The sequence below is a fragment of the Stegostoma tigrinum genome, chromosome 31 (assembly GCF_030684315.1).
Source record: "Stegostoma tigrinum isolate sSteTig4 chromosome 31, sSteTig4.hap1, whole genome shotgun sequence".
Lineage (NCBI taxonomy): Eukaryota > Metazoa > Chordata > Chondrichthyes > Orectolobiformes > Stegostomatidae > Stegostoma > Stegostoma tigrinum.
The window spans coordinates 5342857-5472619 of NC_081384.1; the positions used below are offsets into that span (position 1 = coordinate 5342857).

At 42.8% G+C, this 129763-nt stretch overlaps 2 protein-coding genes across 3 annotated transcripts in view; one reads left to right on the forward strand and one right to left on the reverse strand.

Annotated features, from left to right (window-relative positions):
* mrpl45 (mitochondrial ribosomal protein L45) overlaps positions 1-6453 on the forward strand; it is a 16520-nt gene extending 10067 nt beyond the window's left edge. The window contains exons 5-8 of the mRNA XM_048560922.2: positions 193-241; positions 375-524; positions 3865-4038; positions 4913-6453. Coding sequence (XP_048416879.1) covers positions 193-241; positions 375-524; positions 3865-4038; positions 4913-5011 — 472 coding nt within the window. The 3' untranslated portion in view covers positions 5012-6453. The remainder of the gene's footprint in view (positions 1-192; positions 242-374; positions 525-3864; positions 4039-4912) is intronic.
* Positions 6454-13173: 6720 nt separating this feature from the next.
* Positions 13174-97163, reverse strand: gpr179 (G protein-coupled receptor 179). 2 transcript variants are annotated; one of them, XM_048560314.2, is made up of 11 exons: positions 95782-97163; positions 77252-77360; positions 56085-56187; positions 55070-55299; positions 52187-52255; positions 40326-40435; positions 36387-36625; positions 28490-28628; positions 21162-21267; positions 19861-20007; positions 13174-17507 (listed from the first exon to the last, which is right to left on the reverse strand). In XM_048560314.2, the coding sequence occupies exons 1-11, from the start codon at positions 96690-96692 to the stop codon at positions 13338-13340; spliced, it is 6333 nt and encodes a 2110-aa protein (XP_048416271.2). In that variant the 5' UTR covers positions 96693-97163; the 3' UTR covers positions 13174-13337. The 2 variants fall into 2 exon arrangements, with proteins under 2 accessions (XP_048416271.2, XP_048416272.2); XM_048560315.2 differs by lacking the exons at positions 55070-55299; positions 56085-56187.
* Positions 97164-129763: the final 32600 nt, after the last annotated feature.

Genomic DNA, 129763 nt, shown 5'->3' on the forward strand with positions numbered 1-129763 from the left:
GCCATAGCAGGAGTTGAACGCAGGTCCCCAGATTATTACCTGGGTTTCTGGGTTAACAGTCTGGCACAAGGCCATCATCTCCACTTAATTCTGTTCCCTGCTGTGTGACCTGTAACTGAAGGGAACTCAGTAGTTTGTTTCCCCGAGTAACTATAAACACAAAGTGATTTTTTTCAAAACATTTGTTTACAGTTTTGACAAAGTATTGCTTCACAAGTTGGTAACGGAGCGCTGTTACCCGGTAAGTACGTTTCTCATTCTAACGATTTTTTCCTTAAAATTTAATTTAAAAATATGTTTGTTTTCATGCAATCTTGAATGACCCTCCCTCTCCTCTGAGTAACTAATGCAAACCTCTCTGCTGTTCCCATCAGGATATGGTGCGTGGCAACAGGTACAAGACCATTCACTGGAGATTTCTGCAGTCGCTGGAAGCACCGAGGCTTGTGCATGTCCGATGCCCTGACATGGTCAGCAAAGGCAACCTATACGGTCAGGTTACTGTCAGATTTCACACCCAGCAGGTATCATCACTCAGCCGCGTTCTGCATTGAATATAAGAGAGTCCAGTGAATGAGAAGATCATAAAATGTAGATAAGGAGAACCTGAGATGATTCTGCCTGGAAACTATGTTTAAAAGGTGGTTTGACAGAGATGTTAGTTAGTGTTAATAAAAAGAAACTGTTTCCAACAACTGAAGTATTACAGAGGGGTGAAAGATTTCAAGACTGGAACATATTTTCAAGGTGAAAGCAGAAAGATTTAGGAAAGACATGACGGGCAGTTCTTTTACACAGAGTGGCTTGTGTGTTTTTTTAATTCATTCATAGGATGAGGGCGTCACTGGCCAGGCAGCATTTATTGCCCATTCCCTCGATTGCCCAGAGGATAGTTAAGAGTCAACCACATTGCTGTGGGTCTGGAGTCATATGTAGGCCAGACCAGGTAAGGATGGTAGGTTCCTTCCCTAAAGGACATTAGTGAACCAGATGGGTTTTTTCAACAACTGACAATGGATTCCTGGTCATCATTAGATTCTTAATTCCAGATATTTATTGAATTCAAATTCCACCATTTCTCGTAGCGGGATTCAAACCTGGGTCCCCAGAACACTATCTGGGCCTCTGGATTAACAGTCCAGCAATAATACCACTAGGCTATCACCTTCCCCAAAGTGGTGGATGTGGGTGCAGTTACAGCATTTAAAAGACAGTTGGATAAGTACATGAATAAAAATATTTGGAGGGATCTGGGCCAAGTGCAGGCAGGTGGGACTGGTTTAATTTGGAATTACGGTCAGCATGGACTGCTCGGCCTGAAGCATCTGAGTCTGTGTCCATGCTGAATGACTCTATGATGCTATAAGACGCAGATTTTAGGGTGATAAACAAAACAGCCAGAGATGATGAGGATTTTTTTTAGTAAATCCACTGAGTGGTTAGAATTTGGAATGCACTGACACACTGTGGTTGCAACCACAATGTTAGCTATCAAAAGAGTATGAGATTACTTGAAAGGGAACAGCATTGCAGGGATATGGGCAAGAGCTGAATGTTCTTCGAAAGAGCCAGAAAAGACTCAGTGGTTGGAATGGCCTCTTCCTGAGTGATTCTACAGGATTAGCAGCTGAATGACTGTAGTGCAATAAGAGAAATCTCAGTCATCTGTCCAGACTTGCTTCTCAGTGTTGATAGATTGATGGGACAGACACAGGCCAATCAGCCCAATTGGTCCAAGTTGGTAGCTATGTTCAGCACAAGCCTGCTGCTTCCCCGCATCATCTCTACCTATCTTCATATCCTTTGTTCCTCTCCCTTAACTGCAGTGTTGCTGATCGCCTCAAATATACCATATATTACCAAGATCCACATTCCAACCACTTTCTGGTTAAATAAATTTTCTTGGTGTTTGTTACCAAAGTCATTGGTGATCACGTTATGTTCTTGACTCTAAGTTTTAGGCTCATGATTCCAGAAGTCCAGCACTCAAACATAGCTTCACACACAAAAGCCTTGCATATTCCATGTACTGTTTATTAAGATTACAGACACATTCAAGTCAAGATTTCTCCTGTGATGCCATCAGTAAATTAGATAATTTGTTAGCACTCAGAGCTGGAATCTTTGCTGTGACGAGTGGAATTTTCTACCTAGTTTCTCCTCCTTTTCACTCAATGTCAAAAAGGCTTGAAGACACCACGTTTAAATGGAGGTCACCATGGAGACAAGCTGTCTGTCATTGACTCAGACCCCCTTTGAAGGAACTGAAGTCTGTTGACATACTGCAAGTAAAAACAGCTTCTGCTTTTGATCAGCAATAAATCCATTAAAATAAAGATGTTTTTATCTAATATATGAAGGAAAGGTGTCAGATGCCAGTTGTGGTTTAATGTTGTCACACCCAGCAACTATATATATTTACCTCCCACATCAAACAGTCCCTGCCTTTGTGTTTTCAGATCGTTAAATATTATTTTGCTGACTTGAAAAATAATGCTTGCTGGAAAAAATGTGCACAAATGTTACATATAATACATCTGATGTCTTACCATTTGCTCATCCTGCTGCAGTGAACAAGACAAGACAGTGCTGACTCTTTAGTCACGTTCTGTAAGAATCATGTTGCAACAAAGAATTCGGGAGCTGACCCTATTAGGGAGTTGAACCTGTGCTGGCTCTTTGAAAGTTAGACCCTGTCCTAAACATTTCCGCATCTAAATATATCCAGTCCTCTGTTGCAAATAAGTTTTGAATCTACCTTTTCAGGCAGTGTATTCCATATTATCATTACCAGCTGTGAGAAAAATGTCTCCTCACTTCCGTGTTTGTGTTCTGGTTCTTTGACCAGTTACTTGGAATCTTTTGGTTACTCACCTGCTTGCCACTTTGTGCTTTTCAGATCAAATTTGCATAAAAGGAATAAAATATAAAGTTCCTCTCTTTTGGAGAGGCATACGTAGGAAAGTGTTAAAACAGAAGATATTTCTGTTCTTGCTGAGGAACATTTTTTTCCCTTTGGGAACTGCTTTGTCTCAGGTTCCCCGTTAGAGAACTGAAATGGGTCCAGCTTGATTATTTGCTTCAGCAACTCCTCATGAATCGTCTCCAAAGCTTGAATCGTGCACTGTTTGCTGCAGTTGTAAAATGTTATTTGTCACAAGCTATTTATAATATGTATATTCAGTTTTTTTACCTCAGTGTGTATAACAAATCCATTGGGTGTTGGTAATGGCTGGATTTTAAATTAAAAGTATTTTCTAACTTCTCTACCCCCCTTTTCAAATCCCTCCCTATCTCTCTTCAGCTTGACAAATATCTAACTTATCTGCACTTGTGTAACTTTAGACTCTTCAATATCACAAACCTAATCACTTCTGCGGTGGTGGCTGTGTCTTCAGTTGCCAAGGCCATACATTCTGAAATCACCCCCTCACCAAACCTCTGTACCTCCACATCTCCTTTCTCTCTTTAAGCTGCTGTTTTAACCGAAGTTTTGGCCATCTGTCCATTTCCTTCGGTAACTTGGTGTCAAGTCTTGCTTCATAAATTATGCACAGTTGTAAAACAACTGGGGATGTTTTGCACCATTACAAAAACTTTCTAAATAATTGTCATTGTTTAGCCTTCTATATGTTATATGTTTAGAAAATTTTTGAAACGCTTGTGTATCCCTTACAAGAAGGGAGATGTGACAACCATAATAGGTTTTAATACATATTTTCAGCGTTTTCTTCTCTAGTTATTTCTGTTCTGTCCTTAAACTGCCTTCACACACCGATTACTGAACAATTTGAAAAGATCTGACATTGATGGGACATTAACTGTATCAGCAGATAAACAATAAACTGTTATCTCTGTCCTCAGACCTTGGCAATTTATGATCGTTTTGGTCGGCTAATGTATGGCAATGAAGATTTAGCGAAAGATGTTCTGGAGTATGTGGTGTTTGAGAGACATTTAGTTAATCCCTATGGTTTGTGGAGAATGCATGGGAAGATAGTACCTGCATGGGCCCCTCCCAAAGACTCTATCATTAAGGTAATTTGTGTGTTTTCAAGTTTTTTTCAATGGCCTGGTCTCTCTCCATTTGCTAACGTAAGAGTTAGGATTGAGTGTATAACCATAAAACAAACTGTGTGCAATTTTGTCTAATTATTTCTTGCCCTCTAGCTTCACTTCACTTAATGGTTATTTATGCTTGACTCCTTCTTGAGCTCTGTCTTCGGAAATCATTAGTTTATAATGGCCTTGGTGTTGAATTTCTGTGTTGCCTCTGTAAAGCCTGCATGTATTATGCTGAGCTCTGAATAACCTAATTTCTATTGCATCTGCCTCGTTTGCTCCAGTGCTTTTTTTGGAAGGGAGGGGATTACTGTTTTTTTTATGATTTTGAATAAAGCTTTTAATTTATTGAGTATCACAACAGGCAGAATGAAGTTTAATCCACCCCAATCACCATCATTGTCATCGGGGCAGTCATGAAGCATCATCAACGATTCCAAATAGTGACAACAAACTGTGTTTAGAAAACACGCAGGTTTACCAGTAACAATAGAAGGCAGTGGAATCGGAGTGAAGAGGGTGCAAAATCATTCCCAAACCAGCAAAATTGATGCATTCCTCAGCACCTGGAAAGGAAAAAGAAGTGCTCTCTGTTCAAACATGAGAATGTTTTGTCAAAATTCGAAGAGAGCAATATCTGGAAATGCGACAAGGAGGAATTTCTTTTAAAAGCCTGGTCACATTCTCATGAAATGTACCCCTGAGTGTCAATCTGTGTGATGTTTGTGGCTGGTCTTACTGATGAATCCTCCTTCCCAGTTGCATTCCCCCTTTTCAGTTGCACAGTATTCCAGCAAAAACAACAAGCATTGTATTGAAATATTAAATCTGATTTCTCTTTAAACTCTAGACCATTATGATCCCTGGACCCAGACTCGAGCCATGGGCAGAGATTGAGGTGAAGAATATTGAAATCCCCAAACCTGAATCCGTACAATGGAGCAAATGAGGAACTGCGCAGAGCGAGAGAGACTGAAAACTGTGTTTGAGCTGTCCTGCTTTCCCTCAGAGTTTTATGTTTCATTCAATATAGTGGACATGAGTTGAATTTTTATATGCCACTTTGTCCTTTGTTCACCAACTTAGTCTGCCAGGAAAACCAAAAAAATGCCAATATCCCTCCCATAAGAGTCAATGTATGTCAGAACACATCAGTTTTCCTTCACTCCTAGAATTACTTAAACATGGCATCGGTACCTGAACTCACTTTTCTGAGTCTAATATCAGAGTGAGCTTCTTTCAATTTTTATTATCCCAATCATTTATTTCTGAGCAGTTACTCCAACCCAGTACATTTACAGCCACTGAAAGCTAGGTTTAACATGAGATATTTGCACAGGCCTTATTTTAAAACTGTAGTAAATACTATTTGAACCTGGTTAATAAAGCAGAGCTGGAAAAACTCAGTCTTATTCATCACTGATGCATTTAAGCATCTATAAGGAGAGTACAAAGAAAGTGGAATTTATCCTAAATGAAAATCGAAAGAACTGTGAAAGCTGTAAATCAGAAACAAAAACAGAAATTACTGGAAAAGCCCCAGCAGGTCTGGCAGCGTCTGTGGAGAGAAACGTTGACTCGATCTGAAACACTAACCTGATCTCTCCCTACAGATGCTGCCAGACCTGCTGAACTTTCTCAGCAATTTGTTTTTGTTTCGAATTTATCCTGTGGTATTGATTCTGGATTGGTTTTCACTGCATCCCACGTGGAATAATTAATACTCAGGAATGAGTGCTGTAGCTTAATGGACCAAGTCTAAAGGCGGGGAATTTCAAGGTTTTCGGAAATGCCTTAAATGGTCTAGGAAGTCAGGTGAACCTTGCGATCAGGTGCCAGTCTTGCAACTTATACCCTAGGAATGACTTCCAAATAGAATGAAGCGTTCCAATTTATAAATTATGATGTGGAGCTCTGGTTTGGAGTTCAAGGTTTACTGTTTCTGTTTGATAATGAAAAATAAAATCTAAAGTATATGTATTGTGTCCACAAAGCACAAGATGTAATGTGTGTGAGTGTCAATGTAAGCTGTTAAGTGGAATGATGAGGCTTGCATTCAGCCTCCCATCTACAGGTTCTAATGTGGTGTTTCCAACCAATCATCAGAGGCTTTGTGCTTCCTCATGGGGAAGGCATGTGGGTGTGCCAGTGGGCTGTTCAAATCTACATGAGCACGTGTGGAGAGCTTCCTTACCAAGTGTTATGGACACTGAACTGAAAGAAGGATGTGCATCTGCAAAACACCTTGCACCAAGCAAAGAAGTACTTTTTGAAGTGTGTTTACTGTTGTAGAAGTGCAGTTGCCAATTGTGCATATAGCAGTGTTATAATGAGCAGACAGTTTGTTTTGCTGATTCCATTAAAGCTTCTCCTGAAAGTATAAGAAAAATATTAGCGACCTTACACAGAGAGCTTCCAGTTTCATTCTCCATCTTATTATCTAGTTCTTCCCATTCTCTCATGCTCTTTGTCTACAGTGCAATGGCATATTTTTACAGCTGAGAGGACAGATGCAACCTCATTTTAACAACTTCTGAAAGTCTGCACTTCCAAATGGTGTAGCAGTACCTTGTTTTTGACTTGGAGCAGTCTGGCTGAAGGCAGGGAGAATGTGAATTTACATCGTTACAGTAAAAGTTTAATAATGTTGATAACTCTGTATTGTGAGATGAGGACAGTATTTCGTGCACAGCAATGTAAATATTGTAAACTTCATTGCCCTGGGCTATCTCCAAACTGGTGTCATATTTGTGTTGGGTATTCTGACCAATTTTGCATCTGTTCTTTGTAGGTGCCATTTCACCATTAATTAAATAGTCAATACACATGTAATCCACTCCAAAGTAGCAATATTTCTGCCCTTTATTAATAACAGGGAAATGACTAGTGTCAACCCATCTTTAATTATTTCTTACTGCTGACGGGATAGAGTTGTCCTTCTCGTGGAGTTTGCGATCGGAAACATGGTATAATGCAGCCCTTATTTTTCTTAATTTATACTTTTAGGAGAGGGTTTTTACCCTTGAATGTTCACGTACAAAATGGAATTATTTCATTTCCAGCATGAAACATTCTCGAGCCATATCACTTAAGATAGAAATTGAGCAAAGGGCTTTCAAACACAACCATATTCATTATCTCTTATCCCCAATAGTGAGTGTGAATTTCATTGTTCGTGTTTAAGGTTTCCTCCATTGAATTGTGTGCAGTTCTGACCTGTTCCTAAGGATATGGTCAGTCTGTCGTCTGAATAGGAAAGGTTTGGAGGGATGTGGGCCAGGAGCAGGTGGCTGGGACTAGTTTAGTTTATGTTCGGCATGGATAGTTGGACTGAATGGTCTGCTTCCGTGCTCTGTGACTCTATGTAAAAGGGAGGTGACTTGCATCGAAAGTCTTGCAGAGCAAAGAGGGATATAGAGCTTCATCCCTAAACCCCCAGTTCTCCAGAGTATTTTACAGCTGCCAGGTTATTCTGAAGTGTAGTTACTGTTGTTAGTCATGAAGGTTATAAACATAGCAAAGATCTTTCATGCCAAACTGAATGGATAGGCAGGAGTTCACCTTTAGCTGTAAGATGATACATCTGACAGTGCAGACTCCCTCAGCTGTGCACTGGATATTCTGTACTGATTCAAGTTAGATTGATGTATTTTGTGATGCAGTCTCCAATAGATTTGAGGTGGAGTACGATCAAACAAAAACAAGTACTGAGGCATATAATGGAAATGACCCAAAGATTGGTAAAATAGTTAGATTTGCAGAGGAAAGAGCAAGGTAGAAAGTTTAAGAAGGGAGTTCGGAACTTGGGGATATGGAAGTTGAAGGCAAGGTTACAAACAACGCTACACTTAGAACTGGGAATGTGCAAAAGACCAGGAGCAGGGAGATCTTATGGCTGTTGGCTGAAGGAGGCCTCCAAGATAGGGAAGAGCTAAATTATGGAGAGATAGGCAACTATGTAAGAATTTTAAAGTCAAGGCATTAATGAGTCTGATGATGTGGTGGTCAGAGAGCATATGCGTGATGATCAATGAGACTTGGCGAGAGTTTGGCCATGTGCAGCAGATGTTTTTGAGTTGGTTGGGTGGAAAATGGGAGACCAGTCAGGGTAAATTGAAACAATCAAATCTGGGGGTTTGAAGAGAACCCTCTAGATGACAGTTTCAGCAGCGTAAGACTTGGGAGCAGAAGTACACCGTTCAGCCCACATATTGATTCTGCTCCACCATTCAATGAGATCATGGCTGACCTGGTAAACTCAACTGCACTTTCTTGCTTTTTCCTTATAACCCTCAATTCCCTTACTGATTATAAATCTATCCTGGCCTTAAGTTTACTTAATGACCCAGCTTTATAGCCCACTGTGATATAAGCAATTCCACAGATTCACAAATGTCTTGGTGAAAAAAATAATCCTCCTCATTTATGTCTTAGATTTGTAACTGGCTAGCCTGGGATTATCCTTTGATATCCTAGACTTGTCCTCAAGGGGAGATTAAAGTGGAGTCAGATGATGTTAATGGAATCTGACATGGGAAGTTTTGGGGATGGGGTGTATATGTGGTCTGATACAGCACATATCTTGCAAACCGATAGTTCAGCGTCATGTAATTAATTGTCAGGAAGTTATGAAATAGTCTTCACGAAAGGAAATATTTTAAATAAATTGGAGGAACAACTCAAGCTTGAGAAAACAGTGTGAATTAATAAATTAACACCCGTGATACAGTTTGAATTAAATTGTAAGTGTCACAGAATCATGTCATAGAGTGCTGATAACCAGTTAATCAAAGAAGTGACACAAAAGTGGTCAGTTATTCACTTGGGTTGTTCTTAAAGCCAATTAAGTGAGATCTGCTAATGATCGGAGGAATATTGGAAAGAAACTGAAGCTAGGAAAGAAATATTTTTGAAGGAGCACACTTTGTTTCCTTTTGGTATGGCACCTACAGATGTGTTTTAATTGCAACCTTGCAGAACCCTGTGTTGTTTCATAACCAGCTTAAACATTTAGTTCACTGACTTAGAAACATGAACATCAAGAAATGTTTGGGATAACATCACTGTAGTAAGATGGGCAAGCCACCCAAATCCTGCCATAGCAAGCTATGAAAATAATAAAGGTCACTATTTTCATACAAACTACATGATGTGATAGAATTTGCAGTCGATTCCTGGTGTCTGTTATGTTAGCAAAATAAATTTATCAAAACTATCTAATCTGTCTGAATGTGACTCCAAACCCAAATTACATAACTACCTTTAAAGAAAACAATGGAGTTGACACGCTTAGTTCCACAGGAGTAAGGTAATAAATATAGTTTTGGCATTGTCAACTAAATCCTAGGAGCAGAATGAAAACAAAATTAGCTAAGACAATGCTTGGAGCGGCATTATCAGCCTCTCTATACCATGGCTGGAGATTTGTCTGCCAAGGATCTTCCACCAAATTGCTATCCTGGAGGAAGCATACATCTTTCTGTCAGGTAGGCTGAGATAAATTCCCCTCATGTTGTTGACCCTGAATGCTGGCTTTTACCTGGTGAGGCAATGTGCTTTATATTTGGGAAGTGGGAAGGTAGAAAGATTGAACTTTATTACGAGTGCTCAATTGGAGCATATAGCCGGAGCATCTGTAGTCTTCAGGACAAAGGGCACAGATCCTCTATCTAATCCCATGTGGAAGAATGCAAAAATAACCTGAGGTCTCTAGTCTTGCCACTAAACATTGATTAAACTAATGTGTTAGTATCTTAATACAAGCATGATTTAAAAGAAAACAAAAAAAAATGGGAAGGAAAACAACCTCGTTTGTTTAAATGGTAGTGATGTCTTCTATAGGTTTATAATTAATGAGGTGTAATTTCACAAGATTCCTTTGTAAAGTACCTCTTATGTTGGTCCTCAAAGTTATCAGCAATACTATTTTTGGAGATTTTTGTACATAATCTGGGGACAGACAATAAATTCTGGCCCAGCCAGCAATGCCCATGTCTCACAAATGAATAAATAAATACATTTTTATACATTTATATGGCTATGGATATTTCTAGCTGGGCCAGCATTTATTGCCCATCCCTAGTTGCTCTTCCTGAAATATTGCAGACCATTTGGTTTAGGTAGACCCACAAAGCCAGCAGGAAGGGAATTCCAGAATCTTAACCCAGTGTCACTGATCATGCAGTGATATATTTCCAAGTCAGGATGGTGAGTGACTTGAGTCTATAGGTGTGAGGCTTAGACAGCATCAGAGGAGCAAGAAAGTCAATGTTTTGGGCTGAAACCCTTCATCAGAACTAGTCATTGAGTGACTTGGATGGGAACTTGCAGGCGAAGGTGTTCCAATGTATCTGCTGCCCTTGTCCTTCTAGATGGAAGTGGTTGTGGGTTTGGAAGGCATTACCTAAGGGAGCCTTCGTGAATCTGCACATACGTCTTGTAGATGGTACACCGCTGACCACTGAACGTTGGTGAAATGACTGAATGTTTGTGGATGTGATGCCAATCAAATGGACTACTTTGACCAAGGTGGTGTCAAACCTTTTGAGTTTTGTTGGGACTGCACTCATCCAGACGTGGAGAATATTCCATCACCCTTTGGGTTTCTGTCTTATAGATGGCGAACAGGCAGTGGAGAATTAGATTGTAAGTAACTTGCTGCAACATTCCTAGCCTCTGACCTGCTCTCATAGCCACAGTATTAATATAGTGAGTCCAGTTCATTTTACGTGTATTTTACTGTGAAATACCATACAATACACTGAAAAGCTTTCATTTGTCGCTGTAATCCAGCACCATTTTGATAGTTTAAGAATAAGAGAAAATGAAAAGCTATAGCTTAAAGAGAACACCATCTCTGTATGACTTCTGAGCAGGCTCAGAACCATCACCATCTGGCCAGACCTGGCCGAAGTTGCCAATCCTCACGTTTCGCTGCTGGGTCAATGCACTGCCGGACGTGCACACGTATTGGAGGCTATCGCTTTGGTTGATGTTGCTATGATGTCCTGCGGGAAGGATTCAGTGATAGTAATGCCTTTGAATGTCAAGCCGTCATTGGCACTTGAGAAGCACATGCGGCTTGCCACATATTGGCTGTCTCGACTGTGTATCTTTATTTTTCTGCTTTTTAATAACTGGACTAAAATGAGAAGGAATTGTTTTAAACCAAAGAGTTTAAGATGTCTGCATGTGTTGAAAGTTAAGAATTTGATGCTTGTTGTGACCTTTGTGTAGCTGCAACTTGCAGCAATGTGCATATGTACTGGAGCTGAGGGGCAGATTATAAATTAAATTGATGGTGTGCATTAATGGCTGGCTATGAAGATAAAAATCCTTTGCCTGACAATGATGAGGCGATTAGTTGTCTGTTAGCAAAACAGCTTGGCCTGTGAGCAAGACAGAGAAGCTAAAACCAAAAAAAGAAGTTGTGAGAAACACTCAGCAAGCCTGGCAGCATCCATGGAGAGAAGGCAGAGCCGATGTTTCAGGTTTAGCAATCCTTCTTCAGAACAGTTCTCAGGGAGAAACTAGTCAGATCAGAAGAAAAAAAAAATCAGATATGTAGCAACTAAGAATACAGGAGAGTTCAGTGAATGAAGAAATGTAGATAAGGAGAACCTGAAATTATTCTCCCTAGAAACTGTGTTTAAAAGGTGATTTAACAGACATGTTTAAAATTGTGAAAGGTTTAGTTGGTTTTAAAGAAGAGAAACTATTTCCAATAGCTGAAATATTACAAGAGGGTGACAGATTTCACGATTAGGGGCATTGTTTTAAGGTGAGAGGAGAAGAGATCTGAGAGGCAACTTTTTTTACACACACTAGTTCATGTGTGGTAGTGGTGGATGTGGGTATAATTACAATATTTAAAAGGCATTTGGATAAATTCACAAATAAGAAATGTTTGCAGGGATATGGGTCAAGCGCAGACAGGTGGGACTAGTTTAGTTTGGTATTATGGTTGACATGGACTAGTTGGAATGAAGGTGATAATGGGAACTGCAGATGCTGGAGAATCCAAGATAACAAAGTGTGGGGTTGGATGAACACAGCAGGCCAAGCAGCATCTAGTTGGAATGAAGGGTCTGTTTCTGTACTGTATGACTCTTTGACTATGAATAAAAATGGCTTCCATTCTCAGTCATAAGTTACTTTAAACTTGAAGAAAACCAACCAACCTTCAGCAGAAGCCAAAAGTTGTGACTTTAAATTGGAGAAGTCAGAGACATTTCAGAAGTGAACCAGCCACCCTGTGCCTCTAGCAGATCAGTGAAAACGTCTGGAAAAAGCCAAGGAGAAACCTGCAGCTCAGCAAGAAACGATGCAATGGATCGTGTAAAGAAAGATGATAGAACTGTTTTCATACTGCCCATTTGTTTTTGTTAACTATTTGTCTGGGTGGTAAAGGAAGAGTTTTTAACAGGGTTGGAGCTTTAATTTGTAGAGTTTACTTAATTTAGTTTAATTGTCCATAACTAGAATCTTATTAGCTGTACTAAATAGTGATTCTTGTTAAGTATAGAAACCTGGTCTGTGCCCCTATCAGCCTGGGTCTTAAATTCAGGTAGTTTGGGGATTTTGGATATTTATTTTCAAAACTTCACCTTTTGTGCTGACTTTAGAAATAGCATGGCTTGATTTCTAGCCTGCCAGCTCAATGAGTCATGGCACACACCCAAACCAGGTCTGACTACATTTGGACACGAACTGCTTCACGAACTTGATTGGTACTGAACATTGTAGGTTCATCAGCAAATATCCTCACTTCTGACCTCGTGAAGGGAAGGTCATTGATGAAGTAGCTGAAGATATTTGGACCTCATCTCAATCCTGAAGAACTCCTGCAGACATGACCTGAGATGACTATCTGCCCAACAACACCAGCTATCTTCTTTTATGCCACATGTGACTGCAACCAGCAGAATGTTTTCCCCATAATTTCTGTAGATTCTAATTTTGACAGGGCTCCTTGATGCTGCATCTGCTCAAATGCAGCTTTGATGCTAAGGCCAGTAACTTTTACCTCACCTCATAATGCACTATGAATAACCATGCCTAGGATTACTTAAGTATAGCAACAGATTGAATATGTAGTTAGAATACAACATGTTTCTTTAGCCACTTCTTTTAAGAAGAAGCTGTTTATTACATAGCACACTTGATATTTACATCAGAAATCTGCATCAATGCATTTTGTTTTATCCCAAATCTTGAAAAGCTTTACATGAAAATGTCACAGTCACTTCATCTTTAGCTTTGGCATCTCAACCGACTCATACTAAATGCATAGGACGGCTCACATTTAAATAGTTAACTTTTGCATGATCTTTTGGTTTTTCAGCTTCTTTATTTTCATGTTGGTTTGCTGCTGTCACCTCAGTTTCAGAAAGAGAAACTGAAGTAAAATTGCTTTCAGGTTTTGTACCCATTTGAATTTCTCCCGTTGCTTTTGGATCTGTCTCCCAAAGACAAATATCTGGAACTTTAGATCTATCAATGGGCAGCGATAATCCCTCATTGCACGCAGAATCTTCAGAATCAATGAAACAGTTACCTGAGACTTTGGATTTATCAGAGGACAGAAATGATTCCCCTTTCCTCTCAGTATTTTCTGCATCTGAGGGGTAGATAACTGTGACCTTAAATTTATCACCAGGCAATGACTTTTGTTCACTGCCCACTGCATTCTCTACATCCCAGGGACAGATATCTGTGACCTTAGATTTATCAATGATCTGAGATGTTTCCTCTTTGTTCCCGGTGTTTCCTGTATCCCAGAGACAGATATCTGTGACCTTAGATTTATCAATGGACTGAGATGTTTCCTGTTTATTCCCGGTGTTTCCTGTATCCCAGAGACAGATATCTGTGACCTTAGATTTATCAATGGACTGAGATGTTTCCTGTTTATTCCCGGTGTTTCCTGTATCCCAGGGACAGATATCTGTGACCTTAGATTTATCAATGGACTGAGATGTTTCCTGTTTGTTCCCGGTGTTTCCTGTATCCCAGGGACAGATATCTGCGACCTTAGATTTATCAATGGACTGAGATGTTTCCTGTTTATTCCCGGTGTTTCCTGTATCCCAGGGACAGATATCTGTGACCTTAGATTTATCAATGGACTGAGATGTTTCCTGTTTATTCCCGGTGTTTCCTGTATCCCAGGGACAGATATCTGCGACCTTAGATTTATCAATGGACTGAGATGTTTCCTGTTTATCCCCGGTGTTTCCTGTATCCCAGGGACAGATATCTGCGACCTTAGATTTATCAATGGACTGAGATGTTTCCTGTTTATTCCCGGTGTTTCCTGTATCCCAGGGATAGATATCTGTGACCTTAGATTTATCAATGGACTGAGATGTTTCCTGTTTATTCCCGGTGTTTCCTGTATCCCAGGGACAGATATCTGCGACCTTAGATTTATCAATGGACTGAGATGTTTCCTGTTTATTCCCGGTGTTTCCTGTATCCCAGGGACAGATATCTGCGACCTTAGATTTATCAATGGACTGAGATGTTTCCTGTTTATTCCCGGTGTTTCCTGTATCCCAGGGACAGATATCTGCGACCTTAGATTTATCAATGGACTGAGATGTTTCCAGTTTATTCCCGGTGTTTCCTGTATCCCAGGGACAGATATCTGCGACCTTAGATTTATCAATGGACTGAGATGTTTCCTGTTTATTCCCGGTGTTTCCTGTATCCCAGGGACAGATATCTGCGACCTTAGATTTATCAATGGACTGAGATGTTTCCTGTTTATTCCCGGTGTTTCCTGTATCCCAGGGACAGATATCTGCGACCTTAGATTTATCAATGGACTGAGATGTTTCCTGTTTATTCCTGGTGTTTCCTGTATCCCAGGGACAGATATCTGTGACCTTAGATTTATCAATGGACTGAGATGTTTCCTGTTTATTCGCAGTGTTTCCTACATCCCAGGGACAGATGTCTGCAACCTTAGATTTATCAATGGACTGAGATCTTTCTGCACTGTTCTCTTTATCCCACGTCTTTCCTGGTGCCATCATAAGTTTAAAAGACAATGCTAATTGTTTAGATTGCTGCAATGAGTAATTTGCATCATTAGCTTTTAAGGTGCCATGCACAATTGATCCCGGAACACCAGCACTAAGAGATAAAGATCTTCCTTTCTTCTGATCTGTCCTATTGCCTGATGCCTCTTCTAAAATAACATCCCATGGACAGACAATTGCAGTACTTGCAGATGCCTGTTTTAAGAGTGACATATATTTTTGCCGCTTATCTCCTGTATCCATTTTGCGCAGGGGAGAGGCATCTGCCACTTCAGATTTAAGCACCGACTGTGACTTTTCCTCTCGGTTCTTGGTCTCTCCTGTTTCCCAGGGACAAACAGCTGCAGGTGTAGATTTATCCAACGAAGTTGTTGATCCTGTTTTCTTCTTTTCTTTGTCGGTACCACCCTTGAGTTTCTCGCTTACTTTCCTTGACTTCTCTTTCTTGCTACCCTTCATTTTCTCTGGTGCCATCAGGAGTTTCAATGAATGTCCAAACCCTTTAGGTTGCTTCAGTGGCTCATTTGCATCCTTTACTTTGAGGGAGCCATGCATAAGCTGTTCTGGAGAAGCAACACAGACTGACAAAGACCTTCCTTTTTTCTCATCTACACAAGAATCCATTGATGATGCATCATCTGCCATGTTGTCCCAGGGACAAACAATTGAGCTATTGCTTGACGCTTGTTTCATGAGGGTCATATATTTTTCCCGTTTGTCCACTGTATCCACTTTGCGCAGGGGAGAGGCATCTACTGCTGATGATGTCTCAAGCGATTGTGATTTTACTTCCTGGTTCTTGGTCTCTCCTGCTTCCCAGGGACAAACAGCTGCAGGTGTAGATTTATCCAATGAAGTTGCTGATCCTGTTTTCTTCTTTTCTTTGTCTGTACCACCCTTGAGTTTCTCGCTTACTTTCCTTGACTTCTCTTTCTTGCTACCCTTCATTTTCTCTGGTGCCATCAGGAGTTTCAATGAATGTCCGAACCCTTTAGGTTGCTTCAGTGGCTCATTTGCATCTTTTACTTTGAGGGAGGCATGCATAAGCTGTTCTGGAGAACCAACACAGACTGACAAAGACCGTCCCTTTTTGTGATCCACACAAGAATCCACTGATGATGTGTCATCTGCCATGTTGTCCCAGGGACAAACAATTGAGCTATTGCTTGACGCTTGTTTCATGAGGGTCATGTACTTTTCCCGCTTGCTCTCACCAACAGGAGCATCTGTTTTCACCTGATCAATCTTTTCCGAAGGTGATTGCGTTTTGTCAGCCTTGGGTGACACAGCAGGGGCAGCTGGATTAATGCTGTCTTTTCTCAAATACTCGCCTGTTTTCCCAGCTCTCGGCGATGTATTGGCACCAGGCTGCATGTCTGTGGTTTGAGATTGGGTGATTGATTTCTCCTTCACGTTGTAGCCGATACTATCTTGATGCAAACTTCGGTGCTTCCTCACCAAATCTGTGAATATTTTTCTGTTTGCCTGCAGCTTTCCCAGTGAGCTGTCAACACTATTCCTCTTGTTTGGTGAGTAGGTAATTTGTTTGTTGACCTTGGTCTCAGAAGGCTGAGGGTGCAGGTTCTGAAAGTCCCAGGGACAAACCAGAGGCTTATTGTGACCATCTTGTAACAGCATCTTTGCTGTCCTTTGAAGGATTTCACTGGATCCTTGTTGCATGGCTGAGTCGGATATTTTATTTGTCTCCCCTGACTGTGCTGGAGCTGCGGGAGGCTGCAACATAGTTGGTGTCTGTCTCGTTGATGGCTTCCTTTGAACTCTCTCTCCCAACTGTTTTGAGTTCTCTTCTTTCTTCCTTGGGAGCATCAGCGACTTTCCTCTTGCACAGCTGACAACACTAAGAGATTTGTGCAGTGTTCCTCCCTTGGCGGGATTTAATGGATTCATATCCACGGTGAGGTTGTGCGCGCTGGCAGACTTGCAGACCAAAGGAGCATCATCTAATGAGTCGGTGTCTGATGCCTCAGAGACTTTCTTCGCCAGCTTCTTCCTCATCAGTGAATCCAACAGGGATGGATCTCTGGAGGAATCAGCCCTACTGATGTGGCCTTCCCGTTGCTCCCTGACATGGTCGTAGGTACTGTGAGATTTCCTAATTGAGAAAACACGGTGTTTTATGGAATCCTCTTTCACTTTCAAGCTGGAGCTGGCAGAATCGTGAAGCTTCTTCCTGTAGGAGCCCGCGTAACTGCTGCCTGCTATAGATCCATCACGGCTGCACTGCCTACTCATTGACTCTGGAATTTCTGTTATCCGCTTAATGATGGACCGACCTAGGGCTCTTCGCGAACTCCTCTTTTTCTGCAGGTGTGGGTTATTGGCTGTCATCTTCTTTGTCTTATGCACTTCCAGTTGGGCGTAAAGCTTCTTCAGTTCGTCCTGCAGAAAAGAAACAAGAATCAATGACCCATTAGTATTTTCCACAACTTTCTTGAGAGAAGCATCAGCTCATTTGCAGCCTCATCCCTCACCTTTCCTCCAAGTGTATCTTCTGTGGGAAAATGGGAATGGACTTTTCTTGGAATTGCAATAGAGGGGTGATTAGAACCACTCTTTGTGACCTCAATGCTGGTGTTACCAACCCTCCAGGCACCGGTGAAATGTTGCAGAGCAGAAAGAGACCATTCAGTCTATTATGTCTGTGCTAGCTAAGATGGGAAATAAAATCTTTGTGGCCCATTCCAGTCCCATCTTCCAGCACTTGGTCCATATCCTTGCAGGATATAACATTTCAGGTGCAGATCCAGGTACCTTTTAAGTGAATTAAGGGTTTTCATATCAACTACCAAACTGGCCAGTGAATTCCAACACTCATCATTTTCTGGGTGAAAAAAGATTTTCATCATGACCCCACGAATACAGGAATGTCCAGGAACTGAAGATTAGTCCCTGGGACATTACTGAAATCCAGGAGAAAAATCACAAAACCATCAAATACAAAATTGTGAGGTTTTTTTTGCATGTTCTTGGAACATTTCTATTTATTGTTTATAAAACTATTGGAAATTTGAGGGAAAACAAAATTCATTTAACAGTCAAGAATCATAGAATCCCTATAGTGTAGAAAGGGGCCATTCAGCCCATCAAGTCTGCACTGACCCCCTGAAGAGCATCACACCCAGATTCAGATCCCACCCTATCCCTGTAACCCTGCCTCTACCATAGTTAATGCACCTAGATCCCTGCACACTATAGACACTTTAGCATGGCCAATCCACCTAACCTGCACATCTTTGGAATGTGGGAGGAAAGTGGAGCACCTGGCAGAAACCATACAAACAGTCACCAAAGGGTGGAATTGAACCCAGGTTCCTGGCACCGTGGAGCAGCAGTGCTAACCATTGAGTCACCACACCCCCAACCACACCCCAAAATTATCTGACTGAGTAGTGAGGAGTTTTGTTTGTTTGTCAATTATCTGGGGGAAGATTGGGCGTTGTGAGTGTGAGTGGGACGATCAATAGCCAGATCTCCGCAGTGAAACATCCAGAAATACAGTTAACCAAAATTGATAATCAAACACAGCACAGTCTCATCCCTCCATCAGCATCTGACCCACAATAGGGATCAGGATGGCTGCTGCACTGCTGATGAAGAGTCACTGAACTTGAAATGTTAACGCTACTTTCTCTGTTTTTATTTCAGATCTCCAGCATCTGAAAATCTTTGTTTTATTGCACTGCCAATCTTGTTCCCTCAGTTTTGAGTTTCTAGAAATCTGTTCTTGAGCCCTTTATAGAAACATCTTGCTTTCAATATCTCTGGAGTTATCAGCTGTTAGAAGTCCATACGCTCTTGAACATGTGACAAGCTAAACATATAGGACAGGAAAAGTCTAGCTAATTCATCTGGCCTGTGTCACCCAAGTGCAAATTTCTCACACTGCATTATTCTACCGGTCCCCACCTCTAACTTCCCTGCAGTCACTGAAGGGGCCTGGAAGAGGCAAATTTGGAAAAATGCTCAGGGAAATTTTTCCCTGACCAAACGGGTAACTAAGCAAGATCCAGGAACCTGAGTGAAACAGCTCCCATGACCAATTGTCCGAATGGAACCAGGATAAGTATATGGGTCAGAAAGAAACAGGGTATGTAAACTGGATGAGATGAGGCAGGGTGACAGGATACTTGTGGAACATGAATGGCTTTCACTGTGCTACAAATCTGTGTAATGCCATAGTAGATAGGTTTGCCACAATCAAATCATTTCCTACCGTAATTGCTGACTGTCTGTTTCTCGTGCTCTTTCTTACCTTATATTTTGAAAGGTTCTAAACTGTTGTCTGACCTGAGGAGGGTCTGTGAGGAGAGCATCATGATATTCAAGATCCCAGGGAGTTACAGGGTATTTCTTTATTTGGTCATTTGCAGCGTGTTAGTGAAAATAGTAGTCACATTGCAATCCTGATAATGCATTGGATGGTAAACAATAGGCATTTTTGAAAGGGAAATGCTTATTCATGAGTTAATGGGACACAACAATTGGTATTATTCCTGGAACAAGCATTTGCTCATTGTTCCGAGTTATATCCCTTTTATAATTTTTATTTCCAGTATTTATTCTCAGGATGAGGGTGATACTAGCATGGCCTCATTAGTAGTTGAAAGTTACTTGTTCCCAGGGGCTAGGTTGCAAGTAGTTTTTTTTTGTCCTCCAGCCCTACTTGCAAAGGTGACCTACTTATTTTCTGCATTCGAGCAAACTAGATTCAAAGGTTTTTCTCTTTGCTCACTCTGATATCGTCTGGCTCCAGGCTGTGATCACTCCAGGCAGACGTAAAACTGCTGTTGAGATAGGAACCAGAGAAACGCAAGTCCAGCTCGTCCTCATATACCTCGGCCACTATGTCCTCTCTCAGGGGGGCTCCCACATGGAGAAACTGCACGGAGAAAAGAGCTCAGGATCAACTTGCTAGGGAAAAAAAGTAATTCTCAACAATTCTTTCACACAAAGCGTTTTTCTATTAAACAGCTCTAAATTAGATTTACCACAAATATTGTTCCTGTTTACTCATTGTAATTATTTTTCAAAATGTCAAAAGGCTGGCCCTGACTGATTTTCTGATGTACAGATTACATTATACATTATGTACAGTAGGGAAGTGAGCCATTTGACTCAAATGTACTATTCTTCCTATGACCTTCCATGTAACATTGAACTTTAGGTATTCAAACAGGATTTTCTCTTCCATCTTCCTTCCTCATCTATTTAAGTAGCTTGCTATTATATACACTGTTCAACTTAAGCACTCCACAGGGTAGCAATTGTACAATTGAGCTTTATTCTGGTTCAGTATTCCTTTGGAAGTGCAGTTGCTGCTGGGCATGGGGCCATTTTTATCAGTGTGCAATTTCTTTGAATGTTTTTGTTTGGCCAGGAACACTTGTTATTTTCCCCAGACCAAGGTCTTTGTGGTTCCTTTCAGTCTGGGGCTACCTTGTACTGTGGTGTGGCTGCACACTCACTTACTTTAGCAGAATTGCTGTGAGTGAAAGTAAGAGCTGTATGCGCTGCGGCACAGCTCACAGCCTGGGGATGTATAACCATGGCCTGAATCTCATGCAACGTGACCCTATTTATTGGGGAACCCATTCTGCGTCTTGATAGAATAGAGTTCAGTCATGAATCCATGAGTTTAAAGTGAATTTTCATCTTCAGCACTTGAATAGATAAACTTTGAGTGCTAAATCATGTCTCAATTCTCATTCAGTTGAAGCATAGTCAGGTAGAATCAGCATGGGAACAGGCCATTTGTCCCATTGAGTCCACACCAACCCTCCAAAAAGCATCCCACTCCCAATCCCCATAACCCTGCATTTCCCATGGCCAATCCACCTAAGCTTCACATCTTTGGACTGACCGAGGGAATTCACACAGACACGGAGAGAATGTGCAAACTCCACACAGTCACCTGGGCATGGTATTAAACCCGGCTCGCTGGCACTGTGAGGCAGCAGTGCTAACCAGTGAGTCATTATGTGGTGAATTTAATCCCATTGAATCTTTGTTTTCAAAAAATAAAGGTTTTTGTACCTTGGGGATGAAAAGCAGAATTAGAGTCATTGTGACTGTAAGGTGGGAGTGAACAAAGAAGAGCAGTAACATCCAATCAGGGTGAAGAGTCGTTGCCATAGTGAACCTAGGGGAAGAAATGAACTTTATTTTAAAATCATCACAGATTAATGACAGAAACACTTTCATAATTAAGTTGGATGAAATACCATAAAATGAATTTTGGATTTTAATAAGATAATATTAGATTAAAAAAGATTGAATCTGCTTGCAGAACACATGCCGGACACATACATCTGCACAGACAGGAATGGGGAGTATGCTTGGAGAAATGTTGTAGAAGAGATGAAATAAAATGGGGTGATTCAAGAACATGGTTTGGAATTATGGAGGCAGTGGAGTGTGGAGAGGATGGGGTGGAGATTATATCAATATTTTGGTATCCACAGTTTCCTGAAGTAGTGAATTCCTCAAGCTCAGCATTCTCTGGGAGAAGGAATTCCTCATCCTCTCTGTCCTAAATGGCCCACCCAGTATCCTTAGACTGTGACCCTGGTTCTGGATTCTCCCATCATCTGGAACATTCTTCCTGCATTTCGCCTATCCAATCCTATTAGAAATTTATAGGTTTCAATGAGAGCCCCTCTCATTCTTCAACTAAACTGCAGTGAATGTAGTCCTAACTGATCTAATCACTACATGTTAGTCAGCCCTGCCATCGCAAGAACAAGTCTGATATGCCTTCCTTGCACTCCGCTGATAGCCACAACATCCATCCTCAGATAAGGGGACCAGAACTACACACAATGCTCCAGTTGTGGACTTACAAATGACCTGTACAGATGCAGCAAGCTATCCCTGCTCTTTTATTCAAATCATAGAATGAGAAGCTACAAAGAGTGGGAAGTATGATCTGGAATTGGAAAAGGGAGCACTAGGAGTTTGAAGAAGAGTTGTGAGAGATAAAATTATCCTGCTGTTCAGCTTAATCAGAAATACAATGAAATTCTGCCAGTTTGAGACAGAGGGGTAAATTGTAAGTAGGGAGAGGCTCATCTATTAATGGACGTGTATGTTTCGAGTTGTTTCTAGTACATCCTGGGAAGAGAAATGCTTTTGACCAGGTAAAGATGGTACTATGACAATGACTGATCTCAGCTGAACTGCTATTAAAACCAGGTCACACGAGTGCTAACTATATTCATTGACCATAAGACATTAAGATGTAGGAGCATTTGGTCCATTGATTCTGCTGCACCTGTTAGTTTGAGATTGGTTTACCCAGTTGGGATCTGCAAATGACCTGAACAGGCAAAGTGTGTCACAGTTCCATGTGGGTTATAGAGAAAAACAACTGATATTTAGATCAGACTTCACAATCTATGCATCAGTGACTTTTTAAAGGAGACTGGGTTTTAACAGGCTGTCTGTCAGAAAAGCCTAAGAGCTTTGCTGCAGAACTTCCTCTTCACTGCACTTTCTGCCAGATCACTTGGAAATATTTCTCACTTGCAATTTCAAAAAAATCAATGAAGACCAGAGGTCAAAAACAACGGAAGTACCTTCACTTGAACCTTTTAAGGGCTGAAGTACTCAGTTCTGCATGAAGTGTTCAGCACTCAAGAAGCTTGACACCGTATGGGATAAAACAGCAAACACAGAAAATCATGGAGAAACTCAGCAGGCCTATGGAGAGAGAAACAGAGTTAATACTTTCAGTCTGGCCTGACTCTTCTTCAAAGAAGGAAAGAACTCTTTAGAGTCATATCAGTCTCAAAACATGAATCTGTTTCTCTTTCCACAGATGTTGCCACACCTGCTGAGTTTCTCCAGCTTTCTCCATGTTTGTTTCAGATTACCAGCATCTGATGTATTTTATTTTAGGATAAAGCAGCCACTTGTTTGACACTCCATCCATCGCCTTCAACATTCACTCCCTTCACCACTGACACACATTGGTTGCAGTGGATACCATTCACTATACAGTGCCTGTAGCACTTTCAAAACCTTCCACTACTACCACCTAGAAAGGTCATGGGCAGCAGACACATAGAATCTTATACAAAGGCCTGAATGCAGTGGGCTATGATGAGAAATCACCATGGCTCAGTAGTTAGCATAGCTGCCTCACAGCGTCAGGGACCCAGGTTTGATTTTACCCTCGGGCAACTGTCTGTGTGGCGTTTGCACATTCTCCCTGTGTTTGCATGGGATTCCTCCGGGTGCTCCGGTTTCCTCCCACAGTCCACAGATGAGCAGGGTAAATGGATTGGTCATGCTAAATTGCCTATCATGTCTGGAAATGTTTAGGCTAGGTGGGTTAGACATGGCAAATGCAGGGGTAGGGGAATCGGTCTGGGTGGGATGCTGTTTGGAGGGGTAGTGTCGATTTGTTGGGCTGAATGGCCAGTTTCCATGCTGTAGGGATTCTATGATCTGTGAATTGTGAAAAGTCCTATGAAGCCCATCTGGACACTGGGAACAACTAGTTGCATTTTGCAACAGAATTCTGGGTGTCAAGATGAAATTCTTGCAAGGCAGTGGTGAGGTGCCTGTTAATAGAGTTATTGCTTGTTATTATCCAATTAACTTCGAATCTCACCTCATGCATCCCAGGTTTCCTGTTGTACCACTCGCAGACACTGAGAATTACTGATGTGAAAGTCTCAGTGATACCTGGCAACTCCAACTCACATACAATCAGTTCTGAAGAACGGGTCATCAGACCTGGAATGTTAACTCTGTTTCTGTCTCCACAGATGCTGCCAGACCTGCTGAGTTTCTCCAGCAATTTCTGTTTGCATTAGCTCCAGCTCACTGCTTGCTCCTCTGAAACTGGACACTGGGCACCAATATCTCAGGGTACTCTCCCCAGACATTGGCATCTAATATGTGTTTGTCTCTCTGTTCCATCATGGCACATCTCCAATCCACTTACAGGACACTTCTCCCTCATTGGCCAACTTTTACTCCTACATCTTATGGTCTCACATTGTAGTCATTTTGAATTTGAGGGTAACATAACCTAGTTGCTCGGAGATAGCTAGTGTCTTAATTCACATATAGTCCATTCTCCCATCAACCCTGTACTTGCTGACCTGCTAATTACACCTGTACAAGTAACACGTTGACTTCAACATTTTCAACCTTCGTTTCAAGTTCCTCCATGCGGCTGTATAAGCTCCTGCAGCTTCACAATGCTCCAAGATATTGGTGCTCATCGCTTTTTGGCCTGTTCTGCATCCCCACTTTTAACTACTCTACCATTGATGGCTGTACCTTCAGTTGCCTAAGCCCTACATTTTGGAATTTCCTCCCCAGAGCTCTGCACCTCTCCACTTCCCTTACATTATGTCCTTAAAGCCCTTATCTTTGACCAAACATTTGATCGCCTGACTTCTTTTCTCATCATGTGGCTCAGTGGTATACCTTGTTTTACAATATTCCCATAAAGCACCTTGGGGTGTTTTATTATGTCAAAGGTGCCATAGAAACATAAATTGTTGTTGTTGTAGTAGCTGAGAGGGGAGAGGGGAGTCTACATGAACGCGTTAGATCCTCCATGGTTTCTCCTGAGGGCACAAGCACCGGCTGAGAAAACACTTTCACAGCCATCCGGCCCCTGAGCCCCATGCTTTATCTAAAAGCCTAGACAGCTAGCTATTCAACAAAGTGTTGCATCACAGATGAGGGCTATCCTTTCCAGTGACGAGGAGCAGGAAGGAAGTGGTTGGTATTTCCCCTTTGGCAGCCCTCAGTTATTGAAGCCAATGATGCAGAGTAACTGTTTGCCTGGTTGAGGTCAGCAAACCCCTGGAGATGCTTGGCGGCTTTTTATTTGAACACATTCTGATGGTTAGGGCCCAATGCCACACACAGGGCTTCCGACCTCATTATCCCAGAGTCTCCAGGAAGATAGATTTATCAAAATAATTTCAGGAACCGAACAGTCAAGTTATACAATTGCCCAAACTTGGTTTGTCATCTCTTGAGTATAGAATACAGGCATTGAGCCAGAGAGGTCCACAGTAGAGAAAAAGGCCATTCAGCCTTTGAATCTGTGCTGGTCAAAAATAACCAACAAACTCTTCTAATCCCATTTTCCAGCCTGCTGCCTGTAGCCTTGTACACCTTGACATCACAAGTGCATTTAAAATATTTCTTAGATGTTACAGGCAGTGAATTTCAGATTTCCACCACACTCTGGATGAAGAAATAGCATTTCACATCTCCTCCATCCTCCTGCCCCTTAGTTTAAATCTATTCCCCTGTTCATTGATTCCACCACCAAGACTCTCCTGTCTATGCTCCTCATACTTTGACACATCTCAACCATGGCTCTGCTCAGCCTCCTCTGCTTCGGGCAAACAGACCCAAGCCTATCCAATCTCTCCTTATAGCTAAACTCTCCAGCCCAGGAAACATCCTGGTAGGAGATAGTAAGAACTGCTGTTGCTGGATTCAGAGATAACACAGTGTGGAGCTGGAGAAACACAGCAGGCCAGGCAGCATCAGAGGAGCAGGAAAGCTAACATTTCCGGTCAGGACCCTTCTTCAGAAAATGGCCCATTTCTGAAGAAGGGTCCTGATTGAAACATCAGCTTTCCTGCTCCTCTGATACTGCCTGGTCTCCAACATCCTGATAAATCACCTCGACACCCTCTCCAGTGCAATCACATGCCACCTAGAACATGGGTTTCACAGCCACACATTCTGCTTTAGAATGTGGAAGGATCATCAAAATTAGGTGTTTGAGGAGATTTCATTGGGTAAGTTCTTGGAAATTATTTCCTCTGCTGTTGGACTCAAACTGCAAAATACCAAACTCTTGAAATTAGAACCGGACAATTTAAGAAGTAGTTAATCACATAAACAATAGTGTCATTCTCTCCCACAAAGGTATACAAGCGGATATTAAAAGTTGAAAGTTTTAAGACAGACATTGATCTTTTTGGGTAGGAGCATTGCTTAACAGAGGTGGGTAAAGTGTGGTTGAGATGATTCATGATCTGATTGAAAGAGGGAATAGGAATGAGGGGCTGAATGGACACCAAAGTCTGCCATACCTGACACTTCACATACTGCCCCACCCCCTCACTCACTGCCCCCACCCCCTCACTCACTGCCCCTGACTCCCTCACTTACTGTCCCCACCCCCTCACTCACTGCCCCCACCCCCTCACTCACTGTCCCCACCCCCTCACTCACTGCCCCTCACCCGCTCACTCACTGCCCCTCACCCCCTCACTCACTGCCCCTCACCCGCTCACTCACTGCCCCTCACCCCCTCACTCTCACTGCCCCCTCAACCCCTCACTCACTGCCCCTCACCCCATTACCCCTTCACTCACTGTCCCCACCCCCTCATTCACTGCCACTCACCACCTCACTCACTGCCCCCACCCCCTCACCCCCTCACTCACTGCCCACCCCACCCCCGCACACACTGCCCCTGCCCCCTCACTCACTGCCCACCCCACCCCCGCACACACTGCTCCTACCCACTCACTCACTGCCCCCTCACCCCCTCACTCACTGCCCCTCACCCCCTTACCCCTTCACTCACTGTCCCCACCCCCTCATTCACTGCCACTCACCACCTCACTCACTGCCCCCACCCCCTCACCCCCTCACTCACTGCCCACCCCACCCCCGCACACACTGCCCCTGCCCCCTCACTCACTGCCCACCCCACCCCCGCACACACTGCTCCTACCCACTCACTCACTGCCCACCCCACCCCCTCACACACTGCCCCGATCCCTCACTCACTGCCCACCCCACCCCCTCACACACTGCCCCCGACCCCTCACACACTGCCCCCTGATCCCTCACTTACTGTCCCCACCCCCTCACTCACTGCCCACCCCACCCCCTCACACACTGACCCTGACCCCTCACTTACTGCCCCCTCGCCCCCGCAGGGGCAGTAAGTGAGGGTTCGGGGGAACAGAGTGTGAGGGGGTGGAGGCAGTGTGTCACTGCCCATCCTGCCCTGCTCCTTCCTTACAGGGTGTGGCACCGAAGCCTTAGAACAGTCTCAGGACTGAGGGCGAGGGTTCCCATTATCAGTGACGGATCCTGTGGGTGGGAGGGGCTTAGTCAGCAATCCCTAGATTTTAAACTGGCATTTTTCTGAGAAAGCAGCAATCCTTCACCATCATGCTAGGCTGGCAGGGTGAGAACACAGAACATTGAACACAAACCCAGCTTGTCACGCCACTGATTGTTCAGATCGCTCTGTTTTGCTGCTGTGCTTTGATTCTGAATGGATGGTGTGTTAACAGTGAAGGCACAGGCTCTGTGACTGCATTGGCTAATAGGGTGATGTTATAACTCATGGAGACAGCAAAAGCAGCAGCTATATAGTATCTATCACAACCTGAGGACTTTCAAAAACACTTTAAATCTTTTCCAGTGTGGGTATTACTACCTTGCAGGAAATATGGTAATCCAAGCATTGAATACGTCAGCTGGAAAACACTGTATATCATTCGTTACGCTGGAGCACTATGTGCAGTTCATTACAATATGGGAAGGATGTGATTGCATTGGAAAGGTGCAGAGGAGATTCACCAGGATATTGCTTAAGCTGGAGCAGTTTAGCAATGACGAGAGGCTGGATACACAGGAGAGGGGAACCTGATTAATACAAATTTCTGAGTGGCATAAATAGGGGAGATTGCGATAAGTTTTTGCCCCTTGGTGAAGGGGTCGGTAACCAGGGGCATAGAATTAAAGTAAAGAGCAGAAGATTTAGATGAGATTTATGGAAATCTTTTTTCACCCAGAGGTTGGTGGCTATCTGGAACTCATTGCCCGAAAGGGTGGCTTTATAACATTTAAGTAGCATTCAGATGGATCTTTGAAACACCTCAGCATACAAGGCGATGGGTCACATGCTGGGAAATGGGATTAGAATAGATACGTGTATGATGACTGATTCGCTTTCTGTGCTGTAAAACTCTATAATCCTATGATTGTGGCTATCTCTACACAGTTAGCTCCTTGAAACAGCAATTAAATAAACAACCAGATCATCAACTGAGGCATAAATATTGTCAAGTACATGAGAAGAATTGTCCCTCTGTGTTGTGGAGTATTTTACGTCCATGTGAAAAGCAGACAGACCATTAGTTTAACACCTCGTCGAAAGGACTTCACCTTGGAGATTGGAGCCACCCCTCAGTGCAGCACTGGGACAATCAGCGGGGGCAATGACTCCAAGCACCTGGACCAGAACCCAAACCCTACGGACTGTATGCTACAAACTGGGCCATTTCAGATAGCAATGGAACAGCTGACAATATGCAGTTAAGAGTGACAGCAGAGGTTGACCATTACTGTACCTGACACCATAGAAGGCAGCAGACATGAGGATTTCATTGTGGATGGCAAGGCCCATGAAACGTGGCTCATGATAGGTGGATGGTACTGTTCGCACAGCGTAGCAGAGATAACTTCCCCAGCATAGCAAGAGGAGCTCAGCTGCCAAGAGACGGTATATAATACAGTAGAAGATCAGTAACTTGCAGAAACCCGGGTTATTCTGCTGAAAGAAGAAAACCTTGGAGGATATTTGAAGGAACAAAATAACGGAGGAAGTTCACAGAGTGAATAAACAACAAGGCCATAGGTTGTAGAAGCAGAATTATGCCATCCGGCCCATCAAGTCTGCTCCACTATTCAATTATGGCTGAAATGTTTCTCAATCCCATTCTCCTGCCTTCTCTTCATAAACCTGATCCCTTTACCAATCAGGAACCTTTCTCTCTCTGTCTTAAGTACACTCTCTGACTTGGCCTTCACTGCCCTCTGTGGCAATGAGTACTGCAGATTAACCACCCTCTTTGCTGAAGAAATTCTTCTTCATCTTAGTTCTAAAGGGTCATCCCTAAATTCTGATGCTATCGTCTCAGGTTGTAGTCTCTCCTGCCAGAGGATGCATCATCTCCATATCCACTCTATCCAGGCCTGTCAGTATTCTAGAAATTTCAGTCAGATCCACCCCTCCCATTCTTCTAAATTCCACTAAGTGCAGAGCTAGAGTCCTCAACTGTTCCTCATATGACAAGCCCTTCATCTCCAGGAGCATTCTTATAAATGTCCTCTGGCCACCTCCAAGGCTGATACATCTTTCCTTGCTTACAGCACCCAAAACTGCTCACAATGTTCCAAATGCAGTTTGGTCAGAGCCTTATACAGCCTCAGGAGTATATCTCTGTTCTTGTATTGTACTCCTCTTGAAATGAATGCTAATATTGCATTTGTTTCCTAACTGCCAAATGTACCAGCACATTAACCTTATGAGATTCCTGGACTAGAAACCAAAATCCTTTTGTGCTTTAGATTTCTGAAGCTTTCCTTGTTTAGAAAGTAGTCTATGCCTCTATTCTTCCTACCAATGTGCATAACATCATACTTTCCCACATTGTACTCCATCTGCCACTTTTTTTGCCCACTTTCCTAGCTTGTCCAAATCCTTCTGCAGCCCTCTTGCTTCCTCAACACTACTTTCCTCTCCATTTATCTTTGTGTCAACTGCAAATTTAGCAACAATGCCCTCAGTTCCTTTGTTCAGATCATTAATGTGTAATATGAATTCCCAATTCTGACACCTGCGGAATTTCACTAGTCACTGGCTGCCATGCTGAAAAAGACTCCTTTATCTTTACTCTCTGCTTTCTACAAGCCAGCCAATCCTCTATCCATGCCAGTATCTTGCCCCTAACAGCATGGGATCTTATTTTATTTAGCAGCCCTCTGTGTGGCACCCTGTCAAAAGTGTCTGGGAATTTCCTCCTCTTAGTTCTAAGTTTGATGTAGGCTCATTGATGGAGACTGATTGATGTGGTCAGTCAACAACATCATGATTCTTCTATCAAACGTCTACTAGGATAGCAGAAGGTACATTAGATAGAGTTTGGTCTTTTTTTTTAGCTGTCTATTCCTACCTCGGACCCAACAGGGTTAAGGATCTCTCAATGCGACAAAGTATGAGTTAAAGAGCCCACCAGGACTTTGATATCAGAAATTGACAATGAAATTGTGCTGTGTGAATGTAGGCCAATCTTTCACACATTTGCAGGAAATTCCCAATTGCTACTTAGGGGCAGCACAGTGGCTCAGTGGTGAGCACTGCTGCCTCACAGCACCAGGTACCAGGGTTCCATTCTAGCCTTGGCGACTGTCTGTGTGGAGTTTGCACATTCTCCCTTGTGTCTGCGTGGGTTTCCTCCGGGTGCCCCAGTTTCCTCCCACAGTCCAAAGATGTACAGGCTAGGTGGGTTAGCCATGGGAAATACAGGGTTACAGGTATAGGGCTGGGGGCTGGGGACGGTGGTGAGTTTGGGTGGGATGCTGTTCAGAGGGTCGGTGTGGACCTATGGGCCCAAATGGCCTGTTTCCATACTGTAGGGATTCTATGAGTTATTCTCAATGGGTCAACATCCCAGGAAACATAGCAGGTAAAAGGAATTTCATACAAAAGGTCATTCCTTCCACAACACCATTGAAACCTGCAATTTCTACCACCTAGAAGGGCAGGGACAGCACACGTATTTAAACACCACCAATGTGCTTTAAGATTTTCACTATGTTAGCCCAAGTAACCTATACCAGAAAGAAAGGTTTGTTTTGAGTCAGCTATATGGCCAAAGTACTGGTGGCTAGTTTTGGAAAGTGCTCTATTCTTGAGCAATTCCATCAGGTCAGTTAGCTCAGTTGGTGTGATTTTTAGTGCAAAGGGAGACCAACAGTGTAGACTCACTTCTCATGCTGGCCGAGGTGACTCAGAAGAGATGTAACCTCCATCTCAAACTCTCCCTTTACCTGAGCCGCAGTGACCTTTTCATTAAGACACCACCAGCCATCTCTCTCTCTCATAAGGGAGTAATCCTTTGGTCCAATAGACAATTGTGGCCTCATCTTTAACAACTTTTTATGTACATGAATGTGGTCTCAGACTGACATATGCATTCTGAGTTACATACTCACTCACATGACTAGTTTCTTATGTAAACATTGTTGAGTGGCCGACTAACTGACTAGAAAACCCATTCCTAGTTTAGAAGAAGGATCACTGAACTCAAAAAGTTAACTGATTTCTCTCCACAAGAACTGCCAGGCCTGCTGTGTTTCTCAGGCAAACTTTCTTTAAGTGACTAGAAAACTGAATGTTGCCAAACTGCTGGGTGACTGACTGTACACAGATGAAGATGGAGACCTCTTATATGAGAGTGTTACACGTCGCCACATCATCTAGAGATCTGTCCAATAAACAACAACCACCATTGGTAAGTTCCCCTCCAGGAGACTCACCATCCTGTCTAGGAAATGCATCTGTTTCTTCACATTTCCAGGACAAATCCTGGAACTCCCTTCCTGGCAGCATTACCCACATCCCAAGGTCGAATTGGTTCAAGAAGGCAGCTCACCACCAACTTCTCCAGAGCAATTAAGCATGGGCATTAAATACTGAACTCACCAATAATTTCCCAATTACGGTGAATGAATGAAAAAAATTTTCATATTTACAAACAATATGATTTTATGGCACCCGTGTTTTGAGGTCAGAAGGTATTGTTAATTAAGTGTCACACAGGGAAAAGAGTAGGAGAGTGGTCCAACTCCCCAGGACCATTCTGAAATATGATGGAATTAAAGATTAACATCCCAGACACTATGTAACAAACTCAGAAGAAAAATCCTGAAGATGCTAAAAAAGGTCTTTTTTACATTTTCTCTGACAATTGGAGTTGGGACATCATGTGACAGAGCCACCGGGAATACATCTGACCAGGGTTGGCAGGCTTCAGAATTGAATTTTACATGTTAAATTCTTTTCAAAATGTGGAAAGAGAAAAAGATGATGTAGTTGGTATTTGGGTTTGCAATGTCTTAAAAGCTATTCATGAAAACTCATTCTTAGCCAATAGACATATTCTCACACTCAGCAAATCCCTGGGAGCTAGGAGCGGGTGTGGAATGTCATTTTTGGAGGCTGTTGTTCAGCCAAATAAGGGGAAAAGCTGAAGTTGTAAATCAAAACTAAAATAGGAGGAGAAAAGGCAGGGGGGAGGCAAAACTTTTGGAATTGTTTTTGTACAGCATCATGCTATTTCCCTAGACTGTCAGAGGTTAAGCGGTGACCTTATAGAAATTTATAAAATCATGAGGGGCATAGATCAGATGAATAGCCAAGGTCATGGTAAGGGAGTCCAGAACTAGAGGGCACAGTTTAAGGTGAGAGCGGAAAGATTTAAAAGGGACCTAAGGGGCAACTTTTGCATGGAAAGGGTGGTATATGTATGGAATGAGCTGCCAGAGGAAGTGGTGGAGGCTGATACAACTACAACATTTAAAAGGCATCTGGATGGGTATGCGAATCGGAAGGGTTTAAGAGGTATACGGGCCAAATGCTGGAAAAAGGAGCTAGATTAATTTAGGATATATGGTCGGCTCAAACGAGTTGGACCAAATGGTCTGCTTCTATATTGTACGGCTCTACGACTCTACTCCAAAAGATCTCAGTATGTTCCACATGAAGTGAATTTTGTGACTTGTTTTGATAAATTGGAAAATCTGTATGGAAAATTAGATTTGCAGATTAATGTTCACAATACTTTAAAATTAGCTATGACAGCCAACTCACTCCAAATGTAATCCATTACACGAAATGTTTTGCAATGTTTCAATATTATAAATTACTGTACAAATGCTAGTGTTCCTTTCATAATTTTGTGTCACAATAATATTGCAACAACATTGTGGCAACTGCGTTAATATAAAATTAATGTAAGATGTAGCTAAGTGGTGATTTCTCCTAAGTAAGGCTGTGAAAATATATCCCAATATAACTCTGTGAGAGTGTATCTGGGGAAAATCTTTGTGAAATAATTCTGGAAGAGTCTGTGGGATCATAACTCAGGATGTGAGGCCAAGATATGAAATACTTTGTGAAGTTCTGAGGGTGTGACAGGTACTATATGAATGCAAGTCTTTCTTTAGATGTGATTAGATTATTCAGATTGAAAGCAAGATTTAAAATATTGTGCATTTTGATTCACAATTAATTGACAAATCCCAGATTAATGAATGAGCAGATTAGTCACATCAACCCTATTTCCCCATTTCCTTTTGACCCCACCTCTGACCCTAAATGTGTCTAAAATATTCATAATGGAGACCCTTTATCCCAACCTTCCCATCTATCACCCAGATTTTATAATTAATAAACACATGCTCAGAGCAAATGAAAGTATAAAAGGCATGTTTTTCTTAAGCACACCAATAATTTTCCTCCAAAGTTGGTCAGAACTTAAGTCAATCCATAGGCAATCCTGCTGAAGGGTTGTAACCTCTATTTCTTATGGTTGGTCTGCTCTGTTTGGGATGTGCATTGAGAAACTTTCACACTGTAACATGTTTCACATCATATTCCCCAATGGCCTTGTTCCCTTTCTGTTGCTGAGCAGGCCTCTCTCATTAAATTGAATGGTTTAGACTTGGGGGTTGTTACAAAGGAAGCACAGAGCCATCGCAGAGCAAACTGCAGCTTTAATGAGAGATGCTTAGATTGTTTATGCAGCATACTTTGTTCCACATCGATGCTTCAAAAAGGGGCATCACTGAGCTTTCGACAGACAGCTGGAAATAGACGGGAGAGCTCTAAGCAATTTGCAATGACTTAGGCTGCACCAGGATCAATTCATCATATCTTATAGCTTTTGTCATCAAATCCGGTCCCACATTATTTTGTTACCAGCTGTCTGATAAAAGGGAAGGCTAATGGAAAAAACTATTTAAGGGATTTACAGGCAGTTTGTGCGAAACCTTCTCTCTGGGGAGAGATGTGAATGTCACTGATGTGCTTACATTTGATTTTAATGCATGCATCATCAGACCAGATTGTGAGCTGGCTTTAGTTTTATAAATTTATTTTTAACTCTTAAGGTCAGGGGACATCACTGCTGGAGATGGACTGTTGCAGGTACACAGTGTCAGCGTCAGATCAGATATGACATGGTTCGACACAGAGTAAATCCCTCTACCTTGTTCGAACAACCTGTCCCTACCTCAATCTCTGAAGACCATCATAATGGCATTTCGTTACTTGACACCTCTTTCTGTGATTTGCTGAATGCAATGAACAAGTTAGAGAGATCTTTTCATCCTAGGAACTGGATTGCTGAACCAGGGACTAACAATGAGAGATAGTGCACTGACTGGATAAGAATCTACATGTCAATGGTAAAAGTAACTTTTCTACATTGAAACAGCCAGATCATACAACAAGCAATTTCCTTAGTGAGTGAAGGTTATAAATGAAAGTGGGAAGTAGAAAAGATTTTTAAAAATTGCTGCCAATTATACTGCTGCACCCTACAGTGGTTAATAAAGTTGCAAAATGAACATTTTTTTAAAAATGAAACATGCAATTATATAGCACCTTTCTGAATTCAGGATCTCTCTAAAAACTTTACAACTAATTAAATACAATGCTGTGTAATCCTTATTGAAATGGAAGCGATAATGAAATGTTTTAAAGAACAGACCCTGGGGCCTTAAGTGATTGGTGGGCCAATTGTCTCTCTTCCACCAATGAGATTTAAGGACGGAGAAATAGGATTTCATTGGGACTCACTATGGAGAACCAGGTACTCAGTCCAATCAGTGATAATGGGAACTGCAGATGCTGGAGAATCCGAGATAACAAAGTGAGGAGCTGGATGAACACAGCAGGCCAAGCAGCATCTCAGGAGCACAAAAACTGACGTTTCGGGCCTAGACCCTTCATCAGAGAGGGGGATGGGGTGAGGGTTCTGGAATAAATAGGGAGAGAGGGGGAGGCGGACCGAAGATGGAGAGAAAAGAAGATAGGTAGAGAGGAGAGTATAGGTGAGGAGGTAGGGAGGGGATAGGTCAGTCCAGGGAAGATGGACAGGTCAAGGAGGCGGGATGAGGTGGTAGGTAGGAAATGGAGGTGCGGCTTGAGGTGGGAGGAAGGGATGGGTGAGAGGAAGAACAGGTTAGGGAAGCGGAGACAGGCTGGGCTGGTTTTGGGATGCAGTGGGGGGAGGGGTCGAGCTGGGCTGGTTTTGTGATGCAGTGGGGGGAGGGGACGAATTGGGCTGGTTTTGGGATGCAGTGGGGGAAGGGGAGATTTTGAAGCTTGTGAAGTCCACATTGATACCATTGGGCTGCAGGGTTCCCAAGCAGAATATGAGTTGCTGTTCTTGCAACCTTCGGGTGGCATCATTGTGGCACTGCATGAGGCCCAGGATGGACATGTCGTCTGAGGAATGGGAGGGGGAGTTAAAATGGTTCGCAACTGGGAGGTGCAGTTGTAGGACTGACCCATCCCCTCCCCACCTCCCCACCTATACTCTCCTCTCCACCTGTCTTCTTTTCTCTCCATCTTTGGTCCGCCTCCCCCTCTCTCCCTATTTATTCCAGTTCCCTCACCCCATCCCCCTCTCTGATGAAGGGTCTAGGCCCGAAACATCAGCTTTTGTGCTCCTGAGATGCTGCTTGGCCTGCTGTGTTCATCCACACTCCACACTCCACACTCAATCCAACTAGTCCCTGTCAGAGTTTATACTCAGTGAAACAGGCTAAATTTGACTCAAATTATTTAAAGAGACAGAATTGGAAATAAAGATTAGATTAAAGGAGACAAGAGAGAAAGGAAAAGTCAACTTTTCTATAATAAACATAACAGTAAGAATTCTTGAAATGTCTAGAAACAAGTTACTATTTGCAGGAATCAAATTCCGTCATGCCAATTGTTTCCTTTTGGGGTTGGAGAGTTTGAGTTGCAGGACCATGAATTTTGTCAGCAAAAAACATATTGTCCAGTGCCAGCCCCAACTTTATGATTCACTTTAACTGCATTCATGTAGAAATCCTTTTCAAAATGTTGGCAAGGTTGAAAATGCTTTGCTATTTTTGTAATACTGATAGTGCTGCAAGATAGATTATTGAAACAATTCACAATTCATGCTATAACTCTTCTTTTCCATAAATTACTGGACAACTTACAGTCTACTAATATCAAACTATCCACTACATTTCCTGCCAATTCTTGGTCATTAGACACAGGATAAATCAATTGATATTTTCCAGATCCTTTCATAACGTGGCTTTTGGGCAGCACTTTGAACTAAAATGTTTCTCTTGAAATAGTATACGTAGAATTTGCCAAAAGCACTCATAAACACAAGACAATAAAACTGTAAATGCTACCAATGGCCATCATGTAGTCCCATCGATCGAGCTGGCACATGTTAAATAGCTGTCCATCTGGAGTTTGTGACTGAATGACTAGTGGGATTTTCCTGTCCATGTTCTCCCAGGCAGCCAGTGTCCAGGCAATGAGAAACCAACAGACTGTTAGCACAATGACACCCAACATCTTCAGTACCCTGCAGCATGTCATGTAGGGTACCCGCTGGGCAGTTCGGGATAGGAACACCTTCAACACTCTGCAGATATATAAAAAAGGAGGGGAAAGAGTGTAAGAGAGATAAATAAAAGTACCAAAAATGGAGTGATAGAAAGGGAGGAGGTAAAGATATAACCAGAGTGGACAGAAAAATAATCATTCTTGTAGCGCCAATAATGTAGTAAGCCACCTCAAATTGTTTTTCAGGAACAGAATTCTGGAAGTTAATTTATTCATTAGCTCAATACAAAGAAAGACAGTACTGAGTGAACTGGGGAAATGCCATTTAACTCATGATCATCAATGGACCAGGTGTGAGTAGTTCTGTCAATGTTCTCAACTTATTCTTATTTCCCATGGCAGATGGTTTATTTTTGTTAAATTGAAAATCCAAAATATTTTCTAGGTAACATTTCACATGCTGAATGATATGCCAGCTATTACTGCTGCAGCAAATTATGTTGTCATTTCTGACTCATTTTATTTATTTAAGTTTCAATTGCATTCTGGATCTGATGGAGAATTCATTAATTCTCAGAATGTTGCATTGGCATTCAGCACTCCATTCAAATTGCAGCTTACACACTTACACACACACAGACTCATCCAGACAATCATATATTTGGACTTCAAGTGAATCTAGTTCCAAATGTAGAATGATAGTTTAACACTAACCGTTAGAATTACAGATTATATTGCACAGAAACAGGCCATTTGGCTCGAATGTTTCACGCTCCACACACATCTCTTCCCACTCCTTGTGATCGAATCATATCAATGTATCTTTCTAATCTTTTTTTCCTCTCCTATCTAGCTTTCCATATGAATACCATGCCATTCACCTCATCTGCCCCCTGCGATGACGAATTACACAGCCTCATTTTTTTCTGGTTCAACATATTTCTCCTGAGTTCCTTTCTGAATGTATCATTGATATTTGCGCCCCTTAGTTTTGGACTTAAGTGAAATACCCCTATGGCTACTTTATCAAACCCTCTTCAAAATGTAAAAGGCATCTATCAGGCCCCAACTTATCCTTCTCTTTGCGGAGAATGTTGATCTGATCCCAGACATTTGGAATGGTCCTCAGGTGATGGACAGATATACAACAGGTAGATTAGCAGGTAATGTACAATAACATAAACTACTTGCGCTTTGCCCAAATTAATGTAGGTCTCGTGAGCTTTGTTGACAGGTTATTCGATTATAGAAGCAATTGCTGCATATTCATTCATTCACACTTCAGCTGCTTTGAAACGACCTGGATGATGGATACTGGGGGAGTCTGTTGAAAATATATATTACACTGAGATTTCTGGAAGGCATGAATAAAGGTGCCACATAAAATGTTATTGCGCAAAGTAGGAGCTCATTGTATAAAGGTAACATGCTAGCATGGATGGAAAATTGTGTGGCTGGCAGTAAGCAGAATGTTTGCCTAAAAAGATTTTTTTTCTGATTGACAATGAAAACAAGTGGGGTCCTGCTGGGGCCTGTGCTGGAATCTCAACTTTTTGTAATTTACACCAATGACTTCCAATGAGGGATGCAAGTACATGGTAGCTAAATTTTTAGATGACAAAAAGATAGATAGGAGAGTATGTTGTGAAGAGGCCAGAAGGAGTTTGCAGACCGATAGAGATAGGTAGAGTGAATGGGCAAAAGTCTGGCAGATAGAGTAAAATGTGGTGAACTGTGTAGGAGTTCCCTGTGGCAGGAAGAATTATTTAAGTGGAGAATGACTGCAAAATTCTGAGGTGTTCTGGTGCATGAACCACGAAAAGTTTATATGCAAGTACAGCGCACACTCAGGATAATGGGATGTGATTATTTATTACTTGAGGAAATGAATATCAAAGTAAGGATGCATCACTAATAGAGAGCACTGGTGAAGTCACATCTCAACAACTGTCTTCAGCTTTGTCTTCTTACTGAAAGGAACAATGTGAATGTTTTGGATGTGGTTCAGAGGAGGTTTACTTGGTTGATTCATGGACTGAGCGGGTTATGTTAGGATAGGTTGGACAGACTGGGCTTTTGGGAAATAAGGGGTAACTTGACTGAAATTTATAAAGTTCCAAATGATTTTATCAGGGTGCTTGTGGAAAGCATGTTTCCTCTCATCTAGAGCTGGGTGGTTCAAGGCATGATATCAGAAATTGGATCTTCACGCAACGCAGAGTAGAAATCTGGTCTCTCCTCCAAAAGCCCGTTAAGGTTCAGGTCAGTTGACAACTTCAAAATGGAGATTTCAAGAACTTTGTTGAGAACTACATTTAGATTTGAAAAACCAATGTGAGCAGATAGAGTCAAGATATAGATCAGGCAAGGTCTAATGGAATAACAGACCAAAGTCAGGGGCTGAATGGCCTCCTTCTGTTGCTAGCCGAAGGACAGGGAGACAATGTTGTGGCTTAAACTTGAAACTTGACATGTAGAATCATGGGCGAAATTTCTAACAGCAGGTAGCAGGCAAAACTTGGTTCTTCAAGTTTGCAAACTGAGATTGGTTTCACAGAAATGGGTGAGAGATTATGTAGATCAGAGTTGGTTACAATGTAAGTTGCAGGATGATAGAAGCCCAGCCCAGTTACAAAGTAAAATGATCTAACTGAAACTGCACTCTTCACAAAATCACTGGTAGAAGGCTCAGGTCTAAAGCAATTTGCTTTGTAAATTAAACATCACCCATCGAGGAATGACAACACTATATCCTATTCCCAGTTCTGAAACATAATTTCAGGCAATTGTAGTGAATTTGTGGCTTTTAACCTGAACAGTCTTAAAGGTCAAGTGTTGACAATCAGTTTCTCTTGATTCTTACAGAAATATAGATTTCAGAGAAATTATTTACACTGTTTGGCTATAAACCAGCGTAAACCAGATCTCTGGTTCGGGAATACTAGCTAAAGTCTCATAGCACCAGAATTTGAAGTGGGAAAATAATTAGACCAAGGAATGTGAACATGATGCGACATCCATTCTATACTAGGATCTTTAGCCCTTACTTTTAATATTTCCGTTATAAATTCCTACATCCAGGTATAATGGAGACTGTCTTTGTAAACTTGTCATGACTTTTCCCCAGGGCAGGATTGACTGCCATGAGGGGTCATAGTTTTAAGGTGTTAGGAGGAAGGTATAGAGGAGACGTCAGAGGGAGGTTCTTCACCCAGAGAGTTGTGAGCGCATGGAATAGTTTGCCAGTGGTAGTTGTGGAAGCGGAGTCATTAGTGACATTTAAGCGACTGCTGGACATGCACATGGACAGCAGTGAGTTGAGGGGAATGTAGGTTAGGTTATTTTATTTTTGGATTAGGATTATTCCACGGCACAACATTGTGGGCCGAAGGGCCTGTACTGTGCTGTACTTTTCTATGTTCTATGTTCTATGTATATAAACTGTAATAAGACTCCAGCACTCATGGTAACACTGCAGTGCCTGCACTGGCAGAAGGATGTGATTAGAGTGAACATGGTTATTTATCATGAGGACAGTGATAGGAGCCCATGTAGCCATGGTATTAATAGAGGAACTGTTACTTGTTAATAGATTCGGCTCATGTTCTGTTCTTCATATAACTTCTTCAGATGAAAGTACTCCCCATACACACAGAGGGTACTCAGCTATGCCCCAAAAAGATGCAACATTTGTCCTACGTGACAATTAGGTGGCGAAATCTGACTGGTAAAGGGACTTCCATCAGAAGTCAACTTGGAGACTCAATGCCCCAAGGTACCTGTAAATCTTCAATGTTACTGTTCCATAGATGATGGCGAATCCCAGTGTTCGCACCCATCGCAGGAGAACGCATCGGAAAACACTGGGTTGAAAGCATAAGATAAACACCTGTTGGATGAACGCAAACAGAGGCAGACTTTAACAATTGGGTACATGCCCAGGCTTGAGGTGAGTCACTCCCATCTCCACTCCCTAAAGTCTGTCACTGGGTCAAATTCCTGAAAGTCCCTTCCTAACTGCACTGCGGGTTTACAGACCCTGCCATCCTCACCCACTAGACAGCAGCTTCCCACCACCTTCTCAAAGGCAATTAGTTGGACAATCAACGCTGATCCAGCCAATGATGCCATATCTGTGAATGAATTTTTTAAAAAGTTTAGGAATTTCAGCTGAAGTGTCCATTAAATACTAAGATCCTGTTCACTGCCTTTGGCTTAAGAGAAAAATATATACTGACATTGTGATGAAGATTTGCTTGCCTTCCAATCTACTTCTGTGTATTCTATAATACCTCTTTTGCTGTATTTTAATGAGAGCAAAAACCACAAAGTGACATTAACCGTGCTATACTAGCTAAGGAGCAGTCAATTCAATTCAATCCCGGGGAATGTCTCTTCTTCCTATGTGGGTTCAATTGTTAGATAAACCAATGGGGGGACTGCGCAGACAGAAGGTTTTGTGGCTCTGTGCTGAACCAGTAACTTATAGATGAGGATCACGTCCACATCTTCTCGGGAATTATCACTGCTCGATGGAGGAGTCTTCATGTTAGTGAGGAGAGAACTGCACTTGCCTGTGATCCTTCTTATCCTTGTTTGACTTACTCCATTTTTCCCATGTTGATGCTTTCAGTCACTGATGGTCTGTGTTTGTGTTAGAGTGTTTCCAAAATTCTCCTTTCTATTCTTGTTAATGAAATAGTCAACCAAATTAAACCAAATTAGACTTGACCAAAGAGCATTGTATCAAAAATGAAATCATAAAAGAAACTTATCAAATGTAATTACAATATCATGCTTTTTGCGGCAGGGTTGGAGTTGGGGGGCATGTTGAAACATCCCTGTGGTGCCCACTGGTCATGGAAGGCCTGACCTGAAGTGTATTAATGGACAACACATGCATCCTTGCTGAGCGCAGGAGTAACCATGGAACAGAGGCAAGCAGCTGGCTACAAAACCCCTCTCCACAGCCCACTGCCTGGCTCTGTCAGTGACCCATCTGGCCAAGCCCAGGGTATTTCTGCCCCTCTCCACATTGAGTCCCTAAACATCAGAAACACAGAATCCTTTGTACAGATATTTCTGATCAAACTGTCCACTATATTATTACACACCTCTGGAGCAGGTAGGACTTGAACTCAGGTCTCCTGGCTCAGAGGTAGGAACCCTATCACTGTGCAACAAGAGCCCATCCTTCATATTATGCTGGATCAAAGGGCCTGTCTAATTAGCATTGGTACAGAGGATTCAGCCTTAACAAGGAGAGGCACTTGTCATACACAACATATAGTTTATTGCATAACAGCAAAAACTAAAAGTTAAACTGATTAATTAGGCAGAATTATAAAGACAATCAGGAGCCAAAGTTGACAGGACTGTCTCCATTGGGACCTTGTGACAGGGTCGTCCTGCACCAAAACAATGTGACATTATTTGATTGAAGTGTCACCAGATCCACCCAATGTTAACTTTTTTCAGAAACATTGCTTTATACAACACCACGACCACTTTAGATTGGTCACTTGGATGGCCAGAACGGTGCCCTTTCAAAGTCAGCACCTTCCCAACTGGAGGCAGGGAGCCAAGGTGCTCCTGGTGCTGTTTGACCAGGAAACAGTGGCACAACAACAGCATACATTTCCAAACAAAATTAGATTGAAAAGGTAACTTTTAATTATCCAAAAACAGTAGAAATACTTCACTTTTGATTCATTTTAAATTCCTTCTGTTCCCTTTGTTTAAATTTCACATTGAAAGTGGCTTCTGAATTTGTGCTGTATTAAGGAGGTGTTCCTGGTTGAAATTGTAAACTGTGGCGGGGTGATAGAGGGAGTGAACATTGTAAAGATGATTCCTGATGATTCTCGATAGGAGTGAGAGTTCAGGGTAGTTGTCATGGGGGTCTTCAACTTTCCAAATTTTGACTGGGAACACTATAGTTTGAGTACTATAGATGGGTCAGTTTTCGGCCAGTGTGTACAGGAGGGCTTCCTGACACAGTATGTAGATAGGCCAACAAGGGGCGAAGCCACATTAGATTTGGTACTGGGTAATGAGCCCGGCCAGGTGTTAGATTTGGAAGTAGGTGAGCACTTTGGTGATAGCGATCTCAATTCTGTTATGTTTACTTTAGTGATGGAAAGGGATAGGTGTATACCACTGGGTAAGAGTTATAGCTGGGGGAAAGGCAATTACGATGAGATTAGGCAAGACTTAGGGAGCATAGGATGGGGAAGGAAACTGCAGGGGATGGGAACATTAGAAATGTGGAGCTTATTCAAGGAAAAGCTACTGTGTGTCCTAGATAAATATGTACCTGTCAGGCAGGGAGGAAGCTGTAGAGTGCGGGAGCTGTGGTTTTTGAAGGAAGTGGATGCAAACTCCCATCCAGAAGGCAGACAGTGTTTTAGCTTTTATTAATAGAGGGATCGAGTTCCAGAACCAAGAAGTTATGCTGCAGGTGTACAAAACTCTGGTGCGGCCGCACTTGGAGTATTCTGTACAGTTCTGGTCACCGCATTATAAGAAGGACGTGGAAGCTTTGGAAAGGGTGTAGAGGAGATTTACTAGGATGTTGCCTGGTACGGCGGGAAGGACATACAAGGAAAGGCTGAGGGACTTGAGGCTGTTTTCATTAGAGAGAAGAAGGTTGAGAGGTCACTTAATTGAGACATATAAGATAATCAGAGAGTAAGATAGGGTGGATAGGGAGAGCCTTTTTCCTAGGATGGTGACAGCGAGCACGAGGGGGCATAGCTTTAAATTGAGGGGTGAAAGATATAGGACAGATGTCAGAGGTAGTTTCCTTCCTCAGAGAGTAGTAAGGGAATGGAATGCTTTGCCTATAACGATAGTAGATTTGCGAACTTTGAGTACATTTAAGGCGTCATTGGGTAAGCATATGGAGGTACATGGCATAGTGTAGGTTAGATGGGCTTCGGATTGGTGTGACAGGTCAGCACACCATCGAGGGCCGAAGGGCCTGTACTGTGCTGTAATATTCTATCTTCTATGTTCTATGTCCCTAATTGTGACGGGTTGATAGAGGGAGTGAACATTGTAAATTGTGACGGGGTGATAGAGGGAGTGAACATTGTAAATTGCGTACGGGGTGATAGAGGGAGAGAACATTGTAAATTGTGACGGGGTGATAGAGGGAGTGAACATTGTAAATTGTGACGGGCTGATACAGGGAGTGAACATTGTACATTGTGACGGGCTGATACAGGGAGTGAACATTGTAAATTGTGACCTAGTGATAGAGGGAGTGAACACTGTAAATTGTGACGGGGTGATAGAGGGAGTGAACATTGTAAATTGAAACGGGATGATAGAGGGAGTGAACATTGTAAATTGTGACGGGCTGATACAGGGAGTGAACTTTGTAAATTGTGACGGGGTGATAGAGGGAGTGAACATTGTAAATTGTGACGGGCTGATACAGGGAGTGAACATTGTAAATTGTGACGGGGTGATAGAGGGAGTGAACATTGTAAATTGTGATGGGCTGATAGAGGGAGTGAACATTGTAAATTGTGACTGGCTGATACAGGGAGTGAACATTGTAAATTGTGACGGGGTGATAGAGGGAATGAACATTGTAAATTGTGACGGGATGATACAGGGAGTGAACATTGTACATTGTGACGGGGTGATAGAGGGAGTGAACATTGTAAATTGTGACGGGGTGATAGAGGGAGTGAACATTGTAAATTGTGACGAGGTGATAGAGGGAGTGAACATTGTAAATTGTAACGGGCTGATAGAGGGAGTGAACATTGTACATTGTGACGGGGTGATAGAAGGAGTGAACATTGTAAATTGTGACGGGGTGATAGAGGGAGTGAACGTTGTAAATTGTGACGGGGTGATAGAGGGAGTGAACATTGTAAATTGTGACGGGGTGATAGAGGGAGTGAACATTGTAAATTGTGATGGGCTGATACAGGGAGTGAACATTGTACATTGTGACGGGGTGATAGAGGGAGTGAACATTGTAAATTGTGACGAGGTGATAGAGGGAGTGAACATTGTAAATTGTGACGGGCTGATTGAGGGAGTGAACATTGTAAATTGTGACGGGCTGATTGAGGGAGTGAACATTGTAAATTGTGACGGGGTGATAGAGGGAGTGAACATTGTAAATTGTGACGGGCTGATTGAGGGAGTGAACATTGTAAATTGTGACGGGGTGATAGAGGGAGTGAACATTGTAAATTGTGACGTGATGATACAGGGAGTGAACATTGTAAATTGTGACGGGGTGATAGAGGGAGTGAACATTGTAAATTGTGACGGGGTGATAGAGGGAGTGAACATTGTAAATTGTGACGGGGTGATAGAGGGAGTGAACATTGTAAATTGTAATGGGCTGATAGAGGGAGTGAACATTGTACATTGTGACAGGGTGATAGAAGGAGTGAACATTGTAAATTGTGACGCGGTGATAGAGGGAGTGAACGTTGTAAATTGTGACGGGGTGATAGAGGGAGTGATCATTGTAAATTGTGACTGGCTGATACAGTGAGTGAACACTGTACATTGTGACGGGCTGATAGAGGGAGTAAACATTGTAAATTGTGTTGGGCTGATAGAGGGAGTGAACATTGTAAATTGTGACGGGCTGATACAGGGAGTGAACATTGTAAATTGTGACGGGGTGATAGAGGGAGTGAACATTGTAAATTGTGACGGGCTGATACAGGGAGTGAACATTGTACATTGTGACGGGCTGATACAGGGAGTGAACATTGTAAATTGTGACCTAGTGATAGAGGGAGTGAACACTGTAAATTGTGACGGGCTGATTGAGGGAGTGAACATTGTAAATTGTGACGGGGTGATAGAGGGAGTGAACATTGTAAATTGTAATGGGCTGATAGAGGGAGTGAACATTGTACATTGTGACAGGGTGATAGAAGGAGTGAACATTGTAAATTGTGACGCGGTGATAGAGGGAGTGAACGTTGTAAATTGTGACGGGGTGATAGAGGGAGTGATCATTGTAAATTGTGACTGGCTGATACAGTGAGTGAACACTGTACATTGTGACGGGCTGATAGAGGGAGTAAACATTGTAAATTGTGATGGGCTGATAGAGGGAGTGAACATTGTAAATTGTGACGGGCTGATACAGGGAGTGAACATTGTAAATTGTGACGGGGTGATAGAGGGAGTGAACATTGTAAATTGTGACGGGCTGATACAGGGAGTGAACATTGTACATTGTGACGGGCTGATACAGGGAGTGAACATTGTAAATTGTGACCTAGTGATAGAGGGAGTGAACACTGTAAATTGTGACGGGCTGATTGAGGGAGTGAACATTGTAAATTGTGACGGGGTGATAGAGGGAGTGAACATTGTAAATTGTGACGTGATGATACAGGGAGTGAACATTGTAAATTGTGACGGGGTGATAGAGGGAGTGAACATTGTAAATTGTGACGGGGTGATAGAGGGAGTGAACATTGTAAATTGTGACGGGCTGATACAGGGAGTGAACATTGTAAATTGTGACGGGATGATACAGGGAGTGAACATTGTAAATTGTGACGGGGTGATAGAGGGAGTGAACATTGTAAATTGTGACGGGGTGATAGAGGGAATGAACATTGTAAATTGTGACGGGATGATACAGGGAGTGAACACTGTACATTGTGACGGGGTGATAGAGGGAGTGAACATTGTAAATTGTGGCGGGGTGATAGAGGGAGTGAACATTGTAAATTGTGATGTGGTGATACAGGGAGTGAACATTGTAAATTGTGACGGGGTGATAGAGGGAGTGAACATTGTAAATTGTGATGGGCTGATACAGGGAGTGAACATTGTACATTGTGACGGGGTGATAGAGGGAGTGAACATTGCAAATTGTGACGGGCTGATAGAGGGAGTGAACATTGTAAATTGTGACGGGGTGATAGAGGGAGTGAACATTGTAAATTGTGACGGGGTGATAGAGGGAGTGAACATTGTAAATTGTGACGGGCTGATTGAGGGAGTGAACATTGTAAATTGTGACGGGGTGATAGAGGGAGTGAACATTGTAAATTGTGATGGGCTGATAGAGGGAGTGATCATTGTAAATTGTGACGAGATGATAGAGGGAGTGAACATCGTAAATTGTGACAGGGTGATACAGGGAGTGAACATTGTAAATTGTGATGGGCAGATAGAGGGAGTGAACATTGTAAATTGTGACGGGCTGATAGAGGGAGTGAACATTGTAAATTGTGACGGGGTGATAGAGGGAGTGAACATTGTAACTTGTGACGGGGTGATAGAGGGAGTGAACATTGTAAATTGTGACGGGCTGATAGAGGGAGTGAACATTGTAAATTGTGACGGGGTGATAGAGGGAGTGAACATTGTAAATTGTGATGGGCTGATAGAGGGAGTGATCATTGTAAATTGTGACGAGATGATAGAGGGAGTGAACATCGTAAATTGTGACAGGGTGATACAGGGAGTGAACATTGTAAATTGTGATGGGCAGATAGAGGGAGTGAACATTGTAAATTGTGACGGGCTGATAGAGGGAGTGAACATTGTAAATTGTGACGGGGTGATAGAGGGAGTGAACATTGTAACTTGTGACGGGGTGATAGAGGGAGTGAACATTGTAAATTGTGACGGGCTGATAGAGGCAGTGGACATTGTAAATTGAGACGGGCTGATAGAGGGAGTGAACTTTGTAAATTGTGACGGGGTGATAGAGGGAGTGAACATTGTAAACTGTGACGGGCTGATAGAGGGAGTGAACTTTGTAAATTGTGACGGGGTGATAGAGGGAGTGAACATTGTAAATTGTGACGGGGTGATAGAGGGAGTGAACATTGTAAATTGTGACGGGCTGATAGAGGCAGTGAACATTGTAAATTGTGATGGGCTGATAGAGGGAGTGAACATTGTAAATTGTGACGGGGTGATAGAGGGAGTGAACATTGTAAATTGAGACGGGCTGATAGAGGGAGTGAACTTTGTAAATTGTGACGGGGTGATAGAGGGAGTGAACATTGTAAACTGTGACGGGCTGATAGAGGGAGTGAACTTTGTAAATTGTGACGGGGTGATAGAGGGAGTGAACATTGTAAATTGTGACGGGGTGATAGAGGGAGTGAACATTGTAAATTGTGACGGGCTGATAGAGGCAGTGAACATTGTAAATTGTGATGGGCTGATAGAGGGAGTGAACATTGTAAATTGTGACGGGGTTATAGAGGGAGTGAACATTGTAAATTGTGATGGGGTGATAGAGGGAGTGAACATTGTAAACTGTGACGGGGTTATAGAAGGAGTGAACATTGTACATTGTGACAGGCTGTTACAGGGAGTGAACATTGTAAATTGTGACAGGCTGTTACTGGGAGTGAACATTGTAAATTGTGACGGGGCTATAGAGGGAGTGAACATTGTACATTGTGACAGGCTGTTACAGGGAGTGAACATTGTACATTGTGACAGGCTGTTACAGGGAGTGAACATTGTAAACTGTGACAGGGTGATACAGGGAATGAACATTGCAGTAGCACTTTTATTTCACAGCTCAGGAAGCTCCTGAAGCCCTACACCTCAGGCTTAAGAACGGATCTGAGCTCATGCTCCCAGTTCAATACGGAAGGAGTGCAGCACAGTCACACAGGTAACTGAACATTAAACCGAGACTCTGTCTGTCGTCACAGGTGGATGTACAAGTTCCTTGGTACTATTGTGAAGAACAGATGAGTTTTTGCTTTCCTTGGTCAACAATCGTCCCTAACTAATATCAAGATAAACAAATTCTGATTGCAATTGTGTTGTCGTCTCTAGAACTTTGCTGCATGCAAATTGGCTGCTCTGTTTCTTACATTGTAACTGTGAAAGCATTTCATTCGGCTATAAAGCTGCTTTTGGGTATCCTGAGATTGCAGAAGATGTTTAATTCATTTTCTTCTTCTTTTTTGGGATCAAAATTCCAGAGTGGCACATTAAACTCTCCTTTCCACTGTTGGACTTTCACAGAATTATAATTAGGACAGCACAGTGGCTTGAGGGTTAGCACTGCTACCTCACAGCACCATGGACCTGGGTTCATTCGAGACTTGGGATACAGTTTGTGTGGAGTTTGTAAGTTCTCCCTGTGTCTGTGTGGGTTTCTGCCAGGTGCTCTGCTTTCCTTCCATTGTCCAAATATGTGCAGGTTACATGGTTAGCCATGGGAAATGCAGGGTTACAGGGGTAGAGTTGGGGCCAGAGTCTGGATGGGGTGCTGTTTGGATGGTCAGTGCATACTTGATGGGCTGAATGGCTTCCTTCTGCACTGTAAGGATTCTATATAATATTCTTGGTCTTGCTTTGTTGCTAATAGAATAGTTACAAAGTCTGCTGAGGGAAGGAAAAATGAAGTCTCTTGAAGACATATCTTAACCTGGCTTCATCTTGCCATGAGACAGCAATGGAGAGCAGGTTCATGTGATGTCACACCACTTCCTGTGATGATTGTTACATTGTGTCTCATTAACTTAGAACACAGTCAGGCTTAAATTCTTGTGCCACATCTCCCCAGATCTCTGACAATAAATTTCTTCTTCAGGACAGATTGTTGTGGCAGATTCATTAATCCACTCAAAATGTACCCTTCATTTCTTTTGAGGAGATTGGGCATTTGCATCCTCCATGTGGTATCATGGTTTCTAATGGGTAGAGTAATTGGAAGAGGACTTGAGTTCATAATTAGGCCATCATTAAGATTTCTCAATGAACTCAGCATCTCCTTTCTGTTTGACTGTGTTGATTCTTTTGATGGTGTAAAAAGTTGTTTTGTTTGGAAGTTAGTGCACATCTGTTCTATTGTGGTACCAATTTTGATTTGAATGAGGCAGAACTGTGGAAATGGTGTGTGTTCAAACGCTTAGAAACATGAAAGATCACAGTGAAGAAGTGAGAGATTGAATGAATTATTTCAAGGTAAAATGAGGTATATTATCCATTATTGTTAAATTTACTAAGAGATGCAAGTTTACAATAAAAACCCTTGCTTAGCATTTGCTTAATGCAAAACATTATTGGGATAATATTGAGGGTGGTTTACTTTCCATTGAGACTATGCTATGCCTGTCATGATAAAACTACATAATGGCATATCCCAGTCATAACTTGAATATCAAAATATTGTGTCCAGAAAAAGAGCACAAATGAATTGGAAGAAAGGGAGCGAGATACTATAACCATTCAGCACACCTTCCCAGTATTTCAACATGAGGCAAATTCAATGTGAACTTTTGGAATTACAGCTTTAATAGTTAAAAATAAAAATGACTAATCCTCGATCAGGAACAAGATGACAAAAGTGAGCAATTATCATTAGATGCGTCAAACATGTAAATTCACTTTCCAAATTTAGAATGAACCATCTGTCATCCATCTACAAAGAAAAGCTCTCACAGAGACACTGATTCACCAGCAGCATAATTGCTGGCTTCAATATTACACTGTCAATGCACTTCGATGAGATTTGCCTGTTTTTCAGGATCAAAAAGTAGTCAATAACAGATTGGACGAGGGTCACTCAGAGTTCCTGCTGAAGAGACAGTCAGCTGGAGGTGAGAAAAGAGGGCAGCCAGTTTGATTATAGGGCCCAACTTGCCGTCTGTTTGCATTTTTGGTTAGAGGGTGTGAAGATTATGGGAATCAGATTCATTCCTGAACATTTGGAGAGCGACAGAGAAACTGTGAAAAGTGGCATTAATTGGATGGTTCTTACAAAGTGCTTGCATGGGTATGATGGGTTAAATGATCCCTTCTGCAATATGATTCTATGATAAAAACTAGTCTTCCTGACCTATTCAGAGTGCAGTAGAACACAAACATAGATATGTGGAATTTTCCCAGCATTTTAAGGTTGTGGGTAAAGGCAAGAGTAGAATTTGGGATAGGTGTTGGCCAGTACTTGGGGTTTTGAGACAATTGTTTATTATTTGGGCATCTGAGACTGTTCTTATTAGCTCTCTGGTATGTAAGACAGGTATTTCCCTGCTGCGAGGGGGATCTGGGATGGTTGTTACCTAACAACTGGAGTATCTGGGAGGAGTGTTGTGTATTTCGGACAGATATTGCCCATTGCTTGGCTAACTGGGACAAGGGCTGCTCAGCACGGTGTACCTCAGACAGGGGCAGCTCAGAGCGGTATACCTCAGACAGGGGCTGATCAGGGTGGAGTACCTCAGACAGGGGCAGCTCAGAGCGGTGTGCCTCCGACAGGGGCAGCTCAGAGTGGTGTACCTCAGACAGGGGCTGATCAGGGTGGAGTACCTCTGACAGGGGCAGATCAGCGCGGTGTACCTCAGACAGAGGCTGATCAGTGCGGTGTACCTCAGACAGGGGCGGCTTAGCGTAGTGTACCTCAGACAGGGGCTGATCAGTGCACTGTACCTCATACAGGGGCTGCTCAGCGCGGTGTACCTCAGACATGGGCTGCTCAGTGCGGTGTACCTCAGACAGGGGCTGCTCAGTGCGCTGTACCTCATACAGGGGCTGCTCAGTGCGCTGTACCTCATACAGGGGCTGAACAGTGCGGTGTACCTCAGACAGGGGCTGCTCAGCGCAGTGTACCTCAGACAGGGGCTGCTGAGTGCGGTGTGCCTCAGACAGGGGCTGCTGAGTGCGGTGTGCCTCAGACAGGGGCTGCTGAGTGCGGTGTGCCTCAGACAGGGGCTGATCAGTGCGCTGTACCTCAGACATGGGCTGCTCAGTGCGGTGTGCCTCAGACAGGGGCTGATCAGTGCGCTGTACCTCAGACAGGGGCTGCTCAGTGCAGTGTGCCTCAGACAAGGGCTGATCAGTGCGCTGTACCTCAGACATGGGCTGCTCAGTGCGGTGTACCTCAGACAGGGGCTGCTCAGTGCGGTGTACCTCATACAGGGGCTGCTCAGTGCGGTGTACCTCATACAGGGGCTGCTCAGCGCGGTGTACCTCATACAGGGGCTGCTCAGTGCGGTGTACCTCAGACAGGGGCTGCTCAGCGCGGTGTACCTCATACAGGGGCTGATCAGCGCGGTGTACCTCATACAGGGGCTGATCAGTGCGGTGTACCTCAGACAGGGGCTGTTCAGTGCGGTGTACCTCAGACAGGGGCTGCTCAGCGCGGTGTACCTCAGACAGGGGCTGCTCAGCGCAGTGTACCTCATACAGGGGCGGCTCAGCGCGGTGTACCTCAGACAGGGGCTGCTCAGCGCGGTGTACCTCAGACAGGGGCTGCTCAGCGCGGTGTACCTCATACAGGGGCGGCTCAGCGCGGTGTACCTCAGACAGGGGCTGCTCAGTGGTGTACCTCATACAGGGGCTGCTCAGTGCTGTGTACCTCATACAGGGGCTGATCAGCGCGGTGTACCTCAGACAGGGGCTGCTCAGCGCGGTGTACCTCATACAGGGGCTGCTCAGCACGGTGTACCTTAGACAGGGGCTGCTCAGCGCGGTGTACCTCAGACAGGGGCTGCTCAGTGCAGTGTGTACCTCAGACAGGGGCTGCTCAGTGCTCATGTGCCTTGGACAAGTATTACCCTGTGTGGTGCACCTCGGTCAGGAGCTGTCTATACCTGAGTTATGTGGATTCTGAAGTCTGTCTTCCTGAACTAATTTCAGCAGCTAATTCGGTACTTACTGGAAAATACAGCAGGATGGATCCTCCAAGAATAGTCTCCAACAGGAGCAATCCTGATGCTCTGATTTGCTGTGAAAGGAAAGCAAAATTCACATTTTCTGACTAGTTTATGTTTCTCGAGCAGACTGATCTCGAGAGGTGACTCTCACACTTCAAGCAACAATTTAGTTCCTTCCAATCCCTGCCCAATGTGTTCTCTCGATCAGTGTCCACTGAGCTTATAAAACCCCCAAAAATGGCAGTAAACACTTAAACTTTACATGTCATAGGAGGAATAAAGTGTATGAATAAAGTCATTGAAGTATTTGACGACTTGCAACTCATTTGCGAAGTGGGTAACTCGTTTGTAATGTAGTCAGTTTGCATCCTGCCTGTACACCATTATAAAATACCAACAGAAATTTTGGAAACTCGTTTAACCACATTCTGAGTCTGTGCCCTGTTGTTCTAATAAGTGTCAACAACTGTCCCTAATTTTGGAACGGTACACTTGTTTCTCTGAATGTTTTATCGTAGAAATGGTCAGAGTAACACATACAAACTGACCTACAACTCTTCTTTGCTTACGCATTCGAAAAAAGATTTGCTTGTACTTAGATCACACCTTATGACCTCAGGTTCTCCCAAAGCATGTCTCAGCCAATGAAGTCCTCTTGAAGCGTAGTCACTATGGGAACAGTTAATTTATAAAAAGCAAGATCCCACAAACAAACAGTCATGTGGCAATAAAGAGATGACGTGTCCTTTGGAGTTGGATCAGGGATAAATATTGGACAGGACATTAAAGAACATCCCTGCTCTTCTTTGAAGTAGTGTTTGGTTTAATAGCTCATTCAGGCCTTTAATTCTTCTGTTAAAGAGCATTACGTCTCAGCTCTAATGCTAAGCCTGTCACCATTGTTCAGTTCTCCTTCCTCTTCTAATTCCGAAAATTCTCTGATGTTACTATCCTCAGAGCCATCCGTCACATAGGAGTCTAGTCAGTAATGTCAGCAGGGTGACTTGATGACAGGGGAAGAGTAAGCGCAGGAGGTGGAGAGTTAATCACAGACAAGATTAATTATCTTGTCAGCCGATGGATGCACGCTTACCATCTCCAGTAGGAGTCATTGGCTCGCAATGATAAGCATGATCCTGACTGATTCTCTCCCACTGACACCAATTGTAGTCCAACTGAGGTTTAACTTCCGCCATGACTGAGATCACTTAATTTAACACAGAGCAGGGATCAGCCTTGCATGAGAATCAGACACTTTCCTTTAGGAATTCTTTGATACATTTTCAAAGACTGATACAGAGCCAGACAATAAAAGGCATAACTCTTTTATTAAAAACCTCTGTATATATTGCTGCTTGTGCAGTCACACCTTTGGGTCACTTGTGGAGTCAGCTCTCGCTCCAGAGATTTGAGCAGCACATCATCCAGGCGGGTACCGGATCCAGGACTATGCGAGTGCTGCACTGTGGGGAATCCTGTCTTTCAAATTAGAATTTGAACCTGTCTGCCGTCTCAGGCACAAGATCCTTAAAACTATTAAGAGAAGTGCAGGGGAATTCTTCCTGGTGGCTGAGGCCAACATTTATAATTTCCAACAGCTAGAAAACAGATGATCTGGTCAATACCACATTGCTGCTTGTGGGATCTTGCTGTGTGCAAGAGGTCTGGGTACAAGCCCGTCTTGCTCCAGAGGTGTGTCATAACATCTCTGAACAGGTTGATTTAAAAATAACTCCCTTTAACTGGAGCTCAAATAAACAATAAATCATAGGTACTGGTTTGCATTTCCTAACCACTTATTTTGTTTGATTGCCAAAGCTGAACATTCAATGTCAGCCAACTGTGAGTTGGAGAATGGCTCCAGGATGTGATTGCGCAGCTCTATTTATACCCAGCAGCTTGTTGTGATCAGGTATTTGCTGCCTTGAGGAGCACTGAAAGTTGATTCAAATGGTACATCTTGTTACACATTCTGCTCTCAGTACCATTGACAACCGTACCTTTAGTTATTTAGATCTTATGATCAGGAATTTGCTCTCTAAATCTTACTGACTTTTTAGATTCTCCTCTTCAAGGTTATTCTTAAAACTCAAGGTGACTTCACCCATTTTAATATTTGCTTTTCTTACAGCTTTGTGAAGTGTTTTATGATATTTTCCACATTTTAAGGATGCTATATAGGGCTCAGTTCATCCTGATGATGTAATAGGTTAAGTATTAGACACAATCATAGACAGACAGACAGACAGACATACATACACACACACACACACACATACACACACAAACACATACACACACACACGCATGCACGCATACATACACGCAGACACACACACACATACACACACACAGACACACACAAACACAGACACACACACACACACACATACACACACACATACACACACACAGACACACACACACATACACACACGCAGACACACACACACACATGCAGATACACACACACAGACACACACACACAGACACACACGCAGACACACACACGCAGACACACAGACACAGACACACACGCAGACACACACATACACACACACAGACACACACACACAGACACACACACACAGACACACACACAGACACACACACACACATACACACACGCAGACACACACACACACACACATGTGCACACTCTCAATCATTTGCATTCAGAAGCATACACTCAGATATACACACACACTGACTTAGACAAATGCACAGATATAGACAAGCACAGATACACACACTCAATAACAAAAATACACACTCAAACACATACAAATGCAGTCATGTTCATACACAAATACGCATAGCTGCATACGCTCAAAAATATGTCACCCGTATAACACATGCCTAAATCAGATGGCAAGGTGACCTACCTTGTTTTTTCTGAAGCGATAGACTATGACCATACTAATGAACACCAGTAGCATGCAGAAAGCTTGGAAAATAAAGACAGCGAGTCTTAAATGACCATCCACCTGGGTGAGACATGGAGCATCACTAACACATGAGCCACAACCTTCCTTGCATGGCAGACACTGAAACAGACTCCGGAGCTCCCCAGCACCATAGCCACTGAAGTAGGACATGTGTTTATCATTTTGCCCTGAAATCATAACAAGAGGAGAGACTCTGAGCCTTGGGGTATAGCTTGGTCCTAAGCAGTGAATCCCTGTCTGGACACAATTTATTCTAAAATAGATAGAATAAAATTAAACTGTTTGCAAGTCACAAATTTCCAAAATATGCAATATCAAGAAGTTATTTTTAAATGTACATCCTTTAATTGGGCCCTAATTTAACGTCACCCCACTCCCACGCAGAAAACCTGGCTGGGGGAGGGATCACAATTAACTATGTACCCATGTCCCAAACCCTATACTTAACTCAAGTTCATGGTGAATATCCAATTCTAATTACATTGCATTTATCGTGGGTAAATAGCTTAGCTTTAATGGCTTCAAAAAATTACACTCAAGCAAGAGTCAAGATGGTAAGGCTGGCTGGTCTTAATGAAGACTATATTTAGATTCCTTTGGGAAAGAATGAATGTGTGAGATACAATCCCAGCAAAAGTGGTTACTGTTGAATTGAAATTAAAACTGAACAATTATTTAGTTAGGAATGGGATCAGGGTTAAAAGGATAATATTTTCAATGGAATAGAATGAGCAGAAAGAAGCAGACATTGTGGAGTTATTGATTGAGATATTTGGTGAAAGTTATATATTCTTGGGTCTATTCTTTGAGGACCAGGGAGAAGCTTTACAGAATGTTCTCTCAGAACATTAAATGAATAGATCAAGGGCAGATTACACATGATCAATAAGTCATCTTGAGTCCTGGCTTTCCTATCTTCATATCTATTTCTCATGGAGGATTTGATACTTACTGCTGAAGCTGTTCGTTGAGATAAGGTTTGGGTTGTAATAGCCTTCTTTACAGACACACTGATAGGCTCCCAGTTGAAACCCTTGTCCTTTGAGTGGGATACACTGGAATTGAAAGAGATGTCAAGTGATTTTGATTTATCCTTTCATCCTGGTGGAGCTGGGGCTAGTTCCAGCAGCTTTGTGTGTCTGTACCAAATCATATCATTCCCTGTTTGTAGAAGAAACTCTAAACTTTGTGCAAACGTCCACATTTTATTTCTCCCAGTTTTCAACCTTAACTCCCAAGGTGCCTGTTGAGTCTTATGGTAGAGTTCTAAAGTTGGCTGGTCCTCTTGTGTGAACTCTGATGATCAACACTGGCACACCACTTAACCATCATGAGTCTGAAACTCTTAAACTCATGAGCCTCATGTTGGGTGGTTTGTTTCTTACTGATATTCATTGATAAACCGACCAGGCAGACTGCCATGGCACAATGGGCCAAATGGCATCACACTGTGCTACATCGCTCAATGATTTAATAATGATGATGGATGAGGAATCTGGCTTTATCCATCTTGGCTGTGGCTCAGCTGGTAGCGCACATGTCTCAGAGTCAGGAGGTTGAGGGGCCCTTAAGGGGTAAAGCTGAGATCAATTGTTTAGTTCAGTATTGAGGGGTTGCCGCGCTTTCAATGATGCTGTCTTTCAAATGAAACATTAATCCAAGGTCCTGTCTGCCCTCTCAAATGGACAATAATGATTCACTACAGTTCATTGGGTCAGTAGGGCAGGGGCGGGGTGGGGGGGTGGGGTGGTTGCCGGAATCTGGTATTCCCAAGGCCAACATTTTTCCCATGGTCGCTATCACTAAAATTGATGACAATCATTTATTTCAATGTAGGATCATGCAATGTGAATTATTTAACTAACTGTAAAGGAAATTGAGACATTCCAAAGTTTTGATGGGCACTACAGAAATGCAGGGCTTGTCATTTTTGTTAGTTGTGTTAATTAAGAAACATCAACTTCCAGTGCAGTCATGCATTCTGGTCAAAAACTGAAGGGTTGGTTTATTACCCCAAAAATATGATTTCCCAACCCCCCACAGTATGACACGTTGCTGAGGCCCGTGGTATTACTTTTATCACACTGGAGTGCTGTTAATTCATTGCAACCCGGGGATTGTATCCATGTCTCTTTCCTTGGGTAGCAAATGTAGCTGCTGCGCAATCTGAACATAAGCAACCAGGGGACAGTTTGCGCTGGAAATTTTGACAGATGACTGAAAGCGCATATTTTTCAGCAGGACGTGAGAAGATCTGTCCTCAGAAATATCAATTCAAATTTTCTCACCCAGCCTGGAGGGATCAGAGCAGAAAGGTTAATACATAAATATTGAATAGCTGAGAATGTCATCGCAGGTTTGATGCATCGAGTTCTTCAGAAGTCTGCTATCCACAGCAGTGAGCTGATAGAGACACGTTCGATGACCTGCTTTGTAGGCAAACTCGCAATGATGTCGAAATTATTTGAAAGGTCACATTCTATTTAGACAAGAGAAAAGCTATTTTCTATTAATCAACTCACGATTAATTAAAATTGGGATTGGGTGATGGCTTGTCACAAATATTTCTCTTTAATCTGTTTGCCAGATGTTGACAAGTCAGCTCCTTCCAGGCTGGAGGGTGCTGGAAATGCAACTCGCTCGGCTGTCAGGCTCTCAATTTAAAATAGCTTACACAAATGAGCTATTCTATTTTTTTAACCCTTTCCCTTTTGCTGTTGAAAGTTTGGATTGCTTGCTTTAGAAGCATCTGTCAGCACTGTCTTCCTTCCCCTTCCCTTCCAGATATGGACTTGCTGTCTATTCATCTGTAGAGGGCATCACGGTGAAGCTAGGCATATCATTACTTGGTATTTATGTTTTTAAAAAATTCTCTCCTGGAATGTGAGCATCACTGGCTGGGCCAGCATGCATTATTCAGTGCTAACAGTACTGGTGAAGGTGGTGATCAGCTGTCTCTGTGAAATGCTGCTGCAGTCCTTGGGGAATGGGGGCATTTAGAACTGCTTGTGAGGATGCAGTTCCAAGGGAATGACCCAGCCACAGCGAAGTAAAGGCGATACTTTTCAAAGTCAGGGTCTTGTGAGAGGGGATCTTGCAGACGGTGCTGTTCCATATATTTGCTGCCCTTGTCCTTCCAGGTAGGGCATGAGTCTTGGTGAGTTACTGTGTCAGGGGACTATACGCCCTGCTGCTACCCTGCGTCAGTGGTAGAGGGGGTCAGATCTTTACAGAACCTGTAAACCTGTGACCAAAAGCAGCAACTACATCTAACTGTTCTCCCTCCTTTGGCCAGGGGTAGTGAAGCAAATTGTGATCTAGTGTGAGTTCAGCGACCTTGACACAGCCCAAGGGCTTGAATTCATAAATGCGTTGGTTTGTGAAGGGCAGAGCCACTTATAAGCTAAACCCGTTCAGAGGGATATGTTTTGTCTTTAATCACTTGGCATGGAATTGGATGGAAGATCTTCCTTGTTAAAGTTGAACTTTGAAAGCTATTATCACTGAAAGAGATTATCGAAATCCCAGGATAAGTGATGCAACCATTAGGAAATCAAAGTTACACATGGAAAATCCTCCTTAAACCTAAATGGACATGCATGCTACCAGAGCAAAATTTCCACTTCATTAAAATCGCCTCTGTGTGGGATCAGTCTCAGTCATATCTCCAAACACTGCTGCATTTACATGGCCATCTGCACAGCACTCACAGCTCTCTCTCACTCTCTCTGAGAGGCATCAGTTCCCAACGCAGCTTTCCTGCGACATGATGGTAACCCTACGCGCTCCTGGCTCACCCCTCTCACTATCCCAAGAGTATCTGCTATTTACGCTGCTACGACAATCAGCTTCACTTGAGTAAGTTAGCATGTTGAGAATGGAAAATGTTCATCAATAGCCAGGCGCCACGTTCAAGGGGGAATGTGGGTTCCAAATACACTGTGAAGACACTTAGCTTCAGGGTCAAATGTAGGCCTTCCTGAGCCCTGCGACCTTGTACCACTCTAAATAGCGCACACACCTATTTTATTTGAAATGTGGTAGGTAAATGAGGAGAAAATATTTCTACTTACGGGAGGGTCAGTAACCAGAACACACAGCATGAGTGAAAGAACCAGAGAAGAGACAAAGGGATCGTTTTATGCATAACAATTTTTGATAATGCCAGGACGCACTGCTTGAAATGGCGGAGAATAATAACTTTCAAAAGGGAATTGGATAGAATTGTGTAAGTTAAAAATATGCAGAATGTAGGGAAAGCACAGGGGACTGGGGCGGATTCGACAGCTCTCTCAAAGAGCAGCACAGACGATGGGCTGAATGGCTTCTTTGTGTGGCAATAATGGAAGCTATTCCATTATTGGGAGGTAAGTCAGAAAAACAAATTACTTCTGAAATAAAACACAGTCAAATATTGCTTCATTTAACAGAGGACCAGATGGAAACCCGATTTGGGAACAAAATCCTTTTATGGATGGAAGTATTTTTAGAATTGTTAAGTTATTGTAATGCCTGGAAAATCTTGAGATGAAAGGGTTTGCTACTGTACCCCCAGTACAGGAGATGCTATTGTTGCCAAGTGATTCAGCTGATCAGGGACTGAATTGGGACATTACAATGGTTTCAGAATGTGCTGGTTTACTGAACTCTTGTCAATATGACATATGACGAGAAAGAATTGAATGCAGTAACTATTTATAAGTGATGCAGTTTCTGGAAAATCATGGCTGCACTGGCAACTTGAAGCTGAAAGGGGTGTTGTCATGGTTACAAGGCAGTTAACTGTCTTTTTTTGTGGTGAGGGATTGAGTGACTGATCCAGCTTGTGATGTTGGTCATGCCTGTTGCTAAACATTAATTATGTTTTAAAGTAGGTTTGAAATGAAAACACAACACTGAAAACACAAGGAGCTATATTCAGTTTGGTCTCTACCTGTTTGTCAATTGCCTTTGTTGATGCTTTGGTTTAACATGCTGGAAACATTCTAATTTCTACAGCACTAATGTTCCCATTCTCATAAGCATTATCATTCAAACTCTGCAGTCAATTTGTGCTTGTGGAAGCTTCCTGTGTAATTTAATAAAAACCAAATTATTCATCTAGTAAAGGGATAATTCCCCCAGCTTGTCTTTCGAATAGCACAATGAGGTTGTTTTTAAATTCACATGAGAGGATCTCAGATTATCATCTCATTCAAAAGAAACATCTGACGGTGCAAAGCTTCCCCTGTTACTTCACTGGGGATTTTAGCCATGAGTGCGGTTTGAACACATGGTTTTCTGACTCGAAGCATGACTGACTAACACATTCAAAGGCAAGATAATAAAATGTGAGGCTGGATGAACACAGCAGGCCAAGCAGCATCTCAGGAGCACAAAAGCTGACGTTTCGGGCCTAGACCCTTCATCAGAGAGGGGGATGGGGGGAGGGAACTGGAATAAATAGGGAGAGAGGGGGAGGCGGACCGAAGATGGAGAGTAAAGAAGATAGGTGGAGAGAGTGTAGGTGGGGAGGTAGGGAGGGGATAGGTCAGTCCAGGGAAGACGGACAAGTCAAGGAGGTGGGATGAGGTTAGTAGGTAGCGGGGGGTGCGACTTGGGGTGGGAGGAAGGGATGGGTGAGAGGAAGAACCGGTTAGGGAGGCAGAGACAGGTTGGACTGGTTTTGGGATGCAGTGGGTGGGGGGGAAGAGCTGGGCTGGTTGTGTCGTGCAGTGGGGGGAGGGGACGAACTGGGCTGGTTGAGGGATGCAGTAGGGGAAGGGGAGATTTTGAAACTGGTGAAGTCCACATTGATACCATATGGCTGCAGGGTTCCCAGGCGGAATATGAGTTGCTGTTCCTGCAACCTTCGGGTGGCATCATTGTGGCAGTGCAGGAGGCCCATGATGGACATGTCATCAAGAGAATGGGAGGGGGAGTGGAAATGGTTTGCGACTGGGAGGTGCAGTTGTTTTTTGCGAACTGAGCGGAAGTGTTCTGCAAAGCGGTCCCCAAGCCTCCGCTTGGTTTCCCCAATGTAGAGGAAGCCGCACCGGGTACAGTGGATGCAGTATACCACATTGGCAGATGTGCAGGTGAACCTCTGCTTGATGTGGAATGTCATCTTGGGGCCTGGGATGGGGGTGAGGGAGGAGGTGTGGGGACAAGTGTAGCATTTCCTGCGGTTGCAGGGGAAGGTGCCGGGTGTGGTGGGGTTGGAGGGCAGTGTGGAGCGAACAAGGGAGTCCTTGTTCCATCCCCTCCCCTGTCTGCTTTCCGGAGAGACCACTCTCTCCGTGACTCCCTTGTTCGCTCCACACTGCCCTCCAACCCCACCACACCCGGCACCTTCCCCTGCAACCGCAGGAAATGCTACACTTGTCCCCACACCTCCTCCCTCACCCCCATCCCAGGCCCCAAGATGACATTCCACATCAAGCAGAGGTTCACCTGCACATCTGCCAATGTGGTATACTGCATCCACTGTACCCGGTGCGGCTTCCTCTACATTGGGGAAACCAAGCGGAGGCTTGGGGACCGCTTTGCAGAACACCTCCGCTCAGTTCGCAAAAAACAACTGCACCTCCCAGTCGCAAACCATTTCCACTCCCCCTCCCATTCTCTTGATGACATGTCCATCATGGGCCTCCTGCACTGCCACAATGATGCCACCCGAAGGTTGCAGGAACAGCAACTCATATTCCGCCTGGGAACCCTGCAGCCATATGGTATCAATGTGGACTTCACCAGTTTCAATATCTCCCCTTCCCCTACTGCATCCCTCAACCAGCCCAGTTCGTCCCCTCCCCCCACTGCACGACACAACCAGCCCAGCTCTTCCCCCCCACCCACTGCATCCCAAAACCAGTCCAACCTGTCTCTGCCTCCCTAACCGGTTCTTCCTCTCACCCATCCCTTCCTCCCACCCCAAGCCGCACCCCCCGCTACCTACTAACCTCATCCCACCTCCTTGACCTGTCCGTCTTCCCTGGACTGACCTATCCCCTCCCTACCTCCCCACCTGCACTCTCTCCACCTATCTTCTTTACTCTCCATCTTCGGTCCGCCTCCCCCTCTCTCCCTATTTATTCCAGTTCCCTCCCCCCATCCCCCTCTCTGATGAAGGGTCTAGGCCCGAAACGTCAGCTTTTGTGCTCCTGAGATGCTGCTTGGCCTGCTGTGTTCATCCAGCCTCACATTTTATTATCTTGGAATCTCCAGCATCTGCAGTTCCCATTATCTCACATTCAAAGGCAAAATGGATCATTGGGAGTAAGAAAACACCCTAAAATCCTTCATAGCTCTTTCAAAACAAAACCTGATTCCAAATCACCATGATATTAGAGTAGATGACATTTCTTTTCAAGATACGTATTCAAGGATGAAAGAAGAGTAAAGAGGGAGATGTTATCAGGGAGGCAATAAGTTTAGCGGAAGGCACAACCCCAAAACGGTGAGGCAACTCAAATCAAGAATGTTCATAAAACAAGAATAGAGTACTGGTCCCTCAGGGAGTTTTGGGTAAGTCATTTACACAACTAGGGAGGGGCAAGGCTAAGGAGGCATTTGAAAACAAGGATGAGAAATTTTAAATCAATGTGTTGATTCACTGTTAACCAGTAGAGCTCAGTGTTGGAAGACGAAAGGGAATTGATCCATGTCAGGATTACAATTCCAGCAGTTTTGCAAGATTCCAAATTTACTGCGGGTGGAATGTGAGAGGTTGACTAGGAGAGGATAGGAATTGTTAGATCTGGAGGTCACAAAAGTATGGATGAGGGATTCAGCAGATGAATGAGATAACCATAGAGTTGAGTAACTTTGTGGAGGTGGAAACAGGCAGACTTAAGTGATAACTTCAAAATTGGGTGTTGAACAAAATGCAGCCAGAGTTTATGGAATGATTCCCTGACAAGGAGGCAGGAATAAAACAAAACAATAAGCACTAATCCAGCTGTTAAAACTTCAGCAATAAAGAAACTGACGCTTTGCTTGTGTATAATTTAGCACATAATACTGTCTGCACTAATTCACATTTAATGGTCTTCATATTAACCTGCATCACTGCATTCAGGAAGAAATTAATTGAAAGGAAAGTCCCGATGCCATAATTCATAATCAGGGAGAAATTAAGAGAAATTAATTACTGCAATATTCCGCAATCAGCTATTTGTTTACCTCAGTATAGCAAACAGTAGTAATGATGATATAACAGGATAGTAAAGCACAGAAAGAGGCCATTCAACCTGATGTTTGAAAGAGCAAGTTAATTCCATTCCTGTGATCTTCCAAAAACCCTGCAAGTTTTCCTCAATTATTATCAGCTGCCACTATTGGAACTCTTCTCACTGGCTTTTCAGGCTGTGCAATAGCAGATGGCTCCAGTGAAATGATCTCTAATACACTCCTGTTCATTTTATTTTTAACTGACCTCTTCCCATGGAGACTGTCACTGGGCCTGAGCAGAGTTCAATGCCCTGTCTCAGTGCAAGCCTGGTGGGTGAGCTGATTAGACAATGAAGGGTACCAGGTCTGAACACCATCTTATTCATTCAAAATAATCAAACAGTCATCACTGAGATAACAAAGTGTGGAGCTGGATGAACAGAGCAGGCCAAGCAGCATCTCAGGAGCATAAAAGTTGACGTTTCAGGCCTAGGCCCTTCATCAGAAAAGTCATCACTGGTGGCTATCAGGTACAGTCAGTTTGACTGAAGCTTCTCCCCTCCTATCTCAGTAGCAGAAAGGATAATACTAGTTCTCCTGAAACCTTGCAGACTAAGATTAAAAGGCAAAGGCTTCCTTTGACACAATGCAGGACATCGATCAATGGGGATGCTTCTGTCCAATTTTCATCCAACTTCCTATTAATTGTAACCAAGATATTCAGAATCCATCTTATTTGTAATCATGTTCACCAACTTAAAACTTCATTTCTATGGAGCCTCTCAAAATTACAGGGGGTCCTAAAGCATTTTAAAGCCAATAAAGTATGCTATTATCAAAGTACATTCCCTACCGTACTGTTGAAAGACTGCACACAGCAAGCTTTCAGAAATATTACACAATATGACCAGAGAATCATTTCATGATGTAAAAATGCCAGCAGAATTCCCTGTCATTCTTTAAGTAGTGTTCTGAGATCTTTCACATCCAACTAATTTGGGAAGATGTAGCCTCAGTATAATGCCTCACCCAAATGACAGTACCTCTAAATATGTAGAGATAGTGAAAACTGCTGATGCTGGAGTCAGAGGTAACACGGTGTGGAGTTGGGTGAACACAGCAGGTCAGGCAACATCAGAGGAGCAGGAAAACTGACGTTTCAGACTGGGTCCTGACCTGAAGCATCAGCTTTCCTGCTCCTCTGATGCTGCTTGACCTGTTGTGTTCCTCGAGCACCACACTCCGTTACCTCTAAATATGCAGTTTTCTTTCAGTATTGCACTAAATGTTAGCTTGATTGTGTGCTCAAACATCTGGAATGGAACTTGAACTAACCTGACCTAATTGGGCCAGGTAGCTTGGTTTTGTACCGTAAAATTCAATATAAATAATTAGGAGTGAGATTAATCCTATTAGGTAATTAATAAAGCAGATTATTTCAGATCAGTTGGGTGTCACTGAAACTGAATATAAAGAACTTTGAAATGTAATTTATTTGACTCTTCATGTCTTGAATAAATAATTCTCCAACATGGAACTCTCCTCATGTCTTAAAATTGGTAAATAACATACCAGATAGAGTAAGAATCTATACAGACCAAATTGTCTCATGTTCACTGGTCACTTTGTGCTGTTTCCTGACGCTCTTCATTCCAGAGTACTTGAGGAAGTGGCCCCAAAAATAGCAGATGCATTGGTGATCATTTTCAAGCATTCTGTAGACTCTGGAAGAGTTCCAATGAACTGGAGGGTAGCTAATCTAACACCTCTTTTTGAAGAAGGAGGGAGTGAGAAGTTGGGGAATTATAGGCCAGTTAGCCTGACAATGATGGTGGGGAAATGCTGGAGTCAATTATTAAGGATGTAAAAGCTGAGTATTTGGAAAGTGATGACAGGATTGGTCCAAGTCAGCATGGATTCACTAAAGGGAAATCAGGCTCGACAAATCTTCTGGAATTTTTTGAGGATGTGACCAGCAGAGTGGACAAGAATGAATCAGTAGATGCTGTGTATCCGCACTTTCAAACGGCTTTTGTCAAGATCCCACACAAGAGAGGGTGCAGATCCATGGTCTCTCGAGACTGATGGATGCCGCAACCAACCAACCAACATAAGAGATATGTAAGGATAATTAAAGCTCACAGTTTCCGAGGTAATGTATTAACATGGATAGAGAACTGTTTGGCAGTTGGGAAGGACAGATTTCGAATAAATGGGTCCTTTTCAGAGTGGCAGGCTGTGGCGAATGGGGTGCCACAGGGTTCAGTGCTGGCACCTGATTTGGACGCAGGAATTGAATGCAATATCTCCAAATCTGCAGATGACACTAAGCTGCCTGTGCCTTGCTTGATTGATTTATTGTCGCCTGTACTGAAGTACAGTGAAAAGCTTTGTTTATGAGCGGTACAGGCAGATGATAGTAAGCAAGGATGTACAGATCAAAGACAGAGGCATACAGGTTACATTACACAGGGGATGCACTAGGCGAGATCAATGTTAGCAAGATCAGTGCAATTTGAGGCGAGAGAGTCCATTCATCAGTCTGAAAACGTCCGGGAAGAAGCTGTTCTTGAATCTGTTCATGTGTGTGTTCAGGCTTCTGTATCTTCTGCCTGATGGAGGAGCTTGTAGGAGGTTGTTACCAGGGCGCGGTGGGCCTTTGATGATGTTGGCAACCTTTCTGCAGTGGCAAAACATGGAGACCATGGATGGAAGGTTGGCTTGTGTGACGGTCTGGGCTGTGCACACCACTTTCTGTAGTTTCTTACGCTCCTGGGCAGTTACTATACCAGGCCATTATGTACCCTGTCAGCATGCTTTCAACAGTTCATCTGTAGAAGTAGGTGAGGGACCTTATGGACATGCCAAGTTTCCTGAGCCACCTGGGGAATAACAAGCATTGTTGTGCCTTCTTGCCTGTTGCATCTATGTGGGAGGTCCAGGATAGTAAATTGGTTATTGTCATTCCAAAGAACTTGATGCTCACCTCCCTCTCAACCTCAGTTCTGTTGATGTAGATGGGGGCATGTTCTCGTCCTTTCTTTCTGAAGTCAATGATCAGTTCTTTAGTTCTGTTGATGTTGAGCAGAGGTGGCAGTGTGTGATGTGAGGAGGATGCTAAAAGGCTGTAGGGTGACCCGGACTGACTGGCTGAGTGGGCAAATACAATATAACGTGGATAAATGTGAGGTTATCCACTTTGGTCGCAAAAACAGGAAGGCAAATTATTATCTGAATGGTAGCAGTTTAGGAAAGGGTGAGGTGCAATGCGACCTGGATGGTGGAACAGTCACCGAAGGTTGGTGTGCAGGTGCAGCAGGCAGTGAGGAAAGCTATCAGAGTAAAGATGTCTTGCTGCAGTTATACAGGGCCTTGGTGAGGCCACACCTTGAATATTGTGTGCAGTTTTGGCCTCCTAGTCTGAGGAAGGACTTTCTCATTACTAAGGGAGGCCAACAATGGTTAATTAGACTGATTTGGGGATGGCAGGCTAACATATGAGGAAAGACTGGATCAGCTGGGCTTATACTCACTAGCATTTAGAAGAATGAAGGGAATTTCATAGAAACATATAAAATCCTGATGGGACTGGACATGTTCCCAGTGTTGGGGGAGCCTAGAATTAGGGATCACAGTCTAAGAATAAGGGGTAAGCCATTCAGGACTGAGATGAGGAAGAATTTCTTCACTCAGCGTGTTGTGAATCTGTGGAATTCTCCGCCACAGGAAGTTGTTGGGGCCAGTCCATTAGATATATTCAGGAGGAAACTGGAAGGGGCCCTTGTGGTTAAAGGGATCAAATGGGATATTGAGATTGCATGATCAGCCATGAATAGTGGCGCAGGCTCAAGGAGCCAAGTGACCTGCTCCTGTACCTATTTTCTATGTTTCCTCAAAGTGAAAGTAAAGCTGCTACAATTAGCCTCTGATGAAGGGTCTAGGCCCGAAACATCAGCTTTTGTGCTCCTGAGATGCTGCTTGGCCTACTGTGTTCATCCAGCTCCACACTTTGTTATCTTGGATTCTCCAGCATCTGCAGCTCCCATTATCTCTGATCACAATTAGCCTCATCACCTTGAAGTGTAAATATGACCGAAGATCCTGATTGTTATTCAGTGACTGCTCTGGGAAGAGCTAGCAATGGAGATAATGAGCGTTTGGCTCACCTGCGATGGTGACTAATGGTTTGATATCTTGCTACTCACTGTCTACTCTCATGGATGAAGAATATTCAAAAAGATATTTTCTTGAGATGAACGGGGTGGAAAATGCAGTAGAATGGGAGAAAAGTTGCAGAGGCCATTCGAGCTTTACTGTAAAAAACAGAATTTCAGAATGACTTCATGAAAAACTACCAAAAACCGAATAACAAAACTTTACAATCACCACAGACTAATGATTGCTTGTGGAGGTAGTTGATCATATTCACACATTTTCAGATTCACTCTTGCTTTCAGCTAATTGAGAATTCAGTCTTTAAAGCGACATAGTAAGTGTAAGATAACAAGGTGGAGAGCTGGATGAACACAGCAGGCCAAGGAGCATCAGAGGACCAGGAAGGCTGACATTTCGGGTAATGCCTTTGTAGTAATAAAATCTGTCAAAGTATTGGATAATCCTCAGCCTCCACCTCAAACTATAATAACCAACGTGATTAAAAGAAACCTTATGCATTTTGTTGTTATCATCTTGAGTACTCCCAATCTGTGAATCCCACTCTCAGCCACTCAGAGAATGTGTCAGACAGTAACCCTGGGCATTTTTGCATCCATTTCAAATGGGTTCTTACCACGCCAAAACAGTGTTGAGGATTAGGAGCTGCAGGCTGGCAAGTGGAGTAGACTTTACATCCAAATTCTCTGACTTTATTGAATGGTAGAACAAGCCCAAGGGACCATACAGCTTTGGCCTGGTCCTAAGCCTTTGTTCCTGAATTAAACAGTTTACTTCAGATGAAAAGCTTATTAATCTGAAATGGTTGGACTGTTTAAATGAAACAAAGCGCTGTGCATACAGGAAATCTGAAACAAAACCAGAAACTCAGCAGGTTTGGCAGCATCAGAGGAGAGAAAAACGGTTAATGTTTGGAATCCAGTGCCCCTTCGCCAGCAGTGGTGAGTTGCCTTTCCAAACGGCTGCAGTCTCAGGGCACAGGGACACCGACAATGCTTTAGGGAGGAGTTCCAGGATGTTGACCCAACAACATGGAGAAATGTGGAAACTTTTCCAAGTCAGGATGGTGAGTGGCTTGGAGGAAAAGTTGGAGATAGTGGTGCTCTCCGATACCTACGGCTTTTGTCCTTCTAGATGGAAATGGCCACAGGTTTGGAAGGTGCTGTCTAATCGTCCTTGGAGAATTTCTGCAGTGCATCTTGCTACTACTGAGCTTTGGTGGTGGTGGGAGTGGATGTGGCACGAACAAAGCAAGCTGGTTTGTCTTGCATGGTGTTAAGCTTCTTCAGTGTTTTCAGAGCTGCATTCACCCAGGTGACTGAGACAGTACACTATCACACTCCTGATTTATATCTTGATGGTGAACAAGCTTCGGGAAGTCAGGAAGTGAATTACTTACTGTGATATGCCTTGTCAACATAGATTCCCTTCAATGCTGAAGCAGGCTGTTTGGCCCATCGTGTCCACACTGACCCTCTGAAGAACATCTCATCCAAGCCCACTCCCCTACACTAACACCCTGTGTTTCACATGACTAATCCACCTGGCCTGCACACCCCTGGACCTTATGGGCAATTTAGCATGGCCAATCCATCTAACCTGCACTTCTTTGGACTGTGGGAGGAAACCGGAGCACCTGGAGGAAATGGACACTGACACGGAGAAAATGTGCAAAATCTACAGAGACAGTTGCCCAGAGGCTGGAATCGAGCCCAGGTTCCTGGCATTGTGAGGCAGCAGTGCTAATCACTGAGCCACGATCCTGCTCTTATGACCTGCTCTTGTAACTATGGTTTGTATGTGTCGATTCCAGTTCAAATTCCAATGAATGGCAACCCTCAAGATGTTGATGGTGGGGGAATTCTGTGCTGATGATGCCATTGAATGTCAAGTGACAATGGTTAGATTCCCTCTTGGGAGGTCTCATTGTCTGGTATTTGTGTGGCATGAATGTCAGTTGTTAGCCCATAACTGAATTTTGTCTGATCTTCCTGCATTCTGGCATGGACTGCTTCAGTATCTGAAGAGTTGTGAATGTACAATGGTCAGCACCAATCCATCAAAATCCCCACTTCTGATCTGCTGGAGGGAATGTCATTGAAGATGATGTTTGGGCTGAGGTCACTACCCTGAGGGACTCTTGCAGAGATGTCCTGGAGCTGAGCTGGCTGCCCTCCAACAACCACAACCATCTTTCTATGCATCAGGTATGACTCCAACCGGAAAGTTTTCTCCAATTCCCATTGACTCAATTTTTGCTTGGGTTCCTAGATGTCACATTCAGTCAAATACTACCTTAATGTCAAGGACAGCCAGGTTTACCTCACTAATTGCAAATACGCTCTCTCTGTATCAAGATGGACAATTGTCAACATTTTCTATTCAGTCAATTCTTCTCATTTTCCTACTAAATAGAATACAAGCTGTCAAAACCTCCTAGTTCTTGTAATGCTGTTACTTCATTTCGGTTTAAAGTTTGCTGTACACTTGGATTGTAATGTTTCTCTATGTCATAGGTGCTATCTAAATGCAAGTTGTTGTTGGAAAGAAAATGAGATAATAGAAAGTTTCAAATAATACAGGTAACAGCTTCTGTTCACAAAAATCTTTCAAAATCCTGACCACTGCAATCTGGAATTAAGTGTCAATTACTTGAAGCATTGCCATGCAGTTATGAGGGAGAATCTGTAAATTCCATACTCACTAGCATGGCTTTATTGCTGTCTCTCATTGCTGACATTCAAAGCATCAAATTAGACCTGAACATTAATTGAAATATTTACTCCCAAGCTCTCCTGTTCAAAAGACAATTAGTGCACTTAAAATATTTCAGCATGCTGTGGGACTGCCTTGAAATTGCTTCCATTCTTTAAAAAACCACTCCATTTGCTGGATTCTCCTCTCCCTGTAATTTGCCTGAAATGATTGGTTTGTAACACCAATTCTAGCAAAATAAAAGGTGTGAGAATGAGCTAGGAAATTGGTTTCGTACTTTGTGCTAAAAGTGATGAATAGAGTCAAACATAACTGGAAGAATTGGTTTTCACTGAAGTACAATTCTACTGATCGCCATGAATGCAGTGCACATATGCTGACCGAAAGGGAAATAGTTTCTCTTGACAGCTGTATTTGCATAGTAATTGCACAGGAGCTTGGAATTATTTATTGATGAAGGGCTTTTCATTCTGAGTTTTGCTGTTTTTAAGTTTCGTTGGGTGATGTGGGGGAGTGGTGAGAAATTTGAGAGAATCATGTGAGAATTGGAGTGAGGCCTTTCACAACATTGTGAACAATGAGTTGCATTTTCCAAAGCAATTCCAGATGTTGAGACTAGATTCTCACTCGAGAATGGCAAGTGGCCTATTAACAGGAACCATTGCGCATTACCAATTAATCCAGCCTTGTTAATACATAGTTTGCTATCCCACCACCTGCTAGGTAGCAACTTAGATGGTGAAAATTTCCAACCTGGTGACTCCAGCTCACCAGCCGTTCCTCCAGACCTCCATTCCAAATGCTGGGCAATGATAGCTCAGGGCACACTCCATGGGCAGCAACTGTGTGCACCCACAGACACTGACATCTGCCTCGCCACACCATCTCAGACCCACTCACAGTAGGATTCCGCACTATAATGCTGCACAATGACACCTCTCGTTGCAATGCTGCATTGACTTGATAGAGATGTACCAAATGTTCAGAGGTATAGATAGAGTGGACAGCCAGAGACTTTTTCCTTGGGTGGAGGTAGCTATTACGAGGGGGAATAGTTTTAAAATGAGTGGAGGTAGATATAGGGGAGACGTCAGAGGTAGGTTCTTTACTCAGAGAGTGATCTGGGAGTGGAATGCATTGCCGGAGAGGGTAGTGGAATCGGCCTCATTGGGGCATTTAAGTGGCCATTACATAGGCATATGGATGATAGTATAAGGTAGGGGTGGAGGTTAGATAGACCTTGGGTTTAGGGTAAAAATTCGGCACAATATTGTGGGCCGAAGGGCCTGTACTGTTCTATGTTCTAGTTCTAATGCTGCTGCAAGGACACTGTGACAGGGACAGGCTCCCAGCATACACACTTGATCAGACTGTCTCAGGCCTACTCCCTTACTTTCATAGGGCTTGCTTGCTTAGCACTGACCTGGATATTTACAGCATCATTGCCTTGCTTTGCCTTTTATTGCTTTGCTCCCTTAGCCGCGTTTTAAAGACCAACAGCACTTTTTATTTGTTCACAGAATGCGCGTGTCACTGAGAGGGAGCATTTATTTCCCATCCCTAATTGCCCAGAGGGCAGTTCAGTGTCAACCACGTTGCTGTGGGTCTGGTGTCACATGTGGGCCAGACCAGGTAAAGATGGCAGCTTCCTTCCCTAAAGGACATTGGTGAACAAGATGGGTTTTTCCGACAATTGACAATGGATTCATGGTCATTGTCAGGCTCCTGATTCCAGATTTTTAAAAAAAAAATTGAATTCAGATTCCACCATCTTCCATGCCTCTTCATCAGAAAGCTCTCTGATGAAGGGTCTAGGCCCGAAACGTCAGCTTTTGTGCTCCTGAGATGCTGCTTGGCCTGCTGTGTTCATCCAGCCTCACATTTTATTATCTTGGAATTCTCCAGCATCTGCAGTTCCCATTATCTCTCTCTCCACCATCTTCCATGGTGGGATTTGAACCTGGGTTCCCTGGAATGATATCTGGGTCACTGGATCAACAGTCCAGTGCTAATACCACAAGGCCATTGCCTCCCCCTTACTGCTGACCTGCCTTACTATTTAGTGCAGATGCAAAGCCAGGCATAGAATCCCCACAGTGTGGAAACAGACCCTTCAGCCCAACAAGTCCACACTGACACTCAGAGCATTCCACCCCAACCCATTTACCTAATCTACACATCCCTGAACACTATGGGCAATTGAGCATGGCCGATCTGCCCAACCTGCGCACATCTGTGGACTGTGGGAGGAAACCGGAGCACCCGGAGGAAGCCCATGCGGACACAGGGAGAACATACAAACTCCACACAGTCGCCCGAGGGTGGAATTGAACCCGGGTCCCTGGAGCTGTGAGGCTGCAGTGCTAACCACTGAGCCACCGTGCCATGGTCAGTGGTGATCACTCAAGGGGTGAACATGTAGCAGGAAGGCACAGTGCTGCGTCAGTCTCATACCAGCACCCTGTGCCAACAACTTACACAGCAAACACACTGCATAGGTTTCATCCAAATGGCCATGTTTCACAAAGAAACGGGAGTAGTCCTCATGCATGTCAAGGTGGGGGCAGTTCTTAGTTGAGGGTGGGGTTTGGGGGGTATGTGGTATGGGGCCATAGTGAACCCTGTGCAGTCAGTCAGGGCTAGTGTCACCTTGGGTTGGTCAGGGTCAGGGATTCAGGGAATGGACCACAGTCAATCCTGCAGCTCCAGCCAGAGGAGTAACAGATCATTAGTCAGGAAGATCCAAAGTGATTGGTCATGAATCTGGTCCGTCAGGGCTAGCAGTGAGTGGTGGTGTAGAGCACAGTCAAATCTTGGGAGTCATAGAGTTATAGAGTCATACCACTTGGAACCAGACCCATCAGTCCAACTCCTCCACATTGACTATACATCCCAAACAGCATTTGGCCCATGTCCCTCTAAACTCTACCTATTCTTATACCCATTTTACAGTTGTACCAGCCTCCACCACTTCCCCTGGCAGCTCATTCCATACACACACCAAGATAATAAAATGTGAGGCTGGATGAACACAGCAGGCCAAGCAGCATCTCAGGAGCACAAAAGCTGACATTTCGGGCCTAGACCCTTCATCGGAGAGCTCTCTGATGAAGGGTCTAGGCCCGAAACGTCAGCTTTTGTGCTCCTGAGATGCTGCTTGGCCTGCTGTGTTCATCCAGCCTCACATTTTATTATCTTGGATTCTCCAGCATCTGCAGTTCCCATTATCTCTTCCATACACACACCACCCTGTTTGTGAAAAAGTTATTTCTCAGGTCCTCACCAGAATGAATGTCAGGAGCTTACAGTGCAAATGTTTTTAGTGTTTGTAAATAAAGCTTTTTTTTTAATGTGACTGAGGTCTTCCTGTGGGAGATGGTCCACATCGAACAGTGGTACAATGCCAGGCTACTGTGGACATAGGGGAACGAGAGGCAATGATTTGGAGAGGATTGTACGAGGAGATGTGGCGATAAACTGTGTGGTACGTTGCTGAAACTGTGATTGGCGTAGGAATGTATCGCTGTTGGTCTGAGGAAGTGTCAACCATGTGACCTGGGTCATGGGAAACATTGGCTCGTAGCTGCTGTGCCAATACGTTGGCAGTGAGGGACCTCTCCAGATTGCCAATACTCAACCAGGACCAGGGCTGGGGTTTGAGGATGGCACCAGGAATGTCAATATATCCCAGGATATCCTGGGGCAGAGGTGAGAACTTCCAGCTACCACAAGTGAGGGAAATGGGCTAGCACTGGACAAGAAGAATGCCATTTGGGCAGAGTAGCAGTTAATGAGGCAAGTTTGAGGACGATAGTGTGAGAAAATATGTAGGCGTCTCTGGAGAGAGCCCTTCTGTGGAACTGTGAAACTGTGAAAATCACGCTTTGCCAAAATGTGATATAATTTAGCTCACTGTGCCAGAGTTTCACTGGGTTTAAGAATTAGGATTTGAGTCTCAGAGTTCGAAACAAGATTATAATTAGAGGCTGTTTGGAAAACTCTTCCAAAATGCTACAAGATTCAAGGACACAGTCTGTCAGGCAACTAAAAAACTGCCCCAGAATTCAGATTTCTTTCCTATTAACGTATGCAGGTCTCCGATTCATTCTGCCTCTGCAGGTGATGTCAGGCTGCCAGCTGCATCGTACTGAACCTGGGGAGGTTATACTATTAAAACTCTTCATGCAACTGCCTGCTGCATTTTAATTTCTTTCCTGCTTCCCTGAGGACCTGGTGATGTGTCAAGCTGCCATTTTCGTCATCTTGTTATTAATGAGGTTCTTGACATCACTGAAACGTGTCCTGGCTCTCTCATTCCCTACTCACTTACATTCTCCATCTTGAAACCAACAGCCAACAATTTATGTTTCTGCAATTGCAACTACAGCAGCTTTGTTTAGGAGTATTTAACCATTGTTTTGGATCCCCACCAGGTTCTCTTCCAGATTTTGCTGAAGATGTTGACTCTTGCAAAGGCTCAATTGCCCCCAAGTGATGTATCATTATGCCTTAGTCTCTGATAGTAAGAGTCAACCATTAAATGAAAGAATCAGGACTAGTGGATTCATTTGAGGAGGATTCAGGAGGGAACAGGAGCAGGAAACGTGGTTGAATTTTTTTCCTACCCTTTTCTGACTGAGCAATAGGGGCCAGATGGGGAAAATGAATAATTTCTCAACCCCTTTCCCTAATACAGTAGCAGAGTTCGTTCAATCTAGGGAAGGTTACCAACCATGGAAGAATTGTCCTCGTGTCTCCAGGAATGAGAGATTCCGCTTCCCAATTGGCCACAGGAGGATGATGTGTGTCTAGCAGAGGAACTAATGGCAGGAGCTTGGGACAGAGCTGTTTGAAGCAAGAAGTCATGTGATCAAACCTCCAGAGCTGCACACAAGCAGAGATAGTAAACCCAGTTGAGAGAGTGTAAATTGGGAAATTGCTGCTTTGATTCTTTTTTTCCATTAAATTTAGTGCATTCAATCTTGTCAGATTCTTTTCTGAACTGAAACTCTGAGCAAGTTCACTGGTCGAGGAGGCCCACATTCCCTGAATGAAGAAAAAATTCATTGTCATTTCACAGCTCAGTTCCTACAAATGTGTTTTTGCAATATTCCAGAATGTTCCCAGCCTCAGGTTCTACCTGAAGCATTGCTGAATGCAATGTTATAATAAGGTGAGTAACATTGAATAGACAAGGTCGCAATGGCAAATTAGGCTAATTTTCTGCAGGCTGGAATGTTAAGTTTGTGAATAATTTCTGTTTATGAAAGGAATTTATTCTGTTAGTCAAATGGAAAGACAGGGCAGGGGGAAGGTGATCCTTTATTTCAGAACAGCTTTATCAGAGAAAAGAAGTATTTTTATGAAAATGATCTTTGACATTTAAAATAAAACAGCTTCAGAGTGAATTTTAAAACAGGGTTTTGTTTTATTCATGGGCTTGAATTCCCTTTACTATCTGGGAATTCTGTACATTCTGTCGAAGAACATCAAACATCCCCTGGCATTGTTGCAAGGTGACACAAGGGCCCTCACAATGGGCACCAAGAGCTTGCATTTATATAGCACCTTTAAGTATTGCAGTATTTTGGTGCTTCATGGGAGTTAGCACCAAAATTTGACTGAGCCCAAATAAGGAGATATTTGGTCAGCTGCCAAAAGTTAGATCAGAGGGTTAGACATAGATGAGGACAGTCTAAAGGAGGAGAGTCAGAGCAGTCATTGGATATTCCAAAGTTTAAGACCAAGATAGCTTAAGGCATAGCCACCGATGGCTAGACAAGGACTGCCAGGAATGCTGACAAAGCTACACATGGAAGAACATAAAATTCTCAAAGAGTTTTAGGATAGGCAAAGGCTATACAGGAATGTAAATTCAGTAATGAGAATACTTAAATTGAGACTGTCCGTAAGCACATCAAACCCAACAATCATTGAAGATATCTGTGCTCCTCCCCATGTTTTGACCTCTTGTATTTAAGGGGAGGTGCTGGCTGAGTCATGTTATTGCTAGACTACTAATCCAGTGACCCTGGTAATGTTCTGGGGACCTGGGTTCAAATCCTGCCATGGTAGTTGGTGGGATTTGAATTCAATAAATTCCTGGAATTAAAAATCTAATGATGACTATGAAACCATTGTCAGGAAAAAACCCTCTGGTTCACTGCGTCCTTTAGGGGAGAATCTATTGGCCTACACGTGACTCCAGAAACACAGCAATATGGTTGACACTTAACTGCCCTCTGGGCAATAAAAGCTAGCCTAGTTACATTTTGTGAATGAAATGAAAACAAACTTCCCTGATTTAAATCACTTCAAATCATTAGCCATGCCTTCAGCTACCAAGTCTCTAACTTTTAAAATTTCAGTCTTAATCCCTCTTCACCTGTACATTACCCATATTTCCTTTCAAGATGTTCCTTAGAATAGCTCTGACCAAGATTCAATCACATGTGTGAAACTAGACAATACATGTTATCTTTCAATTAAACCATGGGGTGTTTCCCAGCAACAAGCCTAGATACCACTTTCCCCACAGAAATGACCAGGAACAAGCATCCCGTTTAATTCTAATTTTCTCCTTTCTTAGCACAGGAGACACAGAGGGCAATTGTAGATTTTCCATTGCTACCATAAGACATAGGAGCAGAAATTAGGCCATTCGGCCCATTGAGTCTGCTCCACCATTCAATCATGGCTGGTAAGTTCCTCACCCCATTCTCCCGCTTTCTCCCCGTAACCCTTGATCTCCTTGATAATCAAGAACCTATCCATCTCAGTCTTTAATGCACTCAATGACTGTCCATTGTCCAGATCGTGCATTGCTACCTGGGCTGAAATCTGCTCATGTGACACAAATTGTACCCAAGGTTAGTGAAAATTTGTTCCATAAAGAATAGTGCATTGACCAAATAAGCATTGAAACAAACTATTAATATAACCTTTAAAATAATCTTAATCTGTACAATGATAAATCTAATGTTTTGGAGTGAATTTTTTTTTCCTTTAACCAATGGTCAGACTGTCTGAATAGCCATAAAACCATGAGGTCTCCATACCCAGCTTTCTATCAACTATCCTTACCTCTGTGCTGTTTACATCACACTGATGGGAATCTGCAAACCAAGTATCTTCGGTTGAGCACTGGTCAATATCCATACTCTGCAGGTTAACATCCATTCGGATCACTCCTCTGAAATAGGAGAAAAGCAAGTACGTATATAAAGGCAAACATTTAAATTCTTGGTTTAAAAAAATTACAGAATTGTTACAGCACAGAAGAAGTCTATTCAACTTATCTTGTACGTGTCAGCTCTCTGAGTGAACAATTCACTTAAAGTGATTCTCCTACCTTCTCCCATGACTCTGTGCATCCTCCCTTTTAAAGGTAATAATCCAATTTCCACTACAACTTGAATGTCTCAATGGAACCAACCTTCACCCTATGCTCAGACAATGCATCTCAATCTTAATAATAATATTTGGCCAATTTGCTAGTCTACATTCTTTTGTCAATTATCTTATATTGGTGATCCTTGTTCTAGATCCTTCCAACAATGAAGACAGTTTCTCCACCGTTAACAAAAAAAGACCAAAGACCTGCGGATGCTGGAAATCAGAAACCAAAACAGTCCTGAAGAAGGACATGAAATGCTAACTTTGTTTTCTCTCCACAGAGATGTTGCCAGAATGCCAAGCTTTCCCAACAGTTTCTGTTTTAGTATCTCCGTATTTACTTTGCCCGTAACACTCATGATTTTAATGCTTCTATCAAATCTCCTCCAAATCTTCTCTTCTCCAAGGAAAACAGTCCTCCTGTTAATAGTATCCAAGCAGGCTGGTAAGATAGAAACAATGAAACAGTTTTTTTTGTATAGAGAATCAATTGTTCAGTCTTACATCTCTCATTCAGCGTGACCAGTGTCCCAGCTGTTTCCTATTCTTGTGTGTTCAGACAGTTAATACCCGTTGCCTGTTTATCTTAAGCTTAACAAAGAAATGATCAAACCTTAACAATTGATGGACAAGACATTAACGCAGAAACAAAAGCAGAAGTTGCTGGAAAAGCTCAGCAGGTCTGGCAGCATCTGTGCAGAAAAATCAGAGTTAACGTTTCGGGACCAGTGAACCTCAGAATTGAGGGAGGGTCACCGGACCCAAAACGTTCAATTTGATTTCTCTTCACAGATGCTGCCAGACCTGCTGAGCTTTTCCAGCAACTTCTGATTTTGTTTCTGATTTGCAACATCTGCATTTATTTCATTTTTAAAGACATTTACTCCTCTAACCCATTTACAAATTTGATATCCCTGGAATCATTCTTGTGAGGATAAAAGGGGAATTAAAACATTTGCAGAGTTTTGTAGAAGAGTACTGAACTTAAAACATTAACTCTGCCTTCTCTCTCCAAGATGCTGCCAGACCTGCTGAATTTCTGCAGTAACTTTTTGGTTTTGTATCACTGAATGACATATGATGTTGTTGCTGTTTCTGGCAGTTTGCTGTGGAAAACAATTGCTCTTTCTTAATAATCTGTAGGATATCACACCTACGAGGTCAGCTGTCTCATATAAAAGATGAAAGCAATGCAGAAAGTATTACTGTAGAATAGTGTGTGGGAACAGGAACATTCAGAGAGGATGCAAAATGATTAAAAACATTTAGAAAGAAAAGGAACAGATAAAGGAGCAGAGAAATCAACACTTTATAAATTAAAAAAGGATTTTCTACAGAACCAATCATGGAAATGTGTTCCTGTTAAAAAGTAATTATTGATTTTCATAGCATTTTTAATGTGAAGGACAATGTAAACAGATCAGAGATTGCAAAGGGATTTGAATTGCCTGGAGTTAATGTTGCAGAGAAGTAGATAGACGTGATGAATAAGTACATGAATTGGAACAGAAAGAATGACAAGACATTGTGGCTGAGGCTAATGAAGAGTGAAATGGATTGTGATGAATATTTTACTCTAGTGAACATGGGCCAGTTGTAGCCATCAGGCATTTTTCTCTGGTATTTCTTTTCGATTCTTCAATGATGTATTACTTTAGTCTCTAGCAAATCCTATCTACAGCTTTGATCACTTATCTTAGACATTTTCCTGACTGATCCTTTTTAAAAATTCATTCACAAGCTGTGAGTGTCGCTGGCTGGGCCAGCCTTTATTGCCCATCCTTAATTGCCCTTCAGAAGGTGCTGGTGAACTGCTGCAGTCATAGAATCATACAGGACTGAAGAGACTGTTTGGACCATCAAGTCTGTGACGACAAAAAGCTACTCTCAATGTACACTAGTCCCACTTTCCAGCCCTTGGCTCATAGCCTTCAATGTTATGACCTTTCGAGTGCTCATTCAAATACTTTTTAAGGGTTGTGAGGTTTCCGGCCTTAGCTCTCTTGCCAGGCAGCACATTGCAGATTCCCACCACCCTCTAGGTGAAAATTTATTTCCTCAAATCCCCTCCAAACCTCCTGCCTTTCCCTTTGAAATGATGCTCCTTGTTATTGATCCTTTGCCTAAAGGGGAACAGCTACTTTTTACCTTGCCTCTCATAATCTTACATACCTCAGTCAGGCCCCTCTCAGTTTTCTCTGCTCTAAAGAATAAAAAAAGAGCTTATCCAGCCTCCCTGCAGTATTAAACTGCTTCATTCCCCGGCAACATCCTGGTGAATGTCCTCTGCAACCCCTCCAGTGCAGTCACATCCTTCCTGTAGTGAGGTGACCAGAAGTCCACACAGTACTCCAGCTGTGGCCTGACCAAAGTCCGATATACCTCCAGTGTAACCTCCCTGCTCTTATAATCACTGGCTTGACTGATAAAGGCATGTGTTCCGTACACCACCTAAACCATCCTATTTACCTGATCTGCTGCCTCCAGGGATTTGCTGACAAAATCCCACGACCCCTCTGTTCCTCTGAGCTTCCTAGTGTCCTGCCATTCAATGAGTACGCTGTTTTTTGTCACTTCTTCCAAATGAGCAGCACCTCGCACTTATCAGGGTTAAATTCCATTTGCTACTGATCTGCATGTCTGACCAATCCATCCACATCTTTTTGTAACTAAGACCTTCTTCCTCAGCCTTTCATCGTGTCAGCCACAGATTTACTTATCAGACCCTCTCCCACATTTTGTTTCATGTCACTTACATATACTGTGAGGTATAGGGCCATCAATAATGCTATTAGGGAAGGAATTCCAGGACTTTGACAGTAAGGAATGGTGAAATATTTTCAAAGCGGCATGATATGTGGCTTGGAGGGGCAGTTTGCAGGTAGTGGTGTTCTTGTCTATGTTCTGCCCTTGCCCTTCTAGAGGGTGGAGGTCAGTGTTTGGAAGGTGCTATAAAACAGCTTCCTCAACGAACAGCAGTTTTGGCTTCGGGATAACAAGGTGTAGAGCTGGATGAGCTCAGCAGGCCAAGCAGCATCAGAGGAGCAGGAAAGCTGACGTTTCAGGTCTGGACCCTTCTTCAGAAATAAGAGTCCAGACCTGAAATTTCAACTTTCCTGCTCCTCTGATGCTGCTTGGCCTGCTGTGTTCATCCAGCTCTACACCTTGTTATCTCAGATTCTCCAGCATCTGCAGTTCCTACTATCTCTGAATCAGTTTTAGCTTTGACCTGCTTTCAAATTCCCACAGTTTGAGGCACTTATCTCTTGATTATTACCTGGGGTGATACTGAGCATTTGGGAAAGAATACTCCCTCTTCCTTCTTTTTCAAACAACTAGATGAGAAAGCTAAATGTCTGTCATGGGTTTCCCCACCCGCAGCACTCCTGCCAATCCTGCCATCCCTTTGTGATCTGTTAGAGTGCAGTTGAACCTGAAGAATTAATTTGGTCTGCGCAGGCACACACATAGTTTCGTTCTACAGGGGCTAGCCTCTAGGCTCCTCACTGGTGCTGCAGTGCAGGCTGGAGGAAACCCTCACAGTTTCTTCAATGACTTCTTTCCTCCAAACACCCCATTCAATCCAGGAGATTCCCCTTCCCTGACATTTCATTGTTGTTAAACTTAAAATGTATTGAAGTATTGAGAGTTAACAGCCCCCTATTCTCCATTAACTCCTCCTCCATTCAGGGAAGGCTGATGCCTGTTTTACTCAGTCTCCAGAGACTCCTTAAATATCACTGGAACCAATAAGAGATCTTACATTTGGATTTACACAAAGTGACACTGCAAAACTGGAGGTTTTGGAGTAATTTTGGCACAATTTCCAGCCCATTCACAAGATTCAAGCTGCCCTTTCGTAAACAACTGCAAGCCAGACGTTCCAATGGTCTTAATTAAAAATGTAATTTTAATTACACTGTTAATTAGGAAACCAGTATAGGAATTTGTTTACAAATTTGACTGCATGTTATGAAAGTTGTCATCTACAACGTGATTTATATAATTAATGTGAATCTAATAATGTACTAATTACACAGCAAACAAATGAACACTTTTGGCAGAGGACTCTGTGCTCTTTATAAATCTCCAGAAGCACATCTCTCTCACATCATTTACTGCTTCGCACCAACATGTTCATTCATCTCTCTGTGTTGTAATTTTTGTTTCTGCTTTTTGACAAATCAGAATTTTTGTTAATTGGGCATTGACAATATTCCCCGCATATCTGTGTGACTTTGTGGTGACTGACAGTGAGCTGTTTGAAATGAATGGGCATCACGGATGGGCCCTGTTGTGTTCTCACATATGCAGTTTTCATCAAGCATCACTGAAAAGAAGTGATAAGTACAAATCCTGATTGGAAACACCCAAACCTTAGCAAGGGCTCATAAAAGAAAGCAATATCATTTTTAAAGCCAGACTTGTGATATCTAGACACTCCTCACAACATTAGTAATGTATAATCTCACACACAACCAAGTAATAATGATGGAATAAGCTCATTACTAAATGATCAATAAAGGGGGAGAAACACTGTGTGCTTGTGCCTCTTCGATTATTGTCCTGGGTTTGTTCTCTTGCCCTGCAATGTCCTGGTGAGCAATCTTCAATTCCTGGAGACTTGAGGACAATCCAGGGGAATTGCCACTTCTACCTATCACTGGGTGGAACTTTGGATCAGTGCCCAATATTGACAGGACCCTCGGTCAAACAGAGCAGGCTTTTTGTTTTTACTTAAATAGAAGCAATGAGCAGGATTGTTTGGAAAAAGCAGGTGATTGAGACAAAATGAAAATGCTCAGTGAGGTGGATCTGGGTCAAATGGATTCACTCTGCACCTTAATACTTCTATGGTTTTATGATTTGAAGTCAAATTTTGTCTCAGAGCACCTCTGTGAAGCAGCTTGGGAGGTTTGATTATGTTAGTCTTACTATATAAATACAAATTGTTATTGTCACCAACTTTAGCTGCTGTGTTTTCTGAAGCTCATTTTATAACCAATGGATCCTGGATAAACCAACTGGAAGCCAGACTGTTGTTTTATCTTCGTGTGAAAGTAAGACGCTACAGATATTGGAAAACTGAAAATGTTGCAAGTGCTCAGCTGCTTTGGCAGCATCTGTGGAGAAAAACCGAGTCAGCATTTCAGTTTAATGTGATCTTTAATCAGAAATCTGTCTCTCTCCACCCGCCTGACCTCCTGAGGCATCTTTTTCTTTCTTTTTTATATACTTGTCTTCATGCAATGTTTGTTAAACTTTGAGCAATGGTTTTGCAAAGCCTATATATAGTTGAAATGTCAGGACGTTCATGAAATGATCAGCTGTGATCATATTGAGTGGTGGAGGAGGCTTAAAGGGCCAAATGAACTACTCTTGGTCCAGTTGTCTACTTGGAGTGTTGTGTGGAGTTTTGGTCTCCTTATCTGAGGTAGGATGTTCTGGCTGTGGAGGGAGTGCAACAAAGATTTACTAGACCGATTCTTGGGATGGCAGAACTGACATATGAAGACAGACTGGATCAGTTAGGAGTACATTCACTGGAGTTTAGAAGAATGAAAGGAATTTCACACAAATCTATAAAAGTCTAATGGGCCTGGACATTATAAATGCAAGAAGGATGTTTCTGAAGACCAGAGAGTCCAGAACTGGGGGTGACAGACGAAGGGTATGGCGTAGGCCATTTCGGACCAAGATGAGGAGACATGTCTTCACCCAGAGATTGATGAACTTGTGGAATTCTCTACCACAGAAAATGACTGATGTCGTAAGATTGTATGTTTTCAAGAAGGAATTAGGTATAGTTCTTCGGGGTAAAGGGAATGAGGAGAACACAGGAACAGAGTAATGAGTTGGATGATCAACCATGATCATATCAAATGGCACAGCAGGCTCAAAGAGCTGAATGGCCCACTCCTGATTTGATTCTGTATGTTTCTACATCACTGTCTCTCCTGGTACAGCACTGGGATAAGAGGCCTGTACCGCTGGTGTGTCGATGTCCACCTGGAACCGGGGAGTTGGTGCCCATAGACACATTGATAGTCTATTCCTCCTCCTCTTGCCTGGCTCGCTCAGCCAAGGTCCCCAGCCAGGCTACAGCAGAAAGTGCAGTGCTGAGTGGGACAGTGAACGGATGCTAGCATTTCCTTCTTCAATATTTGTGGGATGTGGAATCTCCATGACAATACTGGGCAGTATATACTGCATGTTTACTCAATGAACATTCAGGGAGATGCACATTGTAGAAGCTTCGGTCATTCTTGAGTTAATGCAGCAAGCAGATACCTGTGGGGGTCACAAGCAATAACTGAATGGTTGGTGTGTGGGACACCTGCACTTATAGCAGCTGTAATTGCAGCCTTGAAGGATGGGCAACCCAGAGTAAAGCTGCATCATCTTAAAATTACAACTGTGCAGACAATTTCCTCATCAATCCACTCAGCAATGTTACTACACACCCATGGAGCTGGTAGGGCTTGAAATCTGATCCTGCCTGAGAGGTAGGGACATTATCAGTGTGCCACAAGAGACCCCTACAGCTGTGTGAGAGTGAAATCAAGAATCACTTTCTCAAAGGCAGTACAAACCTGGAAAAGCTGAGGTTGCTAGCATCAATATAAATATTTAAGATTGAGATCAACAGATGTTGTCAGGGAAAGAGTTGGAAGTAAGGATCAGGTATGAGTTGTAATACATACAAAATACACATGCAATAATCACTGCATTTCAGTGGTTTCAGCACATTCTTTGATCAATATTTCAAACAAAAGAATGAAACATAAAAAAAGTTTGCTCCTGGAGTAATGATGCATGTTAACACCTAACTTAATTAGAAGGCGTGATCTATGACTGTGTGGCGTGATGAATGAAAATTTATAATTGCTAGTTAAACCATCTTGTTACAGCAACTGTGAAAGCAATATGTGGAAAATCCATGATTAGATCCGTAACAATACCACAAGGAAAGCCACTGGGATGTCAATGTTTACCACTCTCTGTATAATATTCAGCAACAGTTGGGTTGTGCATGTTTTTCTTTCACTTTGCAAAGACATGCTTCCTTTTATCTTTTAAAATTTATTTTTAATTCATTGTGTATAATCTCCACTCCCCTTCTCATCTTGGTATAATTTAAATGGGTCAGCTACCAGTTGAAGTTGCCAATGGGGCTATATAGACGAAGATTTTCCTTAGCTCACAGTCTAAGCTCCCATGAGGAGCATAGCCCTTTAGCAACATTCCCTGTAAGCTGTGTATATCTGCCCAAGACCTGGAATGCACCGCACAGGCCTTAATCCATGTTGTCTATCACCCCGACCAAAAAGAGGAATTCCAAAAGCAGTTCACAACCAATCTGGAAAATCCCCACTCACCCAACTCAATTTCTGGACAAATAAGGTCATCTGGAATCATCCGTTGTAGCCAGTCCAAAAAAAAAGATGAAGTTAGTAAGGTATACAGTTCAGTCTGTGCATGATGCATGAAGAGTATTACAGGGTATGCTGTATCCATTACAATAGATTATGGTGTTGGAATTGATATTGGTTATTGAACAGTCAATTCTGAGATTCTTGGCTTTGCAGGTTGATTGAAATTCTTTTGTCCTAGTTCCTTTTGATAGTGGCTGGCTAACAGCACTCAGTGGGTGGAAGTATTTCCCTTATTTACCTACAATGCAGGGGTAGTTAGTGGCTATTTTGAAAGCTTTAACCTTCTTAACACATCAGTTCATGCTGTAGAATATCAGGCTACTAGTACACACAGGCCAGGGTTGAAGCTGGTTTATAACTTTTTTTTGTACATACCTGGAAAGGTGCAACACAAAACTTGTCTGAAACTGCCCTTCTCAATTGAAATCTAACTACGGCCCCTGCTCTGTCTTTCTCTATGTCATAAAAGTTCAACTTTATCAATTTTTATTAATTAACTCTCAGGTAGTTTACTTTCTTACTTAACTTAAGAAACAGACTTTTTTTGGAAATGATATTTGAGCTCACTGTTCAAAATGACTTTCTGATCTTTGTTAGTACAACAAGTCACCTGCACAGAAATAAAAATTAGAGTTGGTTTGTCCTTAACTTTTGAATCCAAGTTTCCAAATAATTCGAATGATAAAATGTTACAAACATTTGTCACAGTTGAAAGCTAATTTGTGTATTTGGCACATTTCAGCATTTCCTTTTCCTCCCCAGCAGCCTCCCCTCTGCATCATGACAATAACTATACTCTAAAATTAATTAGTGTAAAAGTCCTTCATTCCTTTTTAAGTGACATCGTAAGCAGATATTTAAATGCAAGTTATATTTGCTGTTTTTAAAATAAGTGTCTTGAGGATAAATAACCTTTAAATCACAGGTATTAATGTGATCATTTTCAAATCTATACTGTAGCACATTTTACACTTGATTTTTTAACTTTTATTTTTTACTTTTAAAACCAGTTGTTCAAAAATGTAATTGCGCATTGAAATTTCTACAGAGAGGCAATAATAATCAATGGATTCAAAGAGAAATTTGCATTTTTATAGCATCTTTTATGACCTCAGTACTTTACAGTTATTGAAGCACTTTTGCAATGTTTTAATGCGTGGCATGTAATACATACACAGCAAGCTCCACCAACTTAAACGTTAAAAATGACTAGAAAATTTATGACAGTGATAATGGTTGAAGATTAAACACTGTCCCAGGTCACTAAAGGACCTGTCCTGCTCTTCTTCTAATATTGCCATGTAAACCATTACACCAACCTAAGAGAGCAAATAGGGTCCCCGTTAACACCTTGGGGATATCATGTCGAGATTACACAGGACATTGGTGAGGCTTTTTCTGAAGTACTGTGTACAGTTCTGGTCACCCTGTTATAGGAAGAATATTATTAAACTGGAGAGAGTTCAGAAAAGATTTACCAGAATGTTGTGAGGACTGGAAGGTTTGAGATATAAAAATAGACAGGAAGGACTGGGATAATAAAGTGTGAAGCTGGATGAACACAGCAGGCCAACTGTGTTCATCCAGTTTCACACTTTATTATCTCAGATTCTCCAGCATCTGCGGTTCCCATTATGTCAGGAAGGACAGGGACTTTTTTCACTGGAGCATGGGAGGTTGAGGGGTAACCTGCAGAGGTTTGTAAAATCATGAAGGGCATAGGTAATGTGAATAGCAGGGGTCTTTTTCCTCAGGTTCAAAACTAGGGGGCACATTTTTAAAGTGAGTGGAGAAAGATTTAAGAAGAACATGAGGGGCAACTGTTTTTACACAGTTCATTCGTGTGGATTGAACTGCCAGAGAAAGTGGTAGATGTAGGCGCAGTTACAATGTTTAAAAGATATTGGGACAGGTACATGAATAGGAAGGATTTGGAGGGATATGGGGCCGGTGCAGGCAGGTGGGAGTAGGCTAGTTTGGAAACATGGTTGACATGGACCGGTTGGACCGAAGAGTCCGTTTCCATGCCGTGTGGCTCTATGACTCTACCTGAAAGACTGAACATTTAATATTGCAGCATTCCCTCAGTTCTACACCAAGTATATCAGTCTTAATGTTGTCCTCAAATCACTGGAGTGATCCTTGAAACCAATGATTTTGTGCTCAGAAATAAGAGTGCTGCTGGCTGAGCTACACTTGATATATTAAACAACACAAATGGATGCTCCATTTGAATAAGCAAAACAAAATCAGTCTCTGTTACAACTGTGGTTTGAAATTCTCAATGGATGTGAGAAAAACACGTGAGTTGAAGGTGTACTGTCTCGATATCCCCTGCCGCTTCAGATCAGAAGACATTGATATTGAATTTGCGAGTGTAGAGTTGGTCAATGATACAGAGCGTTTGTTAAAAATTCATGTATGAGATGCGGGCAGCACTGGCCTGGCCAGCATTTATTGCCTGTCCCTCATTGCCCCCGGAGGGTGGTGGTGAGCTGCCTTCTTGAACGCTACAGTCCATGTGCTATAGGTAGACCTACAATGCTGTTTAAACCCACAATTATGTCTTGCTAACTTTCCTCATTGTCTTGTGGAAACAACAATAAGGAACATCACTGAAGTGGATCAAATAAAAGCCGGATTGGATCAAGGTCTTGGATTGGCTGCAGGGGATATTTATTAGAATGGTACAAGGATGAAGGAATCCAGCTATTAAAGAGAATGAAGAAATTGGGATTGTTCTCTTTAGACCAGAGGTAGCTAAGGGGAGCAAAAACAGCAATTGCTGGAAAAGCTCAGCAAGTCTAGCAGCATTTGTGAGGAACAAAAAAGGGTTAACATTTTGGGTCCGATGTTTTTCTTCACAGATTGTGCCAGACCTGCTGAGCTTTTCCAGCAACAAGCTTGGTCTCTTTTCATTGGAGAAAAGGAGGAGGACAGGGGACCTAATTGAGGTATACAAGATAATGAGAGGCATAGATAGAGTTGATAGCCAGAGACTATTTCCCAGGGCAGAAATGGCTAGCACGAGAGGTCATAGTTTTAAGCTGGTTGGTGGAAGGTATAGAGGGGATGTCAGAGGCGGGTTCTTTACACAGAGAGTTGTGAGAGCATGGAATGCGTTGCCAGCAGCAGTTGTGGAAGCAAGGTCATTGGGGTCATTTAAGAGACTGCCGGACATGCATATGGTCACAGAAATTTGAGGGTGCATACATGAGGATCAATGATCAGCACAACACTGTGGGCTGAAGGGCCTGTTCTGTGCTGTACTGTTCTATGTTCTATGTTCTATGTTCTATGTTCTAACTGTTTTTGTTCCTGTTTTACAGCATCCACAATTCTTTCGATTTTTATATAACTAAAGGGAGTTTTAATAAGAGGTTTTAAAATGCATGCAGGGCTTTGTTGGGGTAAATTGGGAGAAACCATTTTCCACTGAGGGTTGATACCAGAGGAAACAAATATGGGATTCTTGGCAAAGAACACAAGGCACAATGAAGAGAATTATGTTCCCACAGCAAGTTTGGGTGTGCAATGCATTGCCCGAGTGGCATTGAGAGTAGGTTTAATCACACATTTTAAAAGGAATTTCAAATGTACTTCAGAATGATAAATTTGCCAAGCTTTAGGAATATATTGAGGGATTAGGATTAATTGGAAAGTTATTTCAAAGACTTGGCACAGGTGCAATGGGCTAAATAGATTACTTCTCTACTCTGTGATTGCATTCTACACTCAGGGCTGCTAAAAGATGACTGCAAGTTCTAACTCCAATAAAGAGCACATTTTTACACCTCATGGATTAGTCTGCTTCCTTTCCACGTGTATCAAATTGCACTTCAGCAGTTGTACCTGTGTCATAGTCAGACAAAATGCAATAATCCATTCTTGTTCATCAGCAATGGGTTGATCCCATTCAAAGACAAATACATAAGCCTCTAGGGACTAACAAAATATGAGAATAGATCCGTATACTAGCTACAAGATGCTCTGCAGAGATTCACAAAGAAACTATCTTCCAAACTCACAACCACTGCCACCTAGAAGGATACACAGGAATACAAACACCTGCAAGATCCCTCCAAGTCACACACCATCCTAACTTGGAAATATATAGCTGTCCCTTCACTGTCACTGGAACTCCCTGAGGGTCTACCCACACTAAACGGATTGCAGCAGTTCAAGAAGGCAGCTCACCATCACCTTCTCAAGAGCAATTAAAGATTGACTTGATTGAGGTGTACAAAATGATCAGAGGTATAGGCAGAGTGGACAGCCAGAGACTTTTTTCTAGCGTGGAAGTAGCTATTACAAGGGGGCATAGTTTTAAAGTGAGTGGAGGTAGATATAAGGAAGACATCAGAGGTAGGTTCTTTACTCAGAGAGTGGTCGAGGTGTGGAATGCATTGCCGGAGAGGGTAGCGGAGTCAGCCTCATTAGGGGCATTTGAGTGGCTATTAGACAGGCATACGGATGATAGTATAAGGCAGGGATGGAAGTTAGATTGATATGAGGTTTAGGGTAAAAGTTCAGCACAATAACATGGGCCAAAGGGCCTGTACTGTGCTATACTGCTCTATGTTCTATGTTCTATGGGTAATAAATGCTGGCCCTACCAGCAATTCACATCACCATGAATCAATGAAACAAATATGAAACAAAAACAGAACTTTCTAGAAAAGCTCAGCAGGTCTGGCAGCATCTGTGAAGGGAAATCTAAGTTAATGTTTTGGGTCCAGTGACCCTTCTAACAAATGTGAATATGGTGTAACATACATTGAATATTTTCTTTATTCATTCACGGGATGAGGGTATCGCTGGCAAGGCAGCATTTATTGCCCATCCCTAATTACCCAGAGGGCAGTTGAGAGTCAACCACATTGCCGTGGGTCTGGAGTCACATGTAGTCCAGACCAGATAATGATGGCAGTTTCCTTCCCTGATGGACATTCGTGAACCAGATGGGTTTTTTCCAACAATTGACAATGGATTATTATGTAGTATTCTTCATTTGATACACCTACTTTCATGTAAACCAAAGATATTTTAGGCTATTTTTTTTAAGGTTTTTTTATTGAGTTCATCAGGGCAAAGAATAGACACGTTTGGTTTCACCCGCCCCACGTCTACATCAATCAGTCCCAGAACATGAATGACACATTTTGATGCAGAGTAAAGTTCCCTCAGCACTGTCAATGCTGCACTTAAACTGCGATCTCGATATGGTGTGTTCTGAAGTGTTCACTGCAACATTTTGATTTTGCACACCTGACTGTATTTGTCAATTGTGCCATTGTGGATAGTTATGCACTGTGAATGTTAGATACTAAATTGTAATTTCAAAAAACATTTCAATACCAGCAAAGAGAAGAAAATTTCACCCATAATTTGAATTATGTGCAGAGATGGAAGTTGTGATCAAATCCATTAACTTCTTTCAAAGCAGCTGATTTCCTGTATATAAATAATACATTAATATACATTCATGTAACATCTGTAACATTGTAAAAAGCCCCAAGGTTTTTCACAGGAGTGTAATCAGAGAAAATAAAAACAGAAATTGCTGGAGAAACTCAGCAGGTCTGGCAGCATCAGTGGAGAGAGAAAAAAGAGATAATGTTGCGATTCCCATGACTCTTCTTCAGGGCAGGAGCTCCAAACAAGATTCATTATGGACTCTAAATGCATCTTTGTTTCTTTCTCCACTCATGCTGCCAGGCCTGCTGAGTTTCTCCAGCAATTTCTGTTATTATTCCAGCTCTTTGGCAGCTGTTGTACTATGTTATTACTTTAGTGACCGTACAAAAACTGACTGAACCAATGAAGGAGACAATAGGGCTCATAAAATAGTTTTAAAAGAAAGTCTTAAAAAAGGAGAGAAGATGGGGTTTTAGTAGTGTCCCTCCCTCTGACCCAGGACAAGCAGACTCAGGTTCCACCTGCTCGAGACGAGTGGGAATATTAATCAGGCTGATGAGAAAATATCTATTAAGTTAACTTCTATTATATACTTTTCATGTTGATCAATTAGAATGATTTTTTTTGGCAAAACTATTTTAAAAACGCAGACAGGGCTTTTTTAATACAGCAGTAGCGTCCCTCCCTCTGGGCCACGAGACCTGAGTTCAAATCCCATCAAAGGACTGTAATCACATCTCTGAATGGGTGGATTGAAAGGAAATGAAAAAAAAAGGAGAGGGGCTTGGAGCAGTTTGCAGCTGGAATTCCAGAGGTTAGATTCGAGATGGCTGAAGTTATGGTCATAATGATGAGACAGGATTCAATTAGTGAGAGGTAACACCATGGGGTGACAGCCTAATCATTATTGCGTCAGCCCTGTGAACAAGCCCACTCAATTTTAAACTCTACTTTGATCTTAGCAGTTAACATTAATTTGTCAGATTGACAATGGTGAAAGGACAAAGCACTGAGTGCACTTTTTGCCTGGATGCATCTGCTGACTCACATCTCTTTGATATCTAAGTCTGTTTTGTTATCTTGTAGAATGGAATGATGATTACAACAATAGATATTTTCCACAGAGGAAGAGAGCATTCCACCCATTGCGCCTGTCCGAGCTCGTTGCAAGTGTATTTCTAAACAGAGATGGAAAGGGCTTGAATGCACTGAAATCACTGAATTCTAAGGCAATTAAGTGTTTCATTGTAGTACCAAAAATTAGTAGGACGGGCGTTTGCAAATTGGGTTGGCAAAGGCAAGATCTTGCCTCCATCTTTAATAGGACATCAAACACAGATCAGGCCAGCTAGGAGGGAGAAAAGACCTGCTGCTCTGGATCCCAGTAAGCATAGGCTTGGAACCCCCATTCAATTCTAGCATCAGGGTGACTGCAGGCAAATATTGCTGAACTCTCAATATAACCAGTTGTGAAATTAAATTGCTTCACTAAGGTCCTTCAGGAAGGAAACTTGTCACCCATTGCTAACATGTGTCTGTTGATTCTTCATGCTGTCATTGTGCAAAACAATCAATTCACGGTGTAAATGTCTGGAGTAAAGAGCAAAGACGAGATGGAAGGAAGGTTTTATATTGACTCAAAATGGCTACCAGAGCTCCATCTGTAAACAGAGCAACATATGAAGAGGCCCTGCGATATTAACCATAAGATTTAAGCTGAAAGTAATGCAGAGGGATTTGTTTTTGTTAGGAACAGACTCCTCTCCTCTCCCTTGCAGAATAAAAAAATTGCAGAATTACTACCTCAGGGTCATGTTGATGCGTGTAAACATTACTCGACAAATATTAATCTCACTTCTGAAAATGAACAATGAACTCCATTGCAATTAAAACAAGCACATTAATTAAATATAAAAAATTATTTTAAATTGAGAGTGGATAATTCATCTGTTTATAGATAGGTTGATGCTTGGAATGACAGTTCAGCATCACACCCGCATGCAGATCTTAACATCTTGTCTATTACAAAACAGAAAAAGATTAGTGGATGCAACAGCTTCCCCAGGAGAAGAGTGCACGCAGAACTGGATATAATTTAAATGTAATTTTGGTGGAGTTAAAGAGTCATTATAGCACAGGCGGAGGCCATTCACCCCAACAACTCCACGTCCATTCTCAATAGAGAAATCTAATCAATCCATGCACAACCTCTATACCTTGTAACTGTACAAGTTTATTTCCTTCAACTTTTCACCCCATTTCCAGTTGAAATCTCCAATTGCACCACCCTTGTAGACAGTCCCCAAATCCTTGTGCCATTTGCTCATGGGAATGTTATTTCTGTTAGACTTATTTAAGCTTGTCATTATTAACTGGATTTCCCCTCAGCGTCATTTGCTACATTGGGATTAAGTGCAACTTCTCCCTTCTCAGCATTAGGGCAGTTGCTGACACGGTGGTGATGTCACTGGGCTACTCATCCCAAGTGCTCCAAGCTAAGGGTGAGGGGTCACAGGTTCAATTCTCACCGCAGCAGCTGATGGAATTTGCATCCAATTAATGAAGTCTGGAAATGAAAGCTACCCTCGGGAAAGGTCACAGTGATTCTATCATTGATTGTTGTAAAAACCCATCTGGTTCATTGATGCCCATATCTGATCTGGACTACATGCTGACTAATAGTAATGTCCTCTGAAACGACCCACCAGGACACTCAGCTCAAGGGAATGGGCAGCAAACATTGATCTTTCCATTATTGACCCCTTGCCTCAAAATAAGACATTTTCTTTAAAAAATCTCAATTTCCTTACATTGTTTTTCAATGTTTCCAGGGGTTGATAATTTTCTATTTCTTTTCCTATCATATGGCTGTTTTCAGAAAGAAAGACTATAAACATAAATTACTGGAATCACTCAGCAACTGTGAGGCAGCATCTGTAGACGAAATTATTGTTTCATCTGAGTGAACATGTGTCCCTTATGTTTCTGGATTGTTACATTATTTCTGATTTCTATCCAGTATGTGTGCTTCAGGGGACTTGAAATGTTAATGATTGAAAACGAATTGAATATACCTGGATTGTATCCCCATGAATTTAACAGGTTGATGGGTGATCTTACTGATCTGTTTAGGATGTGAAAAGGATTAAAATGAGGAACAATTTCTTCCTGTGGGAGGAATCAAAACAAAGATTATTTTAAAGTCTCCTGAAAGTCCCTACAGGTATTGTGAGTCTATCCACAGCACATGGACTGCAGCTATTCAAGAAGGCAGCTCCCCAGCACCTTCTCAAGGACAACTAGGGATGGGTAATAAATGCTGGCCCAGCCAGGGATGCCCACATCCCACAAAAGGACAGATAAAATAAAGGCTTGGCTTCAGAAGTGAAGATGAAAAGTGTTATCATACCAAGGATAGTAAAAATTTGTTGTTTCTTTTACCAGTCACATCTAACCCTCAACACTTTCAACAACGAGAACAGTTTCCAACTATCTACACTGTCTAGGGCTCTCATGATTTTCAAACCTCTGTCAAAACCAGTGCTAACAGCTCCTGCATGTGCAGATGGGTTAATTAAAGTGGTTATAAACAGTCTTTGCTAAGCTTTCTCTATTAACTTTACATCCTTCCTAAAATTCAGTGCCAAGAACAGGAACTTGGATTGAAATCCAAGTCTTTTTAATGGGCCCTTAATCCTGTACCTTGTAACACTCAGTTTTATTTCCACATGAATTTTGAAGGTCCACTAAAATGTTCAAAACTGTGATGACAGTTCTTTGTCAAGTAAGGGTGGGGCATATGGCGTAAATGCTGCCAGTGGATTAACCATGGTTTAATTACATGGGGGAACTGACTCAAGGTGATTGACCAGTCAATTCCTGATAATAAAGTGTGAAGCTGGATGAACTGCTGTGTTCATCCAGCTTCACACTTTATTATCTTGGATTCTCCAGCATCTGCAGTTCGCATTATCTCTGACCAGTCAATTCCTGCTTGCACCTCGTACCAGAAAAGCTGACGTTTCAGGCCGGGACCCTTCTTCAGAAATCCGAGACATCAGCTTTCCTGTTCCTCTGATGCTGCCTGGCCTGTTGTGTTCCTCCAGCTCCACACTGTGCCTTTTCTTTCATGGGCTTGTCAAACAATGTTTCTGAAGACATTTTAGCAAATGAAAGCGAAATAATGTGAAAGCTGGAAATTTGAAATCTGAACAGAAAATACCTAGCAGGCCAGGCAGCAGCTGCAGAGAGAAAAACACAGAATCAAAGAATTCCTACAGTGTAGAGGCAAACCTTTTGCCCAGACCAACCCCTGAACAGTATCCCTCCAAGGCCCACCCACTACTCTATCCCTGCATTTCCCATGGCTAACCCACACATCCCTGGACAATTTAAGCATGGCTAATCCACCTAGGCCATACATCTTTTGCCCTGTGGGAGGAAACCCACACAGACACCATGCAAACTCTGCACAGATAGTTGCCCAAGGGTGGGAACAAACCCAGGTCCCTAGCACTGTGAGACAGCAGTGCTAACCGCTGAGCCACAGTGCCGTCACAGATCTGTTGAAATGTCAGTGATGTGAAACATTGACTCCATTTCTCTTTCCACAGAGGCTGTCAAACCTGTTGAATATTTCCAGCATTTTCTGTAAATATCTTTTTACAAATCTCTGGCAATATATTCGATGTGGTTCCCTTTATTAAGGGAGAAGAATGGCGAAGCAGAAAGATATTTGTTCTCTGTCTTATGTCTGTCCTCTGAATGTCCAACAAATGTGCAGGATGAGGCAAGTTAAATAGGAAACCAGCCATGTTCCTTGTTTTTCAAAGATCATTTCACAGTAGAACATCAACATAAAATGTGGTGATGTAAGTACATTATTCAGTGGACTTTTGAACATTTTGACTCGCTCAGACCTGAGACTACAGCAAATTAACTTCACTTTATCTTAGCTAATGTCTGCCTTTAAAGATCTGGAGTGAAAGAAAACGTTTCTCCACTGAGGTATTTAAGGAGCAAGGTCAAACTGCATTGGAACTGCAGAATGAACTGGCTCATTCTTATATTTTTGGAAGAGCGATAATAAAAAAAAAGGGTGATGAAAAGACTGGAGAAAAGCAATGCAGGAAAAGAAAGAAGAACAACAAGAGGCAGAGTATAAAGAAAAAAAAATGGAAATAAAACGCACAATTGGAATTAAAACTGTTTGACTTCCACTCTCCAGAAGGATTCGAATTTCTAGGAAACAAACACTAAACATTTCCAGTGCCGCTAGAGTTTTTTTTTGAAGCCTTTTGCATTGATTAGAAAACGCAGTTTTTTTTTTGAAGAAAGCATTTTAAAGAATTTTGATTAACTTACTTAAACTCGGGACTGAGATCGGGCTTCAGTCCATAGAATGAAGAAGACAAGCTCATCATCCATTTGGGGATAAATTTAAAATCTTCACAATCTAAGAACGGGCTAGACCACTGAACGTGCTTTTTGTCAGTCATGTAGCTGTGCCCGAGCCCCCACTTGGGGCTGTCCAGTGTTCTCAGGTCATTAGTTAAGATCCACTTGTTCAGATCAGGTGTCTTTTCGTGTTTCATCGCATTGAACCAGTCGTTGTCCACAGTCTGGTTCTCCAGATCTCCTGGGATCGAGGACAGTTCCCGCAGGTAGATCGCATTCTGGCGCTTGGCTGCCTGGAGAACCAGTTGGGACTTGGAGGGGATGGTGGGCACGTCCAGAATGAGCACTGCCCTGTCAATGTTGGCATCTGCCTCCACGATGCTCCTCACCAGGGCATGGTACCACTCGATCTCATCCTTCACACTGGTTTCCCGAAGGTCATTGGTCTGGAAGACCAGGTTGAGGAAGTTGGTGGCGTGGACCAAAGCGTCAACGGCCCCCCTGACCAGAGACTGGACCCTGGCACTGGGGTGCCCGGTGCTGCCAGCTCTGATCTCCAGCCGCTTTGTGCAGTTCGCCCGCAGCAGGGTGGCGGGGTCCCGGGAGAACAGGAAGGAGCTGGCGGCTTCTGCTGTCTCTGGCTCCGAATTGGCCAGTTCTGCTGGTGGGCTGCTGAGCAGCCTGGAGAGGCGGCTCGCATTGGCCCCGATCCCCGGGCCCAGGCCAGCACAGACCCCGACCTGGGCGATCAGAAACAGTCGCAGCGCAGACCTGGCCAGCTCCATGTGACTTCTTCCCGCTTCCAGTGCGATCCGCTGGGGCCCGAGCCGAGGGTCTGCCAGGGGCTGGCTCACAGACTTCTTAAGGGCTGGCCCCATCCGGAGCAAGTGCTGAAGAGCTGCGCCTCCGAGGCCATTCTGCCCCCCCCAGCGGAGGGTGGCTGCTGTCCTGTCGCTCAGCCCGCTTTCCTGCTCCCTGGGTCAGGCTGGGTTGTAGCAGTCCCTGGTGTACTGCCTTTTAATCCAGGCACATTACAGGAGAATGATAAAAATAGCCCAGACATTAGAGGAAAAAATGTGGGAAAGACCATTTCAACAGGGGCATTAAAAAAATCTCGTCATTTTTCACTCTAAAATAGTGCATCCTCTCGGTGATGAAAGCAGATCGCTCACCATGACAACGGGAGACATGAAATGAAGGGGGAATGAGCAGGCGGGCTCTGAGAGGATGATATTGACTGACCAGGGCGAGTGTCTCAGTGAAACAGCATTGACCCGGGTTAGCCTGGTCATTGTCCTCACCGCACCGCTCTAAGGTGCTGCCCTCGATGCAGGAGCACCCAGGAGCTGTCATTTATTTGACTATTTGAGGGCAACAAGATTTCAGGATCCATCCACACCCCCAACACACACCCCCACCCCCCTCCTCCAGCACCGACCTCCCCCTCCCAGTGGAAATGGGACCCTGCATTGTCCAAAACCTTTGCAGTTTTTAAAAATCGTGCTCAGGCAAATAAGTTCCCCATCATTGTGTATAAAGCAAATCAGACAATGCGGCCAGCGGAAAATGTAACAGCGCCGAACACGGACTCTTGCCGATCGCCTCTGACGAGGTAAGAGCATAAGAGATGTCCGGAAGACAAGTCAGTGTCAGATGTGTGTCCTGTGTGTGTGTTGTGGGGATTTAAGCTAAGGGTCTAGACCAGGGCACGGTTACAGCGGGAGAAGCGGCTGCCCATTACCCGAAAGGTCATTGAGACAGCGGCGTGGCTCGCCTTCCCCTCCAGGAAGGGTCATTGAGACTAAAACCTGAGCCCTGGTTCTAGCCACAGCCTCTGGTCAGCCGTTTCCAGGCTCTTTGTTTTTCGTTCTTTTTTCGGATCTCCTCCACCCTACATCACACTGTTCCTGGAGCCGGATTGACAATGCCCCCAGCAGACACACAGCAGCCTTCCCTCAGAACCGAGCTTGGGCAACAGGATTAGCCGGGACTGGAAAAATCGGGATCAGGTTGTCTGAATATTTGTATCTGGGAAGGGATGTGAAGATAAAGGGTCCAGAATGGCTCCAGGGATAAGGAGCTTCGATTAACATTGTCAATTGGGTAGTGTTCCTTGGAGAGGTTTTGGTGAGATGTTACTGACCTTGAGGCTGGTGGATCAGGCCATGTGAGTGTTCTGTTGGCTCTGTGAGAAGGGATTGTAGGGCCTGGACAGCTCTCAGCACCACACTGCTGCTGGATTAACTCTCATGAGATAATCAGCGATGCACTCCGGAATGGTTTGCTGGGTTTTAGTACTTACAATCCAGATCAAAGGGATCATTTGGGGATCAGAAACAAAACCAGAAATTTCTGGAGAAACTCGGCAGCATTTGAAGAAAGAGAAGCAGAATTAACGTTTCTTCGGGGCCATTAAGACGGAAATAATTGTGGTGTCAGAGATAATGGGAACTGCAGATGCTGGAGAATTCCAAGATAATAAAATGTGAGGCTGGATGAACACAGCAGGCCAAGCAGCATCTCAGGAGCACAAAAGCTGACGTTTCGGGCCTAGACCCTTCATCAGAGAGGGGGATGGGGGGAGGGAACTGGAATAAATAGGGAGAGAGGGGGAGGCGGACCGAATAATTGTGGTGTGGTAGCTCAGCAGTTAGCACTACTCCCTCACTGCACCAGAGACTTCCGTTCGATCCTATCCTTGGGCGCCTGCACACATTGGCTGCGTGGGTTTACTCCCATGGTCACAAAAAAAGCGTGAGCTAGGTTGACTGGCCATGGAGAAATTGTCCAGGGATATGGATTAGCCATGGGTAATATAGGGTTAGGATCTGGGTAAAATGCTCTCAGGAGGATTGGTGTCAACCCAATGTGTTGAATGGCCTGCTTCTTTCCTGAAGAGGCTCTAATTTACTCTTATTCTCTCTCTATAGCTGTTGCCAGGCTTACTGAGTTTCTCCAGCAGTTTCTGATCCCCAACATCTGCATTTTTGTGATGGAATGAAATATGGCAATATTGCTTTAAAGTTAGAGATAATGGGAACTGCAGATGCTGGAGAATCCAAGATAACAAAGTGTGGAGCTGGATGAACACAGCAGGCCAAGCAGCATCTTAGGAGCACAAAAGCTGATGTTTCAAGCCTAGACCCTTCATCAGAAAAGGGGGATGGGGAGAGGGTTCTGAAATAAATAGGGAGAGTGAGGGAGACAGACGGAAGATGGATAGAGAAGAAGATAGGTGGAGAGTATAGGTGGGGAGGTAAAGAGGGGATAGGTCAGTTCACGGAGGACGGACAGGTCAAGGGGGCGGGATCCCATCCTCCCTGGACTGACCTATCCCCTCCCTACCTCCCCACCTATACTCTCCTCTCCATCTATCTTCTCCTCTATCCATCTTCGTTCTGCCTCCCCCTCTCTCCCTATTTATTTCAGAACCCTCTCCCCATCCCCCTCTCTGATGAAGGGTCTAGGCCCGAAACGTCAGCTTTTGTGCTCCTAAGATGCTGCTTGGCCTGCTGTATTCATCCAGCTCCACACTTCGCTTTAAAGTTATTTGGTTTGAGTTATAGCATTCAATTTATCTCAAACAAATGTGCTTTCAAACTGTTGAAAATGAAGAAAATCACAAAGGCACTCAAGGAAGAATCTTTCTATTTGAATTTTGTGTCCCCTTGAAAGGATTTGTCTGTGCGAACTTTAGAACCCAGCCTAAAAGCTTCACATTTCAGGGACAAGGCCAGTTCAGTTTCCCCATCTTTTGCAGTCACAGAGTCCTACAGCACAGAGACAGGCCCTTTGGACCAAACTGGTCCCTGCTGACCAAAATGTCCATCCATGCTAAGACCATTTTCCTGCACTTGGCCCACGTCTTTCTAAAGCTTTCCTTTCCATGTATTTGGCCAAATGCCTTTTAAATGTTATTAATGTTATGCCTCAACCACTTCCACTCTCAGCTCATTCCATATGCATACCAGCCTCTATGTAAAAAACTTGCCCCTCAGGTTCCCATGTATTCTTTCCCTTCTGACCTTAAAATGATGCCCTCTAATCCTCAATTCCCCTGGTAAAAAGGCTCAGTGTATTCACCCTATCCATGCCTCTCATGATCTTATACACTTCTATAAGATCCCCCCTCAGTCTCCCACACTCTAAAGAAAAGAGTCCCAGCTTGACAGTATTGAGTAAAGAAGTTGGGAAGCTCCAATGGTTTGGGATTGAGGAGGCAGTGATTTGAGGGGCTAGAAGCTGCACTTCATGATTATTATAGTGCTCAGTCAGTTGGAAAGGTGGGATTTGCTCCCAGATGTGCCTGATGATGTGTTTTGACATATTTAAGGTGCTATTAGAAAGATGACACAATTGCAGTAGCAACTGAAGGCAAAGTCTGGATTTTTAGACACAAGAACATTTCCTGTTTCCTCTGTAAGATAACTGATACAATCTGGATCGTCAATATAGCGTACATTGTAAAATATGTTATGCGCTCTGATGAAGGGTCTAGGCCCGAAACGTCTCTGATGAAGGGTCTAGGCCCGAAACGTCAGCTTTTGTGCTCCTGAGATGCTGCTTGGCCTGCTGTGTTCATCCAGCCTCACATTTTATTATCTTGGAATCTCCAGCATCTGCAGTTCCCATTATCTATGTTATGCGCGTATGTTAGTTTTATATTTCACATTCATTATCATATCACTACAATTTTTGACAATTGACAATTCCCCTTTAGAAATAAATTAGCTAAGTTTGGCTATTTTGCATAATTATAGAACTGGACTGTTAATCTACAAACCCTAGACTAATGATCTAGCAACAAGTACAATCTCACCACTTTAAGTGGGGGAAATCAAATCAATAAATTAAATAAATCAGGAACAAAATGAAACAAAATCAGTAAAAGTGACCATGAAGCTAGAGGATTATGCTTTAAAAAAGCCACACCTTGTTCACTACTTGCTCTTGTAGAAGGAAATGTACCATGTTAACTCAGTTCAGTCTTGATGTGACTAAGATTTCACAGCAACGTGTTGTTATGGTCCCAGCTGATGATAAGTCAAATCCCAGAGTGACAGCTGGCTTGATAGTTTTTTTATCTATTGTATTTAATGTGGTGGTTAGTCCCTAAAATATACTCATACAAAGCTGCAAAGTTTCTTCAATAACAGAATGGAAGTTTATTACACAACGATGTAAATGAACAAAGAGCTATTTAGAAAAAGAACATAATTAGAAAGATCTTAAACATGCAGTGAAACTAAATGTTCAATCTCTCTTCCAATACCATCATCTTATAGAAATCAAGATCAAGAGAAAGCAGAGATGATGGGAACTGCAGATGCTGGAGACTCCAAGATAATAAAATGTGAGGCTGGATGAACACAGCAGGCCAAGCAGCATCTCAGGAGCACAAAAGCTGACATCAGAGATGAAGGGTCTAGGCCCGAAACGTCAGCTTTTGTGCTCCTGAGATGCTGCTTGGCCTGCTGTGTTCATCCAGCCTCACATTTTATTATCAAGAGAAAGCACATCTTTTTATCTTAAAATCAACTTCATTCCTTAGAGGGTTGGTCCAGTGAACTGTGAAGACTTCTTGAATGAAAACTCATGAGACAGAATTTACTTTTTCTCAACTTCTAATAGCCTGTAGATTTCTAAACAAACACTCTTGGTTTAGAACTTACACAAACTAATGTTTCTGCTGAGGTAACTTGTGCCTTTAATTGCTCTGAAAAAATTCTTTCTAGCACAGAAACTAAACTTACTTTTCATCCCAGTCAGGTTCCCTCTGAACTAACCTAAAAACACTCATTCTCTAGTTTTTCCTAAACCAAAATTAATACTTGGTTATTCTGAAACAAAACAAGTTAATAGCCTTCATGCTGTACTTTTTCTGTCATAAACACCACAGTATAAACACCTTATTCATTAATACTCTAGATGTTAGCAGTTACCTGTTCTCTCTGACACAGACTGGAATAAGTCAATGCTTTGGAAGAACTGTCTAACCCTGGTTTCTTTGTTAAACCAACACCTATATGCCACTATTCTGACATGTAAATTCTAAAAGTTATGTCTATATATACAAATTACATACCTTTCATCAGACCTCACTCCAAAGAAGAACAAAACTTTGACCTTAAGAGGTATTTTCATTTCCAAGCAAAATGTTCTTTTTAACACAATTTCTGTGGTACATTGACAGCAATGATTTATTGATATTTAACATATAATGCATTTTAATGACTGCTGTTTGAACATTGGAAAATTGCTGGTACATCTCTCATTCCAAATAGCATGATTTCACACTAATAAAGTTCATCTGATATTGCAGAAGTTAATATTTCTCTATTTTCTGGCTTTGTCAGCAATTGTCATTTATGGAGAGATAGTAAGAACTGCCAAAGCTGGAGTCTCAGATAATACAGTGCAGAGCTGGAGGAACACAGCAGGCCAGGCAGCATCAAAGGAGCAGGAAAGCTGATGCTTCGGATCAGGACCCTTCTTCAGAAATGGGGAGGGGAATGGAGCTATGAAATAAAAAGAGACAGGGGGTTTGGGATGGGAAAGGTAGGTGGGATGGTGATAGCAGGTAGGTAGTGGTGGGGATTGGTCAGTGAGGTGGGAGGAGCGGATAGGTGGGAGAGAAGATGGACAGGTCAAGGAGGCGGAGTTGAGAGGGGGGCTGGTCTTGGGATGAGGTCAGGTGTGGGGAGATTTTGAAGCTTGTAAAGTCCACATTGAGACCATTTGAGACCATTGGGTTGCAGGCTCTCAAGGCAGAACATGAGGTGCCGTTCCTCCAGTTTCCGGGGGACATTGTTGTGACACTGGGGGAGGCCCAGGATGGACACATCATCCAGGGAGTGGGGGGGGGGGGGGGGGGGGGTTGAAGTGGTTCGCGACTGGGAGGTGTTGTCATTTTTCACAAACTGAGCGCAGGTGCTCTACAAAGCTGTCACCGAGCCTCCGCTTGGCCTTCCCGATGTAGAGGAAGCCACATCGGGAACAGCGGATACAATGACCACATTAGCAGATGTGCAGGTGAACATCTGTCTGATGTGGAAGGTTTTTTTGGGGCCTGGGCTGGAGGTGAGGGGGAAGGTGTAGGGGAAGGTGTAGCACTTCCTGCAGTTGCAGGGAAAGGTGCCAGGTCTGGTGGGGATTGTGGAGCAGACGAGGGAATTGCGGAGTGAGCAGTCCCTCTGGAAGGCAGATAAGGGTGGTGAGGGAAATATATCCTTGGTAGTGAGGTCAGATTGCGGAACTGGCAGAGAATGATGCATTGAATCCAGAGGCTAATGGGGTGATATGTGAAGACAAGGGGAATTCTGTCTTTGTTTTTATTGTGGGGCGGGGATGTGAGGGCCGAGGTGCGGGAAATGCAAGAGATGTGGTCAAGGGCATTTTCAACCACTGAGTGGGGGGATGTTGCTGTCCTTGAAACACGAGGACATCTGGGATGTCCAGGAGTGGAACGCCTCATCTTGGGAGTAGATGTGGCAGAGGCAGAGGAATTGAATATTATTTTACCATTTCACAAAGAGAATCACAAAGTCATAGAGATATACTGCATGGAAATGGACCCTTCAGTCCAACTCATTCATGCGGACCAGATATCCCACATAAATCTAGTCCCATTTGCCAGCATGTGGCCCATATCCCCCTAAACCCTTCCTATTCATATACCCATCCAGATGATTTTAAATATTGTAATTGTACCAGCCTCCTCCACTTCCTCTGGCAGCTCATTCCATACACGCACCACCCTGTACATGAAAAAGTTGGCCCTTAGATCTCTTTTAGATCTTTTCTCTCTCAACTTGAACCTATGCCCTCTAGTTTTGCACACCCCTACCCCAGGGAAAGGACCTTCCCTATTTATCCAATCCAAGCACCTCATGATTTTACAAACCTCTACAAGGTGACCCCTCAACCTCTGAGCTCCAGGGAAATAGCCCCAGGCTATTCAGCCTCCCCCTATAGCTCAGACCCTCCAACTCTGGCAACATCCTCATAAATCTTTCCTGAATGTTTTCTGGATTCACAACATCCCTCATTTAGGAGAGAGACAGAATTGCATGCAATACTCCATAAGTGGCCTAACCAATAGTAAGGAGGAGGTGTTATCAATTCTAGAAGGTGTGAAGGTAGATAAATCCCCTGGGCCGGACGGAATTTTTCTGAGGATTCTCTGGGAAGCTAGGGAGGAGGTGGCAGAGCCTTTGGCCTTGATCTTTGAGTCCTCATTGTCTACAGGTTTAGTGCCAGAGGACTAGAGGATTGCAAATGTTGTGTACTGGTTCATGAAGGGCAGTAGAGATGACCCAGGTAATTATACGCCTATGAGCCTTATGTCTGTTGTAGGAAAAGTTTTGGAAAGGATTATAAGAGATAGGATTTGTAATCATCTTGCAAGCAACAACTTGATTGGAGATAGTCAACTTGGATTCGTCAAGGGCAGGTCGTGTCTCGCAAACCTCATTGCGTTTTTTGAGAAGGTGACCAAGCATGTGGATGAAGGTACGGCAGTTGACGTGGTGTACATGGACTTCAGTAAAGCCTTTGATAAGGTTCCACATGGCAGGCTATTGGAGAAAGTACGGAGGCATGGGATTGAGGGAGATTTAGTAGTTTGGATTAGAAGCTAGCTTTCTGTATGAAGGCAATGAGTGGTGGTTGATGGAAAATATTCAGCCTGGAGTCTGGTTACTAGTGGTGTGCCTCAAGGATCTGTTTTGGGACCACTGCTGTTTGTCATTTTTATAAATGACTTGGACGCAGGCATAGGTGGATGGGTTAGTAAGTTTGCAGATGACACTGAAGTCGGTGGAGTGGTGGACAGTGTGGAAGAATGTTGCAGGTTGCAGGGAGATTTGGATAAACTGCAGAATTGGGCTGGAAGGTAGCAAATAGAGTTCAATGTGGATAAATGTGAGGTGATTCACTTTGGGAAGAATAATAGGAAGGCAGAATACTGGGTTAATGGCAAGACTCTTGGTAGTGTGGATGGGCAGAGGGATCATGGTGCACATGTACATAGATCCCTGAAAGTTGCCACCCAGGTTGATGGTACTGTTAAGAAGGCTTACGGTGGTTTTATTGATAGAGGGATTGAGTTCCAGAGCCGTGATGTCATGCTGCAACTGTACAAAACGCTAGTGCAGCCTCACTTGGAATACTGCATGCAGTTCTGGTCGCCCCATTACAGGAAGGATGTAGAAGCATTGGAAAAGGTACAAAGGAGATTTATCAGGATGTTGCCTGGTCTGCAGTAAAGGCCTTATGAAGAAAGGCTGAGGGACTTGGGTCTGTTCTCATTGGAGAGAAGAAGGCTAAGAGGGGATTGAATAGAGACATTCAAGAATGTCCTGTAAAGCCACAATGTGACCTCCCAACTCCTATACTCAAAAATGATAAGGGATTGGACAGTAAAAAATGGCATAGGTGTGCTTGTCAATTAATCACTACAGGCTAATATGGAGGTGCAGCATGCTATTAAGAAGGCTAATGGAATGTTACCCTTTATTGCAAGTGAATTTGCGTACAGGAGTAGTAAGTCCTGCTTCAATTGTATAAGAGCTTGGTTAGACCATTTCTGGGCTACTGTGTGAGATTTGGCTTCCTTATCTCAGAATGATATTCTTGCCATAGAAGGAGTGCAATGTAAGTTCACGAGACCTATTCCCGGATGCAGGGACTGTTCTCTGACGCAAGATTGTGTGAACTGAATCTATATTGTCTACAGTTTTGAAGAAAGAGAGGTGATCTTATTGAAACCGCCAAAATATTCAAAGGGAAAGGCAGGGTAGAAGCAGGTAAGATGTTTCACCTGACTAGGTCTAAAACCTGGAGGAACGGTTTAAAAATAAGGGGGATTCCACTTATGTCCAAGATGAGATATTATTTTACACAGGTGATCATGAACTTTTGGAATTCTTAGTCACAGAGGGCTAAATAGGCACAGTCTTTGAATATGTTTAAGGTAGAGATTGATGGATTTCTGGTTACCAGTAGCATACATGGTTATGGGGATGGGCGTGAGTGAAAGGCATTGAAGTGGTTAATCACCCATGATCGTAATGAATGTTAGGCAGGCTCAATTGGCCACTTGGCCTGCTTCTGTTTCTATGTGACTAAGTACATTTTGGTGATCAAGTGCGCATGTCCAATTTTTAAAAGCAATTCTCCAATTTTGAAGTTAGTTATGAATTCTGTTACTGTGTTGACTTTGTGACAATCAGTGTAGGATCTTCACAACCCTTTCAGTTTCAGATGGTGAGTTACTTCCATTTTGACTCTGTTCAATAATGTCATTGTCCATCATGAACTTAATCTGTTCCCTCACTTCAGATAATTTATTTGGATTGAATGTGTAAAGATTTTGGTTTATAGGCAACATGTTTCACATCAACATAATGAATAATCAAAGTTACATTTGTTTGTCTATTCTCTCAAGTTGATTTATTAATCTGTAATAGACTTCATATGTCTCTTTGATAGTTTTCTGGAAGATATACTAACATGCTAACGAATGCGTTAAGCCCCTCCGCATTGTTCAATCTGCTGGAGGATCAGCTTTTGAATTTTCAATTCCTGATTATCTGATTTTTTGATTTTTAAAATTCTACTCCTGATTTCCTTCACTATTATAAATATACATTTCTCCTGACTATCCTTGCTGCATTAGATCCGTTCAATATTGTAACATGGCACACGTTGATTTTTACAATTGTTAAGAGCACTTTGAGTTTCTTGTTGACTTAGAAAGGTCTAGTGAACCTTACTTTGAATGATGCCCCCGAGATAGGGTAACAGCCCAAACAACATGTCCCCAACAACTTGACTTTGAACTTTACCCTTCGTAACTGGTCTAGGCTTTGTTGCTCATTGAGAACTTGTTAATTTTTTTGGTATAATCACATGCTCAGCTTAGTTTTGGAAACTCAAAATATATTCTGGAAGCATCAAGTTGAATTTTGTCAAAATTAGTCAAGTGTCAATTTCAAGGAGTTTCATAGAGGGCTACTCACTGTGAGATTTAGTGATTTACCTCAGGCAATTCCCTGCTGCTCACTCCATCAAGCCTCTGTATTGCTGCTCTTATGATATCGTGCACTCAAAAGCAATGGAGGTACTTGCCACTGTCAGAACGCACCAGGATTTTGACCCCAATACCTTATCCAAAGCCTGGCCATGCACCAGGTCAATCGCTGCCAGCTGCAAACAGCCCTTCACAGTGTACGAAATGTGAGGCTGGACGAACACAGCAGGCGAACACAGTGTACGTTGTGGGAAGCAAACAAAAAGGAACGGCTTCCAAGGACTGAAAGTGGCAGCAGTAACACTTCGTAGAAACTTACATTTATTAATGCATTGCTACTTTTCGTCATTACCTGTCTGACTGTCATTGTAGACACTAAATTACAAGATTTAAGAAAAATAGACCTTTGTACCATATCATGTTGGTACCGTATCTATTGGGATGACACTGTTTCTCTAACATCCGCTGCAGTATTAACATTTTGTTGTTAATGAAGTGTGGAGCTGGATGAACACAGCAGGCCCAACAGCATTCCAGGAGCACAAAAGCTGACGTTTCGGGCCTAGGCTCCCTACCTACGTCTGTGACACCACCCACGCCCTCCACCTCCTCCAGGACTTCCAATTCCCTGGCCCCCAACACCTCATTTTCACCATGGACGTCCAGTTCCTATACACCTGTATTCCGCATGCAGATGGCCTCAAGGCCCTCCGCTTCTTCCTGTCCCGCAGGCCCGACCAGTCCCCCTCCACCGACACCCTCATCCGCCTAGCCGAACTTGTCCTCACCCTCAACAACTTCTCTTTCGATTCCTCCCACTTCCTCTAGACAAAGGGGGTGGCCATGGGCACCCACATGGGCCCCAGCTATGCCTGCCTCTTTGTAGGTTACGTGGAACAGTCCCTCTTCCGCACCTACACAGGCCCAAACCCCACCTCTTCCTCCGTTACATTGATGATTGTATCGGCGCCGCCTCTTGCTCCCCAGAGGAGCTCGAACAGTTCATCCACTTCACCAACACCTTCCACCCCAACCTTCAGTTCACCTGGGCAATCTCCAGCACATCCCTCACCTTCCTGGACCTCTCAGTCTCCATCTCAGGCAACCAGCTTGTAACTGATGTCCATTTCAAGCCCACCAACTCCCACAGCTACCTAGAATACACCTCCTCCCACCCACCCTCCTGCAAAAATTCCATCCCCTATTCCCAATTCCTCCGCCTCTGCCGCATCTGCTCCCACGATGAGGCATTCCACTCCCGCACATCCCAGATGTCCAAGTTCTTCAAGGACCGCAACTTTCCCCCCACAGTGGTTGAGAACGCCCCCTGACCATGTCTCCCGCATTTCCCGCAACACATCCCTCACACCCCGCCCCCGCCACAACCGCCCAAAGAGGATCCCCCTCGTTCTCACACACCACCCCACCAACCTCCGGATACAACGCACCATCCTCCGACACTTCTGCCATCTACAATCTACATCATCAACCCAAGACATTTTTCCATCCCCACCCTTGTCTGCTTTCCGGACAGACCACTCTCTCCGTGACCCCCTTGTTCGCTCCACACTGCCCTCCAACCCCACCACACCCGGCACATTTCCCTGCAACCGCAGGAAATACTACACTTGCCCCCACGCCTCCTCCCTCACCCCTATCCCAGGCCCCAAGATGACTTTCCATATTAAGCAGGGGTTCACCTGCACATCTGCCAATGTGGTATACTGTATCCATTGTACCCGGTGTGGCTTCCTCTACATTGGGGAAACCAAGCGGAGGCTTGGGGACCGCTTTGCAGAATACTTCCGCTCGGTTCGCAATAAACAACTGCACCTCCCAGTCGCGAACCATTTCCACTCCCCCTCTCATTCTTTAGATGACATGTCCATCATGGGCCTCATGCAGTGCCACAATGATACCACCCGAAGGTTACAGGAACAGCAACGCATATTCCGCTATGGAACCCTGCAGCCCAATGGTATCAATGTGGATTTCACCAGCTTCAAAATCTCCCCTTCCCCCACTGCATCCCAAAACCAGCCCAGTTCGTCCCCTCCCCCCACTGCACCACACAACCAGCCTAGCTCTTCCCCTTCCCCCACTGCATCCCAAAACCAGTCCAGCCTGTCTCTGCCTCCCTAGCCTGTTCTTCCTGTCACCCATCCCTTCCTCCCACCCCAATCCGCACCTCCATTTCCTACCTACTAACCTCATCCCACCTCCTTGACCTGTCTGTTTTCCCTGGACTGACCTGCCCCCCCCCCCACATCCCCACCTATACTCTCCTCTCCACCTATCTTCTTTTCTCTCCATCTTCGGTCCGTCTCCCCCTCTCTCCCTATTTATTCCAGAACCCTCACCCCATCCCCCTCTCTGATGAAGGGTCTAGGCCCGAAACGTCAGCTTTTGTGCCCCTGAGATGCTGCTGGGCCTGCTGTGTTCATCCAGCCTCACATTTTATTATCTTGGATTCTCCAGCATCTGCAGTTCCCATTATCACTGATATAACATCTTGTTGTTATCCAGTGTGGGAACATCCAATGATGGAAAGCCTCCAAATGGTTGAAAATGTTAACTTCTATACGTAGAACGTTAGAATCCCTACAGTGCAGACGCAGGTCATTCAGCTTATCAAGACCACACTGACCATCTGAAGAACATCCCACTCAGACCTACTCCACCTCTGTAACCCTGCATTTCCCATGGCTGATCCACCTCACCTGCACATCCCTGGACACGATGGGCAATTTAGCATAGCCAATCCACCCAAGTGCCCATCTCGGGACTGTAGGAGGAAACTGGAACTCCCAGTGGAAACCCACACAGACAGACACAGGGAGAAAGTGCAAACTCCACATAGGCAGTCACCCAAGGCTGGAATCAAACCTGGGTCCTGATTCTATGAGGCAGCAATGCTAACCACTGAGCCACCATGCTGTTCCTTCTATCGAACAACCGCAAAAATGAAGAAAGGCAAACAAAAAAAAACTATTATTTGTTCCAGTGAACAAACAAGTGCTGCTGGCCTAGAGAGCGGCAATAAATTTACAATCAATGAATAACCACTTCACCTAACCTAGCTTCATTGAAATCAGGTGTCAATTATGACCCATACCTGGTTTCAATTCAAGGTTGCTTATTTCCAATTTTCCTTTATTTCACATTTTTTTCTGTGACTCTGTTCCTCTTTTTCTTCCGATACAAGCATTTTTATTTCTTTTTCCCTCTCTTTTTCCTCTAATTCACTCTTTAAGTAGGACTTAACTGATTCTTGCTAGTTTCTGCCCCATAAACTATGTAGTCTTCTTACATGAATACTCACAAAACTGAGAGCTTAGACTTTCTCAGTTTCAAATATGCTGCATACCTGTAACTAAACACTTCTGGACTAGAATCTGCACAAATTGAACTTTTATACTGGGGCATCTAATTCCCTCAACTGCCCTGGAAAAATAAAACTCCCTTCTAGGAGAAAAAATGCACTTGCTTCCGTTCCCAGTCAGGTCTCCTCCAAACTGCCCAAATTTTCTAAAGCAAAATCTTCTCAAAAGCAACCAATAACTATCTGTCACTATATTGACATCCCAAACTCAAAACATTATGCTCATAAATAGATAAATCACCTATCATTCATCATGGTGGTTGGTTCATGATTGCCTTCTGCAATGACCACACAGGCCATTCAGTTTTGTATTCACCACCTTCACAAGAACAATGAGGGATGGGCAATAAATGCTGGTCTTCCGAGCACCAGCAATACGTTAGTTCATAAAGGGAGTTAAAACTAAACATTCTTCAAGCTAAACAAAGTTTGATCTTGAGGTTAATTGGAGCCAGGACATGCAGGCATGATGAAGACCTACTTTAAAGTGTACATTCCATATTTATTTTTGATAATAATCTCTGTGTAGAAGCTCATTGCATTGTTTTTCTGCAAGTCCATATTAATAGCATCATTGACACTCCTTTATTGGCCTTTGAAATTACCTCAGCAAAGAATTCAATTAAGTTAGTCAGGCATGATGTAACATTAACACAAGCTTCAAGATAGTAAGAACTGCTGATGCTGGAGTCTGAGACAACACAGTGTGGAGCTGGATGAACACAGCAGGCCAGGCAGTATCAAAGGAGCAGGAAAGCTGCAGTTTCGGGTCGGGAACCTTCTTCAGAAATGGGGGAGCAGAAGGGTACTCTAAATAGAGAAAGGAGGGGGCGGTGGTAGCAGGTAGATAGTGGAGCGGATGGGTGGGAGAGAAGATGGACAGGTCAATGAGGCGGGGGATGAAGCTAGTAGAGGTGAGTGTAGGTAAGATGGGGAATGATCAGTGAGGAGGGAGGGGAATAGATAGGACAGAAGACGGACAGGTCAAGGAGGCAGGGATGAGAGGGATGAGGTTGGGAGTGGGGAGATGTTGAAGCTCGTAAAGTCCACATTGAGACATTTAGGTTGCTGGCTTCCAAGTTGGAATATGAGGTGCTGTTCCTCCAGTTTCCGGGTGCCATCAATGCATTGTTTCTGAAATCTGAAGAAGGGTCACGACCCGAAACATTAGCTTTCCTGCTTCTCTGATGCTGCTTGGCCTGCTGTGTTCATCCAGCTCTGCACTGTGTTATCTTAGACTCCAGAATTAGCAGTTCTTATTATCTCTGATCAGTTCATATTTGTTCATGTGCTCTTTCACTCCATTAATAATGATAGAATCTGTTCATTTGTTCTTGACTCAATTAATATAGGCTTGTGGTGTATGGTCGTATGATTTTATCCTTCTTTAGTAATGCAGTGACAACAACTTACAAACTACGGGTATAGTTCCTACCAAAAGGGCTTTTAAAGATTTCAAGGTGGCTTTTGGTGTGCCATTATAAAATTTCATCATTCCACCATAGCTGTGAACTCTAGACTGGGAATTCTGTAATCAGCAATGTAAAACTAAGCAGTTCAAGTGAAATCTTTTCATCCATGGTCACAATTCCAGTTGTATTTCAGTACTCAAGGCCATCATAGTTAAACTATCCTGTTTTTCTTCTTTCGTTGGCTGTTTACAATGAGGGAAGAATGTTGGCTAGGAAACTTACAGTGCCTTGGGACAGTTGATGTCCATTCGAATCACTAACACACACCTTTCATCTCTAGGATTGCACTTCTGACAATGTAACACGTCCTCAATACAGCGATGAAATGTCAGCCTAGATTATGAGCTCAATATCCTGGAGTGGATTTGAACCAGAAGGCTCTGTGACTCAGAGGCACAAGTGCTGTTAATTGAATAGAGCTGACAAGCCTCAAGGAAGCATTAGGAAAAACACAGCAATGCAAAAGAAAAGATGTGAATATTATCTGGGAGTACTGGAATAGTATTTGCATACATTTTCACGTCTTTGTGACACCCAACAATTGTACTTGTCTACTCGGCAAACACAGAGAATCTCACAGGAAATGCAGTGACAAGGCGAAGATTTGGATTGTGTCCCTTTTGTTTAACACTTTAGGCAGTCTAGTGTGGAAATCTACCAGGTTTGTAGGCTCTGATAGTTTTGTTAATAACTGAAGAGAACACATTCTAAATGATGTAATGAATCCATTCTTTTCCAGAATTGTGAAACTTACTGTAAAATAATTTTGACAAACATGAAGCATCCTTATTTATGTGAGTTTACTCATTGCTGATCTCAGCACATACACGATTAAGGTTAACTGTTCCTACAAACTGCAGAGCACATTTATACCCAAATCTTAGTTTTCATGGTATTGTTCTTAAGACACAGTTTTTGACTCCCCTCTCCTCAGGGTCTGTACAGCTCAGGAGGATGATCCTATTCAATCTAGTCAGTTTAACATTGCAGCCACATACAGCAATATCAAGAACTTGCACTTAAGTAGATTTTAAAAGAATGCTGGATACATGAATGACACGCATTCTATTGTTCTAGACAATGGAGGTTAGCACCAAACGCAAGCGACAGGGGAATGAGGGATCCTGACCTTACTGCTGGTTAATAAAATGTGAGGCTGGACGAACACAGCAGGCCAAGCAGCATCTCAGGAGCACAAAAGCTGACGTTTCGGGCCTAGACCCTTTTACTGCTGGTGCTCTTTTATCAACGGGGCAATGTCAATGGGGAAGAAGCACCAGAAGTCTCTTCCCAAGATGCTGCAGAGATGGTTGGACTTTCCACTTCCACTCTGCCTGCCACCCTCTGTGGGAAGCCTGTGGAAGGCCAAGTCCAGGAGGGTGCCCCTGCCTCTGGGCGAGACACTCTCAGCATGTCTCTAGACACAGTTGTTGAACCCAGGACTACACTGAAGTGTAGCGGACAGGATAGAAAGAAAACCTCCTGGGGGCACAGAAGTGGCACGGGTGACACATCAATGTCAATTCTTTCTCATGTTTGTAAAGCTCTGCTCACCTTTCTCCATCAGCTGTGTGTGCAGGTCTGTCTAGCTGCAACAGCCATCATTAATGACACATGGTGTTCAATGGGCCACAGAGTGAAGACAGCAGCTCCTGCACCATGTACAGGCTCTGTGTAAATGGCAGCTGCTTGTTACTTTTATAACTGCCCAAAGCATGACTATAGCAGTACAGCCATTACTGGGATTCATCCATAATGGGACATGATACAGTTAAGAGCTTGGAGCAGGGATTTGGACTGCACATAGTTGGCTAATGACTGAGGTCCACAAACGATGTGTTGGTCTCAGTGTCTTCCTCCTGTACTAATGGGTGTGTGTGTGTGTGTGATGCTGTTGTCCTTTGAAGCTCTCTCCCTCATTGGAAACAGTTAGCCTACCCACTCCAGGTGTGGTTGCAGTTATTTTCATCTCCATAGCACCGTGAAGGAAACAACAGTCACTCCTCCGGCAACGAGTCTCAGGCAAATAAAAGCATTCTGTTATCAGTAGCTCTTGGCTTTGAACTTCCCCTAGTCACCACCCAATCCATCTACTGAAATGTTCATCACCCACTTTGTGCCCCCTGAGTCCCAGGTGTATTGAGTAAACATGCCAAATACAGCAGTGCACATTCCCCCTCATTGAAGCCAAGGTGCCTGCTGTCTGTTGATGAGTGCTCCTCCCTCATTACTCCATTCTCTTCCACGGTCCATTATCTCAGCCTGTTTACAAAGTTGCTACTTTTACTATTGCAATCCCCTCTGCATTCCAGCTTGCTACCTCCAATTGCCACATTAATAAAACAGCATCCAGTTTCCACTTACACCAAAGACAATCTTATAATTGAAGAAAAGGCATATAAATTACAATATTTCCTTCCATGTGGGCTAATTATGGAAGATGTTACGATTATTGTTATTTTAGCGGAATTCCTGTGAAATTTCTTAATTGCATCCAAACAGGCAGCACCCCCCATCGCCCAGTTCTCGTTGCCTCAGTAATGTTGATTCTTCCTTTTGTTCCTTTCAGAACATTGTCTGGGTGATTGTTCATTGTGTGAGAGCTGAGTGAATGGGGGCACATTGTCTTGGTAACTGTTCATTGTGTGCCCTCACCCCAAGCCTGTCAATGACCAACAGATGAATCAGGCTAATGGTTAAAACCGGGAACTATGGACAATGTTTTCCCTCTTCAATGATCTGTGTTCAGCCTAGCACAGGGTTAACGTCAGTGACATGACTTGGCCCAAGAATCATACCCAGACGCACTGAATGAACTACTAGAAAGGAGCGTTCCACCTCTAAAGTATCACCAGCCTCTGCCCTGCCTCAGTATATCTGCTGCTGAAAACCCTCATTCACAGAATCACTGAATTATTATGATGCAGAAGGAGGCCATTCAGCCCAACATGACTGCACTGGCTCATTAGATGATCATTACAACCTCATGCTAATCTCCTACTTCTCCCCCCATGCCCTTGCACATTATTTTTATCCAAATAATCATCCAGTGTTCTCTTCCCAATCCCTCAATTGAACCTGCTTCCACCACACTTCCAGGATTATTTGGTGAGTGAAAATATTTTTCCTCACTTCACCCTTGTTTCTTTTGCATACCCACTTTAAGTCTATGCCATCTTGATTTTGTTCCTTTACAAGCAGGATCAGTTTGTACCTATCTATTCTGTCCAGCCCACTCATAACTACTATTGGATCTACTCTTAGCTTTCTTCTGTTCAAGGAGAACAATCCCAACTTCTTCAATCTAGCCAAATATCTGAAGTTCATCTTCCTTGGAACCATACTTGTAAACTGCTTTTGCACTCTCTCTATTGTAGTCACATTCTTCCTACAATGTGGTGCCCAGAACTATACACATTACTCCAGCTGAGGTCTAATAAGTGTCTTGTGCAAGCTTAATATCATCTCCTTCTGAAGGGGGGGTCACTGGGCTCAAAAAAGTTAACTCTGCTTTCTCCTCACAGATGCTGCCAGAACTGCTGAGTTTCTCCAGCAATTTCTGTTTTGTTTCAGCATCACCTCCGTGTTTGTATATGTCCCATTAATAAAGTATGTTTTACTCACTGCTGTCTGTACTGCCCTGCATCCAGATGCTCCTGCTCCTGCACCCCTGAGAATTGTACCCCCTATTTTGTAATGTCTTTCAATTTTCTTCCTATTAAGTGCATTACCTCACACTTCTCCGCATCAGAATTTTAACTGCCACATATCTGCCAATTCCACCAATTTGTCCATTTTTTTTGTGTCCATTCATGCCTTAGTTACATCTAGATTATTCCCGCAGACTCCAGGCTGGCCTTATATCTTGCAATGACAATGAACATGACCTCATCCAAAACTCTGCTGCTCCTGTTTATGTTCTAATGTCCTTAGATCATAATTTGCAAACATCACTTCTGTGACCAATTTTCATTCTTGGTCGAATAATTTTAAAATTCCCATCCTTATTTTTAAATTCCTCCATGGTCTTGTTTCCTCCTGAACTCCCTTTAACCTTCAACCACCTCCCAAGCCTCTGAAGTTTATGTCCTTCTTCAATTCTGATGTCTTGCACATCTCAATTTTCATTGCTTCACCATTGGTTACTCTGGGTTCTGTCTATGACATCCTAATCTTTGTGGCTTTCTCTCAGCCTCTCTACTTCCTTAAAATCTAACACATACAAAACACTGTTTACATGCTTCCTATGTGACATGGAATCAAAATGAATACTGCATTCAGTGAAATGCCAGGTTTTCTGATGGTAAAGAATTTGCAAAATTGCTGTTTGTTATAAGCTTCTGGCTAATGAAAGTTTTTCTCCAAATTAAACGGAAGGGAAAGAATCCATTTTTGGAAGAAGTTGTATTTTCCCTTTTTGCTGAGTAGATTGATTCTTGGCGAGTTGCATTTACAGTTTGGGCCAGCAGAGGTGCCATGGAGACAAGGGTACCATTTCCAGTGTGAGGAAGAGCTGGGATGAATTGTCCTGCACAAACCCTTTCAGGTTTTCAACGTGTGATCTGGATAATTAGTTAGCATTTGTTGTTTTTGAAAACAAATTCTGCTATCCAAACTTGGTAAGTGTTGCCTACATCTGTTTAATTAAAGGACTGAATGCTACATTATCATATCTTTGTGGTTTTGTTCCTAAAAACAACGAATAAATAAAATTATTTTTCTGGGTCACTAAATTAAAAATTAGAACTAAATTTATTTGCTAATCTAAAACTAAACTGAGATTCAAATTCAAGATAAAATCAGAACCAAAATGAACAATATTTTTGGAACAGAAAGAGTATTTCATATCTTTAGGAGCCAACACTGCAAATTGAGTCAGACAAAGGGCCACAATCAGGAAATCATTGACAGTAATGCCTCGAATTTGTGAATTGGCATCAGATGATGTTTCTGTCAACATGCACTGACAAAATTGCCTCCAAACTCTCTCATTTCATGTGAGTTTGCTCGCTGAGCTGGAAGGTTAGTTTTCAGACGTTTCGTCACCTTTTTTTTTCAGACGTTTCGTCACCATTCTAGGTAACATCATCAGTGAGCCTCCAATGAAGCACTGGTGTTATGTGTCGCTTTCTATTCATCTGTTTAGGTTTCATTGGGTTGGTGATGTCATTTCCTGCGTTGGTGATGTCATTTCCTGTTCTTTTTCTCAGGGGATGGTAGATTGGCTCCAAGTCAATGTGTTTGTTGATGGAATTCCGGTTGGAATGCCATGCTTCTAGGAATTCTTGTGCGTGTCTCTGTTTGGCTTGTCCTAGGATGGATGTGTTGTCCCAATCAAAGTGGTGTCCTTCCTCATCTGTATGTAAGGATACTAGTGATAGTGGGTCATGTCATTTTGTGGCTAGTTGATGTTCATGTATCCTGGTGGCTAGCTTTCTGCCTGTTTGTCCAATGTAGTGTTTGTCACAGTTCTTGCAAGGTATTTTGTAGATGACGTTTGTTTTGCTTGTTGTCTGTATAGGGTCTTTTAAGTTCATTAGCTGCTGTTTTAGCGTGTTGGTGGGTTTGTGGGCTACCCTGATGCCAAGAGGTCCGAGTAGCCTGGCAGTCATTTGGGAAATGTCTTTGATGTAGGGGAGAGTGGTTATGGTTTCTGGGCCCGTTTTGTCTGTTTGTTTGGGTTTGTTGCTGAGAAATCGGCGGACTGTGTTCATTGGGTATTCGTTATTGGACAGGGTTGAGGGGTCTTACTTTCAGTTCAAAAGAGTGCGTATCTAACCCCTTGCTGTTCCTGCCCTGGGAACATTTGATGGGGACAGTGTTGAGAGAACTTTGCTTTCTGTTTACTTTTAGTTTAAAAGAGTAGAGGGTGATACGGGTGTGGAGCGGAATTGGGATTGCCAACACTTCCGTCTTGTGTTCCTGGAGTTTTCATTAATTGACCCCAGCCTCCAAATGCTCCTCCTAGTATAAGAGACCCCAACACCAAATTTTCTACAATGAATAAATTAAAATGTTTAAAACAATTGACAATAAATCATAAATTTTTAATGGCCTTACGGTTTTTCTCTTGGGTGTTGCTCACAGCAACTGTCTCCATTAATCATAAATTTCTGGACCCTGTGGGTAAACAATGGTCAGGAAGAGGCAATAGGTCGGGGCTTAGGAAGTGATGGAAGCAACTGCAAACTCCCCTCAGAAATCATAACTGACATTTGCTGCAAATTTACCTTTTCAAGCTGGACTCCAGATCTCTGTTGGTTCTCTGCACTTTTTGCATTATTATGTTTTCAAAAACTGTTGTAACACTTGTAAAAAAAAACTTAGAAATACCCAACAGGAAACTTTACAGTTTGTAGCAAAATAAAACAACAGCATTTATTTAGCACCTTTAAAATGGAAAGATGTCCCAATGAGCTTCAAATTAATAGCAAGGAATGATTCTGAAGTAAAATGGGTTAAATTACAAGGATGGGTTGCAGAGACCAGAATTGTATTCCCTTGAGTATTGAAGGTTAAGTGGTGAGTAATTAAGCTAATTGAATCAATGGTTATGATAGGGCAATGAGGTCTTGACTTTTAGCGGATCCCATCCTGCCCCCAGAGCCAGAGGTTCCAGATTCAAGTCCCACTTCAGGACTTTTTGCGAAGGGCGTAGCCAAGCAGGTTAATAATCAAGCTGCTTATCTTTTCGATCTGTGTTAATGGCAGTTGGAAAGAGCAGGAGAGATTCCTGATCAGCCGAATAGATGGAAAGGAAATTGGAGCCTCCGTCATTGCTGTTCATGGCCCCAGGCTAGAGCAGCTTGTAAGGTTGCAAGTTTTGTGAAATGTAAGGGGAAGCTGTTGGTTGGGTGACCAGTGTGGATAAAATTGGTATTAACAGCATGACATTCAATCCTTGTTCTGGATGGACACATTCAGGTCCAGCCTCCTTCCCCTTGGCAGTGCTGTGGGTTGGACTTGCTCAGCAAAGAAAATATTGCTGGGTAACAGAGGGTGGTTTGCGTGTGCAATGAACTGGACATTCCAAAGTAGATGCAGGTACAACATTTAAAAGGTGCTTGGACAGGTATATGAATAGAAAAGGTTTCAAGAGATTTGGGCCAAATGCAGGCAAGTGGGACTAGTTTCGTTTGGGAAACTTGGTCAACATGGATGAGTTGGACTAAAGGGCTTGTTTCCATGCTGTATAATTCTATGACTGTCAGACTCCCCTTTAATGAGGAGCTGCAAACAAAAGGTGTGTGGCTGCAGGGTGGTGTGTCAAGAAGCACATTTTTTAAAAGATTTCATTCATAGAATATCGGTGTCACTGGCTATGTCATCCCTAATTGCCCAGAGGGCAGTTAAAAGTCAAACACATTCTGTAGGTCTTGAATCACATGTTGGTCAGATCAGGTAAGGATGGCAGCTTTCCTTCCCTAAAGGACATTAATGATCCAGATGGGGTTTTGTTTACCATTAACAAACTTCACCATTTGAACAGCTTTTAACTCCTTACATTATTGAGTTGAAGTTTTGCCATCTGCCTTGGTGGAATTCAAACCCATGTCCTACAGAATGTTGATTGGGGCTCTGTGTAAGTGCTCCAGTGACACAACCATGAAGCCATCACCTCTCCTGAACACCTTCAAAGGGTGGTGGAAATGTGGAACTCTTCCCTCTCCCCAAAAACAACTGAGGCTGGGTGTCAATTTAACATTTCTGAAATGGATAGATTTTTTTATGAGGCAAAGGCTTGAATGATTTTGGAATAAAAACAAAGAACTGAAGATGCTGGCAATATGACATAAGGTAAAGTGCTTGAAAAACTTGGTATCTGGCAGTAGCAGTGGAAAGTTAATGTGTCAGGTCCTGTGTACCTTTTAAACTGAAAACATTAACTCTATTTCTCTCTCTACAGTTCCTGGCAGACTTGCTGAGTTTCTGAAGCTCTTTCTGTTTTTGGTAGTGGCTTTGGATCCAAGGTTGGTAAATAGAAGCAAACTATGGATCAACCATGATGTAATTTAATGGCTGAATAGGCTCACACTGGGGCTGGCCTGGATGGGCTAACCATCTTCTTAAGTTAAAATTAAGCAAAGAATTGCAGAGGCTGGAAATCTGAAATACGAAGAGGTATTGCTGGAGAAACTCAGCAGATCTGGCAGCATTGGTGGACAGAAAGCAGTGTCAGGTGTGGCCCTTCTTCAGAAGCCTCTACCTTCTCTTCATGGAAGCCTTTTCCTGACTTGCTACATTTAGATCCTAACTATAAATGTGTTCCCAGGATCAATTTGTGAGATCAATGACTGCGTTGGAGCACAACAAGCAAAGGAAAATTTTGAGGAAACTAAAATGTAACTCAAATGGAAGTGAAAGAAGAACGGATTTTACACAAAGTGAGTTAGAAAAGAGTGCCTTCAACTAGTGAATCAATATCATTTGTGTTAGAAAGAAGCTGACCAAGCAATTTGCTCTTTGCTAAAGTTAGAAATGGAATCAGTCTCTTGAGGGAAGCTCAGGCACATGAACAGCGCTGTCACACTGTAGTACTGAATAGTGCAGAATCAGCAGTGAGATTAAGGTGCTGCTGTTAAACCAGTCCCAATGCATTCAGGCAGCTGTGCAATGAGCAGTGAATTTTAACAGCAGCATGTGGTACAGACTGGGACACAGGACACTGAAATCTAAACCAGAGTGAATATATTTGGAACAGATATTGGGGATATATGCAATAAACTCAAAGGTTGATGAATATTTGCAATAATATCAGACTGGAGGGGAGAAAAAAAGATTCATGCTTATTTAAAAATCATTCAGAACTTCAAGATTCCCAAAGTACTTTACAAACATTGAAGGACTTCGACATGTGCTCTGTAGGAAACTCAGCAGCCAATCTGACCACCGCAAGTTCCTAAAAATAGCAAATGATAATGGACAGAGAGCACAGAATGGGGCTCAAGCTATGTAGGCTATGGTACGATTTGTGGCACAATCAGACAAAATCTCCAGCGAGGCCTATCTTGACATCAGAACACCACACTCCATCTTTTATGCTTTTCACAAGCAGCAAGTTTCTCACTAGGCAACCATAAGGTGCCAATTAAAGAGGATTTTTGTTCAGAAAACACACTGTTGACAGGCCAATTCACCTCATGAATATTCAGATTCCAGTCTCACCAAAATCACCAAACAAACTAGATATTGAAGATTTTTGCCATGGAAACCAGGGCATGTATCTAGCATCTTCAGCCTGCCACTTGCTCCAAAGGACCTGCCTACTGCTTAGGACCAAACAGAATGATCCACAGGCACCAGCTGAACGTAATCCTAATCCACAGATATTGGTATTGGGCATCTGCCAATCTAATGTAACTATTAGGGTATCTCTCTGATCCACGTGCAGGTCACTCACAGAGCACAGACTTGTATTGCAAGGCGTACTAGCAAGCTCACATTGAAAGGCTACTATGCAGACGCGGTATACACAGGGGCTGGTGCCCAGATCACAGATTGACCAGGCTGCATCTCAGGGCTGCTAATTTGCTCTGTTATCCTTGCTTTGCCATGCTGTGCCATGCCTGTTAACACATTGGTGTTTCTGTCAGAATCAAAGTCTATCAAATTGAAGTCCTCATTAGTGCAGGCACACAGACAGGTTGCTTGTTAGTAAGCGACCTGTATGAGGTGGATGGACATCTTGCTGCATGGCACATAGTAGACATCGATCTAAAACCTACAGCATGTGCCTGCTGTTTGCACAGTAAACACACTGAGCATTCATTCAACCGATGGCCTTGTCAGAAACTGGTGTAGACCAAGCCTCAGTCCAAACAAGAGATAACCAATTTCAGTCTGGGGCTCCCAGTAACAACAGTCTAGTCTGCACACTGGTTCTGAAGAAGGGTCACTGGACTTGAAATATTAATTCAGTTTTTTTTTCTTCCTTGATGTTGCCAGACATGGTAAGTTTCTCCAGTAATTTCTGTTTTTGTTGGTTACAGATCTCCAACAATGGCAGTTCTTTGTTTCATGTTAGCCTAGTGAATCTCTTACAAACTGCCTCCAGTGACAGTATATCTTCTCTGAAATATGGCTATGAAAACTGAACACATCACTCCAGGTGCGACCTCATCAGCACTTTGCATGGTTATGATAAGACTTCCCTGTTTTAAACTCTGACCTCTAGCCATAAAGGCCAAAATTTCATTGGCCTTCTTGATTACTTGCTACACCTGCACACTAACATATTGTGTTTGAAACACAAGAATGCTCAGATCCCCCTGAAATGCACTTTTTTGGGAGTCTCTCTCCATTTGAACAGTCGCCTGACTTTTGGTCCTTCCTACCAAAGCGCATAACCTCACAATTTCCTATATTAGACGCCATCTGACAAGGCTTTTCCCAGTTACTCAACCTATTTATATTTCCTTGCAGATTTTCTATGACCTCTATGATTCACCACAACTTGCCCTACACCAGTCTTTGCACAATTATCAAATTTGGATACATTATGCTCTGGCCCCTCCTCCAAGTCATGAATGATGGTAAATAATTGACAGTCTAGGACTGATCCCTGTGGCTCATCTCATTGAGATGTGAGTGACAGCAAAACCATCAATATACATTACAAAGTAACATATTACGTGAAGCATTTTGAGATGTGCAAGCTGTCAAGATGGTAATAATATTGCAATGTATATGAAAATGTTATCAGGTAACACTCCTCTGAAGTCCTTGGATACTTTATTATTTTAAACATTTTAAAGATGTTGTTCCTGTGGCTGTAAAAGATCATATAGGACAATTCAACAAAAGGGGAAGTTCCCTCAGGTGTTCTGGCCAATATTTATCTCTAAACATTTCCTAAAACACATCATCTGGTCATTATAGCTTTATTGTTTATGGACATTTTTTGCAGGCAAATCAGCTGCCACATTTTCTACGTTATGGCAGTATTTGATTTAAAGAGCTTTGAGATGCTAATCCACTTACTGTGATGTTGTGAATTGAAAAACAATTATCTTAAACATCTAACGTAGAGGACAGAAAGAAGCCCTTTTTAATCAGATCAATAAGACAGGCAGAATTACTTGGTCTTTAGGGACCTTCCTGCACTGCCAACAGTACAGCTCTCCCTCAGTACTGCACCAATATGACAGCCTAAATGATGCACTCAAATTTCTGGACTGAGACTTTGAACTTTTCAATTTCTAGGCCCTCGAGTCATGGCAGACACAAAGAATAAATTACTTCACAAAAAATATTTTGTTGAGCAGAATGTTCAGAAATATGCAATGGTTGAGTTTGTGAAAGAAGTGGAGACTAGTCATGAAATGGCCATTAAGATACAACACTATTGAATATCCATGAGGCAATCATATTATATGGTTTGCATCCAGGACTACTTTTGTATTATTCGATTATTGGAGCATCTGCTCCAATCCTTAATTGTCCTGGAGAAGCTGGTGGTAAGCAAGCTGCTTTAATTGCTGCAGTCCATGTTCTGCAGGTACCTTCATCCAGTACAGTTAAGGATGGAGATCCAGGATTTTGACCCAGCAGCACTGAATGGGCAGACAGTCATTCTTAGTCAGAACGATGTGTGACTGTCTGAGAAAACCTGTGAATGGCAGTTGTTTGATAATGTATTGGTTGTTGATGCTGCATTTTCTTCACCCATTCTCCTGATGTCACACATTGTTGGTCCTACTCCAACTTTCAGAGGGAGCAGATGGATTTGTATCAGCTCCCTAAAGGCCAAGTAATTCTACCTGTCCAGGTATCATTGTACTTATTGTTAATACGCCCTTCATGCTAAATAAGAGCAGTACTTTTTCTGTAGACACTCTACGATAGTGTACCCTTGACCACTAATCACTAGTTAGAGGCAAAACAGAGGAGAATTGGTGGCAGTGAACTACCTCAAATAAATCTTACCCAGTGCCACAAACTGGTGGAGGTGGAAAATACCACAAATACCTGGGGAAATATGACAGTGATGATCCCATGTGTTTGCTGCCTTTTATCTTTCTGGTGGCAGAGTTTGCAGGTTTGAAGGTGTTACCAAAAGAGACTTGATGGAGTTGCTAGCAAGTTAACAAAATGTGGGCTGAGCCAGGGAGGTGTTTTTGAAAACTTTACTCAGTTCACTAAATGTGCTAGTTGTTGTAAACAATAAGAAAGTCATTGCAAATTTTTTTTAAAAGGGCCAGCAATGTAATCCTGGCAATTATCAGCCCATATGATCAACATCAACAATACAACAACAATCTGGGAATCACTTAAAGAAAATATGAAAACATAGCATCAGTCAAGGCACTCATTCCAAGTTAACATCAAATTATGAACAGCAGGTAACTGTCTAACAAATTTAGTGGAATTCCTTTGAGGCTATACTTGAAATGGATGCATATAATGTTATGGATATTAGATTTCTGATCCTCAGAATGCATTTGAAAAGATCAGTCACAGGAACTTTATGACTAAGATGCAAGGAAGGTGTCAAGCTGTGTCCACATTGGGTAAATAACAGGAAAGAGAATTCAAAGTAATGGATATGCTAATTGGCCTGGTTTGACCATAAGCGAACGTAGGAAGCTGTTCTAAGATCTCACTTGTTTACATTTTAATGAATGTAATTAAAAGCTCTGAGTTGAAACGCAAATATTAGAGGATTTTCTGTTCTTTATTTTAATGAATGTAAAATAGTGATGAGTGGTGCCTGTGATTTTTCTGATATTTGCTGTCAGTGAATGAGATTCCCCACAGGAATAACCATATCTAAAATCCACACTCATCGATGAATCTATCCAAAATAATGATTAAAAATATTGACCTAGTGCACCTGGCAATAAGAAAAGATTGAAAAATCAGATTTATGATGTGACAGCTTTTACCCCAAGCCTGATTCTTCTTATGATCAATGCTCCCTGAGGGTCTGTGGATGCTAATTAGTGACTAGACCCATTGACTTGCAATTCTGGACATTGCTGCCACACATGGACCTCAAAAGTCTGCACAGCAGTAACAGGAGCAGCAGCAAAAATTAGAGGAAATGCAGGTTATGATCCCATCTGATGTTGTTACTAGACAAGTAGACTAGGCTTTAACAATAAAAGAGAAGCTCATTCTGCAAAAGAAAATAAAATGAAATATACTAAGCTATTTACATACAACAAAGTTTGAAAGATTTCAAAGCACACAGTAAAAGTAAAATATTCCATTTATTGTTCAACTGCCAGAGAATTCCCTTCTGTATTACAGGTTCACTATTGCTTTCGATTCTTTATCTTGAGAGTTTGATAGCCTTTTCCCTGAGTATTCACACAACTGAGCTTAGACTTTCTCAGCTTTAAATAACCCCCTTCAGGGTTCTAACCAAACATTTATGGTCTGGAACTTCAATACTAAAACGTTTAAACTGAGGTACCCCAGTTCTTAACTTTTCTGAACTAACTCCTTCATACATAGAACCTCAATTTGGATCTCTGCAAATTGAAATCTGAAGCTTTCCAAACTTATGGGGCTTTCCTCTCAGCCAAATAAAAATCAATTCCTAATCTTTCTAATTGAAAGCGAGCCAATGTTCTTCAATGTTTTGTTTGTCCATTCAGAAATCTCCCTGTTTACTCTTTTAAAATTGATCTCAAGATCACTTTTGCATCATATCCCTTTAATTTTTTATACCTTGAATACATTTAGTTACTTCTGGATCACTCCAAAATCATTTAGTGTATCCCTACCTAGCTCTCATTCCTACTTTCTTTCATCCTTTTTTTTAACCCTTCTCAATGGTGAATGATTCAGGTGGGCCAGCTTTATCAGTTTCCTACAGTTAGCTTTAAAACTATAACGATGATACCTTGGGTCGCTTGTTTGGGGGAACCAAGCCCATATTTCCTTAACCATTCTTCTTACTTTATATGCAAACTTACAAACATATGAATTAAAGGCAGAAGAATGCGACTTGCCCTTTGAAACCGATTCATTATTCAAAAAGGATATGGTTTATCTGATTATTCCACATTCCTGCCAACCCCAATATCTATTAACTAAATGGCTTGCTCCTGCCCTTTGTCCTAATGAATGGTCTTGATTAAGAAGTGGAGAGGGCACTGCCTCTAATTGAATGATATCCCTGTATGACTTCATACCTTCAGTGAAGAAGCAAACGAGTAATTCTTCATTACAATATAAGTGAAACCAAACAACTCTGATTTTGAGGTTCAATCTTCCAGTTTATTTTTGCTTTCCTGTGATATAGGACTGAGCTGTTGAGTTTTAGCCTCCTCGGCTGAGTATTGATTGTGACATAATTTCCTGTGCACAGTAGGTTTTATTGTGTTATCTACTTCTCTAGAGTTTGTTAGTTCGGGCATTTTTCCAACTTTTCACACTGCAATTTATGGTTTGCATTTTCCCTGAAAGGATAAAATTTCTCATTTCAGTTTATTATTTTGTAACAAACAAAGAATATTGGAAATGTCAAACCTCATTGATGTGAATTTAGTGAAAATAACACCATCTATTTTGTGAAACATCTCTTTTTCGTTTATTAAATGTGATAACGCTGAACCTGAGCTTGATGCTATCTAATTCCCTGCTGGAATTTTAAGTCTCCTGTTAGAGATTTTAATTTAGCTGTAACCTGACGTATTTTTTTCTTCTAAACTCCTCCTCCTCTCCCAATTTCCAGTCTTTCATTTCCATTCTATCTCCCAGCTTCCTCTCCCCTCATCAATTCTGTCTCCTCCCTATCCATCCCCTTTCCTCCTGTTCCATCCCATATCTTTACGTTGTGTGGAGCTGGAGGAACACAGCAGGTCAGGCAGCATCAGAGGAACAGGAAAGTTGATGTTTCAGCTTGGGACTCTCCATCAGAATGAATCAGTTCTGATCAAGGGTCTTGATCCAAAATGTCAACTTTCCTGCTCCTCTGATGCTGCCTGACCTGCTGCATTCCTCCAGTTCCACACTGTGTCATCTCTGACTCCAGCATCTGCAGTTCTTGCTATATAAAGATATACCTATCTTTATCTTCTTGTTGCCACACCTCCCCCCACTGTCACTTCTTTCCTCTCACATTCTCCCTAATAAAATGGTCGCTCATGTCTGACCCATGATCTGATTGAATGATGGAAAAGGCTCAAGGGGCTGAATGGCCTGCCGCGATTCCTATGGTCCTCTCCCTCTCTCTTCTCTACCCTTCTCCTTTCATTTACAACGCATTCTGGGTGGGGTTCTGTTGGTAAATGTCATCTTCACAATTCTCAACCCGTTTCTATTCTTTATGTGGGTAGTGAGACAATGAAGATTAGATAATTGCTCTTCATCATTGGATTGAAGAACTCAGAAACCCTGGCTATACAAATGGATATCAGCTGCTTGCGATATTGTGGCCATTCAGTTTATCCTCATCTCAATCAGGCTGCCAATTGTAAATTACCTGTCTTTCATTGAACTTTCTTCCTCTCATAATATTGCTTTAATTTTGGAACTATTGAGGAGAGCATTCTGTGACTATGAGAGGCCTTCATAGGACAGGTAGACACTGGCCGAAGGGTCTACGCCAGAAACACCAGCTTTCCTGCTCCTATGATGCTGCTTGGCCTGCTGTGTTCATCCAGCTCCACACCTTGTTATCCGACACACTGCTGGTCATATCTTAATTCACACCAAATCACCTTTATCCCTTAATAATAAAATGTGAGGCTGGATGAACACAGCAGGCCCAGCAGCATCTCAGGAGCACAAAAGCTTTTGTGCTCCTGAGATGCTGCTTGGCCTGCTGTGTTCATCCAGCCTCACATTATCTTGGATTCTCCAGCATCTGCAGTTCCCATTATCACTGATACAGCTTTATCCCTTACTCCCTCTGCTGGTGGAACTATAAGGTCCCAATATGGCAACACCTTCATTTTAAAATTCTCATCCTTATTTCCAATTTATTTCATACCTTCACTTCAGTATCTCCATAACCTTCTCTCATCCTACAAAGTAAGAGCTTTGAATTCCTCCAACTCTTGGCCCATGTTGATCCTCAATTTGCTTAATCTACCATCTACCAAGGTCCTTTAGCTACCTCAGGTCTAAACTCTGGAAATCCTTCTTTAAACTTCCCACTCCTCTTTCTCTGCTTTTGAGAAGCTCTTTAAAGCCTCCTTTTTTTGGCCAAGTTTTTATCCCAATTGTTGTGTAAATTATTTCGGACCCTGGAGTAACCTTGCAGCAATTACATGGAGCTGCTTCTCACTGGACATAAATATCACAATATAGGTGGAGTTAGGAGAAAAGCACATGGAGAGCTAGGCAGAAGCCAGATCTCTCTGTTCGTGCACACCCTTTGTTTTACTGTATTTCCATGTTATTTGTACAAAGATGTATCACCTCACATTTCTTTGCATTGAAGTTGATTTGTTACCTGTTTGCCCACCCCAGCAACTTACCAATATCCTTTTATAATTTGACAGTCTTTCTCACGGTTTCCAAAGCTTCCAAGTTTGGTGTCACCTACAAACTTGGAAACTGTCACTTGCGTGCCAAGATCTAGATGATTCATATTTATCAGGAAGAGCAAGGGTCCTCAAACCAACCCTGGGGAACCCCATTACAAATCTTCTTCTAGCCAGAAAAATATCTATTTTATTTTCTATTTTGGTAACCAATTTTGTATCTGTGCTGCTACTGATTCTTTTATTCCACGAGGTGTAAGGTTTCTCACAGGTTTGTTGTGTTGTACTGTGTCAAACACACCAGTAACATTTAAACAGGGTGACAGACCATCTTGTATCAAGAGAATTAACCTATAATTTCACAATTTGTCCTGCAACCCACTTTATATCTCTCCTGGCGAATCCACTTGTCCTATATATCTCAGGGGAAACTATTGAAACAATACTGGGAGCCTCCTCTTGCAGATGCACCAAACACCCACTATTAGGCACAAGGATTAGGAGTGCAAAAGAGCTGGGTCAACACAGAATCCCTGCAGTGTAGAAGCAGGCCATTCGACCCATTGAGTCCACATCAACCTTTCTGAGACCATCCCACTCAGATCCATACCCCTACCCTATCCTTGTAACCCTGTATTTCCGATGGTTAACCCACCCAGCCTGCACATCCCTGGACTCTCTGGGCAATTTAGCATAGCCAATCCAGCTAACCCATACATCTTTGGACTGTGGATATGCAAGTTCTTTCTTACAATGAATGTGAAACTGTTTCTCCCTGATTCTTAGCACCACAACTCTATCTCCACAGACCCAATCTCCTGCACCCTCTCACCCTGGTCCTCTACCCTATCCCCCAATCCCTTTTGCCCATTCCCTCTCCTACACACTCTCCTCTCAGTTCCTCTCTTCTGCCACGTTCTCTCCTCATCAGTCCCTCTATCTCCACACCTTCTAACCTCCAACTCCCTTCTTCCCCTCCCAGCCACAACATCAAAGTGTGCTTTCGTTTATTCTCTAAAAGTGATTCGCTCCAGGATTCCTGTGACACATCTATTACAGACGCCCATATCTTGTTTGAATTTTACGTGTTAATAGAACCATTCTGTGCCCAATATCCAGGAAAGCTACATCAGCAAATGGCTAAAATTCCTCAGTGAAGACCAAAGCAATTTCAAATGTGACCTTTCAGCTCAGCCGGAAATCCGCTTCATGTTATGAGAGCACCTGATATTTGTGAAGAACGCAATAAAACGCAGTTTTATTGAAACATTCTAAAATATCTCTCAGGAGCTTGTATTTTTGTGAATCTGCCCATGAGAAATTTTTGGAGAATGAATGTTTGAAATGAGCCGGGCGCTCTGACCTTTGTAATTACACAGGCCACACGGATGGGGAGGGGACATTGCGCTGAATTTGCGGAAGTATTCGCGGGTGTGGCTTTCAAAATAGAGACGGCTTGATTCCTGCAGATTTTCAATGTGGTTCTTTTTGCAAAATGCCTTGTTGTGGAGCAAGCAGTCCTGGAAGGAGTGACAGGAGGGTTCATTGTAAAGTGGTGGAAGGGGAGGAGAAAGAGTGAGGCAGGGGGAATGAGGTACTGAGAGTGAATTCGTAAGGAAAGGGG

Bases quoted from the DNA above. Each gene is read 5' to 3' on its own strand.
- gpr179 (XM_048560314.2), bottom strand. From the start codon at position 96,692: ATGGGGCCAGCCCTTAAGAAGTCTGTGAGCCAGCCCCTGGCAGACCCT. The intron at 56,188-77,251 runs GTAAGGATAGTT...TTTCAATTCCAG, and splicing joins GTGATGTAAACAGCACAGAG to TGTATCCCACTCAAAGGACA. The intron at 55,300-56,084 runs GTAAGTATCAAA...TTATGATTTCAG, and splicing joins CTCAACGAACAGCTTCAGCA to GGCAAAATGATAAACACATG.